Genomic DNA, 107,305 nt, shown 5'->3' on the forward strand with positions numbered 1-107,305 from the left:
TTTTTTATAATTTTTTCTATTTTGATTCTTACAATTAATTTGCCTACGGGCGCCCATGCCTCCCTTCACATTTTTTTTTCAATTATTTAACTATAGTTCAATTTCTTTAACTCATTTTTTAAATGTTGATAACATGTTATAAACTCATAAGACTTCATTGTTTCATTATCTAAATATTGACAATAAAGCTATGAGTTTAAGAATACTGATATTATAGACTGCAGTCTTTAATAAATGTTTTTAATGTACATTTTTTCTTACTTTCTTTTAATTTGATTCTTAAAATTCATTTGCCTGCAGGCGCCCATGCACCCATTCCCATTTTTATATTTTTAAATTTAAATTCTATCAAGTTTTTTTACAATTTTTTTTATTTTGATTCTTACAATTAATTTGCCTGCGGGCGCCCATGCCTCCCTTCAAATTTTTTTTTCAATTATTTAACTATAGTTCAATTTCTTTAACTCATTTTTTAAATATTGATAACAAGTTATAAACTCATAAGAATTCATTGTTTCATTATCTAAATATTGACAATAAAGCTATGAGTTTAAGTATACTGATATTATAGACTGCAGTCTTTAATAAATGTTTTTAATATACATTTTTTCTTACTTTCTTTTAATTTGATTCTTAAAATTCATTTTCCTTCGGGCGCCCATGCCTCCCTTCAAATTTTTTTTTCTATTATATAACTGTAGTTCAATTTTTTAAACCCATTTTTTAATTTTTGATAACAAGTTAGTACCTTATAAAAATTCATTGTTTGTGATCTAAGTATATTTGCTAATTATTTTGGGCTCCAGCAGATAGTGCCACGGAAACTCATGTCAATATGTTACAATGTCTACAATCCTTACATCAAAATTTCGGGCCTACCCAGAAAAAAGTGTCTAGCTACGCCACTGATTGAAACAAAATAAGTGTACTTTAATTTAATTTACTTAGCATTTATTTATGATATCACATCTTCAGTGATTAAATAGTTTGTTTTACTTAGCCATTTTTTACAAGTAGTTAGACGATGTGTTTTTGTTCTAATATCATCAATTTTTTACACTAAAATTTTTGTTCTGATTTTTACTCTCAAGGATTATTAGAGAAACGTCTTTACCACAATCCTTCCACTTATTTTGAACCACTTCAACTAATAGTTTTATTATAATTAGAAATTAATTAACCTATAGCACAGATTATAACTACCTATATAAAATAATATAATAGGTACAAATAGTGATGTAGCTGGGACAACTGATAAGAGTTTCATCCCATTAAGATTGTTTTTGTAAATTAGTGGTTTGGCAAATTAAACCCATCAAATTGAGTCTCAGTTATTTAAACTAGATTTTAATAGATACTTAATTATAATTAAATTACAGTTTATTATTGAACAATTATTGTATATATTTATATCTATTATTCAGGTACTTTTGTATCAATTTTACAAACAACAATTTGTTATAGTCAAATCTGTTGGGACAAGAAAAATTGTTCTGCAGTCCCTGAAAGAGCAAGGTATTACTTAATAATTAATAACTAAATTAAGTCAAAAAAATAAAACTTATGTTTTATTGATTATATATATATATAAGATTTATTAGATAAAATATTTTGTTATAAATCACAGACGTTTAACATTTTAATAAATATATTATAAAATTATTGCTATAATAGGTAATAATATGTAAATATAAACAATTTAAGAGATGTATGTCATAAGCCAGTATACTGATGGTGAGAACTAGAACTATTTAAATCAACGATGGAATTTTGAGCCATCAGACAACTCACATTTAACCATGACAGTTTTCCACTATAACTTTGGTTATATTGTTCACTAAAAAAAGATTTATTTACATTAAAATAAATATTATTTTTCTAAGTAAAAGCAAGACAAAAATACCTGAAAAATGGAACAAGATTAACCAAGTTATACTTGTTGGGAGAATTGGCCAATATCCGGTTTATCGTTATCAAAAAATTCATTATCTGTCTTAAGTAAATTTGTAACTTTTTACGTCGCTCTTCAACAAAGTTGGCACCCTACAAAATGTAATATACATTGATTTTTATATTACTTAAGTACTTCCCAATGTTTTAACATAGATAAAAACAAAACAATTTTAGTAAATTGTCAGATATTATGTCTTTTATAACATTTAAATACTTATACAACCAATTTGTGCATATATTTGTCACAAAGATTATTATAATCAGCACACATACAGAAAAAAATTTGGGGGGACAGTGATGGGACAGGAAATGTCATTAATAATGACTCATTATTAAAAAAAATTTCAAATTACTCAAATGCCATGTTGATAAAAAAATAATTTGAAAACATTTTGGTTGGGAAGGTTGAACCCCAAAACCTGTAAATGTGCCTGTCTTTAACAAATTGTATGCAAGTTAGAGTTACAGTTAATTTGTTTGACATATTAAAATAAACTGTGATTCAGCTTCATGGATTTATATTATTATACCTTATTTCCAATAGTCTTTTTAGGTGGCAATGAAATCGTCGAAACTACATTATACTGTTTTTTTAGTTGTTTGTGAAATTCTGTAAACTGTGAATATCTCCGGTAAACATTCCATTCTTCATTTAGAATTCGTACATGGATCTATTAAAATAAACTAATTAGTACTTAAGTTTATAAGTAAACAACTTAAAACTTATTTCATGCGCTCACACACCTGGTATACATGATGTGGGTCATTAATTCGTCCGACTAAAAATGCAGATGGCACCCATAAGTGTATGTTTGTGTGTGGTATTTCATCTGAAGGTAATGGGCCTCTCAATGATACCAATTCTGTTCTTAGTTTAGTAATGCAATGATCTTTTGCTATAATTTGATTGTTTAAACGGCCATTTAATTCAATCAGTTCACTGTGCATTTCAGCAACCTAATTATTCAATAAGTTCCAAGGTTAAAATAATATTTACTTAACTAGTAAGATATAAATTACAAACTTGAATTAGTTTTTGTTGATATAATTTAGCTTCCTCACTTTCATTTTCATCTTGTTTCATTAACTGTACAGCACTAACATATTTCCTCAATTGATGTTTCAATAAGTCATTTTCACTGTGAAAAAATCCAAAATAAAAATTGATGTATTAGTGGACAACTTTTAATATATCATCAAATAAATTTCTATTTTCTACTTACCGAGTTAAATCAGTGATTTTAGTAGTAAGTTCATTAATATTTCCCTGGTATTGTTTCTCTAAAATTAACAATTGATCTCTTGATTCGTCAAATCTATGTAAACTATTACTATCTTCATTGGACCCCATTGACTTACTTTCATCATCTGAATAAAAAAAAATATTGTATTATTCCTATAATTTAATATTTATATGTATGTAATGGAAAATGTTCACCACAATAGTGCAATACAAACAAATTAAAATATTCACTATCATTTTGACATTTATGCTCATTGATGGATAAATATATAAAAACAAAAATTAAATACCTGTGTCACAAGGAGGACTTAAAGAAGATACAGGCACAAAAACTTCATATGAGTCAGTATTTTCATTGATAGTACTTAATTTTCTCAACCTTCAATTTAATAAATATTACACATTTTATTATATAGGATAACATATATCCAGTAAACACACATCTGGTATCAGTGAAGCAAGGTTCACAGCTACATGGTCTTTTGTGTCATCTCTTAGAGTTAAGCTTGGCCCAACTCTGGAATTTTCCAAGTAAATAGAATAGTGGTCAATGAATGTCAGGATTAAATCACAATATGATAAAAGGCACACGGCAGACAATATAACTGTGAATCCTGCTTAAGAGGACGCCACACCCGTATGTGTTGTCTCCGTCTTACAAAGGAACAACACAGCAAAAACTGTTTTGCGCGGGACAACTTTTATCTTTCTGTGTTTGTAGTAGTGGCTCCAAAATTTCTGAACATATCGAGTAGAAAATTATCCATGCAACAACGTGCCTATATTCTAGATAACATAAATACAACAAAAGTTATTTGCTTCTAAACATTTTGTTTTTTTGTTTTTTTCATTTGCTTATAAAAAATGATTGGAAAGTGTAATTAAAAAAAGAGCACGTTGTTGCACAGATAAAGTTCTTCTTTAAGTGTTGTGAAAATTTGGTAATTCTACAACAAATATGGTGCGAGAAAAGTTGTCCCGCGCTAAACAGTTTTTGCTATGTTGTACATTTGTAAGACGGAGACAGCACATGCGGGTGTGGCGTCCTCTTAATAGTTAATAATAGTATAAAATAATTATTCTTACTAAAATATTACCTATTTTCCAGTTCCTTTTCAGTTGAAGGCAAATCTTCAAACTCTCCAATAAAATAACCAGTCTAAAAATAAAGCCACAGAATGCTTCAACACAGTTTTAAATAAAAGTATTATAAATCTTACAATTGTATCATATGAAGTTATTGATACAGCAGCAGCTTCATCGCCAACAGCTAATAATACATCATTGTCAGATTTGACTTCTTCAGCTGTTTGAATATCATCTTCACTTTGATCAAAATTGATTACATTTGCTTTTATTTTTTTTAATTTTCCACTATTTTCCTTTTTCAATATTAAATTGCTATCTATAATGTAAAATGTTAAATAAATAAAACAAAACAAATTAATAAAATATCATTTTTAGCTTTGTGAATGATACAATTTTATATACCAACCATAAATAATAAACTATCTCTATAAGGAGTAAGGAAACCACATTTTGTTTTAAAAGAATTTTTTTCTCAAGATTTTCAAGGAAGAAATTTGAACGTATTGATACATATTAGTCAAAATCAAGTATTCAAGAAGTTACATGTGTGATATACCAGCCATACTAGCCTACCTATATCAGACTTGGAACTTGATATGTCGGGACATAAATACTACGTATCAAATTTTCAGATTATAAAATGAAAAAGATAATGAGTACAAGTTAAAAATTAAAATTAATTGTCTCTTAAAAATAGAAATATTACCTCCATAAATTATTGGTTCATAAAAGGTGAAATCTAAGGCATCCTTATTAAATTCAAGTTTATCTATTGCCAAGGCAAATACTATTGATGATAAACCTGAAAATTAAAAAATTATATTGTGTCAAGCGGTTAGTTCTATAAAATTTGGTGAAAATGTACATGAAATTATACCAACCAGCAGCAGTAATGGGCAATATTGAATTTTTTTCAGTATTACTCATAAAAGCCCACTTTTCGTAAAATCGATTGATGAGATTTTCATTGTTAATACACAAATGCATGTACTTTTCCAAGCACCGTTCATTAATGGATGCTCTTAACCAAGCTTTACCTCGACCATAATCGTTCCGGATATTTGATAACAAATCAAAACGTTGTATTTCTGGTTCGTTTAATATTTCTTTAACAAAACACCAAAATGGAATAAGGCGATTTTGACTTTTGTCTCCATCTGAAAGACCAGTAACGATTTTTGTCACTCGCCGTTTCAACAATGAACTTCTAAAACCATGATACAATAAAGGTGTATACAACCTTAGTTGAAAGTAATATTTTCATAATTCTTACTTTTCCTCTGCATAAATTGATTTCAACCCATGACTCAATATGGCTTCGATGCACTGACATAAATTAGAGACTTCCTGATCAGATTCAGTTGCTATTTCAGAAGAACTGCCAAATCGCTTTTGACATTGTTTTACTGAGTTCAAAAGATTTTTTTGTAATCTTTCACACTTGCCAGCTTCACTTGTATTCACGTGAGCCATTTAAACACTGCAATAAAATATTAAATAGCATACAATTCCATTAAATGAACACAAATAATAGAAAAGTAAAAACAAATACCTATTAGCAAAAAGTAGGTAAATTGGGTACGTAAAGGTTTTACGTAGCACAACAAATTGTAGTTGATCATTCAAAAAGTGTGTTCCTTAAAGACTTTATTCGGTGTTCAGTGATCTGTCTTATCAAGATGTTTTCACCAACATTCAAATGACTGAACCAAATTCCATTGTACAATAAAATTGGTGAACTTAATTAAAATTTGAAATACAAAAATTCACAGTAGGTATCTAGGTAGGTTATTATTTAATATTTAATGCATTATGTTCTTGCAGATAATTTATTTACTAACTACTACACTATCTATAATTACAACTGATAAAAATTAAAAAATATTCATTATAAAATATTTATGTTTTTTTATGTCCAAGGACCTACCCAGTACCCATCAACATGACTATTGACTATCCACACTCCACAAAACAGTTGGGTACTTGTTAATTAAATCTTGGATAGTTGGATCTGCAATTTTATCACAAAAAAATTCACTATTGCGTCATTGGTTCCGGTCGTCGACTGTTATGAAGTCAAGGTTTGACGTTTATAGATAAAAGTAGTACCAAAGGGGGCCGGGACAGATTTCCCGTTTTTGCTAGCAGTAGTGATAAGAGTGGTTGTTCTTTGGTATAACATCGGTTACACAGTGACCAACTTGAGGTGGTGTTGCATAGAATAAACGTAATACCATAGGGTAATAATACAGGTTGTCTCGATAAGCTATCACATTACGAGCTACAATAACACTAAACAGTAAGCAAAGTAATATTTCTACTTTATTAATTGTATGGTATGCAAATCAATTATTAATACTTAGTATAATATAGTGCCATATTGGTAAGAACTACTAATAAGTTAGAATAGTATTTAACACGTTTATTTGATGAAAACTGTGTTCAAATAAAAGCCCTCATATAAATGATTATAATTCTTAACACTTAATATTGAATGGCGGACGTTTTGTGGCCGTCAAAAAAAAACGAGTCCATGGGCGTTTGGTCCATTACAATTATTAAGGTATTAGGTAGGAATATTTATTCCTCAGGTATTTTAAGTCATCAGTCTAATTTAAAATAATATTTTGTTATTTTATTTAAAATTTAAATTCTTTAAAAAATATATAATTTAAATTCATTACAATATAATTTACAATAATACAATACAAAATAATATTGTAAATAATTGGTACCTATATTTTATATAATTTAGATATGGTATTGACATTTTAAGTTTAAAACAAATAGTGAATGGATTGAAAAAGCAAAATATGAATAATTACCTATGTAAATGTATTTGTATTGTACCTAAATGTAATAATTATACTCATATTTTACATTTTTAATAAGAATTGAAATTTTTTAATTTAAAAAAAATAGAAATTTAAAATACCAGAGAACCAAACGTCCTATGGGTTAATAACATCCCATAACTCTCAGGGTGCCAAAATATCCAGTAAAAAGGTAACCAGTTGTTAATTCTTAGTGAATTTAAATTTCGAAAAATTGGTCAAACAAAAAATGGAACTAAGATAAGGTGTACAGTTAAATTGACCAACAGAATGTTGTTGTTATTTGTTAATGTAACTGACGATCCCGATTCACCCTTTGTAAATATTTGACACTGTGCATTATTTAGTACCTACCTATATAAGTATACTAGCTGAATTACCAGGCTTCGCCAGTGTGTAGTTTTTGCTTTCTCTAAATGACATTTTTAAATCAACACACATTGTGTGCTTTAACAAAAACAATTGGAAAAATATGACACAGTGTCGTCACAAAATTGGAACGTATCAAAGGCCTGTTCTTTTTATATATATGTAAGGATAGAAGAACAATTCCCTTCCTCCCCTCCCCCCTCAGAAAAAAAAAATGAAAAATCGGGAGACGCGGTGACACTCAGGAAGGTCTTTGTAGCAACTCTGTGAAAAAAATGTTAAATAGAGTCGTCACCAAATTGGAACATACGACAGGCCTGTTAGGTTAGGTACCTGGACGTTTCCCCCCCTCCCCCGGGAATCTTATATACTGGACGTTTCCCCCCAGATTGAGACGTCCCCCCCCCGTCTCAATATACCTTTTTTTTTACATATTATAATAATGGGTTTGAAAATAGGTTCTTTGGATTTACCTGAAATATACGATATATGGAACGTGTTTGAGTTGACAAAAGCTGGTATAGGTAGAACAAACAATATTTCGGAAGGATGGAATAATAAATTTACAACACTAGTGCGAATTTATCATCCAAGTATTTGGCTTTTTATTGAAGCTCTATACAGATGAGCAACTCAAGTGCATCAATCAAAATTTTAAATCATAGAGCAGGAGCTTTTCGTAATAATTAAGGTAAAGATGATAAGTTAAAAAAATTATGTGAAAGTTTTTCAAATGATGATATTTAAAATTTTTTAATTTCAGTGAGCTATCTTTCTTACCAGAATAAAAAAATAAAAATATACATTTATACAATTATATTTATTATATTATTATTTTATTATATTCATTATATTTATTATCATTTGTACATTTATTTATTTGCATTGTATATTATTGTTGTTTAATATTTATTTTTTTTTGTCCGGGGGAGAAATTGTCCCGTCCGGGAGGGAAACGTCCATTGTATCAGGGGGGAAAAGGCACGGGGGGGGGAAACGTCCTAGATTCGTTATTTTAAGTATTTAAGGATTATGAAAATAAATGGTGGTATTGATGAGACCACGAACATTGAAGAGTTTTAACGTTATTCAATTATGTTACACAATAATCATGACGTGCACCTTTAGTAGCCTACCTACGACGCCGCTTGATCACATGGTTTTATATCTTTGTGATTGAACTTTATTTTCAGCGTCTTTCCTTGATAACCTATCAAGAATCAAGATAATTGATATTTAGAGATTCGACTGTTTTGATATTCGTGTTTCCAGTTTCCACTAACTAGATAAGACAAGCTCTGACAACTGACAAGTCGATTGTCGACTCAAGTCTCAAAGCTAAATCTGTGTTCCTCTTACGAGGACAATGGCAACAATATCAGAAATTTTAAAAACTAAGACGGAGGATGAAGAAGAGGAACCTAAAAAGAAATCGCGTGAAGATTGGAGAAAAGCTAAAGAACTTGAAGAAGCCAGAAAAGTTAGTAAAAATAATATTTGTTGTTTCTAATTCGTATGACAGACATTAACTCATTTAATTTACTTAGGCAGGAACAGCTCCAGCAGCAGTTGACGAAGAGGGTAAAGATATCAATCCTCACATTCCACAATACATATCATCAGCACCATGGTATTATGGCACTTCTGGTCCAACGCTAAAACATCAACGTGTTCCCGGAAAAGCCCAAGAATATTCGAGTTTAGACGAATGGTATAAACGAGGTGTAAACACTGTAAGTATTCCTCAATATATATTATGATACCATTAGATTTGAATGGTTATCTTTCATATTAACACTATGTAGCAAACAATGTATATTGTATAATACTATAATATGCACACAGTGTACTTACAACAGTCTACTAAAAGCTACATGTTTTTATGTTTATTGAATGCCTTTTCCAACGTGTTAATTTAAACCATATTAATAACACATTATTCGTTAATAGTTTATTCAGTATACTGATTAATACAATGCAATATACATAATTATAGATTCATCTAAACAATACATATTATGTAGTATACATTCATCCTTCAAACTAATTTTCATTATGTATTAAACTTATCACATCATACCTAATAAAAACTTATATTCAAAATGTCAATATTTTGATGTCTCAGTATATTATCATATGTATACATAGTACTTTCTTTTATTGTTGTTTAACCAATTGTATTGATCCAATGTGTATTTGTATTATACAATTATATTTGTAATTTTTTTTTTTCAAGAAACATGATTGAGAAGAACAAAAATGTAGTATAGTATGTCTTTTGACAAAAATATATTTTTGTATTAAAGTTAGGTTTATATTTGAATACTGTAGTTCCTCACTCAATAAGATCTTGCTTAGCTCAAAATAAAAACATCACTGTTAATTATAAATTAATTTAATTAAATATTTACTTCAATATGTTCTTAAGGAATCTATAAGCACCAAATTCCGCAAAGGAGCATGCGAAAACTGTGGTGCAGTGACACATAAAAAAAAAGACTGTTTTGAAAGACCACGAAAAGTTGGAGCTATTCATAATTCTATTAATATTGCACCAGATGAACATATTCAACCAGAACTCAATCAAGATTTTGATGGGAAACGAGATCGATGGGCTGGATATGATCCTTCTCAGCACAAAGCAATTATCGAACAGTATCAACAAATTGAAGAGGCCAAGCGTGACCTCCGTGCTCAAAAACTAAATGCCGATGGAGACGAAAAAGGAGAAGTAAATTAAATTTTTTCATAGCCAAATAAGATTTATACTATAGCTATTTTTACTATAATATATTTAATCTATAGGGTAACAGTTCTGCTGATGAAAATGATGAAGATAAATATGTAGATGACTTTGACATGCCTGGAACAAAAGTAGACAGTAAACAACGTATTACTGTTAGAAATTTAAGAATCCGTGAAGATACAGCAAAATATCTTAGAAATTTAGATTTATCATCTGCCTATTATGATCCTAAAACAAGATCAATGAGAGACAACCCACACAAACCTGGAGAAGATCCAGAACAGTAAGTTATAAATTAGATTAATGTATTAGCAAGGTATTAATTTATAAATACATTTTAGAGTGGAATATGCTGGTGAGAATTTTGTGAGATTCAGTGGTGATACTAATAAACATGCACAGGCACAGTTATTTGCCTGGGAAGCATATGAACGTGGTGTTGATGTACATCTATTGGCTGAACCTACAAAGTTAGAGCAATTGAAAAAAGAGTATGAAACTCATAAAGATCGTTTTAAAAAGAAAACCCAGAATACAGTATTGGCGAAATATGGTGGAGAAGAACACTTGCAAACACCTCCTGTACAATTGTTACTAGCCCAAACTGAAGAGTACATTGAGTATTCTAGAAGAGGAGATATCATCAAAGTATGATTTTAATAAAGTTTAACCTTTCATCGATAGTAATGTATTTTTTTTTTAGGGTGAAGAAAAAGGAATTGTACGTTCACGTTATGAAGAAGATGTTCACCCTTCCAATCATACTTCTATTTGGGGTTCTTACTGGGAAGCAGGAGAATGGGGCTATAAGTGCTGCCGTTCGTTGGTACAAAACTCTTATTGCACAGGAAAATCAGGAGTTGCATTGTCTACAAATGTACCAGAATTAGGAAAAATTGTCCCAGTTGTTGAAAATACTGTACCTGAGTCTGTTAGTATATTTAAGGAGAAAGTTACTAAAGCTGAATCAATCACATCGCATTGTTCATCATCGTCATCATCATCAGATTCATCAGATTCTGAAACGTTGAAAGAAAAGTCAAAAAAAAAGAAGAAGAAGAAGAAAAAGAAGAAAAAGATGATGAAAAAAAAGGCTAAAAAAGAGGAAGTAAAAGATGCATTGAAAAAGGCATTAGATAAAGAAGAAGAACGATTGAAAGAAGTTGATCGAATGATGAATATGGATGAGAGAAAACGTCCATATAATAGTATGTATGAAGTTTCTAAACCTACTGATGAAGAAATTGAAGCCTATCACATGAAAAAACGCAGAGAAGAAGATCCTATGTCCAATTTTGTTTAATCTTCTAATTTACTTGAATTATCATCTCATAAAAATGTTCAATTTATTGTATTGTAAATTACAATACAGATTATGTGTAAAGATACTATGCTTATATTATTAATTAAAAACAAGATAAAATAGTAAAAATTAAAATACTTATTGTAGAGCACAGGGGGTCTGTACTAGTATATTTCTATATAGAAATTGGTGGTTGTAGAGTAAGTAACTAAAAGATATGAATAATAAATATGATGATAAAATAATTGTTTTAATAAAAATTAATACATTCATTAGCCAATAAAATACGGACAACTTATCCACCCAGCTGGTTCTTATTGTATAATCATACAAATCATAAAAATAGATATTTATGTTTAACAAAAGTTATCTAAGTTCATCAAATTAATATAATTTACAATTTTTTTTTAAATTGTTCCTATACCACATCAATGCAGTTAGGCAATTTACAGGCATTATATCCATTATAAACCGTTTTAAGACTATCAAACCGAATATTTAGATATTTAATAAATAATTAGGGTAAACTGACAAATAGATCACGGGTCATCGAGATCTCCGTAACCATTCTAATAAAGAATCACGGTAAAAAAATTCTAGGATAAAATGTCCTTAGTAGATAAGTACTAAGCATAAAAAGTCAGATATATATATAAATACATAAATTATAATTATATTTAACCATCGTAAAAAAAATAATATATTTAAAAAAAAAATGCAATCATTATTATGTTTATCTAAATCTCGGCTCAAGTATAATAACCAACTTTTTCTAAAAATTCTTTTATTGTAATTGAATGATTATCTATTAATTTCATCAGGTAAATCATTTAGTTGCAATTGATATCAATACCAATTGGAAGATTGATTGTGCATTGTATTTTTCCAATTATGTAACTATATGTACAAGACTCTTTCCCCACTCACTTTTTATGTTTCAGACCTTTTTACCGTTGACGTTTTATACTTCTGAGTTTTAAACCACGGAACTTTTTACTCGAACTTTTTGTCCTAGGACTTTTCGGTAGTATACCTCTAATAAGATGGGTCTATCTGACTTTCTCTTTTCTGTGGTTGTCTCAGTCTTACAAAATAGACTGTGAACAACATAACAAATTTGTGTTCAGCAGTTCTAATTTTGTGTTGTTAGCTCTAATAGCAGATAGAATTGACCAATAAATTATCAAACCCAGAGGTAAGATACTAAGATTGGTAGGCGGAAAAAAAACCCCAAAAAACTACGCACACCGCAGAAATAAAAGTCCATGCGAGTGCCATACAATTGTAGGTACTATTTTATATGTTTAAAATATTTCATCGATTACTATTTGAAAAAGCTAATACAATAATACTTAATAGTACCTACCTACATTATATAGATAGCAGATAATAATCTTAAATAAAAATAAAAACTAATGGCCTAGAAGCTGATGTTACTAAGGAGTGCAAAAAAAAAGATAAATAGTAAGTTCATTTGTGTGTATTCATTCCCCTAGCATTAAACTTGAGCAACGAACTAATACTATAGTACCTACCACCTGGTTTGTATTGACTTATTATATTATTACTTTTATAGTTCTGCAATTCTTGCATAAATGTAGTATGTACCAAAGACTTATGTTTTTTGACTGTAGGTTCTATATTATATCATTAATTACCTAATGACTCAATATAAAACAATTTATAACACAATAGATTATGTGTACATGTGTTCATATTTATGTTTTCATTTTGTTCGTGGTGTGTTTATGTTTTTGGAATTATTTCCGCGATTCACTAAAATCATTACCTAAGTTTTAATAATTTCAAATTTCATTCAATATTATTTATCCTAAGATTTGTTTAAATATATGGTGGGAAATATCCTAAAAATCTATTGGCTAACGTGTTATTAAGATAAAACACCGCTATCATAGAATAAGTATCAATAGTGATAAGATATAATTTTATTTACATCATTAAATTTTAAAACATTTTAGCATACTGATGGCGAATTTATTGTTTTTGAACGACGAACGTTGCGAACAATTTCTTTTATTTTAATTAATACGAATTTCTATTACAAAATTTTGTTTGACATTCTTTCAATGTTGTCAAATGTCCCGATCTATTTGTTGTATTATACTTTCATAGCGTTTACGTGTCACGCCGTGAGACCCGGGGAAGGATCATGGTCCTCCATTATGGACAATGTGAGGTGTTTACTATGCCAACTTATTCGGCAATTCCTAAAGTTTGACGATATATTTATTTTTATTTTTATTTTTGCAGGACCATTGTATACAATTTTGTGTCGGCAGTCTATTTAAAGGCACAGAAATATCAATTAAAAGTAAATTTATACATATTGTGTTGATGTTACTGTTGTATGATGTAAACAAATTTTATAATTTTAATTTGTGTTGTAGTCAGTTGTAGCGATGTGTACAACGTGTCTGTCGGTTGGATCCTGACAGAACCCCAATGTTGGAATGATTTCCTGAACCTTGGTCCCGGAGTAAGTTCTTTTTTTTAATTTAATATCATAAATAGCAACCATTTATGATATTAAATTTAAAAAAAGAACTTATAACTTACATTTGGAATTATTTTTTTTTAGCTCATAAGAAAACTCCAAATAGAAGATATTAATAGCGATCTTAATACCACTAATACATACATGAACCATGTGAATACTTTGGAAAAAATATACTCATGTGCCAGTGGAGTAGATTTGGTATTTAAACTTACTAAAAATGATATTTCAGTAAATAATTTACACCATTTTTTAAAAATTTTTATCGTAGGATGATTTCTCATTATATGAGACCAATAAAACTAATAATCAAGCACTACACCAAGTAAGTGATTTTCATCAGATTAAATTTAATGTTAAGTTCTATAAATATAGCATGAGCTTTAAAATAAAACATAAACTGTAAGTCATATAGAATATATTTATAGAGAATATTTTCAATTTTTACGTGAACTAAATTACTAAACTAATTAGCCTGATTATTTAAAAGATTTGTAAAGACAGACTTTGTTTTATTTCACAAATAGAGATCAAATCATCGAGTTTATACAGTTTTAACAGACGGAGTGTACTTACTTACAGCTACAGTTAAACAAGATACAAGATATGTTAAAAAAGATGACAAATTTACTGCCAATATAGAAATTTTGATGAAAGGACCACATGGCTATTTATCAGCTACAAATTGGCCATTGTTACATGTAATTAATTTTAACAAAGTACATTGTACAATGTACATGAATACATTTTTAATCAAATTTACCAATCTTTCAGTTTTATGGCCTTATGTGTTTTGTTTATATATTTTTTGGTATAACTTGGTTGGTTTTATTATTTATGCAATGGAGAGATTTGCTTCAAATACAATTTTGGATTGGAGCTGTCATTCTTCTAGGTAAATAATTGTAACAATTATAAATTCAAAGTATACAAATATTTACCAACTAATACATTTCAGGAATGGTTGAAAAAGCAGCTTTTTATGCTGAATATCACGAACTGAACCTTACTGGGAAATTAGATAATATTTATGGAGTAATGACCATGGCGGAAGTTATTTCTTGTTTAAAAAGAACACTTGCACGGACTTTAGTTATCATAGTAAGCTTAGGGTTTGGTATTGTCAAGTAAGTATTTGGTAAAATAATAATTTATCATAATCATTTTTAATGGCATATGAATATTTTTTATTATTTAGGCCAAGATTAGGTCCACTTTTACCAAAAGTTTTAGGAGTCAGTACTTTATATCTAGCAATGTCATTAATGGAATCCTATTTTCGATTATCAAGTAATATGAGTGCAGAGATTTTATTAGTTGAATTGCCATTAGCTGCTTTAGATTCTGGAATTGTCTGTTGGATATTTGCTGCCCTAACTCAGACAACTAGGGCATTAAGACTTCGGAGGTATTTAATAAATATTATGTGGTATATATTGTAAATATTATTGTCAAATACAATATTAGATCAATAACATCTGTCAAATTGTCAAAGTTTATATTAGTAGCTTATAATAAAAATTAAAAAAAGCATTGTTGCATGGTTTAAGATGTTATTGACTAAAACAAACTCTTTATATCAGAAAACATTGTTAAAAATTGAAGTTCTAATAGGGATTATTTTTTTAACAGACACATTGACTTCTGATTTTTATTACATATAGGCTTATTTATTTAAACATTTTATTTTAAGGAATGCGGTTAAACTCCAATTATATACACATTTTACCAATGTTCTTGGTTTCACCGTTGTGACCTCAACTTTGTTCATGTTGTATTCTATAAAAACACAACGATTGTCAGATTGTGGTGGTGTAAGTTAATTTATAAATGTATTCAATTATTTAAAATAAACATAAATATTTTTTCAATATTTATAGAATTGGAAAGAACAATGGCTAGATGATGCATTCTGGCATATTGAGTTTTCTATAATTTTACTCGTGATTATGATACTTTGGAGACCAACTAATAACAATCAAAGGTTAACTCTTAATTTTTTTTCAATATATAACAATAATTAATACCTTAACACTTGTTTTGTTACATAGATATGCATTTACTCCATTATTAGATGCTCCAGATGATGATAGAGATGAAACCGAATTATTTATTAAAGAAACTTATAATGGTGGTATAAAATATTTATTATTGTACACTCATAAAGATTTTTTTCAATGTTAATTACATTTATTCAGATGTTAAAATGAGAACCACTACAAATACATCCAACCACAATAATTCTAATGTGACACCTTACAAAGACTATCCCGCTTCAAATAGTAGCACAAAAAGTCAAACACAACTTGTATGTATTTAATTTTTTATAGTATTGTATTAAAAAAATTAATTTTGATTAATATTCTACAGGACGATGATTTAAAATGGGTTGAAGAAAACATACCAGGTTCATTGTATGAAACGTAAGTTGTTCACATTTTGTTTCAGCTAAAGATTTGTACTAATATTATATTTGTTGTCTTCTAGCACTGTACCAATTTTGGATTATAGCGAGGTTAATATTTAATTTATTTTATTTTACTAATGTATAGCATTCGGACCAAAACATAATTTTTATATTTTCAGGATGATCATAATACTGCTATTGAGCGGTCGAAACTACAATAAACAATAATTGAACACTTTAAATTTAAGTTTATAAACAATGCTGTAGTCCGCCACATAAATTAAACTAAGTAAAAATGTTTATTATTATGTATTACTATTTACTTAAAATTTGTTTTTATTTATTTTAATTTATACAATTTAATTAGTATTTTGTTATTTGCCAACAATATTGTGTAACTATTTTAATATCTTATCCGTATTCCTTTATTATTTATTTTGTTTTAATTTTAGTCATAAAAAACAATGAATAATTACGAAATTATGTAAATATAAAAACAAAATTGTGTAAATAAATATATATTACCATTCAAAATAAAAATAATAAAAAAAAATATTTTATGAATATCGTACAAAATGTTATAGATTAAAATATAATAATATGTTCATTTGATTTTAACAAACCAATAATTCGTTGATCAAAAAAATATTTCATTTAAGAAATATTCTTGACAACGATTTATTTAATGTTGCTTTTACATTTGGTGAAGCTGCTGATGATATTAATGCTACACCTCTCGGATCTTCGCTCAATCTGCTTAATATATGTTGAGCGGCTTGACTAAATACACAAGAAAAATATTTCAATATTCAATAATTAGTGTTATAGTTGAGATTCATTACTTACCGAGAAGTAGGCGTGTTGTCAAATACCATGCTAGTGGCAGCAGTTATCACTGCATCTCTAGCATCTGTTGGTAAATGAAGAGTTCCACTGACTCCGAGTTTATCGACCACTCTCGCTAAGAGACGGCACGCTTCAGCACGAACCATTCGATTTCCGTGTCTAGAATATTTAAAATATGTAAAAATTATTTTCTTTATTCTATATTATACCCAATTTTGTTTTAGCTGATGCGGCAAATCTCACTTTATCCCTTTAGCTGTGATAACATGCACGCATTTTACGGGATTTACGTTGTCGACCATTGCATTTAAGGCTTCAGAACTTTGCACCCGAAGGAATTTATTGGTGTCGGCTGTACGCGGAAACAGTGCCGATGCGATTTCTTCAACGTCCTACAGACAAAAATGTTTCGGTTTCAAATAATATTTGACTGTCTGTTTATTACCTCGACGGATCGTTAGTTGTTGTAGTCGACTTACCGGTTCCATTGATTTCGGTACGTAGGAAAACATTTTCTGCGCAGCCGTACACGCGGCTCGTGCCACTTGAGATCGGAGACATTTAATATGTTTAGCTACATTGCGAGCGAATGGCTGCAAGGAACCCGGACGCAGTTCTTTACTGTGAAACATGGACAGTCGTGAAATATTCTGTAGACCCGTGACGGCCGCTTCCCTGTCATAACGTATCAGATACTTTGTTAATCGAATAACAATGACACAATAAATGCAATGTTTAGGTATATACCTAAGCCAGATACAAGAACCATAAAGTGCTTAATCTTTTTGTGGAATGAATGGGGTTGGTCTAAAAGCTTTCTTATTTCTTATTTTTACTTCTGAGAAAGGAGGCTTATATAGGCATTCATTTGGAGGAGCTAAGCGCCTATGCTTCCCTTCACTACCAGCCAAAGTTGTGATTATATATATTTTAGTAAGTTCCATCACTAGGTACAAACCATTCCGGGCTATTGATCTGAGTAGAAACCAAATGTAGAGCTCTTTGAGGTTCATTGAACGGAGTGAAATTTGGTCCCGTTTCACTAGATCGTTTTTTAAGATTCGTTCCGACGGACCTCCTCCTTTCAACTGTTGGTGCTGCTGGTGGCGCAGGTGGTTGCACAACAGACTTCGTAGGTTTTACTTCAGCCACAGGTTTTTTACTGTGAGTAAACAAATTACGAATAAATTCATTAAAAACCTAGATAGACTTCGAGGTGTAATATGTGAAAATGTCAGTGGCCTCCCCTCTAAATGCTGCTGCGTGTTAATTTTCCAAAGGAGACAGAAGCCAGTGAATAATTTTGGTGGACTTATCTCAGTTATCTCATATTATGCCTGTGTGTAATTGACATTAATGGTATGTGTTCATATAATCATATTTAATTTTTCAATACTAAAAAAAATCATTAGCACTTGCGAAACAACTGAGTACTGACGTACAACAATTGGATTTTTTTACCGTCTAACTAAAAAATATAATGAAAATACTAAATAGTAATGAACCGACAGGTTTGTTTTTCTAAATTAATAAGGTAACATGGTACCAGCCGGTGTAACAATACTCGTCGATCCCTCCCTTAGACTTGTTGTCGTATTTTCAAGAAAATGTTTTCATGGGGCCCAAAATGTTAGTAAACAGTAAACCGTATGTAAACTATACACAATATACATTATAAATAAGAATAAATATATACGGGGTCGAGAGGGGGTCATCCAGCATCTCTATAGAAAAAATCCCAAGATGAGTGTATGTATATGATGGACTAGTCTTGTCATAGTCGTACACTCGTACCGCGACTATAACATCGTGTACAAAATAGGTATAAAATATGTATATTGGGTTTGTACATTGTATCAGTGCCGTGGCTATATGTATAGAGGGAAAGGGAACTGGAGACAAGTGTACAAGAACTAGGGAACAGATTAAGTGCCTCCCCTCACGATAAAAACAAATGTTGACTACAGCCTGCTCTGCATTGTATGGAGTAATTGGACTCACTCGTTTTGTGGTTGAACGTCTGCGCCTTCAGTTAATATGCTCGCTGTAGAACCCTGCATCTTAACATTTGCCGGTTTGAAGACACCTGCGTCGCAATCATTGTCAGACTGCGTCGGAGGTTTTTTGTGATCGTTAGTCACTGGCTGCTGTTTTGGCAGAAGCCGATCGTCGGGGTCGACCCGTCGGGTTCCCAATATTGCGCCGCCATCAGATTTTTCGACCTGAATATTCGAAGACATACGGTTGGTCGGAGCCTGTCGTCGGTCGTCATATTCGCCATCCGACGATTGAATTCCGCCGCCCGGCGATTCCGCGGCCGGACGAATGACCGTCCGACGGGAATTATCGTCTGTGTCGGATAATCTTCTATTGTTGTGTTCCTGTCTGTTGGTCTCCGGCACCACGGTCATGGAAAACGTTGTTTTCACAGAAGACTCAAAACTGATAAAAAAAAATTCAGGTTCGCTGTCATTTATGAATATTACCATATAATAGGGCAATATTATAGGCGCATAGGTACCTATATGCCTATTTGTTTTGTCCAAAACTTGAGCAACTACAAGCCCATCAGTTTTTCCAAATTTTAATTTTTTTTCACTATTTTTAGACTTTTAGTATTATTATACAATTCTAGCTAGTGTATACCTACGATCTACAGGTAGTACCGACTACAGTAGATTTAAGATTAGGTATATTGTACCTACGTATACGTATAAAATTAACTATTATATTAAATACTTGTATTTAAATGTAGATTTGCTGTTTAAAATATATAGATACTGTTATTCATTGGTGCAATAAGGAGGCGGGGAGATTTTTAGCATACATTGATATAGGTAGTATATACTATTAATTATTATACTATACAGGTATGTATACTTTACACTTCATTATATCTTAAGTCTTGCTTACAACTTACATTATTTTTTTGGTGGCACTAAAGCTCTCCTAGAATTTTTAACCTTATTGTGCCATTTATAGCCTAAATAGGTGGATATTTTTTCCAATTGTACCTATACCTACCAATTTTTTACACGTTTCACAGATGAACTAAGTATGACATTCGTTATACCTTAAAAATAGTCTCGCTCCTGTAATTGCAGTGGTACATCACATATGTTTAGGTTTTATCCCCGTCATATATAGCCAAATCTTATCCTTGGCACATAAATTATGTAGCATAATATACCTACACAATATAGGTATATATATAGTCGTGACTTGAAAGTTCAACTCATACTTGGAGTGGTGCCATTTTCATAAATATTACCAAATGCATGTATGGTACTATGGTCGTACGGGGAAAATACGATAGATCAAAATATTTAATGAAGCCTGTCATATTTGTGTAAAGATCTTACTCGACGATGGTCGGCGTACACGACGGTACGTGCCTGGGCACTACAAACACGGTGTGATTGAGAGATATCTGTTTACGGTGCAGTTTATTTCGTTTGTCCCGGTGCACGGAATTGTGAAATCTGTATCTGCGTTTAGCCGTTGCCATTGTGGTAAGGACCGGCGTGGCGACGCGTTCTTTCGGCGGCGGAGACGCTACACGACTACCTCGACGGCGACGACGAGGAGGAGCGAGACCGCAACAGAAACAAGACCGGAACATAATTGTAAATTATTGCGAAGTGATGGACGTGTCTCGTGATAAAAAAAAAAAAGAACGAAAAAGCCGTCAGCGGCACGGTAATGTGAAAAACGGACTGGCGATGTGCCGACCATCACACATCTACAAAATATACTCACGCGGTTAAGGTAGGTATATACATATAAATATATAATAATAGGAATCATAGATATATTATGTAAATATAATATACATATAGGTATAGCTTATTATACCTAATAATATATTAATAATATGATATTGTGTGCTGTAGCGGTGTAGGGTCCTGTTGGTTCTTGCAAGGGGGAGTGGACTTTTATATGCACGCATTGATGATATGTATATATAATACGTTATTGCAGGTGTATTAAGTTATGGACGCACGCGATCGATTGGATTTTGAAACAAGGTCAACGGTCAACCGGCCCCGACTGGGGGTGGATTGTCGTCTGCTATTTTTCTCTTTTATATTATATAGGTATATGAATACACGTGTTAAATATATACGCAGGGGGACTTGTTGATGTTTTCGTCATTCGATTTGACCCGACTATCATATACTTTGTAATTGGTAATAGCCAATATGTACTATATAGCTTTAAATATGATTTATATATTAAATGTATATTATGTTGGTGGCATCATTGGTATCACTTATCACTTATCAGCAGTGGAGAATTTAAGGGGAGAAAAAAGCCCAGGCCCCCTTGGTCCATTAGATCTGCTAATTGTTATAGGTACAGTCGTACAGACATATAGTAATGAATAATGATCAACAGACAATAGTATATATTTCCTAAAAAATCCAAATCACCCTTGGAATTACATACATTTTAATGCGATTTTTTTACAGAAATAATTAAAAAATCTGTACACCAGTTACAATATATAAACATTTTATGTAAAATATATAGTATAACACTATAAGCTATAAGTTAACGTTAAACTTTATAAGTTTATAATATTTGCATATTTTGTCACCCATATTTAAATAAATTCAGTCACACTTAAAACAATAAAACAAATTACATAAATGTTCAATTCAATTAGGTACATAAACAAATTTTAGGAAAATTTCTATTATTTATTTATTTTTTTTTTTTGTGTAACGAAATATTTGAACTCTGGAAACTAACAAATATGACTTTTTTTTGAAAAAATTATAAAATATACTATATTCTTAAATATGAAATATGTGCTGAATATTCGTTAATATTTAAATATGCAAAATATTTTTTTTTCTACGAATTTCGTAGAAATTGATCTGTATAAAGCCAAAAAATATGTAAAATCCTAGAAATCCGCTCTCTAATTATTATATATATTTATAACGTAATAAAAGGTACCAACTATTCTATAATTCCTGTTCTATGATAATATCACAGATTATATTAAACTAATAATTTAACTAATTATAAATTATTAATTATTAATTTTACTAATTTTACTTTAATATAATCTGTGATAATATCGACGAATATATGGTTTGTATTTAATATGTTTAAAATATGTTGGTACCTTGGTAACTTTATCACTGAATATATGTTATCATATTATTAAAACGTTTTATCAAGAATTTGTGTCCCCGTTCCGTCTCTCAGCCTATGTCATTTTGTAGTAAACCGTGTACTTTTTTTTCAAACATAAATTTTCTTTTGAGCTGTTATTCATAATTTTAGTCGCATATTAAACATTTAAAATATTGCAACTTTAAGTTCAAAATGTAATTTGATGTAACGATGTAAATTATAAAACCAATTTTAAAGTCATATTTATAACAATGTTATTATTTATTATGTGGTTGATGATCCCAACCATATTTTCGGCGTACTTTTCTGGTCGTCTTATGTATATAATTTTGCAACGTGTAACTAATACACGATCACTTAAAGAATCAAAACTACCTGTTCGGACATTAATTGTCATTGGTTCGGGCGGACATACAGCTGAAATGTTGCGTTTAATGAACAATATGAACAAGTTGAAATTTATGCCACGTTTGTATCTATTAGCTGATTCGGATACAACAAGCCGTAACCGTGTAGAAAATGATGAAATTGGTTTAGATTGGTCCATAGCAACTATACCACGATCAAGACATGTAAATCAATCATACTTAACATCTATTTTTTCAACTGTTTATGCAATTTTTATTACTGTGCCTGTGGTTGTATCATTCAAACCAGATTTGGTTTTATGCAATGGACCAGGTACTTGTGTTCCTGTATGTCTGGTTGCTTTCATGATGAAATTATTCCATTATGCAGATACATCAATTATATTTGTAGAAAGTATCTGCCGCGTTAAGTCTTTATCCCTAACTGGAAAATTTATGTATTTTTTTGCCGATTTAATAATTGTTCAATGGCCTGAATTAAAACAAAAATATGGACAGAGAGTCCACTATCTTGATGAAGGTTTGAATTCATGAATCTATTGTTTAATGTAAATTATTTAATTTATTTAATTATTTATGTAAATTATTAATATATATATATTATATTGTGTTGAAACTTGAAACTATGTTTATGAATTATATTCTCAATTCCTGATTTTACAAAATATTCAAAATTAATATTAAATAAGAGGTAATAATAGAGATCAGAAGGTCACTATCAAATAATAAATAGTAAATTATATAATAAATAAAATAAATCTTGAGCTTACAATGCTTAAATGTTATACCCATAAATTATTATATATTTGTAAAATAACCAAAGTTAATATGTTGAATAATGTATAATATGTTTAAATTTATTCTGTACTCACTTTTTAAATGTTTTGTCCATCTTCATATTTTTATAATTTCTCTAAAAAACAATAATTCAGTAGTGAAAAATGATTATAAAATGTAATTAATATAAAATTAAAAATCAATACTTTAATATTTAATAAACAAATGGTATAATCAACAATACCTATATTGTATTGTATTATACTATTATTGTAGTGTAAACAAATGTATACAGTATAGGTAATTTATGTTCAACAAAAAGTGAATACATCATGCAAAAAAAATGTGATAATTTCATTTTATTGTGCATGTGGTAGGTATAGACAAAATATAATTAAAAGTGTAAACAACTTTAAACATTACATTCCTAAATCTAAGTTGATAACCAATGATTTATTAGTAGTCAAGAAACTCCAAGAGTCTTGAATTAATCAGCTATGAATCTATGATGTATAGCGTGTATTATACTTTGTATAGGTATACGATATATTTAAACATTTATTATATACAAGGTACCTAACAGTTAACTATTATATTTTGAGAATTCAGATTAGACAAAATAATATGAAACTAAGGCGCCAAGTCCCAAAAATACTTGACTAATTTTCATGAATCTTCTCTAGATGAAAATGGTGTCTAAGTGATCAATAGACAAGACAACAATAGTGTAAGTTGGTTATTATTTAAGTGAGTAGTACTATATTAAAACTAAGTAGGAAGTAACTATTGTTAACAATCTATAGTTTTATAGGTACAATACTATGACAAAAAAATAAAAATGATATCTAGTAAATAGAAATAATATAATATTACACTCATCCAGGCGCGTATGAGGGATGTCTGATAATTGGAGGAGGTTAAGTTATTGAAAATTTTTTTTCTTGATATCCAATAAGTTAGCATTTGGATGTATGTAACTATTGAGAACAAATGGTGCTTAAATGCTGGAGATAAACAAAACAGCCATGTTGCTATTTCTGGATTAATGGTAACTAGCCGGTGCTCACTCGCTCATTGGCCCACTTGAGTATAATAAAAATTAGTATTAATTATATTAAAGGGGCTCATCGCAAAGTTCCACCCCCATTTTTTGATGGTCTCTTAATCCCACCTTGAACGTAGCGTACCTACTTGAAATATGATATTTCCCCATACTTGAGATTCCCATGAACCACAACGTTTAATTAAAAAGGTTAAGACAGTTAAATATATTCAATTTACCTAACCTATATAGAATATTAGGATTTAACTATGATTTTCAACTAAATTGGCTGCAATTCTCAACCTTTCATGGACAACAAATTAGCTATTCTTTGACATCGGGGGGGTGCATTAATCGTAAAATTATTTAAAAGTTTGTCGAATGAAATACATAAGATTTGCCTCCTCTTGGGCTAAAAAAAGGATTTTCCATCACCAATCTTAGACAATTTTAGTAATTTAAGAAACATAGTATTTTAACTACAAATTTATTTTAAAATAAATATTTCTATTTAAAACCGTTATAAGTTTGGCTGTCATTTGCTGCAATGGGAGATACTATTGACCACCGAATTTAGACGAGTACCCTTGCATATTCTTCATAGGGAAAAAAATATTAAAAACCTTCAGTCAATAGGTGCTCACTAGCCACTACCATAAACCCGCAAGTGATAATCCTGGATACGCGCCTGCAGATTTATTGGTATAGTTGGGTGTACAAGGACGTAAATACATGTGTATTCATAAAAGTTGTATACTAACATCAAATGAATCGTTGGTCCTTCCAGTACAAAGGATAGCGTGTGGAGAAAAAAATCCCTTATTAAATGATATTCTAAAAAAAAAAAATTTTTTTAATTTTGTCCTTTGATTTAAAAGTTTTGGTAAACTACTGGAAAATTCCTTAATATATTATGTACCTATCGTCCAATTTTCTTCTGAAAGTTGTACCTAATAACGGACCTACACGAGCACTTGAAAATTGTTTGAAATCTGAAAAGTTTTAGAAAAAAATATCTAATAATTCGAAAAATTGAAACACATGAAAAGTAATTCATAGTATAGGTAAATACTTGATTGTCGTAGGGGTGGTAAGGTGTTTGGCCTCACTTGATTGATTATTCGTTTTTGATACAAATAACTACCGGAGCTTCGAAATTGGGTCTAAGAATAAAATAAAGTTGTAATGCCAAGTTAAGAGAGCTAAAAAATAACCTAAGTTGTAATATCACGGTGTGTAATATATATAATATATATATATATATAGTCAATATAAATAATGGGTAAATAATACATATATAGCATACATGCACCTTTATAATATCGAAAATTGGGGTTATTCACCCTCGGTCAAAACTGTTTTATAGATTTCCTGTCACACACCGTGGGTATTCGCATGGTCACTAGTCATTTACCATTAACCTAAAATGCTGCATTTTCCTAACAATTATAATATATTGATCCAAGATGACCTTACGGCTTACATAATACAAGACAATAATGTATCATCGCTAAATATGTTATAGTAATATGTAGGTATAGGTACTAGAACTAGGTATACATAAACTGATGTCCGATTTATACCATTATAAATAAAAAGTCAACAACCGACACGCAGGTGGTGGGTATTTCATATAAATGAAAAACTTATTAGTTTGACCCAATTTCATGCGGCGTCACTTTTCCATAGTAGGTACCCATGTTAAAAGTGAATATCTACAGTAACACGCAAAAATGCTAATTTCCAACTCCTGTTTAGCTTTATGTAGGGCAATAGTGTTTCGTGATAAACACCTTAATGGCTCGATGTTGACCTATTTATAATGTCTACACTACCGTCTACCACCACGCGCCACGATAGCCGGAAAGACTTGGACGTTATCGGGCACTCAAATCTATACAAAAGCTGTGTATTATAGGTTTACTAACACAGGTCGATTTTCATTTCTGAGACATGTATGACGCAATTCATTTTTAAAAACATTTATATGAACAAAATAAAATAGTTTCAGTTGATTAAATAGAATCTCAGTAGTTTCATTTGTTGAAAAAATAATTAAAGGTCGGGTCTTTATTAACAAGACTCATAAAACGATATAGAGGATAGGTAGTTTAAAATAATAATACATACTTAGATGAGATAAATAGAATAAAAATATCTTGTAAGTACCTAGTTAACCACGCTAATGTGTTACGTTACAAATCCAAGTCGAAAATAACATTACCTAGGTGGCTAGGTATAATCATTTTGTACATACAATTATGCAATAGTTAAAACTTAGTAGATTTCCTGAAATAATTTTAAAAACTTAAAGTCTTAAACCAACTGCAAATACATTAATTCAGATTAGTAAATTGGTACCTATTTTTATCACAACGAAATCCATAGGTATTATAATTTATAGGTGTACGAAATCTAAAATAAAGTCAAGGAATCAAATTACTAACAAAGTGTATAACTAGGCACTAATAACTAATATAATAAAGTTGCGACTTGTGGGACAAACTTACAGTTTTTAAACTTGGGTTGAATTGAGAGTTTGTGATAGTCTACTTAGTTTCATTCTTGATTATTTTATTGTGTTATAGATATTAGATTCTCAATTTTTTTAGCGAGTACCTACTTTATAAATGTTAAGTATTTTTGTGTGAAAAAGTCATAGATGCCAAGTTGATGGAAAGTGGCAATTAACACGTTATGATCGTCATACACTCATACAGTCATATTGTATGTGCGTCAATTGAAATTTGAAAACCAGCAATTAAAAACAAAATTAACTATGATTAAAACATGATAAATTATAAATAATGGTTAATGGGTACTATTAAAAAGCACTATATAAGGTAGGCCAAACTAATTAATTAATTAAATTAAGTATATAGTTATTAAATGATAAGGCTAAAATTGTCTATAGGTAAGGTAATAAATATGTATACTGGCATTATAATATAGTATTATAGCATCTATAGAGGCATAGAGATATTAATAGTTGAATATTAATCATGCTAAATGTATAATAAAGTAAACTATTGAGGTAAATGTGATTTTTACTTGTCGTGAATGTGGTAATTTTATTGCCATGTTTTCCACTTCATCTTTGGGGTGTTTCGGTATGCTTAATGCAGGCTTGATTGGAATTGGAATACCAGTAGACTTGATTACCTCAGGGTCATCAGAAACGTCAGGACTTCGAATTTTAATAAGCTCTCCGCCAAACGTTACTCTTCTAGGTGTTTTTGGAGTTTCTACATCGTCTTCATCATCATATGATGATATTGAAGAATCCCGACCAGACGATGAAGATATTCTATACACTTCACACAACACTTCAAAATCCTATGAAGAAAATTTAACTTAATGTAATCTTAAAATTAGAAATAACACACTTAAATAAATACTTAAAAATATGTATGATATTATGATTATTGATTATACTTATATATGTATAAACTATAATGTAGGTAGGTATAGGTACATTGTAGTATTGTATATAATAATAATATATTATCTAAAAAATATTTTTCGGAACGATTTATTTTACACAATTAAACACAATAATTTATAAGTATTACTAGGTATATGGCGTATCTTAAGTCTTAACTATTAAGTATGAGTGTATGACTTACTATTTAAACATGTATGGCCTTTCTAGCTTTCTATAAATGTTTTTATTTTTATATGGACATAATATAATATGGTAGGTACTATGGTATAGGTTGTAAGTAGGTAAATAATATTGTACAGACTAGAGGACATACGGTAATACCTTCCATAAATATATACACTATTTAATTGGAATAAATTGCTTAAAATTTGAATAATTTACCTTTTTAATGATAGGATGAAATGTTTCAAGATAGTGATCAAATTTATTTCTTCCGACAATTTCTTTAACTCTGTCCAAACAGTAAACGGCAGCTTGTTGAAATGTCGCTTGTACCATCTTGTTGGATAAGGCAGTTACAAGGTGCACAAATGTAGGTATGGCAATCTAAAAATAAATATACTAAACTTTTAAGTTCAAATTGATTGAGTTTAAAGTTTATTGACTGAAACCACACTTACTAGACTCAATATTATTAAATTCAATCACGAATACTTAATATCATGTACTTTTAGTTGGGACATTTCTTAGCATAACAATTTAATACAAACTTTTTAGTGATATTTAAAATGATTATAGTATTTGTTCTAATATATCATTATTCGTACGATATTTTAAAGAAATCCTTGAATTTTTTCAACAATTTAAATCCCATCATTATTTTAGCACTATATAAATTATAAAATCTATCATTCTTAAATAACCTTTTATAAATACCTATGCTTTTAAAATGTAAAACCAGAAAAAAGTTATTACAAGGAATTAGCTAATGAGCTCCTCAATTACACTGCGCTATAAATAATATACAACTGGAAAAGAAATAGATTTTTTGCCTTCAAAAAAAAACTAAAATTATAAAAATATACAATATTTATATTTTCATTACTTAATTTCAAGTATAAAATTTTATACCTAATCAAGGAGCATTATTGTATCAGCTATATCTACGTGCTAAATTTTTTTTTGCAAATAATTATACGGTAATTTTATTATAGTGGCATTATTTAAAATTTTTTTTTTTTACACTCACAGGCCGTTCTCCATTTCTCTTAACTATTTGCTGAAGCACTACAGGAACGCATTCCATGACATTCACTGTGAGACTTGATTTGGCACCAGGTACATCCAATCCTTGTACGATCATGGACTTGAGAACAAATTCGGGATCAGCTGAGTGTTGTACGTACACCAATATCGCATCCATAGAGCTACTTCTAAGGGCCGGTGAAAAGTGTGCAAGATTCGTAATGACCGCCGGAAGTATTGTCGGGGACATCAACGCATCCAGTTGTGGGCCGACTGCTGGTACAACGTAAGCCAGCACTCGTGAACCGTGAAGTCTCACCTGCAACATATTGCGCATATAACATGTTATGTTACAGCCTTAAATAACGTACCTACGTCACTCCCCCCCCCAGGTTTCGAATTTTCAAAAGGCATGCCAGACCCCTATTTTAATTTTAAATTAACTCTTTAAGGGTAACCAACTTTTCATACAAATTCTAGGGCTTGTTCGTACGAATAGCCAGTAAAAGTACTAAAAAAAAGTAAAAAACTCGAAATTTCTTATACGGAGGCTGGCGTAGAGTGTAGAAAAGTTAAGTATAAACATAAAATAATTCACTATTAACTTCGTGTAAAATATATTTTTGTTATTGAAAAATTTAAGATGTCCAGTATTAACTACATAAACAACTTTTTATAAACAAAATAGAGGGTAGGTAATAATGTAATATGCAATAAATTTTACTAGTTTACAGTTATAACAATATTTGATCATTATCATTATCGTTTTATTTTAGATGGATAAATAGATTTGTACAATAATTTAGAAGTGATGGATAATTTTTGCAGTGAAAATTATGTGTTATAAACGAAAGCTGATTCAATCTACTGAAAAAAAAAATAATACCTATTATTATAATATATTATTATGTATCTTTGAGTAAAAATTAAAGAGAAAATTACTGGAAAACACGCCTAAAAAAAATAAAAAATATTACGATATTTAAACCATTCGATAAATAACTTACGTAATACGTAGAATAACATGGCTTACTTACTATTTAAAAACAAAAGATTTTAATATTTTATATAAATACGTACTTAACTATTATTTAGTTATTGGAATAATGAAGTTTTGGAAGGTAACGGGGAATTGGATAAAAAGTACGTATGCGGTATGCGTATAATGTGTGTTTTTAACTTATTTAAACGAGGCTACTGAACAAAAACTATTTGTACCCGTGATAGTTTACACGAGTGAATCTAGGAAAAGAAAGCCCCGGAAAAAAACCTCAATATCAAAATAGGTAAAAAAAAAAGCCCCGTATTAAGTACATGATACTTATATCATTATTTTTAATTTGTATACATACGTTTTTTAAGCGGATATCAGTTAATTGTTTTGTACCAAGTTTTGTACTTCCATAATCTCCTACATTACTTAACGCCAATTTTGCTTGGTCTGCAGCAACTTCCATTTTTCATTTTTTTGAACAAATTCCAAATTGTAGGATGCTTATGACCACAGAGGTTTGAAAAACGGTTATTCCAACCCTCTGTGGTATTGTTGGTACGATGTCCACTGTTTAATGTCAATTTATGAACATTCCACGTAGACGGTAGAAATATGGGAGGTGTATAATAAAATGATGTAGATACTAAGATAGAGTCTACAATAAAATATAATACCTTCATCATTTTTAAGATAAAATCAAAAGTCAATTACTTTTATTACTATATACTTCAATCTCTTCTATTTCAAATGTATGTTTATACCTAAATGGCTAAATAGTTTAGATATAATATGGCTATAGATAAAATATAATAATATATTGTTTAAAAATTAAAAATTACAAAATGTGTATACTTTAATAAAAAAGTGTAAAAAATGTATTTAGTTGATAGGGGGCTTTTTTTTACCGTATTTTGATATTGGGGCTTTTTTTCTGAATACCACACTCGTACCTATATTAAAAAACCCAGTCAAACCCAATAATCAATGACTCCAAAAAAATGGTTCCCAATTATCTCAGGTCCCTCTACAACATTTCACCGGTACTATTGTCATGGGAATCGTAGGTAGGACAACATGTCAACATGCATACAACATATTATAATATAATATCACAGGTACTGCACAATCGCAGCAGCCATGCAGCAGCTCTATACCGCGAACGATGCACCGACCTGCCATTCGGGATGCTGCAGTCGGACGGCCAGCTCATCGAACACTTCCTGTCGGTCGACGTTGGCCGGGAACCGGTTCTTCTTGATCACGTATTGCCAGACGGGCGTCAGCTCCAGGTGACAGTGGCCGGAGCGAAACTTTTCCGGAGTCGACACAGGATCGACGGCGAGCCGGACGTCCGGACGCAGCGTGGCGGTTTGCATTATTATCACGAGTTTACGACGATGTACCGAGGCGTACTTGCACCAGTACGGAGTTGGCCACGCGCGCAGCTACACGCCAGTAATAACAATATAATAAAAATAATTAGGACTTAGATCTATACAATATTATATGCATTATTACAAAAATAATATATATTATTATTACGGTGCAACAATACGAGTGCTGGCATCGCACACTACCACCTTCTATGACCGCCCGTCTCCGTCAGTTAGCCCGCGCGCCAAACGCCTTATTATATTGCAGTGTTGTAGGTAGGTGTCTTATATACCTAAATATAGCGTTCACATAGCAACACAAATCGTGTATGTATGTACGTACACAATCGTTGAATCGTGTACCTCTACATATATACATAGGTGTAATAATGAGGGGTGTATACAGGGTGAACCGTTGTTTAAGTGACTATATAATACGTACTACATTACTTTCCTTAATATTTTATACCCAGTCTATTTGTGTAGCATTTTTTTTTCTTTAATTCTTGATGATGTGGGGGCGTATATTGAATATTGAACATCATATTATATAGTTATTAATTCGTGATCACAAGCGAATTCAAATGAGTCGAGTTAAGAGACTATTATATATGTCGGAGTTATTGGTTTAAGGAGTAGGTAGTATAGGTACCCTCAACTCTGCTGCGTAAATTGTAGTCCACTCATCTGTCTCAACTACTTTAATTTTCTATAATAGATAATATTATATACATTATACCATATCCGCTAATTTAAACTTTAAATGATTATAAATACAATAACATACAAACCATGTTTGCCCAATACTCCATCATATTACAATACCTTTTCTATGTATAAATAAATAATTGTCTTTATTTTAGAAGAGTACCTATATTATTCTCCTTTAGAATATGAAATTAAAAATATTGATTTGCCACCAAAACAATTAAAAAATAACTCAATTTAGGTATAGTGCTATAACACAATTTTTCTTTTCAAACTACGTATAAAAAAAAAATTGTATACAGAACAGTTCAGAAATTGACTAATAAAATTAGTGTGGCCACGGCCACTTGTATGGATCACTCTGTATATTATATAATTAAAATATAATATTATGAATTATGAGGTAGAATGTTTTATGTATAAAGTATAAACCTACGCTCCGGAATAAATCACACGAAACATAACACTTAGCGCTCGGTGGTTGACGTACATACTTCGTGTAAGGGTGGGCAAAGCCGCAAAGTGTACCTTCTTACAGTTCCCCCTACCATCCCATCGCATATTTAAGTTTGTGTACATACATCGGGACTTGTACACTAATGTAGAACATATACTATATACGCGTCAAATGGATTTGGGATTTGGGAGGCAACCGTGACGCCAGTACGCCACCACGTATAAGGATAATGACGTACACTACTAGAAAATATGAATATAAAAAATCTGTAGGTTGTAGATACATCGATACATGATACATATGTGATTTACCAAGCATGGTCATACCAATTTTTTCTATTTAATAATGAATTTATTCAAATTCTGGTTTTTGAAAAGTTAACTGTATTTAAGAATTATATTAAAAAATACTTAAGATTTTTACACTATTTCTTTTTTCAAACTAGAAATTGTCAAATTGAGAACCAACCTTTTTTACTCTGAATAATGAAAAAGTTTTTTTTCGAGATTGTTTATGTATCTATTACAATGAAAATTCGAACGAGTAATTTCTGAGTTATTAATAAATAATAGGTAAAGTATGTTTATGATATGAGGTACTCCTTTAATATTTCAGCTGGATGTCTAAATGACCTTATAGATTGAAATGGGGTTTTCGAGAAGTAATAGGGGCCTAAAAACACATTTTCAGACTAATTTAAAATTTGTAACCCTCTCTGTACTCGCATGCGCAATACAACTGAAATTGTTGTTAGTGGCAATTCCAATTTATTTCCATAAATTCGGGTAGAGTGCCTAATTTTTATTATATCTGTAGTCAAGGGCCCTCGGGAAAAGAAAACGAAGAAAGTTTATTCGGTAACCAAAAAATCACTGAGCATTTTAGGAAAATATAAGGTATGCAAATTTAATATTTTTTGAAAAAATGAATTCAGCCTATGGCCTATCTAATATTATTATATACGAGAGCAATTCTAATATAATTAATATAAAATATTCTATAGGCTGACATACAGTCTTCACTCAGATTCATTTTTCGTATAGGTTCAATGACAAATAGTCACTACTGTACTATAATTATAGGCGTGATGAATTTATTTGGGGGTTGGGCTTAGCAGAATTTTGATTTTAGGGAGGATATAGCTTCCTTAGCATCCCCCCATTCTACGCCTATGTACTGTACAATGTTACTGGCTGTATAGCTAATCGGTAATCCGCTATGATGTACCTATATGAATTTACGCGTTCTTGATAAATAGTTGACTAGGTATACGCTCATTTTTAAAACAACTTATTATTTTAATTTCACATTCAGAAGTACTTTTCATAGTTAATGTTGATGAATAATTAATACTGAATACTGAACAAATAGTTATATACTCAAATAAGTATATTGTATATAAGATAAGCGAAGAGGCAAGGAATACTTAGGTAAAAATGAATAAATTATTCTATTAAAACATAACATGGAATTGCAATGAATAAGGAAAATGGTATATAAATGTTTACTTTAGATGTATCCAGCCAAGATCAGCCATGTGCCATATTGGAAAAAAATGAGGAAATATATGACACTAAATAAAATAATTATTTTTAATGTAATAGGAAATACATACAAATTGAGTGTAGTATTTATAATTTCACAAATATATCCATAATATATATTATTGTTTATTACAATTTAATACAACAAAAATAAATCACATTTGTCTGACTATACTGGTAACTAATAAAAATGATATAGGTAGCTAACTAATAAATTATATATTGACTATAGCTATGAACAAGTTAATAAATTATCACATTAAATTTTATATTGATTAATATTTAAGAGTCCCCCCAAAAAAAACCATAGGGTTAACAGATATAAGAATCACATATAAGTTAATTTTCATTACAGCAGAATACAGAATACATGGGTATAATGACTTAGTTTATTTTAGAGGATAACAATCCTTACTTATACAAATAAAAAATAGGAATTACCTATAAGGATATATAATACAAATGTTTTGGTTTTTAAATAAATTATAATAATATCACTAGTTAATAGTTAAATATTACCTAGGTATTTAGGTATGGAGAGATAATAATAATAGAAACATTGATATAAAATATATAATTAACTTATAAGTTATAGGTATACATTATTCTGGAGAAAGAAAATTAAGTAGGTGGATAAATATAATATTTTATTCCAATAATTATTTTTTTAATTTAGTTTTAAATATTTACCAAATTTTTATTACTAATAGTAGCTGGTAGTGTACTTTTTGTAAGAGGATGTTTGGCATAAATAACTACGGAACACGAAACAATACATACAGCTGACATAGTCTGCAAAGTGATTGGGTATCCTAGAAGTACCCATGATAATACGGCAATGAGGACTAGTTCAATCGCTGTGGCAAAAACCTTCATGATTGAATTTAAACTATGTAGTAGTAAACTAGTTACAACACCATAAATGGCACTGTTTATCACAATAAACATGACCTGGATAAACAGTAGTTGTTTTAATAATTAACAGCAAGAGAAAAATATAATAATATAATAAATATCATACCATAGAGTTTTTAAAAATGTCTGTTTCAGAGACATTGCTTTCTGTTTCATTATGTTTAAATGTTATCCACAATAATACATTACAAAGTATTGAATCAGTGTACATATATATGTTTTGCACATAAACATTTACATTAACACCCTGGCCTTTTTTAAGTAAATATTCATTGTAGACACCAGCTAAACACGAGCAAAGTATTTGAATCAACATCAACAATATACTAATAAAAAAACCATAAGACTGTTGTCGAATACTGCCCTCCATTTTCAACTCTTTTATCATACATCCAATAGTCAAAAGGATTAAAGATAACCATTGAATTTTGCTGAGATCCTTTTTAAACAAACATTGATATACAATACCAGTAAGTATGACCCGAAGTTGAAGAAGAATAAAATATGTAGTTGGGTCGAATATTGATAGGTTCACAAATGCCAAATTATTATACAGGCAGTAGAGAAGTGCCGGTACCATGTAGAGAAAGAGTACTGGTAATAAAATATACAAATGTACAAGCTTAAGTATTAAAGTATGCATATAAGTTTAAAAAAATGTTTTAAAATAAATCTATAAATACTGACCAGTATAGTTCTCCCTAGTCTGATCAATAATGTTTCTTAAGGGATTGCTGTAAAGTAAAATACATACTTGTTAAGATTTGGGATAGACTGACCCTAGAATTGATACTTTATATTAGTCAAAATAGGTGATGTTGGTTTTTTTTTTAAAACCAAAATTTGAACCGAAAGCATAAAAATAAAAATAAAATTCCATCAGCATAACATAATGCATTTCTTACTATTTATTTTATAAGTACCTATTTACTATTCATTTTGAACATTTGTGTATGTTTATTTTTACTTAATATTTTATTAATAATTAGTATGATTATTAATAAATACTATTATTTTTGATATTTAGCAAAATAATATTCATTTATCTAAAATTGGTTTGTGTTATTAGTTTTATTATAATACCAGTTCGTGGTCTTTGCCAAAAATGTTTTTAAGTAGGTACATCAGAGTATCAGGTATCAGAAAACAATAATATTGATTATCGGCCCTCCTTAATTAAAATAGGTATATAATTTTTTTTAAGTGAAAAAGAAAATTTCATTAAATTTACTCATTTATTACTTAAACTAAATTTAAATATTTAATATAACTAGAATTTGTTTGGGATGTTATTATATTAACATTGAATACAAATGACTACCCTACAGAGCATAATGTAATAAACTAGTTTATTATATCATGCTACAGAGTAGGGTAGGTACATTGATGAATATTAACTACTTTATTTTTACAAAGGATATTAATATATAATAGAGAAATCATTTATAGAATATACCTGTTACTATAAATTAGGAACAATGAAATAAAAATATAATTATACCTACTTATTTATACTTTGTGGAAATGTTAGTCAAACTAATTGTAGAACTATTTATTCTATAACTATTGTATATCTATTATTACACTATTTAGGTAGGTAAATAAAAACTATACTAGGTGTTTTAAAATTTCACTTACTCTTTACAAAACAAAAACAGGGATATTACTAGTTTTATAACTTCGGTTAAAATAATTACTGACACAACGTTATAGTTATATGTGCCTTTATCTTGTGATAATTTGACTAATAATCCTGCAAAAGAAAAAAAATGTGTAGAACATACTAAGTATTTGAATCTAATAGGTATTTATAATTAGAGGCAGATAGGGGCCTATGAGGACACATAGTAATTTCCTCTACATGACTGCAATGGCCCGATGACTCAAGAAGGCATATATTTTATTAAATGAGTTCTATTAAAAAATGTATACTCAGTTGTGTAGTGATATTTTATACTTGTATAGTTGAATATAATAAATAGTAAGTTACTTTTTTATATTGTATAAATGTAAGTAAGCATGTAATGAATATACAATGTTTAGAAAGAATGTCTTTTATGAATGTAAGTTCACACGTTCAAGTTTATATTTAGTATAAATACGCAAACTTCACTCGTTTTTTTAAATTTAACGTGAATGTTTATATTTTAATGAATTTGAATGATTTTTGGTACGCCCAATTTATTTGCCAATTAATAAATATATTGATTCATTATTAGGTATATAGTAATATTTTTTTATTAAAATTTCTACCACAAAAAATACAATTTTTTTGGTGAACGTTTCGAATACTGTGAATATGTTTCTGGAGATGAAATATATATATTTTATGGAAATATAAAACAAAAATATATTTGTTCAATAAATGTGTTAAATTTTTTTTGTGGCTTACTCTGTGTGGAGGGTTATTTGTTCAATATCCATAATGTGGCCTTAAAAAAAAAATTAAATAATGTACTGTGAGCAGGGATAATGTGGACTGTTAGGTGCCTATCTGTCATTGCCGAAATCAGTATATTATTTTATTTTTTTAAAACATAATAACATATCATAAATAATATACAATCAGATAATTTAAATTCATGAATTTGTCCATCATTAAAAGAGTATATCAGAATAGGCATTAGATAGAGAAAAAAAATGTGATTTAATGAAAAGAATCTGCATTTTTACCGTGATTCATTGACAGTGCTATGTACAGGACAAATACCACAAAAGATGTCTTAGTGGGGAACAAACTAGCCCAATTGCTGGATTTCCACATAGCTCTTGACGGGCTAGAATGTTTAAGAAACTATATCACGTTACACGCGAAGTCATAAAATGAACTGAGAAGTGCAGGAGTGAAAAAAAATATATATACAAAACAATAAGTACAATAGTACATTAAAATACTGAAACATTAACAACTACATTTTTCAAAAGTTAATAAATAAGCAATCGTTGATGGATACTTGATACAGAGTAAGTGCGACTGATAACGCCACACCGGAAATATCGTTACGATAACGTTTTTTATTCCACTGACTGAGTAGGTGCATTGTAATATTTTGTAATCCTCGACACTCGACACTTATTATATTTATGTGTTATACACTTCTCCTACATTATAGTGTATAGACATAAAAACTATAATTTATTGATTTGTGGAGTATGGTTGTAANGTTGAATCCAGACAAGGGGGGGGGGGCACCCTTTTTTCATTGGTGAATGGTGATTTTAGTATTATGAATTATACATTTATACCTATTAATAGGTAGTTATTCTTATTACAATTTATAATTTAGACATTTCAAATTTAGAAACAACTACAAAACAAATTAGAAACAAATTATTAATTTTTAATTATTAAATGGTGTTATTCTTATTACAATTTACAATTTAGACATTTTAAATTTAGAAACAACTACAAAACAAATTAGAAACAAATTATTTATTTTTAATTATTAAATGGTGTTTTAATAAAAACTCCTCATGTTGTCCATGTGCTTGTCAATAGTACGGAATCATTTACAGCATGTTGTTCACATAATTTGCAAAAAGCACCATTGCGTTTATATCAAAATAAAGCCACGGAATATCATTTTCCCATTTTTTGTCATAAAATCTTTTTTCTTTACCTTTTTATTTTGTAGAGGTAATTTATCTGAATCCGTGTCAATCGTGTTATGATCAGAATCTTGGGGCTCTGAAGTTTTATTTTTTTTATTTTGTGGAAAAAAATCTGTTATTTTTCTTTTGGACATTTTTGTTCCGGAACAACATAGTCCAGTGGCGTAATTAAGAATGTTTCATGGGGAGGGATATCAAAATAAATATTCAATACAGACTTGAAGGGGGCTTTGCCCCCCCCCCCCATATCTACATTTAATATCTCATGAGTCATGACAAATCTATACGATTATTTTATATTGCATATACAAATTAACAAAAAAGGTTTATCAATTTTTTTTTTTATAATATTACGTCCAAATTCATTGACTTCTTGACAAATTCATCAATAACCTCTTGCTTGAAAATTATTAGTAGTCGAATTCCTTTTGTTTTAATACATTTTCGTTTTTGGACTAGAAAAATATGAAAGTCTAACGATAAATTACTATTTACCGCGAAATGCGAAGTGTGCATAAAAAAAAGATTGAAGTCGTAGGTCGTTACAGAGTGATAATGTGTATGTGTACCTACTGTGTAGTGTTAAGTGTGTAAACGCGTCTCGAAAACCAATGCAGATAGGTACTGTGTGGCAGCACGAGTTCGTAGTATTCACTATTCGTTCATACCAATATTATTATTAATCTTGAAGTTACAATTTTACTATTAGGTTATATTTTTGAAGCTGAGTTACCACCTGCCGGTTACCCATCGTTAGAGTATTTACTATCTCATATATCTGTGTATGTAGCACGTAGGTTCTGTAATTACTATTTAGTAGGCTAAAAGACTTGTAGCTCTAAAAAATCACTAAATATGCACTTAAATATACAAAATATGCATTTTAAAATGATTATTTTTTAACAAAAATCAAGAATGTTTTTGTAGGTACTAATTACTTTAATGAATAAATTGTATTTAAATTTTAAGTAGGTACCATAAGTATTCAATTATTTGGGTTCATTTTATGGGTTTTCAGATACTTCTTTTAACTATACTCTAATAACCCGTAAACCAATCTAATAAGCAACTCTCGAGACGTGGTTCTAGGAAAAACATGCGACTGGGAAAAGTCAACAACCATGTTAATATTATGATCAACATTTAAAATAATTTTAAATTCAACGTTAAATTGTGAAATCACCTACCCAATGGAAGTCAGGGAACTAGTAAAAGAAAAGAGAAAAGCGCGGAAAAAATGGCACCGAACGAGAGATCCATCGGATAAAACTATTTGGAACCGCACTAGTAGACTTTTACATAATAAAATAAAAGAAGTCAAAAACGAAACGTTCAAATCTTACTTGAGTAACCTTTCAGCAACAAAAGACTATGACTATTCGTTATGGAAGGCTACAAAACAAATGAAAAGACCTAGAGCCTATGTGCCACCAATTCGCAAGGAAGATGGATCATGGGCACGTTGTGACCAAGACAAAGCTGAAATGTATGCACGTCATCTGGAACATGCATTTCAGCCGAACAATATCGCTTCTGAACTCGATATAGAACAGAATCAACCATTGAGCGAAACACGCGAAAAGATTAAGTACTTTACTCCAATTGAAATTGCTAAAGAAATCGATACGAATATCAATATAAAAAAAGCACCGGGCTACGATCAAATAAACCCGAAAATACTGAAAGAACTACCCAAAAAGGCTATGATTCATCTAACACACATCTACAATGCCATCTTGCGTACAGAATACGTTCCTAAACAATGGAAACGAGCTCAAGTCATCATGCTACTTAAACCAGGAAAACCTCCTGAACAAGTAACTTCATACAGACCTATATCGCTTCTTCCAAGCTTATCTAAATTATTCGAAAAATTACTTTTAAAGCGTCTAAAACCAATAATAGAAGTAAAACAGATTATTCCTGAACACCAGTTCGGATTCCGGAGTAAACACTCAACAATTGAACAGGTCCATCGTGTCACAAATATAATAAACAAGGCACTGGAAGAAAAAAAATACTGCTGTGGAGTATTCCTCGATATTGCGCAAGCTTTCGATAAAGTTTGGCACAAAGGATTACTTATTAAGCTACGCGAACAATTGCCGCATACTTGGTGCGCACTTATCGAGTCCTATCTGTCTGAACGTCAGTTCAGAGTTATTCACGAAGAAGCAATAACTGACTGGAAAAACATATCAGCTGGAGTACCCCAAGGAAGTGTCCTCGGACCTATTTTGTACTTACTTTACACAGCTGACATTCCAGTTAACAACTATTCAATGACAGCCATGTTTGCCGATGACACAGCAATATTGGCAACTGATGAAGATCAGCAGACTGCGACTGATCAACTTCAACGAACACTTAACAACGTCTCCAACTGGACTAAGCGTTGGAAAATCAAAATTAACAGTGACAAATCGGTACACGTAAATTACACTTTGCGTAAAAGTGTTTATTGTCCAGTAATGTTGGATCAACAGATCATCCCACAGAACGATGCTGCAAAATATCTAGGAATGCACATTGACTCGCGATTAAACTGGAAACATCACGTTCGACAGAAAAAGTTGCAAATTAAAGATAAATTGAGGAAACTTTATTGGCTAATCGGAAGACACTCTGAACTAGACCTTACAAGCAAACGTCTTTTGTACGTAGCGATAATTAAACCAATATGGACCTATGGAATACAACTTTGGGGTTGTGCCAGTAAGTCCAATATTGAGATTATTCAACGCTGTCAAAACATTGCTCTCCGTACTATTGTCGCAGCGTACCGGTACGACAGAAATGACACTATCCACCGAGACTTGATGATGCCCTCAGTCCAGGACGAGATTACAAAGTTTGCCCGAAAACACGAGACAAGACTAGATCAACACATCAATTCAGCAGCAATTCAACTACTTGACAACTCTCAAGACATAAGGCGTCTCAAACGCCGAAGACCATATGACTTAGTATAAAATGTTAGACTAAGACCGGGCCTCTCCATTGGGAGTGATAACCCAAACATGTTTTTGTTTACATATATCTACAAAATATTATTCATTAGTATCTTTTATTTATGTATACCTCTGAAATGTATTGTTAAAGATCATTGATCGTTATAATAAAAAAGCCATCAGGCAGTTTTCAAAAAAAAAAAAAAATTCAACGTTATTTCGGACGTTGACGAAAAAAAAATTGATAAAATGATAAACTACTTAATATATGCATTTCAAGGCATAAAATGGAAGAAATATGCCTTAAAAACTAAAAAAAACTCAAAATATGCATTTATATGCAAAATAAAATGTCATGAGTTTTGTGAAAGTATGAAACATAGACTTATTGTTTCGTACTCTACTATTTTGTGACTACGCAAAAACAATATGTAAATACAAAGTCTTCTGCCCTATTAATTAGATACAATGTATGACAGGAGTACAGGATATCCCGTATTTATAAATCAATAAGATAAAGATGAAAATTAAATAACCATTTGTTTTGAAATTATGCCTAGTTATATACTAATACAAGATACAACGGCATAAATTCACTTTATAGCTACCCAGCACCTTTTTAATTTTTTTTTTTTTGAAATATATGTACTTCGACGAGTTAAGAACGATAGTGCAAAAAAAAATTTGAGGAAACCATTATTTTGGAAGTTATAGACATAAAAAATTTTCGATTTTACGTTTATATATACGTATGCCCCATGCACGCAAAACTGTTTTAATGCCGTGCGAAGTAATTTGAGTTTGGCGAGCTGGTAGTTACCCTGTGACCAACTTGAAGTGGTGTTGCACAGCAAGTCAGGGGATATATAAAGTCGATAAATATATACAGCTTATGGGGGGAACTATCCTCCATATCCCCCCCCCCATAATTACGTGCCTGCAACATACAGATACAAACAACTAGGCAGAACTGATTAAACTTATTATTTGAGTCTCCACGGACTGTGACAATAGTAGGTAGGTACAAGGTACTAGCATTGATTAAATATACATATATATTTAATCAATGGTACTAGGTCATAGGCGTAACTAGGGTTTAATAGTTACAGGGGCTTAAGTCCTAAACAACTAACGTTCAAAATAACTTTGGGGGCCCCACACCCCCACCACAGTAAGCGTAACTGTCCTCTAAAATCAAAATTAAAAATAAACAATAAAGTGAAAATATTAACTCATCATTAAAACCAAAATGCAAATATAAGTACAATATATATAGCGGGATAAATACACAGATGGAGGAGCTAAGCCCCCCCCCCTAGTTACGCCGATGTACTACGTACCATACCGTACGCAGGTTTCGATTACATCGTAATTCGTAATCCAGCCGTCATCATAAATTGTAAATTGTAATTATTATTTTTCGTTACCTAATAACTGCTATAATTTCGGGAAAGTCAGTAGATAGTTTCTATACTGGCTATACGGTATAAAAACATTGTTATAAATAAATTATATTTTATTGAACGCCATTAGGTGTGGTTATCGTGACGAGTAGGTATTGTGCATTAAATAAATAGGTACATTTTGTTGAAAGTTGTATTTGTCAGGGGGGTGCGAAAGAATTTTCAGGGGGGATACATTCGCCCGAGTTACTTACCTAGTTACCTATCAAACAATTTAGAAACCAATTAAATTTTGAATGAATGAAAGCAACTTCTATTTTCAAAACTACAGCTTAGTATAGGTAGGTACTAGGTATATTGGATAAATTTCTTCTTCGCCAGGCACACATGACACATTAGTAACTATCGTTATAATCCAATAGGTAATAAATACTACTCGTGAAACTGTATGTAATATTTTTGTTTGTTTTTTAACATTGATCGATATGTCTCACTATAATATGAACTGCTATAGTGCTAATGAGCAGCATGCATAAGTCAATTTTGCGGTAAATATAAGTTGTATGGTTTCTTTTATTTTTATAAAGAAATTGGTTAGTAAAAAACATGAGAGATATTCTTAGTGACACATTCATCAGAGAACGCCCAAATATGATTTAGTTGGTTCCTTTTGGGAGGTAGGTAAATATTGAAAATTCTCTTTAAAATTCAATGGATCAGGGCACAAATCATGTTTTTCACAATCTTCCATAATAACTCGAAAAAGCACTTTTAGTAGTCTTTTACAAAGTGCAAATTACTAATCGGTAAATACTTAATGGTGCGTCGTAGGTTAAGTATTGATCACGTTTATTTCACTCTATTTCTTTATTTATTTCAACCTAACCTTTTGAGGATGATGTCAGAAATTAGATATTTGAATGAGTCAAATTTTGATGTGTAGAGTCCTAGGGAGCATAGATTAGGAATGTACTAATTTGGGGTAGTGTAGGAGTTGTACTAATTGTAGACAAATGAAGGAGAATAGGTTAAGATATTATGAGGAGAGGTGACTCTGAGGCAGTGATAGTGGCTGTAGGTACAAATGTGGAAGCAAAGAGGAAGGGTAAACCAAAGAAGAAATGGATGAGATAGATTCAAGCAAATAGCTGGTGTGAATGAGGTAGAGCTTTATAAAGATATAGGACACGGGTGGCCTACCTCATATAAACATAAAATTGGGAACAAAGGATGAAGAAAAAGAGGATAAAATCGAAATATACATCACTATAAAAAAAATATGCATTGATATGAACATGTCAAATTATTTATTAGAAAATCAATATTTAAGGTGTTAAAAATTCAAAAAAAATATAATACTAATCACAGTCATTGTCATCAGTTTGTTGATAATTTCTTCTTTTTAAACATTTTGTTTTAGTGGCTGAATTATTTACTTCATTATTTAAACCATTATTCACTACGGAATCTAAAAAAAATTTGGTAATTTAAAAATAAAGTAATAAAATATTTAAAATATTTTATAACATTTACCCTGTGATTGATGAACATCTTTATAAGATTCTTCTGTAGATGTGTTTGACATTGTTATGCTTGAGCAATTATCCAAAAATGAATTGTCATTTATATTTGAACATGTGCTATCATTTTTTGGTTCGGGTAGCACAAATGGAGACATTGGTAATTTTTCTGAAGTCTTATCTATTAATTCATCTTCATTATTTGAACACACGGTAGAGTTTACAAATGATGAAAATGTAGAATCCATTTCTGGTTCATTTTCAGTTAAGTTAGAACGAGACCACTGCCCTAATAATAAAGCAAGAGGGTCGTCTATACTTAGTTTGTCACAAAAAGTAGTTGTCTGAGGATTTGTTTTAGATCTATAATTTTCAAGAGTAATAAAATTGTTTGGGATTCTCAAGTCATGAGAGAACATGTTAAGAACAGCAGTCTTTTCCTCTTCAGTTGGAGTAAAATCATATCTAAATATAAATTAATCATTTATTGTAAATACAATTGCAGAAATATTGATAGAAAGTTTCATGCAATTTAATAGTTTATATAAAAACCTTTCTGAAGCAGAAGGTCCTGGTAAATAATACATGTTACTGTTGATATTTAGTAAATGATTGGTAAGGCGCAAAATTGAAAGCCATTCCAGGTCATACATTAAATTAATTGATTTAGAATCATCATGAGGAACATCTAAAATCTGTAAGAACCTTTTTTTTGGTAAACACTTGTCAAGGGACAAGAATTTAGTACATCTTTTCTCCATTTCTTCCTGTTAATGCATCAATTAGATAATATTAAGTAACTGTAAACATTAATAAACAATCATGCATCTAATGAATTTACTGAATCAAATCCTATCTATTTTCAATCATTAAATATACACATTTATTGATTTCCACTAAAGTTTATCCCTATCATTAAAACATATCATTATTTCAAAGTAATGTGAGTTTATTACATACACATAGGCGTGCGCACTCAGCCTCGGCAAAATTGTTTAGGGGCATGGTGAAATGTGAGTTACATTTTATTATAATGCTATATTGTAATAATATGCATGTGCTTTGTAATCAAGGAAATTTTATTGAAAGTGCAATAAAATTAGAAAATATTTGCTGTACCATTAAACTAATTTTATTCATCTAACAAAAACATTGTATATTTTCAATCCCTCCAGGCTTGACCAGAAATTGAAGTCTGTATACGCCTAAGCACATGCAACACATTTTTAGAGGGATAGCATAAAATTATTATCACTAGAAATATAGTTACATTATCATCTGATGCATGGTTTACTATAGCGGCAAATTTACAATGAAGATGAGCAGCAAACCAATATTTTGGTTTTAATTGATCCAATAATTCTCGTGTAGGTTTACTACCCAATTTGCCTTCATTAATGTCTGTTCTAAAAACATGAATGTAAATGTAAATTTATGTTGGTTTTTTTTAATTGGGATAAAAATATTTTTTATTAAACTTTGTGATTACTCAAAAAAAGGTTTGTATTTAAGTAATTGTTTTAAATTTCCATGATTTTCTATTCCTTGAGGCCAATCATGTGATAACATTATGTCAATTGGTTGTTTCAGCTAAAAAGATACATAAAAGTATTTGTTTCAAATATTTTGAAGCATGTATAATTTTCAATTAAATAAAGAGTTGTTTATATTTACTTGTTTCATTCGAAATACTTCCAGTTGTCGAATATGATAAATACTTCTTTTTGTTTGTTCAGTGTATGGTTGTTTTTCAAATCTACCTCGCATATAATCATTCGATTTGTAAATACCAGATAATCCTCCAATTCTAATACCACCAACATTAATTACACCGGCCAAACCCATATAGTATATATTGGGTGCTGCCCAGCCACCATAGCTTAACTCTTGTAAATGGTTTGAAGCTTCATGGTTTCCACCAATAAATATAGTTAAGACTGGTGCCACTAATTCTCCAGTATAATATCTATAAGATATTTAAATCTTTTATTTTGAAAACAAAATAATTTAATCTCAATACTAACTTGTGAAAAGTGCACATCAGTCTATATTTAGGTGGAACTGCCATTGCTGAAAGATCATCAATATTTCGTGTTGCTTGAAAATCGCCACAGCATATTAGCAAATCTACTTTTATGTTGTCACGATTTTCAATCAAGGCAATTGTACTATAGATTTGCTGAAGCTCGCCATGAGCACATCCTTCAATGGCAATTTTCATTATACTTATATAATATTTTCTATAGTTAGACAAATTATTTAGATACATTTAAATTACATAATACTTATAATATAAATAGACTAACTCACTTCTAACACTTAAAACTTGATAGGTGCATGCAGTAAAAACAAATTTACCATGTACTCGGAGTAAGTTTCTAAAACTCTGACACCTAGAAATTTTTAAAGGTATTACCTATTTAAATACAACTATATTTTTAGATCATGTACTAGTATTATTATAGTACCTAGTATAGAGAATATTATTTTACTTTTACAGTTTTACTACAAAATATTTAAAATTATTATTTTTATTTAAAATTGCATTTCATAACAAACATTAAACAACATGGTAAATGATACAGTGATAATTCATATCAATGATAGCCGGACAGTGTGAAATATTTATTTTGATTTGTGGTCTATGGTAAAAAGTTACTACCTTTTGTTCCACAAATTTTTTTTTAAGTCAACTTATTCCAATGATATTAATTAATGATAAGGAATAAAAAAATACTGATGATAACTGATAAGAAAAAGTGTAAATTGTTGTCAGTGGACCAGCGTTGAGTCGCGTGAAAATTTCTTAGCTAATAATTGCTACTCTAAAGTTTACAAATTGTTAATAAGTAAGACTAACAAGGAATCAAGGTTGGTTAATCGTTATGATTCGGTAATTTATACATAAAACGGTTTTTTTAATATTTTAAAATTTTTATATTTCAGAATGAATTTTTTTAGCAATTTATTCAAAAGAGCTTCCATAATAAACATAGCTCCTCAAATTTTTTCAGTGTTACATACACCACCAGTTAATGGCTTAACTATAGTCCCTTCTAGAGGATTCAAAGTTTTTGGAAAAGTAAGAAAGCGTTGCAAAGATTGTTACTTTGTTACCCGGGATCAACGATTATACAATTTATGCAAAACTTTCCAAAAACATAAGCAAATGAGCATCAGACACACAGACAAGGCATACTATATTCTCACTGGTGTTCAGCAAAAAAAACAAAGGGAATGGTGACGGAATTGACCATAACATAATACACTTAGTTAAAAAAATTCAACTTTTTTACATATTTGGATAATAACATGTATTAACTAAATTGGTGTTCTTTAAAGTTAATAGTTATTTGTTATATAGACTGAAATGTAGGTGAATATATAAAAAATATAATATTTATTTTATTATATAAATTGTTTTATGTTCATATTATTGCCTGTATTGAGTGTTTAATATTTTTTTTTCTATATAATTACAAAAATATTTAAAATTATTCTCAATATTTTAACATTCTTTTTGGAAGAAATACCACTAAAACAGATTGATTTTATTACTAGTTCTAAATTTTGATGTATTATATTTGATTTGTAAAATACAAAATGCCTATCAATAAAAAAATAACATTTGGTCTCCCTCAACTGCTACACCAATAAAATATAAAAATAACAAAATGTCAACAAATTAATAATAGTTTAACCTATGTTTTAGAGTTTGAAGTAAATTCTAAGTACTTCTAAAAAATCCTAAACGACTTGTTTAATTATTGTCAAAAGCTATCCATTGTGTCAATTTAACTTACTGCCAACTAACAGAATAATAGTTAATGACAAATGATCAAAGTCATAATTTAAATTTCTGTTTGATTTAAAAGGTGTTGATTCAATAGATAAACAACATGTGCATTTTTTATTTGTATTTTATCATAATATTATATATTATATCAGATCTAAGAGGACTCTACACTGATGTTTGGTTGTTCGTTTACAAGTCCATAACATGTTAAATTTAATGCTCCGTAGATTACGTTTAGTTCCTTTAGTTTAAAAATTAGAGTGAATTGACCTCTCATAAAATTTAAATTAAATTTATTATCTAGGGTATTTAGTAGTTTTCTTATTATATTTTAATTTAAAACTCAGTTATGAGTATTAAGATGTACAAACAATTTACAATTTTTCATAACTTTAAAAGCTTTAAAATTAAAATATAAAAAGCCCACGAGTGTACTCAGTGTATGGTCCTTTTAAAACAGCAATTTGCAGTTACAATATTTTTGTAAGCATTTATTTTAGAGGAGGCCTCTATGAAAAAACTAGATAACCATTTATATTTTCTTAATATTATTCATAGATTTGACATAGTTAATCTGTAAATATAAGTTGAGATGTAAGTATTTAGTCTTAGCTTTTAATCCATTTAAGAACAGTAAAATATTCTAAATATACCAAAATTTATTTTTACATGATAGGTAATAAAAAACCAGTTGAAAATATAAAACTGTAGTCAAAAGTTAGAAATCTTAAAACTCTCCAACTCGGCAGGCCTATCCATTCTATCTGGCACTAGGGGTCTCCAAAATCCTAATGATCAATTTTCGTTTACGAATTTTATATGGCCGCAAATGCTATTTGACATGGGGTCAGTAAGTTGGTAGTTTCATATACCTATTATATTATATTCAAATTCAAATATATATTATATTTCATATATTCTGTGGTTTTACTCTACTCGATTCTTCCCTTCTTCCCCAACAATAAAGATTAGATTATCTATTCGATGGGTAATACATGGTCATACTGTATTTTATCAATGGTCGATTGTGTTTGACACACTGAATATGTTACGATAATTTGTTGTTTTTGAGGTTATTGTTCATAAGCTTTGATATTGTTCTTTAGAATTAGAAGTAGGAATTTTTTTATATAATTTATAGTTTATACTAGGTTTATGCTCTTATACTTACTACTTCATACTTGATAGTCTATTTGTGAATATTATAGCTATTTTACAAATTTTTTTCTTTGAATATATTTAGCTAAAATAAAATTGTTAATGTATTTATGTTCGATAAATTAATATTAATTTATACTTAGTTGTTTCCAAACAAACAAAATGCCTCCTAAGCCAAAAGCTCAGGGAACTAGTAAAAAAGCCGATGCTAAGAAAAAAGAAAGAGTTATTGAAGTAAGATGTTCAATTTTTTATTCACCTCTATCAACAATTTTAAAAATCCATTGTATATATTTAAAGTTTTATCAATTACTTACTTATATGGTTATAGGATAAAACTTTTGGCCTAAAAAATAAAAAAGGAGCCAAACAACAAAGATTCATTCAACAAGTTGAGAAACAAGTTAAATCTGGTGGATTAGTGCGTAAAGTAGATGACAAGAAAAAAGACGATAAAACTAAAGATGAATTAGGATTGATATTTAAACCAGTTCAAAAAGTTGAAAAAGGTAAAACTTCAGGTTTACTTTAAAGTTTTAAACATAACTGTAAGTCCTAAAAAATCTGTAACTTTTTACTTACTGAATATAGTTTTTTACAGTTTAACTTGTTATTATAAATATGTAGGTATTTTAAATATCTTACAAATTTTAATTCGTACATTATTATTCAGTACAATTTAGCATTAATAATTCAAATATCAATTAATAATTTATTTTTAAAATTTCAAAAACTAAATGGGTGTAATAGCATGTATGTGGACGTATCATATTTAATTCAATATAAAACAAGAATCAGTTCGTCCAAATCTGCTTTTTTATTAATGTGAGAAAATATGATGTATTATTTATAATCTTACTAACAATTTTATTATATATAACAATTGAATTAGGTGCCGATCCAAAATCCATCTTATGTGCATTTTTCAAACAAGGTCAGTGTGCTAAAGGGTCAAAGTGTAAATTTTCTCACGATTTGGCTACTGAAAAGAAAGCTGAAAAAAGAAGTATGTATGTGGATCTACGAGATGGTGAAGAAAATGATACTATGGAAAACTGGGATGAAGACAAGCTCAAAGAAGTAGTAGACAAAAAACATGGAGAAACTGATAAAAAGCATCCATCAACTGATATTGTTAGTAACACTTTAATATTTTATAAATCTACATTTTGATGCATTATTTCTATTTTAGATTTGCATGTATTTTTTGGAAGCTGTTGAAAAAAGTAAATATGGATGGTTCTGGTCATGTCCAAATGGTACTTCTTGTTTTTATAGACATGCATTACCTCCAGGATTTGTTCTTAAAAAGGTTGGTTTTTAGTTTAACTGTACAATTTAGAATAGTATTTTTAATTAAATGGTAAGGTATCTAAATATTATTTATAAATTAATATCACAAATATATTTAGGACAAGAAAAAGGATGACAAAAAGGATGAAATTCAATTAGAAGATTTAATAGAAAGAGAAAGAGCTGCATTAAATTCTGTTAAATTTACTAGAGTGACCTTAGAAAGCTTTTTAGCTTGGAAAAAACGTAAAGTTAGGGAAAAGAAAGATGCAATTATTAAAGATGAAGAAAAGAAACGAACAGACTATAAAGCTGGAAGACAAATTGGGGTTTGTAATTTTTATTTTTTTGTGATCAAATGTATAATTTATGATTCCTTAGCTTTCTGGTCGTGAAATGTTCTCATTTAATCCTGAGATGGCGATTGGTGACTCAATGGATGACGGAGAAGAAGCATTTGATGCTTATATACGTGATGAAGATGAAGAAGTAGATGGAAATGTTAAAGTAAGTTGTAAATTAAATATTGTACAAACCATTAAAAAAACATACTAAAATATTTTTAGTACTTTAATAACCTAATTCAGAGAAATAAGAGTAATATATCTATTATAATGTACAATCTATAAAATAGATAAATATACAATAATTCAGTTTGTCAATTCATAAATATAGTTTTGTACTTATTTTTACTGAATTGATTTAACTTGGTATTATTACATTTTAGATATAATTAATATAATTTCGTGAAACATACTTTTTTCTTATTGCCCGACTCTAGACAATTATATTTTATTTACCATAAAACAATTTTCAAAATATAGTCAATAATATCAATTTATTGTATACTATTAGTAGTATACAATAAATATTTCATTCTCACACATAAGTAAATAAACACAAAAATAAATATGACAATTCCCCAATGTACCTTTAACTGTAATTTATTGATAATTGCCACATTTTACTTGATTAATGATGTGTTTTTTATAGTAAAAATTAAATGCTAGTATATTCTGATAAAAAAATGTTATCGATATTTTAAAATAAGTTAGAAATGTTTTTTTTATAGATACTGGCATAGGTACACTTGAAACTTAACAAACATTATAACAACAAGCAGAAAATATAGCAGTATAATTCTAATATAGAAAAATTAAATTTCTAATATCATAGAAAGTACTTATCCTTTTCCCTAAATAGTGCAGACATTCTAGACTTGCCTGCCTGTAAGATATAAGAAAGTATAGAATTTTTTATATTAAAGACTGTTGATGTACTTTGTGGCGACGCATTATCAATTTTTTTATGGTATTTCACACATAAAAGATTTTAACCTTGAAAATTAATTAATTATAAAACCCACGAAATGAGTATGTTTGGAACATTTATAAGTACACTTAAATATATTATTAACTATTCTCTTTAATAATATGTAATTTATAATTTTTATAGGTTAGAGAAATTAAATTAGAAACATTAGAATTGGAAGCAAGTGAAGTAGATGATACTGGTACCCGGTTACCCGAAGGTCGATTTAATGATTCTGATGTTGCTACGATACCAATCAATGAAAACCTTTTTGTGGATGAAGATCTGGATGATCTGGATGATGACTTAGATGAATTGAATATAGATGATGATGATGATTCTACAAATTAGATTAAAAAAAAAAAAACATCGCTTCAACAAATAATTATTTTTAATAATAACCTTCAAATGCTTCCTTTTGTTATTAAATATAATAATACAAAAAAGTATACATGTTTATGACCTTAAATTTTCTACAGTTTCACAAATTTTAAATGCCGATTCTATACAACCATTGAATGTTGACTGGGTGAAACCATCTCCACCAGCTAAAATTGGAATGGATTCATTTAGTAAAACACACCCAGGACTGTTGTTATAAGGAGTTGTGACTTGTGAATATAACCATTTATGAACATTGCATGATGCAGGTAATGGCCAGTCTGGAAATAATTTGTTTACTTTATCATTTAACATTTGAAACATACTTTCTGTGGTTTCCTTTATATGTTTTTGTCCAAATTCCTTGGTTGTATGGAAAATAACACAGTCTGGTGAATTATATTGTTCTCGTTTTCTATTATCTATAGAAACATATCTGAATGTTTCATCATCCATAAATTTTACATCCCACTCTGTTTTTAGTACAGGTTTTTCATAAAACATATTATAAGTAAAACGAGTACTGTAGTTAACTTTTTCAAGTTCATTCCGAACCGTTTGAGACATTGGACAATTCATTTGAAGAATTTGTGGTACTGGTGCTGTTATAACTATTAAATCAAATGTCTCTTCGTTTCCACAAATACATGTCACTTTACCTGTAGGTGTGATTGCACAAACTCTTTTTTCAAATTTGGTGCAGTCTATATTAGCATAATCCAAAAAATATTTTACTAATGAGTTAGCACCGTTTGGTGCAATAAAGTGCTGCTTGTGGTCTGATTCTGCTATCCCTTCGATTTTGCAATTCATAGGTGTCAATGTTTTTGTGGAAATTAGTGGTTCGTATATATCAGAGTATTTTGATAATGTTGATGCATCAGTGGTAATGAATTGAGCACCAAGGTCGACAAATGTACCGTTGGGACCTCGACGGACTGAAGTGCGGCCACCTGGGCCTCTGGCTTTGTCCCATAGTGTCAAATGAATATTTGGTATACGGGTACGTAACAAGTAGGCTGTTATTGTAGAGGTTAGACCACAGCCAATTAAGAGTACTTTCATTATGTAAAATATATATATCTAATATGTATATAAAAAAAAGAAACTATAATGTACCTTATAAAGTAATAACTCTAGGTTCTAGTTGGAAACGTATCGAGTGACAATACTAACTAGAAAATAATAATATATAATGTAGTAATGTAGACGTGTAGTAATATATTATTATGCATTCACATTATTCATAATATTTTATGCATTATCAGTGTAAAGGTTCATTGTGTGATAACATTCAAAATTCATTTGTTTGTGAGGGGGGGCGAGGTCAGCTGATAGGTTCTAATGTTCTATGATAGTATGTCATTATTATTTTTCATTCATGTATGAGAGAATGTGTTGAATGCGATTGTCGAAGGGTACTAAGTAGTCACTAGATTGCACAATTAATGCATTATGAGTAAATGAGTTATAAATATAATTATAGACTATAGTACTATACTACTATATAAGTAAATTGACTGTAAATACTTATTGTACTTCTATACAAATAATTATATAAATATTAAATACAGGTACTGGCATCTGGTGTACTACTATAAACTGTTATTCTAGTATAACACTATCTGTCTTTCCCTATTGACAAATAAATTAGAATAACAGCTTTTATATATAGCTTTTTGCTTTTACTGAACTATTACTTATTAGCAGCATTGATTTGTATTTAATCAATGTTAGCAGTAATAAATATTAACTATTGGTCTATGCTATTAGGTAACATTCATTATATTATATATATAGATATTTTTGAATATAAATGTATTGATGCATGTACAATGATGTATGTTTTATTTTGTGTCTGTATAGTCTGTACAATATGTTTTCGATGTATTCGGGATAATTCTTCAATTTTTCAACTTCAGTATTTCTTTTTTTCTGATGGAAAACTGGAAAAGGGATATCTAGTTGGTGTATTTGAGAGGTCTAAATAGATAATTTACGGTATTTTTCAAAAAAGCTGGGAACACAAACAATGAAAGGAACAGGAAATTTTACGCAAAATCTGCATTTAAGTTTTAACTAAATTAATTTTTTTTTTTTTTGATGTAACAAAAAGAATATCACCGCAGTGGCGCAGTATATAGATACACAATTTTCATCAAAGCTTACATTTTGTATAAAATGTCTTAATTTTCTGTAGACAAAATCATGAATGATGACGGATTATCTCGTGTTTGTGAAGATCTATTTTTATTTTTAATTTTGGCCAACTTCGAAAATGCTCTTTCCACACTACAATTAGGTACAGCCGTACAGGAATGGCTTACCATTAATAAGATAAACCTATTCTTAGAGCAATAAGAATGTTAGGGAAAATATTAATAGTATTCAACTCAAGTATCCATTCAAACATCTTGAGTAGGTATATCGATTCCATCAAATTTTGATACCATGTGTCTAGACTTATCATTGCTGTAGCTGTGAACATGGTGGGCGGGTGACGGGTCTCTACGTCAGTCAATTCAAAACAAAAAAAAGGATATCTGGTAGGTACTATTAAAATTAGAGATTACCACTCAATGTAGCTTTAAGCCTAGAATACTATAGGCCCTTTACGTACATGAGCTCTTGTGGTCGTGCCCCCCCCCCTGAATCAATATATATATTTATATATTTTATAACTTAAACTAGTATAGGTAGAACAAATTATACTTTGAAAGTGTGGAATAATAAATGTACTACACTGTCTATGTCCATGAGCGCCCATAGGTAACATTTTAGGGGGGGTCAAAATAAAAAATGTCGGTAATAAGGTAACATTGTGGTAATATTTATTGAGCTACAAGTTTATAATATTTTTTCCAGGGGATGGGGGGAAGTGCCCTGTGCTACCCCCCCCCCCCAAATGGGCGCCCATGTCTATGTCTACACTAGTCCGTTGATCAACCATCCAAGTACTTGATTTTTTATTGAAGCTCTGTAGAGGAATAACTCTACATGTGCATCTATATTAAAAATTGTTAATTATAAAACAGGAGCTTTCCGCAAAATTTTGGGTTATTATGTTTAAAAAGTTATGCGAGTTTTTCAAACGAGATATTTTTGAATTTTTAAAGTTCTGTGTGCTATCTTCCACAAAAAAAAAATATTAGTTAGGTTTTTTGATTTTCATTATTTAATTTTGTATCTATGTTAGTGAATTTTGTATTAGTATTATTATGACGTTCGAATTTGAATTATATAAATATATGTAAATTAATTAAATCATATTGTGGGTGAAACGTCCAATGAATCGGTGGGGAAGGTCGTAGACTCACGCCATAAACACTCTTTTTGTTTTAAAAATCATGAGTATGTCGTATTTGCAGATATACAGTATACTAAACTATACTGAGTACAGGTACCTACTGTGTGTCTGCATATATTTTCGAGGCTCATTAGTTTTTGAACAAATATCTATTGTATTTGCAGTACCTAGGTGATTTGTGTCTTTATTGAAAACCAATAAAAAGTATACTATATTAGTTGATTTGATACTATAATTATTTATACTGACATTTTTTTTTTGAAACAAATAAAAATTATAAAAATTGTTTTGTTATCAAACTCCTCCCTCGAACCTTATTATACCAAGGTCGTAGTCTAGAACTTAATGTAGGTAAGGACATATAGATCTGTCTTGTTTTTAGCACCCTAGTACTATCTAATATCTATTACCCTACAATTTTTCATTGAAATTGTTAAAATAAGGGTTAAAATTGTGTTCTACCCAGTGGCGGCATAAACCTTTTTCCTATGAAGCAACTACCTCAAATAAGTAGGTACACACCCACACACAAATTTTTTCACACATTTTAAACTTAGATCATACGTAATATGTAACTATGCGAGTATAAATTAAAGGCTAGTCTAGCCATCTAGGTCTTGGAGACTTGAGTCATTGGGATACCCACTACCCACCCCCATTTTTGCATGAGGCAGTTGCTTCATAAAATAGCTATTCACGCTGCCACTGGGTATACCCTTAATACATTTGATGGGAATACCACTGAATATAAGGAAGGATAATCGAATATGATGTGTAAGTCTAAATTGAATGTGCCTAAGATTTGTGGAAAGTATTATATAAGTGTAAAGTGAGTGCTTTTGTTAAAATTCAGAACTTGGTAGATTAAAAATTTTGAATTTTATGTACCTATGTTAGATTACTTATAATGGTAGGTACCTTAAATTTGTATGCCCTATTGTAAGCACAAATTAGCTTTAATAAAAACATGTACAGGATTAGCTACCTTTTAGACTAATGAACTGGTATAAACTGAATTTTTATTCCATAAAAAGTACCTAGTCCCTAGATACTTAAGAGACTTTTTTCTGGAGTTATGTTAACTATTATACCTAATTATATTTTTGGATGTTTTGGTATAATGATATAGCCCTCCAAATTCTAATAGTTGGTACCTATTGAGTACATAGCAAAAAATCTGGGGAAATATGAACTGTATGAATCTTTAATTTTTTAACTACCTATGTGTATTCAATGTCCATGCCCCATGGGTTATGTTATATATTAATTTTCCTAAACTGAAGATTGGTTTAAAATCTAAATAATAAAAACAATTTTTATGCATATATATCTACGTAACTATGTTTTATTCATAGATATAACTACCTACTCACTTTATATCTTTATTTAATCCATAAAAAAATTTGTATATTAAATTATTTGATCATATAATATATTCATATAGTTGTACTATAGGCTATAATATCCTAGAAAGTACATTATGTATAATATGTTATGGAGGGGTTAAAGGTAAAAATACAAACTTAATTTTAGATTGTTAGTGGTCAGCCCACATCAAACCCACACATGCGTCATTGGCTATTGCAGCATTGCCTCTTATGACTTATTGTATATAAACATAATATATAATATAGACATTAGATGTGTAGGTGGTTATTTTTTTTTTTCAGTTAATCCTGCTGTGTACTTGGAAGTATCTGATTTTGTTAATAACAATTTTGTTAAAAAACCACAGTTTTCTGGTATCACAGTAATTTTATTTTATTTTTAACACACTTTTCATGGACCAAGAAGAAGAAACAACATCTCTAACAACAACATACGATGTTGCAGCTTCCAAGAGGTTAATACACTTACTACTGACATTATAAAAAATTAATAAATTATTTGAATTGTCTGATTTATGTTAGTCACTTGTTGAGCAATGCACATGTGTCAAATGATCATTCTTCTCAGAAGAACCAAAAATCTGTAATTCTCGACACACGTGTGATTAAACATTATGGCCGCAGGATGAAACTAAACTGCAGGCATGGGTATTGTATTTTAATACTTGAAAACGGAAAAGTATCCAGTTCCGATGATGACATAGACAGTCACTGTGTAATGGAATTCACATCAATGTCTCCTGGTCATGTTCGTATTAGAGGAGTTGAAGCCAATTTGTTTTTAGCTATGAATAAAGATGGACTTCTTTATGGAGAAGTAAGAATTTGAGTATTTAATAGTTTTATTTTTAATTTCAAATTTATTTTTAGGCTGATCCGAACAACAATTCAACAATTTTCATTGAACAACCAGAGGGTCCTTACAGTGCATACCTATCTTTAAAATATCAACGAAAAAAATGGTATGTAGCTATAAAAAAAAATGGTAAAATAAAATTAGGTCCAACAACTAAAAGAGGACAACATGCTACACATTTTTTAACAATTGTTGTATAGGTATTATTCATGCTACATTCTTACATTTTATATAATACAATAATAATATTGTCGAATACAATTTATATATAGGCATTTGATGAAATATTAATATATAAATACTATATTATCCAATATATTACTATATCCCTAGTCAAGTGCCAATAATGGGTGGGTTTTTATTTATATTTTTTTTTCTTTCATCACATACACTTATTGTACTAAAAAGTACAGATTGTGAATATCTTAATAAAAAAAAAATATATATATATATGATTTAATTTTTTTTTTGAAATTCATCATTTATTTTTTAGTGAAATCGTATTTTATTTAGCAGTTAGCACACATACTTGTATCACATTATTTTATACATTTATAATATGAAAATAATATTAAACAATAATAGTTATTTATTATGAAGTAGTTGAAGCTTTTCAAAGCCAATACAATACAGGCTAGGCTAGTATATGTTATTACTTATTACTTTAAGTCTTATTAAACTAGTCAGTATCTTTACTTTAAGATTTAAGATTCCTCATTATGTTATTAAAATAAATAAATACAATTTTTATAAAATAGAAAAAATGCATTGGATTATTTTTTCTGTATTTTTGTATTATTTTTTCAAAAGAGAATTAGCAGTTTCCATAGCAATACTTATCCAGTACTGTGCATCCCCCACCGCTTAATTGGTGTCAGCATTATTAAGTGGTTCTTAATGTGCAAATCGCCCATTCACGATACGTAAAATGTAAATACAGATTGTCATCTTTGGGAACAGAGTATTATAGTTATCAGTATATCATGGTAAAATTAGACAATATCAAATATAAGATGTTTAAATTTAAATCTAGACTTCTATAATTTCAGGTAATAACAATTATAATAAATTAACATTAAAAACTAAAGCAATAATCTAAAATGTTGAGTAAACACCTACATTTAAATAATATTAATTAAATACTGATAATGAGATACATACTTTATTTTTAATAGCTTATGCTGTTTGTACATAATGGGAAATCATAAAAAAATAAAATTATTTTCATATCAATATATTGAACATACAATATAAGTATGAATGGAATGTGTTATAACTTAAAATAATTCAAAATAAAACATAAATAAGATAGAAACACTTTATACATTTTTTTTTTTTTGTAAATTATTCTCCTTAAGTAGATATAATGAGAATAAGATAAAAAATTAACTTGTTCAATAAATTATTAGTTTCAACAAACAGAGTCTAGTATAACTGTATTAAAAATTAAAAAAATGTTAACTTAGATTTTATATAGTAAATAGTGACAATAAATTAATAACTTTTAAAATCAGTTTGTTGTATAGATTCAAGGTTAAAGTAGAAAGAGTTCAAATCTATGACGAGAAAGCTTTGTGCGTATTGTATGCATTAAGGTTAAATTAATTTGCATTTTTGTATGGCAGCAAATAAAAATAATAATCTATTTTTCATTTCTTTTTCACTCTTGGTGAAGTAGTCTGGAACACACTAGACGCAGACATCAGATTTTCAATATATTGGCCAAGAACTTGATTTTCAGATCGTAGTTTCAAATTTTCTTCTTTTACACTATCCACACGTTGAGATAAATCTAAAAATTTATTTTATGTTCAATAACCTTAATTATGTACTTATTTTAATTTTAAATAAGATGCAATGTAGTTATATATATATAAAATATGTTCACCATCTAATGTGTTTTGTAGTTCTAAGACTTGTGTAATAAGTCTGGCTTTTTCTTCTAATTCATCAGGACTCATATCACGATCTAAACCTATAAAAACAGCATGCATATAAATACTTAGGCTGATAGTGTAGTATAAATAGTTTTATTTTTTAGCATTAATTGAGTTTTAGACAATCTACTATAAGTTGAATATTTTTAAGCAAAGATTATATATTCAAAATTAAATTCCAGGACACTAATCTGACTGATATCAATTACTCATTTTTAGTATAATGAAGAGAATTATAGATATATAATGATATAGCCGAGTATCCTACTCTACCGTGTCTCAATGATGTATAAAAGTAAATTTACCAATATGTCAATGATTTAAATAATAACATACTTTGTTTGGCTGTAGCCGATATAGTTAAATTAAAATACTGGACTAATGTTTAGGAAACAGTATTTTTCTGGTGAAATACAAACAAATTATAATGTACATAGAACACTCACTGTTTCTGCTTGGACTATTACTACCGTTTGTAAATGATGACTGTAATGAATCCATACTTTGATTGCGTACAATGACATCGGAACATTGAGATATGTCTTGGTCATCATGGATAATGGCTGTGATCATAATTTAAAATTGAAGTAAACGTTAATGCTTGACCGAAGTAGTAACTATTAGCAAATCTACCGTTCGAAACATACCTTGAGGGTCATCGTCTGCCAAAGGGATATTGTCTTCCGGCGACTTGTCTTTGTCTTCTTCCATCGTAGGTACGTATATGCACGTACACGTCTGGTGTCCTTACACTAATGCATCTATTACTCCGGAGGGAAGGGATTAGACTAGAACTTGGAAGTGTAGAACAAATCAAATCAGTAAAATAAACTAAATCACCATAAAATGTACAGTCACAATAAACCTAAACATAATATAGCCAATAAAGGTGAGTAATAGACTATTGGCTATTATTTATTAATATTTACATTTTTGTCGATAATTGCAAATTTCTAGATATCGTGAGATAGCGATAAAATAAATGATATCACGCAGTTGTGGTAGTAGCACACTAGCACCAGTAAATTGTTCTATGGTAGCACGGTCGTTATTGCCAACACAACGAGAAAACAAAAACAAAATAATAAATATTATTATTTTTGCGCTCGAAATCACAATGACATAATTAATTTCTGCTGCTGTAGTGGCGTAGTGCTGTTGTTATTTGATGTACGACGAAGAACAATAATAGTAATAATTAATAAATAACATTAAATATCTAAATCCGACTGCAATAATAATTCTGCCGACTTACAATTTACATAAATTTCCTATTCGTGCTGTCTTATTTTTGGTTTCGTCTGTCGTTGGCTTTTGGTGCGGTAGACCGTTCTCGCCGAAAACACGGCGATCGACACGATCTACAAATAATAATTTATATCACGCTAGATCTCTGGGTAAGTGCTATCATAAATATTTTGTTTTGCAACTATTGTTTGTTAATACTCTGTAAGGATACAGCAAATATAGGTCATAAATAGTAAGATATCCAGGCCGTTTGTCCCATTTCAGAAAATTTGGTGGGTCTGATAATAAAATGTCCAATTCACCGACATTCAACGGGTACTCGGCTGGATGTCCTTGCAATCTGTGCTTATTCCCATTCCCCAAATCACGTTGAGTGATGAGTGATTACAGCTGCTCTTCTAAACATTACATTAAAAAAAAATCAATTATTGTTCATTCAGCGGATACCATCACAAATGTCATGGCTGTATTCGACGACATACAGCAGTACGATGAAGAGATTGCATGCACGTCTATGGACGAAGCGTACCTAATGCATGTTCAAGACCCGATACTAATCAGAGGAATTGGGAATCTCACTGTGTAAGTAATGACATTTTCTGGGTTCAATAGTGTTCACTTTTTGTCATGTTCATTCAAAAGTTTGTTGCGCAATCTCGTCGATTGCAGTTTTATTAATTTATTTTATCTTTAAAATAACTATCCTGAGTGATAAAAATTGTGTGTAGGTTGAAAATTTTAAATTTATATTCCTTAATGAAGACAATTTGATCATTATCAAAAGTTGGTACTAAACTGTTAAAATTCAAATCACCTATTTTTTAAGTTTTGAATAACCCTTTTAATAGCTACCCTAAATGTAAACAAAAAAAATTTTGGATTTTCATGAGTTGAAACAAAATTCATGCGTAACAAAAAAAGAAAAGATAAGCTTGAAAATAGTTTATGAAATATTTTAGTGGGTATAGTGTAATATTTATTAGTAGGTTAATTAATTAAATGATTAATTGCATTAACTACATGCTATAATATGATGTCTAACTTTTAAATGGCCATACACTGATGAATCACCGTGTATTTTCACATTTTATCCTTTAATTACCTATGTATGTATTAACATTTTAATTACAATAATAAAGATATCTTTAAAATATAAAATAGAGGTAAAAGCAAAGAGCCTGGTGTCTTTGAATAAATAATTTATGTGTATCAAATAAAAAACTAATTGTCTAATTATTGCAATATAGCCAACATGTAGCTATGTAGGTACCATAGCTAAGTAAAAGAGAACAATATTTGTGTGGGTATTTTTTCCAATTATTAATTATTAATGTTGCTCAAATTTGGATCTTAAAATTAAAATAATGTACATTGCATACGCATAAATTTGGTATAATTTTTTTTTGTATGGCCTTAAAGTAAACACAAATACAATATGAATAACAACTACTTTATACAATTAAAGTGATAATGTTGTGCTAATTCTTTGTCTTCGTCATCATATAAAAATGTACAATTTTTTCAGCCATTGGCTAGTTTTGTCTGATGCTGCATACATCTCTTAAAGAATACCACTGAATTTTCACTTTGTCCATCGACCTTGAGCTGTGATGTTCAATCAATTAAAGAATTTTAATTTGGTATTATAAAAAAGACTTTTAAAGACTCGAAAATTGTGGTTTTTTTTATACAGGTCTGGACAAACAAATTTCTTTCACAATATATTTAATATGATTTAAAGATTTTGATCATTAATTACTATTTTTTAATTTTAATAATACATTAGTTATTGGTAAATTTTTTTGCTGGAAGTTTGACATGAAGCTTTTTAAGCAGGGTTGGATTAGCTCCAAAATACATACCAGGAAATTCTATTTTTTGACCAGCCACTACTATATATGTTTTTCGATTTTTCTATCAATTTCAATTGATAGAAATTCCATAAAAAAACAATTGAAATAATTTTTCTTTTATCAAGATCATTGCTGTGGCGGTACAGCCTCTTGCTATGGCCCACTGGAAAAATTCCTGATGTCCCAGTGGCCTAGTCCTACCCTGTTTCCAAGATACAAATGTGTTTCAAGTACACACTATGCTAACAAACTTTTTGTGGCATTTTTAATGTATTTCCAGTAATATTACTAAAAAATGAATATACATAGGTATTGTACTAAAACATCATAAGGTAATCTGGTTCTTAAATAAAACAATTCACAAATTTATCTTGATTTCTGAAGAAATCTGCTATCATATCCTGGGAATATTTTTAAGGAAATCTCTGCTTATAAGTTTATAAATGCCTTTTAAGTGCATTTAAATCTAAGCCATTGCTATAACTAGTATAATATTTGTACTATAACGTTATAAACTGCTATTGTATAATAATTTTGGTATTATCTAGTATTTTTAATCTTTATTTTGATGTTAATATTTAGTGTGTTATGCTTAATTCATAATATACTAGCATATAGTCTAAGGTATTATGTTATCTTATCTGATTAGACCGGGATGCAATTGATAAATATAAAATTATATGCAAATGTGTAGCATAATGTTAAAGGTCATACATTAACTTAAAGTTAATATAAAAAAAAACATGTTAATATATTAAATAGTAAATAATAAAACTAATTAAATATGTATCTCATTAAAATGACTATGTCTGTTTTTACCATAGGATATGATTTAAAATAAACTATTGTACACTGTGACTGTACATTTATTAAATAAAAGTCGTGACAAATAGTTGAATAATAATTAAATCATAAGTATACACATAGTCTTTCATATTTTCCTTTAAAATGTAGATAAATAAATAAACTACTACCTTGTGTAATTTCATAAAATTTTAATTTTTGACTACGATGAGTACATTTTTAGCTGACATTGATATAAGTTTTATAAGCAGAAATTATCTCTTCTTTTAGATTCTGAGCGAAGTGATAAATGTATTGATTTTACCATGATTAACCTTTGGAGTTTAAAATTCCGAGTATTTTTAAAAAGCTTCAAGAAAAATAGACAACAAATTTTTATGGAAAAGCAGTTTCAAATAAATTTGATTTTGTTTTTTTAGTATAATTAAAAGAAATAATAATAGATACATTACATTTTCTCTGCATGTTTATATTGGTTTAGAAAATACATCAAACAATTATGACTATTATTATATTTTAAACACACCATGATATTTTCAAATGCAATTTTTTTCGTCAAAAAATGAATTTAACCTACTGTAGTACTAATGCCGAATAGTAAAATAATTAAATTTAATCACAAAAGTATCATGAAATATAATTTGTAATATATTAGCCTCAGAATCGTTTTTTTGTATACTATGATTTTATATCATTGAATTCAAATTTAATACATCCATTACAGTGACGCTCTATAGAGTAAACACATCTAATGTACAGCAGAGTGTTACCCGTTATCTGTATTTTATTGTTTATAATTTCTGTATTCTTTTTTTATTTTTCCTGCAGAATACAAGTAGTTATTTTAGAAAATTTATTTTAATGGTGAAATGAAAATAACATAGATAGGTAGTATTGTTTAAACGTGTATACGGAATGATCAATTTAATATAAGACACACACATTAATATAATATTCAAGTGTCTTAGTTAAATTGATCACCTTGTATGGCTGTATATTGATATATCAGTGATTGATTTATAAGTAAAAATAATATCTTTATATATATTATAGTTTTGGACTGAGTAGCAGATTCCAATCAGAATTTCCAAGTGCACTTGTATCACGTGTGGCCCCTGAAGAATTTGAAGAGACAATGGCACGAATCAATTCTGTTTTAAAGAAAAGTTTACCAATGAATGCTAAATGGTTGTTTTGTGGATGTATGTGTTGCTGCTGTACTCTTGGTTGTTCACTTTGGCCTGTTATTTGCCTCAGCAAACGGGTAATTAATCTTAATTAATATAATATTTTAAATTCTATGTTTTTAACTATAAAATGTATGTTATCATATCAATTTATAAACTTTAATTTTAGACTCAGCATAGTTTGAACAAATTACTTGATTGGGAAAATAATCATCTTTATAATAAAATTGGTTTGCATTGGAGATTAAACAAACAAAGAGTAGATACTTCTTCTATTACGGAATATGTAAGTTTTTAAAGCCTTATATAATTTTATTTAAATATTTAAGCTTTATGATTGATGTTATAAAATTTTGTATTATCCTCTGGTTCATGTACCATGTCCATATCAAAATGTGGCCCTCCTCATTCAACATAATCTAACATACTAATAATATCGGTGTCGGTCACTGTCATCAGAATGTGAAACATTAATGTTCTCTTGTAGGCTGGACTAAAATTTTTAAGCAAATTATTTTATACATGCAGTGGTTATTTTATATAAAAAAAAGCACCTCACAAACAAAATTATTGACTAAGTTTCTTTAGAACACATAAGTTATTGAATTCTTTAGACTTCCTGTATATTTGAATCATTTTTTTGTAAAGTTCAGTACTCCAAAAATAAGTGTGAAAGGTGTAAATTATTTATTAAAAAAATGAATATGCATATATTTTACTATTTTGTATTTTGCTATACTGATAATACTTACCTCAATATATTTTTTATATAGGAATTAGAATTACACTATTTACAAAAGTATTAATTACTAGCTTTTAGCTGTTTTGTGGTTCCTCATAAATTGTTATTAATAATTTTTAAATAAATTATATTTATACAATCTTTTTTTTATAATCATTAGTTCAAATTTTGTTAAAATCACGAAATTGTGCAAATAACTTTGTAATTTAAAATATATAAAATGCTTAGTTTTTATAGGTAAGACTGCTAAGATTCAGATTTAGGTTTGAAAATTTAATTCTAGGTTCCTTGTTAATATTTTATTCTAAAACAAAAAAATGTATTACAACATATTAGCACTTTCTACAGACATCGTTCAAATTTGGACAAAGTTAGATATTTGAACAAAGATTTCCAATAATTAATTCAACCTACCATATTTTAAGAGTAAAATTAATTATTTAATTGTAATGATTTATCATTGAATTCAAATTTAACACAAAGGTTACATTATAGTGACTTACTCAATGAAGAGGCGCACTCAAAACCTACTGTACAGCAGAGTGATCACCTATTTTACCTATTTTTAATATAAGTTGACTTGAGTTTATTTGAAATATTTATAATGAGGATCACTGACTGAACAATTTTCAAATGTTTATATAATTTAATTATTATAAAAAAAAATTATAAATTTGAAGTAAAATGGTTTGAAATATCTAAAATGTATCCCTTCTTAAACTTAATTTATTATGCAATGTCATTTATTGTATTTGTATTTTCTTACAGGTACTTTTGGTGGAGTTTATTCCGAAAATCCCAATTTATAAACCAGATTAGGTAAAATGTAATGCAAATGTTTACATTTTGTTTATTTTTATCTGTTTAAAGATAGAATATTGGTTAGTTATTAATTTGCATGGCACAAACCAATTAAACCAATTATCTTTTTACCAGGTAGTTTATAGAATTTTGAATGTATTCTTATCAATTTTAATTTTTGGAGTTATTTATCAGTCATCCAAACTTGCTCAATATCGTAAAATAAAATGGATTTATGACTATGTGAAACTAAATTAGTTGTATGTATATTACATTAATTTTTAAATGTATGATTACATAATACTTTCAACAATCGTTGATTAAAATAAAGATATGTCTATGTCTTATACCCTCAATACTTAATTTAAAAATTATGATTTAATGTGATATCAATTTGTGTGATACCTGGACGGGTACTTAATATTAAAAGTTATATGTTTATCTCGTCCTTAGAAGAATCTGACCTGTTTATTTTTTTTAAAAGTTATTTGATAACTTTTAGACTTTTAATATATAATTTTAAGTCAATTACTTGAACAAAAAAATAATATCATGTTGTACACTTAAACTTAGTACTTAAAATAAATTATATATGTTTAAGTAAATTTCATGACAGCATCACATAAATTTGTATTTTTATTTGGTATAAACGTTAGTTTATAATTGAAAATAAACTTTTTATTGTTTGGTTTTAATTGTATAAGATATATTAAGATTTACCTATATATTTTTTTTTATATTATCAGTTGTATTAATTAAGTATCCAATGTACATGCTTCCAAAGGATCAAGTATGTTAGTTCCAAGTGATTAATTTGTGCATAAATAAATATTTTAATGTTAATATATGTATAATCAAATTGTTTTTAATTGTGGTGTAAATATTCTTTTCAATAAATGTTGTTTGTAAACGAGCTTATACACATGCCAGTTATTGTTTATTGTATAGTATATTTTATAGGTTCAGTTGGAAGATATAAACAAAGTGTAACAGAAAGGACTGGCTGGGGTTAGGTTTATTACAGTTGGGTAATTTTTAAACGATATACCAGTCAGGGTCAGTATAGTGGTTGGACTTAAGAGTGTAGAAATGTGTGTACCAGATTATAAGTATTTTGTTATTAAATTAATTTAATGACACTATAATATTGAGAATACTGGAGTAGGTTAACGAAGAAAAAATACAATTCCTAACGTCATTGAGGTTCAAGGCAGGGTTGCTGTGATAAATTTTTGTCTTTCGAGTATAGGTACTAAGTATAATACATCTGTTCTTCATGTTATATTACGTTTTTAACGGTGTATAACCTATCAACTCACCTTTGCTATAATGTTAAGTATGTAAAATATGAAAGTAATGAGTTGCCTTATTACTTCCATGGCATTTTCATATAACATGTTTAGAAATTTAGAAATATTATACTGATGAGAGGCTTAACAATAATAAAACACAACTAATGTTAATGACAGTGGTATGTATAAATAAACTTCTAGATATTAGAATTTGAGTAAAATTATTGATGAAGAATAATAATTCATAATATTTGTTTATTTAAATTTAAAATGAATAATTTAATAAAAACTGTAAAACATAACTATCAGAGAATATAATATAATAAATTTATATAAAAAAATGTGTATAATACAACTAATAATGGCATTTAGGCATATTATGGACAAAATATATGAACCTAAATATCAACATAATTACAATTTACATTTTTATTGAAATATGAATACCATAACAATATAAAAAAATATCGGTATAACAAATTAAGCAAAGTTAATGAATAAGTAAAATAATAATACCCTGTTTGTTTAATAAATTGAGCATTAAAGATTGTTCAGTTACATTTTGATTTCATATATGCTCATTAATATTTAGTATCATATTTTATATCATTTTAACATCACAAGTTATTACTTTACTAAATATATAAGATAAAAAAAATAGGTATTAAAATTAATAAATTTGGTAAATATGTATAATATGTATTTTATTTTAATATCACAATACGCTTGCTATAAATCATCAGGTAGTTCAGTGACAAAATTTGATGGGAACTGACCCTTAGATCCATTACATTCTCCATACAACCAATTTTCATTGATTCTTCTTAATACTTGAATTTGATCGCCTTCCTAAATAATAGTTAGAAATTAGTTTTAAATATTAATAATTATTAGAAAATGCTCAGTATAAATTTATAATATTCATTACCTGTATACTTAGATCTTCCCAGCATTCTGGTTTGAATGCAAACACAGCTATTACTTTGCGGATTTCTTGATTGGTTGGAGATTCTTTGGGTAATGGTTCAGTTACTTCAACATAACTAATGGGAAACATTCCAATGCGCTCATTCAATGTACCTTCTAACCATTCGTCATTGACACATCGTGTTATAAATATTTCATCTCCTTTCTAAGATTAAAATAAATATTAAAATTTAAAATACATAAGAGTATTATTATATAGATAGTTAAAAAATTACCTTAAAGTTAAGATCATCTACATGACCAGACATGTAATCAAATTGAGCAATACACTTAGGCTGCGATTTTGATAGTTGAGTTTGCTAGAATATTAATAAATTATAACAAATTACAAATATCATCAAAATGCACTATATATTTATGATCACAATGGGCACATTAAATTTTAGTTTTAAAATTAAGATGGTTAATAATATAATATAAATTAATATATACACCTAATAATGTAGTGATTGGTATTTAATAAAACTTTTTTTAGAATTAAGCAATGTGGCTAATTATAATTAGTATGCTTTTAATAATATACATATTTGACTTGACATATGATATGTTAAATGAAATAATATCTTTTTTAGTAGAATCATAATAAGTCTGACAATTTTATCATGAGTAGAATGATTTACAAAAATATTTTAAAACGATAAAATAAGTATACAATCCTGTCTATTAAGATAAAAATGTAAATTATCGAGTGATAATTGGTCAGACCAATAATACTTTAGTATTTACATATTCATTCAAGGTTGAAAGCTTCACACTCATATATATTTCATTTTAAGAATATTTTAAAATAAAATAGGCACAATCATTGATGAATGAATTTACAACAATAATCAAATATTATCTATTGGTTTAAACATTGGACTTACCATCTCATTTGGTCTTGGAGGTAATTTAGGACCATTTAATAATACATTTAGGGCATCTGGTGGTAACATTGGTGGAGGTAATGAAGGTGGCGGTAATGAACTTTCAATTGAAAAACGGTTTTTGAAATAATCCATATCTGCATTTGAACATAATAAATCAAAATCATCTTCAAAACCACTGCTTTCAGCCTGAGAACCTTTCCATGGCCCAAAATCACTGTTAAAGCTATCAACACTATTTCCATCACTACTAGATCTATGAAAATAATTGTCTTATTAATTATTCAATCATGGTTAATTGTATAAAATAAAACACAAACTTATGAGTAGATGTGGGAGAAGTTTCAGGTGAACCAAAGTCTATAAGACAACCCACCATCTGAGAAGTACTTGAAGACTTAGGGATTTCATTGGGTTTTGCAACCCAAGAGGGCGTTGGAACAGTATGCTTTGTTTTAAATCCAATTAAAGATGACAAACCAGCTTTTCCCTGAAAATGAAGTAATTGTTAAAAAAGGGTGTATAAGTTATACTTAATTTTTTTAAATAGAGTTCATCTAGTTAATTTAGGATAATGTAAACAATTTAAATTATTTTATAAAATAATAGTTGGTGGTGAAAATAGTTGAGGAAAAAATAATCTACAATTTTTTTTATAACTAAATTAATTAATTTCATACTTGAAAAAGGAAATGAAAGCTTAAGTTGGGTAGGCAACTTAATTCAAGAGGGGCGGGATATCTACTATTTACTATCTACAATTTAGTATAACTTTATACCTTTTTTTTGACGATGATTTATATTTTAATGAAAGACCTAACAACAAATTACAATATTATGCTTAAAAGTAAAAGAATTAAATATTATTTATGTATTACTTGACTTTTGGGTGTTTGTGCAAACTTAGGAGGAGGTGGTCTAGGTGGAGGTTTCTTCTTTACTGGTTGTTGGAAACCATTGAGTGATTTTGACTGTTTCAATGATAGTGCTTTTGCTAATCTCGATTGAGTTCTAAACAAATAATAATAATAATAGTAAATATTATAATGTTGCCATTTTTTGATTATTTGAAAACACAGGAAGCACTTTCCAACTTACAAAGGCTTGTTCACTTTGGGAGGCGGGGGAGCGGGACGATTTGGCACCTTGGGTGCTGAAACATAAAAAAATTCTTTCATAAGAATGACATAAAAAACGGAATAAACGAAAATAAAAACCACATACAGCTGTCGGAAGTGAAAGCAGTCCAATTGGCCATCTTGAAACGTTATAATTACCGCTTTATTTTTGGGTAACCGAACAATCATAATATTTTACTCCGACAAGTCGCAGTCATAGTCATACACGTTTAACGTCACGACCTTCGAGACTGATATTTTTTTCAATCACTATCTGCCAACACATAACGAAAAACGAATGTTTTGGTTAATGATTCATTATTATTATTACTATCATATATACAGTTGAAACGTAAAAACTTGTATTGTCGTCTAAAATTATTAATAAAGTTCTTATCTCTTTACAGACTCACGGCCAATGAATAATAATAATAACAATAATACATTTTTATTAAACTGCACAGTGTAGCTATATATAAAAACGTGAATTGTCGTATAGCCCCGACTGCTGCGGCCGGCTGCACATGGTCAGGTTGGATTTATTATTCCACGACCGTGCCGTGTCAACTGGAATAGAACATTAAAAAATTATTCGATCTGCTTTGGGGTTATGTTTGGTGCTCTCTCATTTCTCTTAAAATTTTTTCTCTAGTTACATTTTCCTCATTTGATTTTTAGGAAGAGATCAAATTCAAAATGAAAGCCAAAGGAGATGTAAGTATTTTCACGTTTTTAGTTACCTATTTAAAATATTTAGTATTTTGCCATAGATGTTAAACCTCAGGTACCTATGAAATTGTTGTACCCAATTGATTAAATAATGAAGTATTCAAAATCACATGACATGTGGCATTGGAGTGAAATTATACATAAATGCGGATTGTATTTAATTTTAATCTGTTTCGTTTCCTTGTAGTTGAAAGAATATGAGGTCATCGGACGCAAGTTGCCGACCGAAAAGGAGAAGACTACACCTTTATATAAGATGAGGATTTTCGCTCCAGATCGCATTGTTGCCAAATCTAGATTTTGGTATTTCTTAAGACAACTTAAGAAGTTCAAAAAAAGCACAGGAGAAATTGTGTCATTGAAACAAGTAAATATTTTTTTGAATATGGCGTCTGCTGGATGTATTAAATTGTAATTATAAATTTACTTAATTCTTATTGGTTTTTTTAGGTTACCGATAAATCTCCAACCAAAATTAAGAACTTTGGAGTGTGGTTACGTTACGATTCAAGATCAGGCACACACAACATGTACCGTGAATACAGAGACACCACTGTAGCTAGTGCTGTCACTAAATGCTACAGAGATATGGGTGCTAGACATAGAGCCAGGGCTCATGCTATCCAGGTATTTGTTTTTTATGATTATTAAATTAAATTTTATAGTTTAATTCTAGATTTTAAATAGTTTTGCTTAGTTTCTTTATTAAAAATCATGTACGTATAGATAATGAGTACTAATCAGAATTTATAAATTATTATACCGATTAGTTACTTATTTTTATTCTAAATCAAAATGATCACTCTCCAGTTAAACTGTCCAGCTAGAGAATGCGCCGCGCACTGACCAAATCTGGTTCCCCCAAGTGTCACCCTACCATAGGTGAACCAGTTTTTTTTATACGTGGTCACGCGGAGGAATGCTTAAAACCGGCGTGTTCTCTTGCTGGACAGAGTAATTATTCCTCAACTTATTTATTTTAATATTTGGTATTAAACTTCATATTTTTCTGTTGGTTAATTGAATATTTAATACTTCTGAAAATTCTTATTCGTTTTTAAAGAGTTAAATTATTATACCTATTCAATTTACTATTTTTTTTGTTTTCATTGATACTTTTGTAAACTGCCAGGAATTTTCAACTTTGACCCTTAAAACACCTACTAGATTCACTTTTCTGCCGGAAAATATGTTTATGTCAAAATTTGCACATTTTTACTAACACAAGTTTTGATGGACTAAAAAAACACATTTTTAATACAATGCATTCTTTCCCTACACACTTCGAGTCTAAAATAGTATACTGCAAATTTTTTTAGAATCTTAGTTTTGTTGTGCTATTTCTCTATTTAGATGCTATTTTTTGTATACATGCACTTCTTTTGTTTTATTTTGTGTTTTTCATAATGTAAATTGAAATGGTTTAAAAAATGTTTTTTTGACTAGAATTGAAAAATCTTAACATTTTCATTTCATGAGTATTTTATATAGCCCGACTTTTGGGCCTGTCAGACAGTATTATACATTTATTACTCCTTATTGGTTATATCAGACACCAGTCAAGTTTTTTTTTTTAATTCATTATTAAATCCTGAATGATTATTATGCATTTTTTTAATTGTTAAAAGAAAAAATTTTGTTTTTGTGTTGCTATTTTCTTATCATTTTATATTATAATCATAGTTATTTTCAGGTTATTTAGGTCATGTATAGTGAATATTTTAGTAGTTTCAAGTGCTATAAAATCTGAGTAAAAAATTGAAACACTTAAAATATATTCTAGGTTGGCTATCCGGGGTATAAATTGTATAATATAAGACACAAGTTGCTATTTATTTATTTTACTTTTATTCAAGTTTTCATGAGATGCATAATTGTTTCCAGATCATTAAAGTGGAAGTTGTGAAGGCTAAGAACACCAGAAGACCACATGTGAAACAATTCCACGACAGTGATATTCGTTTCCCTCTACCTCACCGTGTTGAAGGAAAACGTCGTCGTTATAACACATTCTCTATCCGACGCCCAACAACCAGTTTCTTGTAAAATGGATATTATATTTGATTTTTCTGAATAAAAAAGGATTCAATTTAATATTTTTAATTTTGCGTTGTATTCTACGATATCCTAGATGATTTTTAAATGAGATTTTATAATTTAATCCATTTATATGATGTAATTTAATCCTGTTATGGATTTCTAATATAAATTAGTATTTGAGCAACTTAGTAATCTTACAATTTTAAATTTTATTCATCGATATGATTACAATTAATATTGAAGTATGGTACTCTACAATACTAACAGTTTGTATTTGTTTTTTATTAAGGAAATACAGACTACACACAACAAACTGATTACATTGACCATGTTGTGTATAAAGTATTTAGGAATGTTAACAATTAAATATTAATTTTAACTATTTTAATAACAGCTATAATTTTAATCCCAAAACGACAAGGTTTATTCAAATACATTTCCTACTTCTTAAAATTGTAATGATGGCAGACCAAAAAAAAAAAGTTTAATTCAGCTCTCACTTAAATAAATATTTGTGTTCCAATTTCAAGCATAATTTATTAAAAATAATCATGGTCTAATACAGGAGTTGGCAATTAATTTCTATGGCGGTCCAGAAAATTTGAAAAAAAATTCGAGCATAAACTTAATAATTATAATTAATGTATTTATGTATTATGTTTGTTTTAAAATCACATTTTAAGACAAATTATTCAATGTTTAATTACTTATAAGGTCATTAGGTATTCATACTAATAATAACAATTTTATTCTTAAAAGTTTAATGAGAAAAATTATATTACTTGTATAGAGCCAGTTTTTTTAAAAATTGTTACTCTTCCCTCTTGCCCTTGGGGATCAACTAATGCGCAGTGTTTTCAAGGTGGATATTCAATCTTGAACGATATTAATTTTTTAAAAATTTCATTTTGGAGAATGAAGTTTCACGTATGTTTGTGGAGCCAAACGTGGTAGCTAATTTTACGGCCGGTGTTTTACAGTTCATGTACTTTTCCAAAACATGATTTGCCCAAAAATCTTCAATACCGTCAATCGAGGTGACTTGAAACGATTTTGACCTACTTCTTAGTATACCGAGCTTAAGAAAAATGGCATTGGGTTACAAAAAATACACACATCTTATGAATAAGATAAGACCTTTCATTTAGTTTTTTGACTAAAATTGGACTTAAAAAAAAAATAATAAGTACGTGTTACAAGTCACCTCAATTTTTGGATGACTTGTAACAGCTATGAAAATTTAATATGAAATTCAATTTGAACACGTTAGAGTGTACACATGAAATTAACCACCGCACACGTAATTAATTAAGCTCTACAGCGTACCTGAACTTACAATATCGTGATTTATCAATAATTTATGAATTAGAAAGGAACTCAGTAAGCTTTCTGTTCATATCCGATTTATTAATTGAAATTTTAGAATCATAAATCGTTTTCGCCTTGTGACGATTTTGGCAATTGCCATAGAAACTGCATATAATAATACGAATTCGCAGGTGTATTATTATAATTTAAACTTCATCTTGATTTTTTCATATCAAAGTACAGAGAGGTTCCATGTTTACAAATTGCTTATTGAAATTCGATATGACAATAGGTAACCAAAATGAATCCACGAACAAAAGTCCGGAAAAAAAAGACCCGCGAAAAAAGTCCGACAAACAAAAGTCCGGTTTATTTATCATCGGTTTAGTTTATCGTTTGTTGGAAATTTTTTTAAGTTGGGGCACCTAATACTTTCATCTTTCAGTGTTAGCCATTATAGGAATCTAATCTTTATTACCTATATGTTATAGATAATATATAACAAATTTATTACAAATTATCTTTACTTAACCTGGTTATTTTACCAAATGCTCAGTCGATGTTTTGTATCGTAAACGCTGTAACTGTACATTTTGTGAAATTCAACGTTTTTATTATTGTCTTTAAATCCAAATCTTGTGAAAATGAGTGAAATATTTAAATTTAAAACGAAACGTGATACTATAAATAAAATAGTGTACGTTGGATTCTCGTATACGATTCAACATAAATTGACCAACAGTATACGATGGAAATAATAGCTTGAAGAAGAAATACAAGTGTCCTGCAGTATTATGTACATCGAAAGACATTTCTAAAGCAAAATTAGTTATAGAACATAATCATGCTGGCAATCATACTACATTAGAAGTAGAAAAATTTAAACACAAAATAAAAAATCGTGCTAAAATATCTAGCGATAAACCAAGTCAGATTTTTGCCGAGGCGGTTAGTGGTTTTCCGGATAAAATTTTAATGAATATACCTAATGAAAATTCTGTTAAGCGTGTTATTCAAAAGCAATGTAGCAATTTAAATCCTCCTAAACCTACTTGCTTGGAAGATTTGAAAATTGAAGGTAAATATTTCACTAATTTTAAACTATTTATAGTCATTAGAAATATTCGTTTTTTATTATACCGGGTGATTCTTTTATCATTGAACACTCATTATTTCAAAAATTAATAATGTTTTTGAAAATATTTTTTTACATAGTTACATCGTTTTTTCAAGTTGTTAAAAGGCCAATGTTTTTATTAAAAAATTATATTTTTAAATATTTTTTATCATTTTTTTTTCTTTTATTAAAGCGATATTACGTTAACATTTAAAATTTATCAAGTAATAAATATTTTTTTATGTAGTTGTTTTATTAGTCATTTGAAATATTAATGATATTATTTAATTTGTATTTTAGGCGATTGGTCATTATATGAAGAAAAACCACTTTCATTATTCGACAACATGGATTTAAACCACGAAAGAGTTATCATTTTCGCTGTGGATGAAGGACTTCGTATTTTATAGCAGAGGCAAGTAATTGGTATTGTGACGGAAATTTTAATCTCAGTCCTGAGTATTTTATGCAATTATACTTTATAAGAGTCCCAAAAAATGATTTTTTTATTACTGCTGTATAATATTGTTTGTTAGAGCGTAAGACAACTTCAATTTATGAAACAATGTTTAAAATAATTATTGAAAAATGCGAAGAGAAAAATTTGTTTCCTGACCCCAGGTTTCTGCATGTCGATTTCGAAAAAGCAGTAATTACAGCGGCTAGTAATATTTTTGGTTCGGAATTAGAAATAAGAGGGTGATTTTATCATATATGCCAAAGTACATTTCGCAAAATCCAGGATTTAGGTTTACAAAACATGTATATGAATGATGACAAGTTTAGTCATTTTTGTTCGATGATTGATAGTTTGGCATTCCTACCCCTTGAACGGGTGCACGAAGGAATGGATTAAATTGCCATATTAAATAGTGAACACAGAACTAATAATATATGTGAAGCATGGAACAACCGCTTCACACACTTGGTAGGTCAGTCATCCAACAATATGGGTGCTAATTAAAAAAATCAAGTTAGAGATTGGAGCCGATAGGGCAAAAATAGCATTAAGCAGTACAGGACAAACCATGAAAAAATCAAAAATGAATCAAAAAAACATCAGGCTTGAAACATTATGCAAGCGAATTCATAACTCCGAGCTAAGTGTTGAAGAGTTTTTAACTCAAGTGGGACATAGTATTAGGACAAAACCAAGGTAAAAGGCTAAGGATATAGATTTTTCATTCTGAATTCAAATGTAATAATTGTATTATAAATTATTGCTATTATTTTAAATAACATTAATGTTTTGTTGTACGACATACAATTTTATTTTTGTGTATTTTATTTTTAATAATATTTAGTAATATTTTTATTTTTATTGTGCCTACCTATAATATTGATTTAAGTTTAAAAATGTATACTTGTATAAATATATATCTATAAATAAATATGTATATATAAATAAACCGGACTTTTACTAGATCGGACTTTTTTTCGCGGGTCTTTTTTTACTGGACTTTTGTTCGCCGGACTTTTAGGTAGAATACCTAGCGCGGCAGAGCGTATGCCTACAAACTGTGGTATTCGGACGACCCCTCCCCCCCTGAGGTTTTAACAGTACCGACGTTTCCCCCTGAATTTAATATATACATTTATATATTACACACATAATAATAGATTGGAAAATACTCAAAATAGGTTCTTTGGTTTTACTCAAAATATATGATTATCGATGATAGCAATACAGAATCATCCACGTCATGGATTTATTACCCAATTGAATGGGTTATGAATTTATGATTGATAAACCAAAGTTATGTAAAAGTATTATTGAATTATATTTATACATTTGACAATTTGTATGATTATTTTATGAAAAATCTCGATAACAGTAGGTAGGTACCTACATTTATTTATTTTTATTTGTAATTTGTATACTGTTTAATATTTTTAATATTTATATTAGTGACTTTCGTATTGACTAGTGTTATTATAACATATTATTGAATAATGGTTTAAACTTTAAAATCAATAATCATAATTCAGAGACATAACACTATACCATCATGTTATACACTTGTACCTAAATACCTAATATATAAATCAATGTTCAAATTATTGTGCTTATTTCACAGCAACATGACAACATGCATTAAGCCATGCCAAGACGTGCCAACATGGTAGTTGTCAGTTTGTCACTAGCAGTGGCGTATATACGAATTATTTTCACTATGGGCCGATTTATCAATTATCACTAGTCAAGCAGCATAGCCATAATAATACATTTTTAAGGGAGCAGCTGTTATATAATTAAGAATTATGACATATTATACAGTTCAAATAAAAATTGCGCAATTCAATTTTATAATTATTATGTAAAATTAATATTTTGTTTCTTTTTTTAAAAGTATTGACAGTGTCGTTTGTATATTTTAATGTTATCTTACTATGAATTTAACATCAAAGTCAATAAGTCATTAAAGCAAGTCTCGTCAATATATCTAACATTTCCTTGTAGATTACTCAAAAATGATTTTAATCAACCGGCTAACTTAATCATGGTGAAAAACTGTTAACAGTGTAAATATACAAGAAATACTTTAATTAAACCTACAATTTCACTATGGGCTCTGGCCTAGGGGGCCTCCCCCCTATATACGCCACTGGTCACTAGTCACTTGTTAAAAAAAGTGATTCGTTGTGATGCCTTGAAGGATTGTAAAGTAAAAATATTATACTGTGATAAAATTAATTTGTATTGATAAGTAACTGCTGTAAATAAATAAATTGTGTTTTATAGATAATAGAAATCTTTATTATCTCCATAGGCCCTCGGTGATAACTGTTACTGTTTTTAAAGTTTTAAACTTATTATATTTAATCGTAGTTGTGGGTTATTGTAAGTTGTAGCTTATAGGTTACTCAGTTACTGTATTGGTAATCGTAAGGATGAATGGGGTAAAGGAGTACGAGAAAAAACACCAGAAAACTTTCTGTTACACAATTTCTACTCTTAATATTCCTGATAATTATAAGATTGAAGTACCAGTTCATATACCATTTGAAGGTAGTATAAACGAATTGAGTCATAGAATTATAAATGGGTTTAACTTACCGTTATACATCATAGAAGGTAATAATATTATTGTGTTCATCGTTTATTACAAAAATATTAATTGCATCTTATCTTTATAGAACTATCAAGTGAGTTACAAAAGTTTGTTGACAAATGCACAGTTGAATTTTATGATTGCCAAACAGTTGATGCTATAGAAAGCATTAGAAATGAAAGCATTGAAGTAGAAGATATTGTTAAATATTGGGAAAAGGCATTTCAAGAGGTAATGTGTCAAGATCGTTAACATGTTTGTTTTGTTATTTTTTACAGATATAATTTGTATTATTTATGCTTATAGGAAACTTTCTCATTCACTGATAATAAAGGACCTAGTAATGATCAATTGTTTGGTACTGCATTTCACAAATTAGCTCATTCGGGACCTTCTTTGGATGCTATTCTTCACATTGAATATGGTTATGCCCAAGCAGTCCAAGATATCATGAGTAGAAAATGTAGACAAGTCACTTCTTTGACAAAAACGTGTGTTTACATAATTAAAATAAATGATTTTGGTTGAATAAAATAGTTAATTTTTTTAAAATTTTGTTTAGTCAAACTGAAGAAATGAATTATGCCATGGATGGGTTAAATAAATACAGTACTGAAGATGATATTAATGCTTTAGCTCTAAAGCACTTTGATGACCAAACATTACTTCAAGTAATTGAAATACTTTATTCTAATATAAGAGAGTATTTTTATTGTTTTGTAATTAGTATAAACATGCATTTCTGTTGCAATCTGAATCCTGTAATCCTGAACTTATCACAGTAATTAAAATGGTCCTAGGATACGCCTTGGGAAATATAGCATAGATTAAGGCATAACTAGTATAAACTATTGCCTACAGAAACGCAACTGACTATAGATTTAGGAGAATCGTCCACAGTGTTTTTTATTCAATAATTTTTTTTTATGCAAAATATAAATTAGTAATTGCCTTTTAATTATTTTGAACATAAATTTATGGTATCAAATACTGATAGATAATGTCCATACCTTAAATCTTGTAATTTTATTAAAATTGTGTACATCAGTTAAATCACAGTATGGTAGGGCAAATAATTTTAAATTTATTAAAATTGATTAATGATAGGTTTTTTATACTGATTGAAAAATGTAAAAAGTTTATACAATGAATTAAAAAACACAAATTAAATATAAAATAAAACATTTTATATTAGTAAAATATAGGCACGAACATTTTCATAGAATACAGTATCGTAGGTCTTTATCTGGACCTGCTAGTTAGGTAAGATAATGTTTGGTTTTTATTTATATATTTAACTATCCGGTTAAATACAGACATTATATCTTATCTGTATGATAGCATTAGCATTAACAGGTAGTGAACCATGAACTTTTTGTAATTATATGTCAGGGACGATACACAGATTTTATGTTTGTGTTATTATTTTACTGAAATCAACAAAATATTTCATATTTTTAAATGTTTTTAGGGTAAATGGAATAGTAGACTTGATACTTTGAAGCAGGAACAGCGCACTGGGTATAGAGAATGGGTTATGAAAACAGTAGAAGAAATGCAAGGCGTTGATGGATTGTATTCTCCTATTGGGTAAAAACTAAAAACAATAAACTTAATTTTCTGAACAAAAAATTAAATGCTAATAATTTTTAGGAATTCTCCTATTAGTATTGTAACAAATGGATTTACTATTTCAAATATGTCGTTATATGATATGGAAGAAAGCTTCACTATACATCTTGGGTCACAAATGAAATCTACCCATAATATTCGCATTATGTCAGCAGATACTTTAAATCTCTTAAGTTTAACTTTGGAAGAAAACGGGTATTTAATTTATGTGATGCAAATTATACTATTAATATTAATCATTACAATTTTTTTTTTAGAGCAGTTGTACATCATCCTCAAAGGTTGCAAACAGTACTAGAATTATATTCTCAAGATCTTAAAGGTCTTGTTTTATTTATTGATACAAATAATTTAGATTTCTACTCTGGTCTAGCAAAGGGTAATTTTTAATATAATTTTATATTGACTCAATAATTGAATAATAAATTGTTATTTTTGTTATAGAGTTTTTTGATATTTGCGAAGGCAGTACAGAATTTCACTTTGATTCTTTACAGGATCAACTAGAAATTATCAAATCTGATCTTAAAGTAGCTGTCGAAAATCGGAAGTGTAAGGGACCTGTTAGTAATTTTTTATCCCCAGAATTACAGGTAAGGTATTTATTAATTAATTAAATTCCTCTATAAATACGAAGTTCATGAAATTGTAGGCTCGACGAAATAAATCAAAACTTTTACAATGTGGTGACGTTTACATTACAAAACATTCAAATCTTGCTTCGGTTCATCTCGTATTTCATATGGTTATTGATGATTCATTAAAATCAGGTTAGCTGTTTAGTGTGTATATGCAAAAAAAAAAGGTGCTTGTAATTATTTAATGTTTTTTAGGTGATATCAACTCAAGACATCCAGTAATCTTGGGATTAAGGAATATATTGAAAACAGCTTGTTCATATGATATTACTATGATAACAATTCCGTTATTTTTGACCCATGAAATGACTGAGGTAATTACAAATTCTTCAATGCATGCTAAGGGTGACCACATTAAAATTTAAAAAAGAATACTTTTTGAGATTCAGACTTTTTAACCCTTTGACGAGCACTAATGTGTATGTATACGTTTTCAAAAGTTGTGCCTAAAAGACGTATGTATACTATTTTACCTCCGATGATTTTTTTTATTTTTATATTTTTTTTAGGATTTTAACTTTATAAGCAAAGTTAATTATTATATTCTTTCCTAATCTGCTCTCTTGAGTTACTAACCTCAATGTGTATCTTCACCTCAGTTTTAAAGTTACAAGACTCTTCGTTAAAATTTAATTTTAAATTAAAGTCAACTATCTAAGCACTCATTATCGTTTTGGTGTTTTAAATTATTGATTATTTCTTTAGGATATGACCGTTCCTTGGTGTCAGAAACGAGCAGAACTAGTTTTAAAGTGTGTTAAAGGATTTATGATAGAATCTGTATCATTAGGTGGATCAGAGCTGAAAACTATCCAGTTCCTAGTTCCAAAAGTAAGTATTAATATATTACTGTTCAATTGTTTAGGGTATTTATAAACTGAATAAAAAATATAAAATAATAATAATGTACTTAGGGAATATCTGAAGAAGTGTTTGGAATACTAGCAACAATGGTTCCAACCATATTCAGAGTGTCTACTCCACTTGTGTTTGAATCATCAGGGCCAGAAATTGAGTCACAAACTAAGAACAAAAAGAGTTCAAAAAGTAAACGTAACTCTAAATCCAAGTAATTTATACTCTTACATTGATCAAATTATAAATTACTAGTTAAATTTTTACTGTTATATATGATATAATTTATTATATATTATGTTTTATTCAATTTAGAAATATATCAAATTTTGTATTAACTTTTGTAAGTTGTTCTATTATTTACTATTGTTATCGTTTTACTTTATATTTTCGTAAGACGAGTTTTTTTTTGGATTTGAAATAAAAGTGAAATAATATTAATTATTACTTTAATATAAAAATTATTGTTATTTTTATAAAAACGTGAAATAGTACAGCACTATTTTAACTGATTAGTAAAAAGGTTTTCAATATAATATGGGAGTTATCTTTTTCGCGAGTTGTGATGACTGGCCGGTGTTTCAAATATTTGCTATTAAGTATAAGATTCGAATAAGATTTTTTTTCTATTTTAATAATTTATGAAATTGATACAAAGAATGATCATAATAAATTATGGTTGACAAAACAAATAATTTTTTATTCCATTTAAAAAAAAAAAATTAAACAACATTATACCTGCATGCTGTGTTTCTGTGTTATAAACACGAAGCATAGAAAATTGTACATTCTGATTTTCTGAATAATACATTTACCACCGTTACGTTTAATTTTTAAGTGAAATGACCTTTTATAAAATTTAAATTGAGTATATTATCTAATGAATCTCATAGATATTATAATTGAAATTTAAAGTGAGTTATAAGCATTTTAAAATTGTAAATTGTTTGCACAATTAAAATGTTCTTATCTTGCGACGTTCACACGATAAATTAAAATGAAAAATAAATCCATGAGATTCACTAGTTAATATTCTTATTTTTAATTTTATAATAGATCAATTCTCTCTAATATTAAACGTACCAGAGTTAAATGGATTATTCAAAATATTTCACTAGCTATGTTAGGTGTGGTTTTGTACGGTGGAGACAAAGAACACACATATAGCTTCTTTTTATTACAAATATTAAATTGGTATATCCTTCAATAAATTTATTTGTTGTCCTTCTAAATTGAAATTTCTGTAAGTGGTTCCTTTGGTGGACCATGTATAGAAATTACACTTGCTTGCTATATCAATTAATCAATAATAGTCATCACTCATCACTATTAAATAGGAATTTATTAAAACAATCAATGTACAGTTTAGCCGAAGACAAACAAATAAAATCTTTAAGGAAACTACAGTATACATCAGTAGACAGTAACTAGACAAATTAATAATTTTTTAGATATACCTATTTCATTCTAGGTAAAGAATGTACAAAACACTAGACCATATAGACATAATTGAGAACTCAACATCATTGTTATAAAATTATTTAAACCAATTTTTAAATAATTTAGATGGGAGAAATTGTTAGGTTACGACTGATAAGATTTCATATTAATGATTTTGGTACTTTATGTTAAAACTTCTATATTGTGATTTTCAAAATTAGTATTTAATAAGTGAATATAGTGTTCAATATCTGAATTTAGATTGTAATGAAATATGTTGTGGTATAGATTAGATTATTTTAAACTTTTGGGATTGTTAAAATTAAACTTGATCACCAATAATTGCCCTAATAAGTGAGATAACTACTCATCCCACTTTTACCCCTGAATAATGTTTAAATTTGTAATTCATGTAAAATTTAAATCACAAAAAATACCTATTACATTTTTATAGGGACACTTTTAAAACCACCGTTAGAGAAGAGGGACTGTGTCCCTCCACTTTAATTCTTGTGTACAAGAAGTGGCATTGTGAATAACAAGCAGCTGCCTCATACAAAAGTGGGAGTGGGTACCCCAATGACTCCAGTCTCCAAGACCTAAACTGCTAGACTAGTTTTTAATTTATACTCACATAGTTACATATGATCTACAGACTACAATTAAAATGTGAAAAAATTGGTGTGTAGGTAGGTACTTATTTAAGGTAGTTGCTTCATAGGAAAAGAAATTTCACACCGCCACTGTGTACAGGCCACATTAGGGGTGAATCCGGACATTTCAGTATGAAACCTTTAACAGCAGTGATAACCTATAATGCCTTAAAGGGTTAACTACCCACAAAATATCAATAGGAACAAAAATTAAATTAATAATGTATCATTTATTCAATACAACAATACAATGTATTTTTCAAGTCTCCTCACCCGAAATTTTCCCCTGATTTACACACTTTGAATATTGAAACACTAATTTTGATAATTATTATGTTACTCAATTCAAATCAGGTCTACTTTTTCACTCCTTCTCTGGAATTTGCAACTTGAAGGTCCATTGTTGGCTATAGTTTGTGCATAAAAGTGCAGCTACAAAGTAGGGTACTAGGGTTATCCTAATTATGAGAACGTTATCCCCCCCCCATGTTGGTTAGTTTGTATTTTATAATTACCTTCATTTATAAACAAACTTATCTACGACAACAGTCTGATTGTTTAATGTTTATTGTAGGTATTATTCCAAAATTATTTAGCCTATTTAATTCGTTCGGCACTAAACTTATTCGAATAATTGATAGGCCCTGTTAGGCCCCACTGGCCACTATGCCACTTTCAACGAATCGATCTATCGAACGTAAGGTCGTACAGATTCGTGAAATCATCAAATCAACGAGATTCGGGTAAAACCGTGAACGTTGCCATCCCCCTCCACGTATTTTGAATTTTCACGTCTCGTAAACCTATGTGAACCGATCGAACCAACAGGTGTCCCGATCGTGGGGGGGGGGGGCTGGTACTGGATGCTGGATGTGGGCATGCATAGCGCCGTTGTACGGGTGCAGTGATGTCGTTGTTTCCATGGGAACCGTGTGCTCGCCGCGCTTTCCCGCCCTTAATCACTCGTCGTGTACCGCGTTACCGCGTTGTCGATACGTCGTCCCGGCCCGAACAGGCTTTAACGATCTGCCGACCCGCGACGATGACATTCTCTCGCGCTCGCCTCTCCGGCGGCACGGCACTCGGCAGTCGTCGTCCGGCGCTCAGTCTTCAGTGCGGTGTCGTTGTCCGCGATGTGTGCTGATCGGTCGTCGCCCGTTGCAGATCGCACGGGTTGTGCATCGCTTGTTTTCGTTTACCGTGCGCGGCATAGATCGTCAACACTAAAATTGTACACCGACATATTTGGCGAGCATCTGTGGTCATTATAACCTAACCGTGCGTAACCATTGCGGTACTCGTGGCGTTTAATTTCCCTTCGCGCCGTCTTCGTACCTAACCGGTAGGTCTGGCTGGTAGACTAGGTACTTACTGGGTATGTACCTGCACGGTTACACAATATAATAACTATACTACAGAGCGGGACCCAACGACTCGAGACCATGGCAACGTTTTTAAAAATATTACATTGTATTAAAACGTACTACCTGTGATTTTGAGAGATTTTTGTCTTATAGGATACCCCGAAACAAATTTGCGTTTCAGTTATAATTACACATGTAATTTTACATGTTTTACAATATGTTTGTTGTACGATTTTATTTAACAGTAAAAATGATTGTCTATTTGTCTCCAAATAGGTATGTCTAAGCTTGTGAGAAATCAACATTTCTTATCAAAGTATTTTTTATACATTCCATTCCACATCCAGTTATAACTTTAATCGATACCTATGTATAAGATAACTATTATAAATAGTTAACATATTTATAAAATTTAAAAAATGTATAGATTGATACAAACTACACAAGTTGTGTCATATAATCATACAACGGTTTGTTAATTGTACAGATATCTGTCTTAACGTGGTTAATTATAGGGTCAACATACTTTTTATACAAATCATAGGTTTTAAATTTGTTTATCATGATTTTTTCATCAATATCAATATTCATATTATATAGTGATTAGTTAACAATGAACTAATGAACATAAATTGACTTCGATATTAACAGGGTCTTTTATTCAAAACTGTATGGATATAATTTTTTGCGCATTTAAAGCATTTTTTCCGTTTTTTGACGAATAGGTAGCCCGTTACTCTGATCATGATTAAAACTGAAAAGTTACAAAAATATAAACGTATTATTACTTTTTAATGTATATAGCGGTATTGCCGGTATTCGAGGGATCATATTATTATTTCTCATCATGTCACTACATATACATTGTATGCACCAATACGCGCCAAACCACCGACTGCTCGAATTCTATCAGTTATACCAGCCGGTACAGCAAACACTGCAGCTGGTATACTCGTTTTTGATAGAGTACTGCGTTATACAATCATTACAGATTTAAATAGGATTATTATTTACCATACCTATTGGTTACTAATTTACTATTTGTCTAGTGGTCTGCAACTGCCTAGTTCATTTTTATGTGCCATATCTAATGAGTTTGGGTTAATTAGTTTTTTGTGCTCATATAAATTGCTAAGTGAAATGGGTAAAATGTTAAATTTCACCCAACCGCAAAATATACCAATTATTTAAGATATTCACCACCACACATTTTGCCCATTTTTCCAAACACCTGACAAATTTCATAAACTCGCCCATAGCTTAATCTCCATATTCGTATGAGTGATGTGCTTATTATTGACTTAATGGGTACCAATGGGCAATGATACTTCTACGGTTCTACAGTCTTACTATATTATCAATCATAATACAGTTTTACACCCATCTGACCATCTATGAATCCTACTCTAGTCTCTAATACTCTACAATCCTACTTGCACATCTTTATTCAATGGTTTCTAATTTTCTAGTTATTGTAATTTCGTGATTCTCGTCTCTCGATAGTAAATCGTTATGACTAATGGTTTTGTATCGAACACGGGACGAACAATGTTCCGCCATCGTCAACCCATCGACCAGACCATAATACTATGCATTATAGCAAATACCGAGGCAAATACTATATAGATAAGAATATTTTCTAGTGTTTGTTAATTTCTTGGTACCTTCTTAATGTTATTAATATTATTGTTATTGCCGAGATATTATAAAACTAATGTTAAAATCTCATTTAAAAAAAATCATTGTTCTCGATATTACGGAATTTCCGTAATATCGAAATGTATACATTTAAATACTACTGGACAAATTATAGCGGAAAGACCGCTGCGCAATATTCGCAAGTGTGACACCAGGTAAAATTCGAATATTCAAAACCGCACACGGGTACACGTAGACATGCAGCAATATGTCCAATGTCCATGACCCATGTGGTTGTTTTTCAAAGGAATTCGGAAGTATCAATTGATGGTGTGCGTCGGCGCCCCCATCTTATATCTATCGTTACTGTGATTCATTGTTAAGATTTCAATAATAAAACAATGCTATAGTAAAATATCTCCTATCTATAAAATAGTCTATGGGTACCTATAGGTACAATCGTACAAATAATTATTGTCGATTTATTAGCAGTGGTGATCCCTATTTAATCGATTTAATTAATTGTTTTTGATTATAATTGCATAGGTACCTAGTTAAATAAAATAAAATTGCACATTTTAGGCATATCAGAATAAATACCACTTATGCACTTTGAAAACAAAAGTCGATTTGTTTCATACAGAAGTGTAAAATTAATTTCTATTTTGGTTATTTACGAGGTCTAAGTTAAACAAAGTGTGCTATTTTGTAGGCAGGAGATAAATCAGTGGTTGCCAGTTTTGTTATAAAATATATTTTTATTTCCAAACTAAAGAAGTGTAATGTGTTTAGCTTTAAAACTAGAATTAAGTTAAGGGGAGGCATATTTTAGATTTTTCATTAATGTATTTATATTTTCAGGACCAAAGAATTGATGGTTGGAACTTTGGAAGAAATTAATTTGTACCCTACTCAACCTAAACCTACACATTATTTGATATTGTAAATTAAGTCTTCAATTTGTTCACTGATTTTATTAAAATGATTGACTGGTAAATATAACATTATATTTATTTTCTTTCATTTATTAAGTTGTTTTTAGACAATTACATTACGAATAGGTATTAAATAAAAATAATTTTAACTTTTATTAAATTTTCGATTTTTGACGAATTAATAAATTATTTTGAGACTTAAATAATTGAGATATCTGTTGGATAAATTTATCTTTTTCTTAATATTTTATTTGATACTAAATTTTTAATTTTCTAGTTTAAATTGTTTCATAATAAATGAAAAAAACTTTACAATTTTTACATTTTCATCATACCATTTTTCAAGTATTTTTATGAATAGGTAAACATGGGCACAAGTAGTGGGATAAGGGGTCAAACTCTAACTGAAGTAATAGCCCCCTCAGTCCCCACACCAACCAAAAAAAAAGTTGAAGATTTAATTTATTTTCAACATTTGTTTAGGGATTTTGTAATAGGTACTAGAAAAGCCTCACAAAAGCTGACCTGAGCTTTAGCTCCCCACTGCAAATCTCAAACACTATTTGTGCCTATGGCCTATGGATAATATAGATTTTTGATGTATACTCTGTAAATTTTGAAATGTTGTGTACCTACATATTTTATTTATTTATTTTTTGTATAAGTCTACAATATTTTTTGCATTTAAATCTGGGACCCAATAATAATTATTAATATTGTAACGTTAGATAGATACATATAAAATATTATACATTTCAAAGTGATTTCTCTATATATATACTTGCATGCTTTAGAGTTTATCTTTTATGACATTATTGCAGATGTTGATACAATTTGTATAATTATAAATAATTATACATAATTGCTTATAAATTATAAATTATAATATTTTAATAGTATAGTATAGTTCCAGTTAAAAAATGAATTTTTATGATTGTATTGTCTTGATGATATAATGTCTGTGCATTTTAACTTAAAATGAATTATTATTTGAATTTAGTATTTTTCATCAAAATTTGTATTTATTTTTTCATTTATTTTTATTTACATTATTTTAAAATTTATTTTAGGTACGTGAAATTATTAGTAAACCATCCACGTAAAGTAATAGCAACTGTGGTGTTATTATGTAGTAGCACTATTCTTATACCTTATTTTATTGGACGCTTACCAGAGTTCTCACATCCTGAACTTGTAAGTATTTAAAAATTTTATATTGATTTAATTAATTAAATTAATTTATGATTTATATCTAAAATATTTTTTATGTGAAATTGATAAAAAAGTAAACATTTATAAGTGGGAAAGAGTAGAGGGGTTATGAAATGTGGTAGGGGTAAGGTTTGTACGGTAGGTTATTTTTACGATTGTTATGGTTGGTGGTCGGTATGTGTGGCAATGTTTTTAACCACTATGAACCCGGGTGGTCATCCATCCGAGAGCTCGTAGGTGTGGCCGTTACTTACTCCCAGTCGCATTCCGTAACTGGTAGCAGCCAACGCGCCATGCCAAGCCACAGAGTAGATTTTATTTCTGAATGTTTGTGTTATGTTTGATTTTGTCCATGATGTTTGTGTTGGGCATTCAAATTGCTTTGTTCGGATTGGTCAAGATAGTGTTATAGTTATAAAAAAATTTACAAAGACATAAAGAAAGAGAGAATCCACCCTTCGCTGAATTAGTAGAAAACTACTAACAGAATATTGTTTCCCGGTTAGAATAACTTTAAATGGACTAAAAACCTGTTAAAAATATTTGATCAATATAAAAGTTGAAATAATTTGGAATTTTTCAGTAAAAGAAAATTGCTTTAATTTGTAGTAATATTGAGTATTTATTATAAGTAAAATATACCTATTACAGTAAATTACAGTATACAATTTAAAATTAAGTTATTTAAACAATGTCTTATGTTGTAAACAGGGTTTTGAGACACGTGGTACTGAAATCGGTAATCGTCAAGTTACTTGGGACAATTTAATCAAAGCATTAGAAAAAGGCACAGAGATGATAGATGATATTACAAGAATACCAACTGATATATTACCACAACAGTATAACAATATGGACTTAAAAAAAAATGATGTTTTAGTTAATTATGTAAGTTATTTTTTGTATTTTTAAAATATTTTTAAGAATTTAAAGTTCTTTATATTTCAATTTAAAAAATATTATTCAGATACTTGTAAATAAAATTTTATTTATACACAATGTTCTATAATTTTGTTATTCATAGAAGAATTTGAATTCTGATATGGAGTCTACAAGTACAGATTTAAAGAAATTTCTACCTCAAACATCTCCATTAGACGATGAAGTATTTGAAGAAACTGAAATGATGACTCAACGAAATGATAAAAAAAGACGAAAGAATAGATTAGATTTTTTTTGTTCCAAACCAAGTTAGTAATATTAATATTTATTTATTCATGCTTTTTAACATTAAATTGAATATTTAATAGTTCTATTTTTTTTCTAGTTTATATAATATTATTAGAGCTTAGATAATATAGCATTTGCTATTTTTTTTAAGATGTGGATAAAATACCTATATCCATTGATTATAGATAAAAGCTAAGTTTTTGTGCATCAATTACATTTTATTTATTTTGAGTATATCATAAACAGCTGAAAAAAGTAATTTTAAAATCAGATAAGAAAAATACCCTAAAATATTTATTATTTTCTTTACTTTGTCCCAAAAAAGAACAATCACTTTTTGCTCATCACACATTATGCTATTGGCAAGTCGAAAACCACTTGATCACTCTAACACTGGAAAGTTCGTGGGAGATACGAAGCACTGATGTAAAGCGGTCAGCCAACTGATTATTCTCTTTTGCAACAGAGTATGGATAATTTTGAATTCAAAATAATAAATACAATGTTTTTAATGATTTTAATGCATATTTTAGTTCTAAATATTGTTGTCTTGTATATTATAATCAGAGGAGAATAAGAAAGTTCTTAAAATAATATATTTCTAATTATGGTAAAAATGTTTTGATCAAGTGTGTTCCAAAAGTTTTATTTAATCCCAATATTGACTGGAAAGTGGTTTCTGTGAAAATATTGTATGTGCTGATAGAGGTTGGAAGTCTCAATCATCAAAATATAGTTTTAAAACATTATAGGATAATGATAAATGATACATGCCATTTTATTTTGAAACAAAGTTAGTGTATTTTTGATACTCCAAGTACAAATTGTTTGCTTATTGTAACTCTCAAATGCATTTAAAATATAAAATATATTTGTATCTAAAATCAGCAGAATATTGAACAGTAGTAATTGAAGAGTCCGGTGCGAGAGCAGGGTATTTCCAATTTTTATCGCAGTACAGTGCAATTACCAGGCATATTCTTCTGTTAGATAAGCTAATATCATACAAAATAAATGGAGATGTCTGGTATTACCAGCAGAGTTCGGTGCAATAACCGGGTATTGTTTTATATCTCCTATACAATTCCAAAATATGGGGATACTTGGATCTTGCACCAGGCTCTTTAATTGCCAATTACCAAACTCCAACTGGAAATATAATAATTTATTAGTAAATTATTAAAAAGAGTTATCTAGTATAAATGATTATGTATCTGATTCGATTTTAAAATTTATTATCACTATTTCTTTAAAAATATTATTAGAGCCAAGGATGTTGTATTAAATTTGAGCTCAGTTCAATTTTGAAACAGATTAAATTTTTGTTAAATTTATGTTTTTGGATTTGAAAATTGAACCAAATTGGTACATAACATCAACATCTCAAATTTCTAATTATTTAGTACATTCATAGTTTTATGTGTTGTAAATAAAATTCTTTATTCTTATGATTTTGTAGCATATGATCACGCAAGGGTGATATTTACATCCAATGATGGTGAACATCTTTTTACCTACCAAGCAGTCAAGGATATGTGTCTTATACAGGAGCATTTAGAAAACCTGGTAGCATATAAAGATGTTTGTGATGTACAAGATCATGCATGTTGCCCACCGTGGTCTTTGGTTAACTATATTACATTGTTAAGAAAACATAAGTCTTGTTCAGAAATTACAGTAATTTGAATAAAAGTTAGCTGGTTTTAAATTAAAAATACTAATTATATTACATATTATTATTTAGCCTAGAGATATTAATGCAACAATGACAATACTTGAAGGATGTGCTCATTTTTATCATGACAATAAGTTGTTTGAATGGCAAACAGATCATACAACAATACCTCGCCAATGTGTTCAATTTAGTGGTGTTTATAATTTAATGCATTATCACTTAGACGTAAATTTTATGCCACCACATGTAAATCTAATTTTTTTGTTACCTAAACTACATATAATTTTTATAATTTTTTTTAAAACTTTTAGGCTTCAACGAATGTTTTAACAAGTTCAATGATGTTTTTACCATTTGGAAAAGGATCAATTGTTCATGTATATGAAGCAATGAAAGATGCTAATTTGTCGACACCATTAGTTAGAATTTCAGCAATTGATTTCGGTAATAAATATGTTCAGTATTGTATAATTAACTTTTAATGATAATTTATATTTAAAATTTATAATATTATATATATATTGTATTAATCATTTTTAGGTATTAAAGAAAAGTTGTTTGATCTTGAGCTTGTCAGGGATATATATCTAATTTTCCTGAGTATCTTTTTCATTATGTTATGTGTATTATTTTACACATGGTCAATAATAATTACAATTGTGACCCTATTGAATATTCTATTTTCTTTATCCGTTTCCTATTTTGTTTATACATTTGTGTTTCAAATACATTTTTTTCCATTCATGAATGTCCTTGCCATAATTGTACTTATTGGAGTCAGTGCAGATTCATCATTCATCATGTGTGATGTGTGGAAAGTTATCAAGATCAATGACCAGGCTGGCTCTTTAATTGATGTCATTTCTAAGACATTAAAACATTCATTACTGTCTATATCATTATCAACGACAACGACATTTTGTGCTTTTGCATCATCATTTCTCAGTGCTATTAATGGAATTAGCTGTTTTAGGTGTGTTCGTTAAAATCATACTTACTAAAAATATTTGGTTATTCTAATTATTATTACTATTATTTTTTTAGTATTTTTTCAGCTATGGCAGTTTTTGTGAATTTGTTAATAACTGTAAGTCTACTGCCATCCTGCATTGTACTTTTAAGCTCGAAGAACAGGCATAATATTGTGTTATTTGAAGTTGGGTCAGTTAATAAATTACTTTCAATGGAGAAAATGTTACGTAGAATTCAAACTTCTTTTAATGCATGGTTATTAAAAATTGTGTTTCGCTTTCGATGGGTGTGGATAATATTATTTTTCATCCTGGGAACTTTGAGTGTAACTATAATATGGATATGGCCAGGCATGAAACTACCAGAATCTGTTGAATTTCAGTTGTTTCGAGAGTCTCATCCATTTGAACAATATGATTTGGTATATAAAAACCAATTTTGGTTTGAAAGAATTTTAAGGGTAAGTCAACCTGTAACACAACAATAGTTATTATTTAAAATATGAATACATCTATATTATATTTATATTTTTTATTTTTTAGATTGATAATAATCCAGAAAATCGTGTTCCACTACGCTTTGTCTGGGGTGTGTTTCCCAATGATACGGGTAATCATTTGGATCCAGAAGATCATGGAAGTTTAGTGTATGATCCCAATTTTGATATAGCGCATCCAAAGTCTCAAAGTTGGCTATTGCAGTTTTGTGCAAATTTACGTTTACAACCCTTCTATCGAGCTGTTGGTGGACCTCAAATGACAAATTGTTTTATGGAAACTTTTGTTAAGTGGATGAGCCATGATTGTGTGAATAATCTTGAAAATGATAGATGGCCATGCTGTAATACTTTTGGGTTTCCATATCCAAGAAATATATTTCATTTCTGTATTATGAAAGCTATGTACATTGTATATAATACACCAGTTTCCATATTTGTCCCTTCTGCAGCTGGACCAAAGTTTTCAAATCCATTATTTCATTCAGAAAACCAAACACTCATGCCAATCATAAAAGCTGTTGTTGTAGAGTTTGAAAGTAATTTTATTTTTACTACATCTTATACCGATATGGAACTCTTTTATAAACAAGTAATTTAAATTTGACTTTATTTAACTATTTGCCATTAATGATTTTGTGTTTACTGTGTTAAAACGGATTTTTATAATTTAGGTTGAGTCATGGTCATCTAAAATGATGGAAACTGCTCCTCCTGGCCTCAGAAACGGTTGGTTTTACAGTCATCTTGGCTTTTATGATCTTCAAAAGACATTAATTGAGGACACTATAATGTCAGCTTTTATTGCACTTTTTCTTGCTTTTACCATAATGTTCTTTGTAACTACAAGTATCTCATTAACTGTAATTACAGTGCTCACCATATTTTTTATCATATGCACTACAATTGCTATGTTAGTTTTGATGGGTTGGCATCTCAACGTCTTGGAATCAATCGCTACTTCTGTAGCTATTGGTTTATCTGTTGATTTTAGTCTACATTATACTATTGAGTATCAGCTGGCTTGTGAAGATTCACCAAGAGCAACAGCCATTTCAAAAGCATTGTCCTTAATGGCTTGTCCATCATTGATGGGCGCAATCACAACTGGTGCTAGTGGAGCATTCATGTTGCCATCAGATGTTTTACCGTACGCTCAGCTTGGTATTTTTTTGATTATTATAATGTTCATTAGTTGGTTTTACTCAACTTTTTTCTTAGTATCGCTTTTATCAGTATTTGGTTCAGATTATGATCATGGTCCATATCCATATCGTTGTTGTAAGAAATTACAAAACATTAATATGAATGAAAGACATAAAAATCGCGCAAAACACGCTTCTCCATTTTCTAATATTGCATCAGAATCAACAGTATCATGTATAAGTACTGCTATTGTCAATCAATCTACCGCTCAAGAGTTAGAAAATTTAACTGTTCTCCCACTCAAATTCCAACCTTCTAACACAAGATCTGTTACTTCATGTTTGTATTTGAATGTTGATGATAATGATGTGGTAAAAAAAAATGAAACTAATGCCATACACATTTAACATTTATCTATAATTAAGTTTTTTTGTTTGGTCCTTGTGTGTTACTATATTCCCCCCAAAAAAACATGGCAAATGTAATCTCATTATTTATTAGGTATTTTATACCTATTTAATGAATAAACTTTTATTATCTCATTATACTTATGAAATGGTTTAGTAGGTACTTCCTGTATTACGTTGTTGCAAGAGCAAACTTGCATAGGGAGCAACTAATTTAACTGGCAACGTTTACACCCATTAAATGAACATTTACCCATCTACCTGGAGGGTGGTATACATTGATCCAATTCTCCTCTGACTTTGAAGGGCTTCTTAGGTTGACTATTTCCACTCTTCCAAGTTTCGCTGCACCCTAGGACCTCGAGTTAAGTGACAGGAGCCAAAAGGTTCATTGAGTAACTATTGATCTACCTGTTAGAATTATATATTAGTGCATACTGCACATAATACATGTTTTTTTCCTGAGATATGATGCACATACAAGCACTTATTGTTTTAATATGAAAGACAAATTAATAATTATAACATTTATAACTATAGTAGGTATAGCATTAAAACTGCTTGTGCTCAAATAAATGATTTATGGTTATAAAATATTTAGTTTATTATAATTAGTTTTGATCTCTTTGTTGGTACAATTATTGAGTTTTTATTATTTTTTGAATTTTTTGGAGTTTAATGATTGATGGCTTTAATAATATTCTATAATTTATTATTAAATTATATGAATACAATAAGATATATGTATATGTAACGTATATTATATAAGAACATGATTAACTATAGTTTAACAATGTAATAATATTATTATATTCAAATACAAATTACTCGTGTTGTATTCAATTATATTTACTATTTTTAACCATAAAAGACAGAAGTAGGTTGTATGCATTATACTTATACAGTTGTATTATGGATATTAGTTTATTGTAAAAAAAGATATTACAATTTACAAAATATATATTGTAAACAATTTCATTTGACTGAAAGAAAAACGGAAATTTATTGTATTTTTTCAAAAACATTTTTTTGCTTCTAAAATTATAAATTACTTTTTTAAGAATAAGAATCTTACCTTTGCAATTTGTATAACTAGGTATATAAACTAAAATTGTGTCGAATTAAGAAGTAATTTATAAGTGAGATTGAAAAATATAACTAAAATACACAATATAATTATTAATTTATTTTTTTAATGGATGTTTATAATTGTTCTAATTGTTATTAAAAGGAAATCAGAACACTATCTGTTTTTTTTTCTCCGACCCTCATGGAAGTCGCGCACAGAATAAATTGGTTTTCAGCAGACCAATATTGTGTTGTTAGTGTAGGTAAGTACTAGAGCAAGTTATCAAATTCAAAGTTCAGAGTATTATAATATATTTTGTTTTTACGTTGGTTTTTTTTATGATATTTCAATTTGAAACAAAGATACGAGTATTATTAAATTGTAACATTTTAGTATTTTACAATCATAAATCTCGTAAAAATTTAAATATTGAAAAAAAGAACCTAATGTTCTTAGCTTTAGGGATGGTCATTTTTCTCAAATATAAAGCTAACAACACAAGGTTCGTACTACTGAACGCAAATGTGCTGTGTTGTACGTGGGTCTTAGAGAAAAAACAAATAGTCCACTGACATCCTCTTGATTAAAATTATTAACAGTGATTATGGTACCGTGTTATATCATAAATGTATTTAGTCATGGCTATAGCTATAATAGGTAACTATAGTGATAGTGTTTGGTGCCTGTTTTCAAGCATTCATAAGCACAACAACTAATTTTACAATTTATGGTTGGCGCCATAACTTAATTTAATAACATATGTAATTAATATTGCTCATTAGCATTATGGTTGTGTAAAATAGATTGTTTATAGTTTATATTGTTTAAATAGTTAGTTGTAGGTATATCTATAAATGTGGTTGATTTTCTTTACTGTCTAAAGTATCTAATATTGCATTATTGCGTTAATTAACTACATATATACCTATATCTATGTGTAGTATAATAGTTATACTATACCTAATAATATACATATATCTATAATAATTATTAATTATGTATGGGATTGATTTGTATTGGATATTCTGTTGTGATGGAATATTGTTTAGAACTTAGTACCTACAAAATAAAGTGAATACTTACAACGAAGAAAATGTGGTTGCAATATTTATTTGTTTATAATGTACCTATTATGTATTATTGCCGTAATACAATACTGCCGTACTCATATCTACCTATACCTACCTATCATCTATTCATCTATTTATCTATTCCTACTCACTTGTATAGTTGTATAAACGGCCGAGTTTTAGCGTACCTACTACCTACCTACTGTACACACTTCATTATATTATTATAATATTACTTAGGTATGTGTACGTCATGCATTAGTAGAAATTTACTTATTATTAATAGAAGTGCGTAGTTATTTTTGTTTGGATCGATTTACAAACATAATCCTGAACTCAACAAGTTGCATGAAATATTTAACGATTATATTATGTGGCCTTTGGGTACCTAGACCTATAACATAAAAAGGAGCGTTGGTAATTATACGAAATGTAATTGATTGGAACGTTTGCATTTCATAAATGTTCTATTTTTTTGCAGTTCCCCATAATTGGACGTCGTAAGCCCAAATGGGTTTCAGAAGGGTTTTGTAAAGCAATAGTTTATTATTAAGGTTTAATTTGGATTGTTTACCTAGCAGTGGGTTAAAGACATTTTCGTCAAAAGTTACGTAAGAGGTATTTGTTTAATATATTCGGCTCGAATTAAGCGTTTGCCTACGAGTAGACCTAGGTATTTAAATTAGGTAGCTGATGGTATAATTTTGTTTACCAGAAAATTATTAAAAATTTTATCTATAACCATAATATTTTATGTCTATGTTTAAACGCCATCGGGCTGGATGTTCTAACACAATACGTGAAATTTTAACTAGTTAGTCCCTCAAATTAACAGCCCAAGATGATGGACTCCGAAGACCATTTATAGATTTCCATCTGGCAAGTGGCAACCATGCATAATAAAATAATTATGATTTTATTTTTACGATTACGTAAAAATATATTATTTTATGTGATTACAATTTATATTACCTAACACAGAGTATATTTATATAAGATGTTTGATAGGTGTTGCAGGGGCCAATGGAAGGAGGGTCCGGACCATATGGCTATCTAACAGCCCCATAATTGCGCCACTATAACAGCCAAATATTATAAAAGTGCGAAAAGCGGAAACTTTGTACGGTTGGGTAAAAATTAAGATTGCAGAACGTGGGCGCTTTGTATAGTCTTGCAGAACTTTAAATTGTATGCGTTCACAAGTCATCGTTATGCTCACAGACTGTGCATACAGCACGTTTATTTTATCATTATACCTACTTACTGTTTTCTAGATTCGTGTACTCAATTATTTTTGGACAATCATGGTTTGTTTACTAAATAATCCTATAAATACCAAAGCTAGAATGTATTTTATATTATTCTTATTTTTGCGCTGTACATATTAATTTATTGTACCCACCAAAATGGTCAAAAATATTAATATGTTCACTCTATTTTTTATTTTAAATGCTATTGGTTGTATAATATACGTTCATGGTGAGTAATATTTATTTTAAATTTGTATTTTTGGATTGATATTAATAGAGAATCATAGGTATAAATTACCATCTTGTAATTGTTTTGTTCATAAAATGTTATACTAAAGAAATAATCAAATAAGTAATAATAATATTTAACACAATTATGCTTTTGACTCTATTATTATGATAAATATTAATTTGGATAGAATTATGTACATATATCGTCTAACTGTAGGATTAGTTTATACCATCATAAAGTTGTTAATTACAGTGGACTTTTTTAAAAATTAAATTATACAGCTATGGTTATTTTTAATAATAATATTCAGACTTATGTTAATTATTTTAATGTGTTCTTAATAATATCATAACCCAATTAAAATCATAATTACCAATTCAAACAATAGCATAAAAAACTATAAAAATTTCAAAATTGTAAAGACGATTGACGTTCATGAAAATTTTATATTTTTAGTCGTTTATATGCAATATTATTGTAAGGTACCGCATTGATTATGAAATATAAAATATTTTTTATTAACGATTAATTATTTTGGATCAAGGTAGTAAATATCAAGATTGTATTGGTGAGTTTTATGACATTTTTATCGATTATAATCTTTATCAATTGTATACAAATTGAATACATAATATATTTATAATTCCTATACTTGTTGATAGTTTTAAAAATATTATACGAATTCGATGTTATTTGTATCATTTTATCATTACAGATCAAATGGTAAGTGCCGGTTTCTTGATAGGAGTAAAAGTCGAAGGCAAGTATTTAATTTATATTTTTGAATATCAGAACTATTTTTAATAGCATGTTATTAACTGTTAATGCATGTAATACGAGTACTCTTATAATGAACTACATATTTTGTGTTTCTAAAATTTAAAAATGATACATTGGTTATTTCAGTGGCATACATAGATATTTTTCATGAGAGGGGTTATATAAAAAATAATATATATACAATACGCAGGGTGGTATATTTCATTTAACAGCCATTATATCAAAAAGTATTGAACTTTTTCAAGATTATATAGATTAATTATTAAAAATGAAAAGTGTATACCGTAATCCAAAACTTTGAAAATAAAAGTTAAGACTTTTCGATAAAATGGTTGTTTTATGTTAAACAAATTATATCGAAATATTGATTGAATTGTATCAATTTGTATATTATACTTATGCACAAGGTAACACCCCATCCTTGAGTATACACCATTGTGTTAGTGGAAAAACAATCGATTTCAGCATAATGCGGGGAACACATCATGAATTTATAGGATAGTAACTTTTATTTGCCCGATTTAATATTAATGTATAGTTGGCCCTCAAAAAATGGATGAGTGATTAAAGTGATTTATATTTATGTCAACTTTCAGTGTCTTATTCCTTTGTTTTTTTAACAACAATATTGTTTGTCTTTTAAGGTTAATAATAATAAATTCATTGACGTATAATATTAGGTGTCATACTTGCAATCCCCTCAAATTTCATGATCGTATGCATTCCTTGTATGGGCTGAAATCGGGAATTTTTACAATAACTTTAATATTATAATTTAGGGTATAAAGCTGCATCAGATTTGGAGAAGCGAGTTGGCGATTGGAGTAAGTATATGTTCATTATTTATTGTTAAAAGGTTCATCTCACGGTTGATATTATTACTATTGTAATTATCTATTTAATGTGTTTAAGGGTTTTCAGTTTTTTACTAGTGGGTAGTCCGGCGACTACAGTGAATATTGATTTTATAGTTTGATGATTAAATAGTGTACTTTTAATTCGCTTACTCTATATTAGTGGTTCCTAACCGGGAGGAATATAATGGTGATGGAATTACGAAGATAATTATGTTATTTTACAATGTGTAAAATTGAATCATTATATTAGTTATCAGATTATTGGGCATCGTTAACATTTATATTATATTAGGTATAATGATATAGAGTCGATAAATCGAGTTATTATTTATACTTTACGTTAAAACAATCTACTAAATTATTAAACGTATCATGGTGATTCTTTGACACGTGCAAATTGATGAGGGACAGTTAGACATTAGTCTTAAGTATTTTAATTATATTTTATTGTATTTCTTAGCTGGCGATTCTGGTGAGTAGTTAATTGTTGTCAATGTTATATAATATTTATTGTTTAAAATATTATTTTTTGATACAATATATGTTTAAATTGTAAAACGCTTATAATCCATGTATACCTATTACTTTGCAACTATATACAAAACGTTACGCTAACAAAGTCACAATAAATAGGTATCTACTGAAGCTAATGTACTTATATTATTTCAGAATACGTGAACAGATATATAAAATACTGCAATGAATGTAATTATAATTAATCTGATTACATTAAATAAATTTGACATTTTGTGTAAGATTTAATGATTCATTAATAAACCTGCGCATTAAGTATTAATAATTATTTCTTTAATTAGGAGAGACTTGCCTAGATTGGACCACTTTGAATATTCAAGAGTATTCCAGATATTATATTTAACTGCACTTAAATAATATCTAAGCATGTGAAGAGCAGTCTGGCATAGTTAGATTTAGATTTTAAGCTGAGCGCTGAAAGAGCTCACTTTCACTCACACAGTCCTCTAACAAAGTTGATTTAAATTCTAAAGGATCATTTAAAATTAACTCTTATATTGTGATCATGGACTCCTTTATTACTGAGTTGAGAAAAAGAAAAATGTCATATAATCTGGTAAATGAAAATGTTTCATTCTTCTTTAATATAACCGAGTTAAGCACTAGTGTAGTTACAGAAAAAGCTGAAATAAGATCCATGAAAAATTGAGTATAGAGACCAAAATCTGCAAGATTAAACTGCCACAAGCTGAGTTGCAGTCACTAGAATTTCCATTTGAGCACGTATAGGACATGGATTAACCATGTTTTTTAAAAATATATGCAATATTTTGAACCATGACTCTCAATAAATTGTATAGCTTGTATGACTTCGCATTCATAGATGTGCGTATTTCATAAAAATTCAACATTCTTAAGGAACAAATTGAGTGTAACGATACACATCGGTATAAAAAGATCGTACGGTGACCTCAGACGTATACGTAATAACTATGTGCAGTGTTAATGAATTGTATAATTTGACTATTTACACAATAATAGAAAAAAATGTTTATGAAATAAACACAAAAACACAAGTAGGTAATAAATGCATTGTCTTAAAAGCTATATACTATTTAAAGAGGTTCATGGTTCAACATAATGCATTTATCTTCCAATAAACGTAAAAAACATTAATAATCTCCATACTACACTGGTTAAAGTATTGAATCTAGTGACTTCAGCCCAGTATGTAGCCATTTAATCGAAATAATCAGTGCGGGACAATTTTTCATCTGGGAAAATTAAGTTACAATATTTTAGTCTCCATACTGGTAATAATATATGATAAATCCAAATAATCCAATGACAACGGGATTAAATAAATATACGAGTAAAAATGTTTTAATTTTAATTTATGTTTAACAAGTGGGTAAGGGTAATTGAGGTGGTCCAATTTAGGCGCTTGACGTCGCTTGTCCAATATTGGGGATTCTCCTCTATATTCGTGTTAAAAAAAATTAATATTATTCAAAACTGTTTTTACTTTTATATTTTAGATTACAGGATAATTTATCCAAAGAGTTATTGCGGATATTTTGATATCTTAATAATATGATTTATATAGTTTATATTTATCTATGATAATAATTCTATTCAGATATTGTACGAATAACATCGATTTATTTCATAATGCATAATTTTTTTATATACCTATATTATGTATTATGACTGTATGCTTTTTTTGTTGTTGTTATTAATATTTACCCACCTAACTTTGTATTAATTTAAACTTCACAATAAATTGATAAATTAATAAAACTAAATTTTGTGTTAGTTAGCTTATTATAAATAAACCTATAAGTTTGTGGTACTTACGTCAAAAAAAATGTTAGCAAATTTAAAAAAATGAGTTGACAAAACGCTGAATTCATTGTGACTTTAATGGAAGAAGACTTCATCCACCTACAATCAATCCAACACCCATCGTACAGTACACTTGCAGTTACTTGTGTAACTCTTTATACCTCTTTAACATTTTTTTATAAAATGCATGGATATTGATTAATTTTTATATTATAAATATCATAATATGACTTACTACCGGTTTAATGTATTTTGATTTTTGAATATTGTATTATACTTATTATCAGATTTTTGAATTTCGATATGCCTCTTAATAATCATAAATTTTTTTATAGGTGGTACACTACTGACTTAGAAACGTATCGGAAGACCGATAATATGAGTACCAACACATTTTAAATTTTAGGTTTACCTACTTTTACCATTTTCCCCTCCCTAAAAGTTTCTTTTAAAAATGTATTTTGAATAGAATATGTAAGTAAATAACACCAATTAGGGTGACCGCACACTGGTAATGCAAAATTGACCGAAGAAATGTAAGTCATATTTAGTAATTTTGCTTTAGTTATAATAACGCGTTGTTGTCGCTCACTAGATAAAACATAGTTAGTCAAATCAAAGTATATCAAGTAGTCGTCAAAATGTCGTCAGACGAGGAGGACGTTGCTATTCCTATTTTATGGTTTCTTTTAAGAGAAATTGAACAGGAAGAAAATAAAAAAAAACTTTGGGTTCATCCTTTGAACTCGAAACGAACTAAAAATAATACAATTAAATGTTTTATTCATGAACTTCGAAATTACGAATGTAAATTTAGAAATTTGACACGAATGAGTACCGACACGTTTGGTTATATTCTAGAAATATTTAACGATGAAATTCGAAAACCTGATACTAGTAAAAAGTATCACTCCAGAAGAGAAATTAATGGTGACATTGAGGTAAGTTAATAACAAATTGATAACATATTAATGCCGAGCCCAGAGAGAATATTATAATCACGATTAAAGTATCCTTTTTTTATTGCTTCTGTAAATTTCAAAGCCTAATTTTGAATTTTTTTCATGTCTCGACACTTCTAGAGTTGTATATTAAGTTATAGTTTAACTGTTAAGACTAAAAACAATATTGTGAGATGCCGGACAAAAAAATGGACTCGCGACAGTAGTGTATCTAAATGGCCTATACGCAGAGGTCCGTGTTCTGAATTGTTTAGATTTAAACACTCCGAATAATATTGTTTCGGAATCTGAAATAAAAAATGTATGGTGTCATCCAAAGAATTCAAAAAACTCGAAAACTGATAACAACATATTATATTATATCTATCATCTATGGCAAAAGACGATAGTCGTCAATCATCAGAGACGATTCACAATTCTAATAATTTCATTGAACAAAAGAGAAATGTGTAAGGCAACAATAAACATTTGCTCACATATTTCATTCTACTCAAGTAATTTTTATGAAAAATCTTGATTTTTTCAGTTCGGGTTTAGATGAAGAAAGAAGTTCCTCGATATGGCGTCTGCACTCCAGATATATCATTGCAGCTATATATTTCCCGAACAGTCGATATACGAAGAGTATACGTAAGTTTGATTACCAATTCTTTTGGGGCTTATATATTTTACTTTTTAGTCTCAAAATTAAAATTTATTGTCACAGAAAATTTGCTACCCGGGTAAAGTAGGGGCAAATTTTTTATTCTCGATCGCGCAACACAAAAAAATACGATTATAGCACAAACGACGACGGCATATCCAGGTCGCAGAATAATAACATATTTATACAATTAAATAGATATAAATAGTGTTGTATATACTAGTCATACTACAGTAGTACAGTACCCGGGAGTTCTTATGTCCCGCAAAATTCAAAAAATTTTATTTTTAGTTTATATAAATGTTGAGAAATATATGAATATTACTATGCCGTCTGCTTGTGGTCGAACCGCGAATTAAAGTGACGCCGTCGTACATCAAACATCAAATTATTTTATAAAGCTGGGAAAGTCGCTCTGCTGATTATTGAATATCCATCGGAAATTAAATAAGGAAATTTTAAATTTTAAATATTCTCGAATAGCTTAAAATATACCTAACCAATGCACTCAAAATTAATACATAAAATATTAATTATTAATTTCGTACTTTAAAACAGTATTCAGAAAAAAGATTTAACTTGGAATTTTACAAACTATAGTTGGTATAGTCGGTGTACGGTAAATGTGATGCATTAGGCACTGAATACCTTTATGTTAAATCTAAAAAGTAGTAATCACATTTATTTACAATAAGATTTGTATTTAATAACTCATAAAAAAATATGCTTGTGCTTCGAATATTTAAACACCACCTTTATTAATTATTAAATTAAAAATTAAAATAATAGGTACTTTATATATTGTTGTAATTTAAATTTTAAAATTATAAACTATTTTGGTTATTGTTATACCTCATTTCATTATCTTAATGATCAAATCTCAAGCACGGACCTCCTTGATATACAATTTTGTAATATACTATATATCTATGGTTTTATCATATTGACGTAGTATAAATTATAATGCAATCCGTGGCGATTGTCAAAGTAGTTGCAAAGACGCAATCGATCTAAAATTTCAGTTAGCAAAGCTGCAGACATGAACAAGGAACATGAAGCGATCCGTACGGTTTTTTTTTCATAATAAATCTCAATATTTTCAGACTTAAGTTCAGTCGTATATCTGATTTATTCCGCAGTGCACACACAATATCAGGAATTCCGCCGAAGCCCGAAAGCGTCGATGTTTAAAGTAATTAATTTTGGTTTCATACTTTTTTGGTGCTTACATTTATTTTTTATACTTCGAACAGAAATTTAATTTCATGAAAAATATGCTACCAATATGTAGACACATATTTTATTTCTGAGAGCAAATGCATAAAATACGAGAGATCAAATAATATACAAACGCCGCTCGTCGTCGTCGTTTTTCTGCTCCCTGATCGTAGGGTAATTTTATAATTATAACCTATTTTTAAGTATTTGAAATAGACATTCATTATACGGTTTAATTTAGAAATACCCGTTATAAGTGATTACTCATAAGACACAATTTTAATTTATAACCTATAATTTTTTTTAAATTCAAAGTTAGCTGTTACAGGACACTATTAATTGAGTGTTATATTTATTTCATTGTTCTATTATAATATATTAATATTACATTATATTTTAGTTGTATCCAAAAAACAAAAATGTTCACACTTTCACAGAGTGGTAAACCCACTATTCTAAAAAGTAATCACCCCGTACGAGTGATTATGAAAAATATACTTTTATACTAGTATAGGTATCTTTATATAATATAATAAATAGTAATGAAATAAATATAGACACAGGCGTTCAAATATTCTAAAATTTTGTAATTATTCAAACCTGGGTGTATACGAGTTAAAAAATTAAAGTTATGTAAATTTTAACTTTTTAACTTCTTTTAGATTCCGAGCGGAGCGATGAATATATTGATTTTACAATTTATTTTTTTATTTTTTTTGTTTCTGTCATCACGTTAATTTGGGAGAGTAGGAGTGCTTAGATTTTCTTCAACAAGCATCTTTTCTGGTAGAAATGTGAATAGTGAACCTTCGAGGGGTCAAAAGTAAAAAATTCTCAATAGTTTTCAAAAGCGGCAGGAAAAATAAACAAAAAAATTAAGGAAAAAAGTGAATTTTTACGGAAACCCGGTTTTTGACAAAATCGATTTTGGTTTTTGATGTAACATGAAATTTTTACTGAATATTTATGACGGCGTTTTCTATAAACCATACAATTTTGACAACAAATTTTTATAAGAGTTTGGACTTTGAATTTTGACAAAATAAGTAAATGTCACGAAAATGTGCACAATATTTTGAGTTAGAAATTCATAGAAATGTTTCGTTTTATATCTAAGTTTTTAAAACTTAATACAAGATTCCTTATAAGTTTGTCTGCCTTTACAAAAAAAAAAATTCTACCGGAAAGTCGAATTAAAATTTTATAAGCATTTGATGTTTAAATTTTGACACCATTGGATATTCACTCCATTTCTTATGTAGTGATTTTTACTTATTTTTTTATAATGAAAAACCAATAATTGCAGATATTTGAAATTCATATCATTTGTTTATATTTTCAATTCATATACTT

The 107,305-nt window shown here is 29.1% G+C and overlaps 16 protein-coding genes across 31 annotated transcripts; 9 read left to right on the forward strand and 7 right to left on the reverse strand.

Annotated features, from left to right (window-relative positions):
• Window positions 1–1,609: 1,609 nt before the first annotated feature.
• LOC111040261 (sorting nexin-29) lies at window positions 1,610–6,358 on the reverse strand. Of its 2 annotated transcripts, XM_022324094.1 has the most exons (13): window positions 5,838–6,358; window positions 5,559–5,765; window positions 5,167–5,492; window positions 4,992–5,087; window positions 4,417–4,601; window positions 4,294–4,355; window positions 3,487–3,575; window positions 3,177–3,321; window positions 2,978–3,092; window positions 2,698–2,910; window positions 2,484–2,624; window positions 1,904–2,043; window positions 1,610–1,837 (listed from the first exon to the last, which is right to left on the reverse strand). In XM_022324094.1, exons 2-13 carry the CDS (start codon window positions 5,756–5,758, stop codon window positions 1,714–1,716), a joined length of 1,836 nt encoding a protein of 611 aa, XP_022179786.1. In that variant the 5' UTR covers window positions 5,759–5,765; window positions 5,838–6,358; the 3' UTR covers window positions 1,610–1,713. The 2 variants fall into 2 exon arrangements, with proteins under 2 accessions (XP_022179786.1, XP_022179787.1); XM_022324095.1 differs by lacking the exon at window positions 5,838–6,358 and having other exon boundaries at window positions 5,167–5,442; window positions 5,559–5,688.
• Window positions 6,359–8,697: 2,339 nt separating this feature from the next.
• On the forward strand, window positions 8,698–11,837 carry LOC111040263 (pre-mRNA-splicing factor Slu7). The gene is made up of 6 exons (XM_022324096.1): window positions 8,698–8,968; window positions 9,036–9,221; window positions 9,917–10,219; window positions 10,294–10,517; window positions 10,576–10,882; window positions 10,938–11,837. Exons 1-6 carry the CDS (start codon window positions 8,855–8,857, stop codon window positions 11,535–11,537), a joined length of 1,734 nt encoding a protein of 577 aa, XP_022179788.1. The 5' UTR covers window positions 8,698–8,854; the 3' UTR covers window positions 11,538–11,837.
• Window positions 11,838–13,486: 1,649 nt separating this feature from the next.
• Window positions 13,487–16,825, forward strand: LOC111040264 (transmembrane protein 87B). 3 transcript variants are annotated; one of them, XM_022324100.1, is made up of 16 exons: window positions 13,487–13,734; window positions 13,809–13,869; window positions 13,946–14,034; window positions 14,137–14,253; window positions 14,324–14,377; window positions 14,580–14,753; window positions 14,827–14,947; window positions 15,011–15,179; window positions 15,251–15,460; window positions 15,746–15,866; window positions 15,933–16,036; window positions 16,104–16,186; window positions 16,251–16,360; window positions 16,423–16,475; window positions 16,540–16,567; window positions 16,639–16,825. In XM_022324100.1, the coding sequence occupies exons 1-16, from the start codon at window positions 13,708–13,710 to the stop codon at window positions 16,678–16,680; spliced, it is 1,563 nt and encodes a 520-aa protein (XP_022179792.1). In that variant the 5' UTR covers window positions 13,487–13,707; the 3' UTR covers window positions 16,681–16,825. The 3 variants fall into 3 exon arrangements, with proteins under 3 accessions (XP_022179792.1, XP_022179790.1, XP_022179789.1); XM_022324098.1 differs by having other exon boundaries at window positions 13,487–13,729; window positions 16,104–16,183; XM_022324097.1 differs by having other exon boundaries at window positions 13,625–13,729.
• A 167-nt stretch (window positions 16,826–16,992) lies between these two features.
• Window positions 16,993–32,551, reverse strand: LOC111040270. 4 transcript variants are annotated; one of them, XM_022324109.1, is made up of 13 exons: window positions 32,429–32,551; window positions 31,807–32,346; window positions 31,437–31,709; window positions 29,275–29,589; window positions 28,467–28,631; window positions 27,692–27,976; window positions 23,694–23,734; window positions 19,307–19,747; window positions 18,264–18,467; window positions 17,785–17,980; window positions 17,549–17,697; window positions 17,306–17,464; window positions 17,110–17,239 (listed from the first exon to the last, which is right to left on the reverse strand). In XM_022324109.1, the coding sequence occupies exons 3-13, from the start codon at window positions 31,638–31,640 to the stop codon at window positions 17,110–17,112; spliced, it is 2,289 nt and encodes a 762-aa protein (XP_022179801.1). In that variant the 5' UTR covers window positions 31,641–31,709; window positions 31,807–32,346; window positions 32,429–32,551. The 4 variants fall into 4 exon arrangements, with proteins under 4 accessions (XP_022179805.1, XP_022179801.1, XP_022179802.1 ...); XM_022324110.1 differs by having other exon boundaries at window positions 32,425–32,551; XM_022324113.1 differs by having other exon boundaries at window positions 16,993–17,239; window positions 31,807–32,551.
• Window positions 22,461–23,450, forward strand: LOC111040271 (UDP-N-acetylglucosamine transferase subunit ALG14 homolog). The gene has a single exon (XM_022324114.1). It carries the CDS (start codon window positions 22,705–22,707, stop codon window positions 23,353–23,355), a length of 651 nt encoding a protein of 216 aa, XP_022179806.1. The 5' UTR covers window positions 22,461–22,704; the 3' UTR covers window positions 23,356–23,450.
• Window positions 32,552–34,855: 2,304 nt separating the features above from the next.
• LOC111040274 (CMP-sialic acid transporter 1) lies at window positions 34,856–38,384 on the reverse strand. The gene is made up of 5 exons (XM_022324119.1): window positions 37,935–38,384; window positions 36,900–37,014; window positions 35,949–35,995; window positions 35,368–35,855; window positions 34,856–35,297 (listed from the first exon to the last, which is right to left on the reverse strand). Exons 1-5 carry the CDS (start codon window positions 38,023–38,025, stop codon window positions 35,025–35,027), a joined length of 1,014 nt encoding a protein of 337 aa, XP_022179811.1. The 5' UTR covers window positions 38,026–38,384; the 3' UTR covers window positions 34,856–35,024.
• Window positions 38,385–44,517: 6,133 nt separating this feature from the next.
• Window positions 44,518–47,273, reverse strand: LOC111040272 (lariat debranching enzyme). Of its 4 annotated transcripts, none has more exons than XM_022324116.1 (9): window positions 47,216–47,273; window positions 47,058–47,140; window positions 46,772–46,987; window positions 46,422–46,713; window positions 46,237–46,337; window positions 46,018–46,153; window positions 45,300–45,514; window positions 44,761–45,212; window positions 44,518–44,695 (listed from the first exon to the last, which is right to left on the reverse strand). In XM_022324116.1, the coding sequence occupies exons 3-9, from the start codon at window positions 46,966–46,968 to the stop codon at window positions 44,586–44,588; spliced, it is 1,503 nt and encodes a 500-aa protein (XP_022179808.1). In that variant the 5' UTR covers window positions 46,969–46,987; window positions 47,058–47,140; window positions 47,216–47,273; the 3' UTR covers window positions 44,518–44,585. The 4 variants fall into 4 exon arrangements, with proteins under 4 accessions (XP_022179808.1, XP_022179810.1, XP_022179807.1 ...); XM_022324118.1 differs by having other exon boundaries at window positions 47,054–47,140; XM_022324115.1 differs by having other exon boundaries at window positions 47,058–47,250.
• Window positions 47,274–49,635: 2,362 nt separating this feature from the next.
• Window positions 49,636–52,700, forward strand: LOC111040275 (zinc finger CCCH domain-containing protein 15 homolog). Its single transcript, XM_022324120.1, has 7 exons — window positions 49,636–49,935; window positions 50,033–50,210; window positions 50,594–50,835; window positions 50,894–51,013; window positions 51,114–51,323; window positions 51,376–51,501; window positions 52,450–52,700. Exons 1-7 carry the CDS (start codon window positions 49,864–49,866, stop codon window positions 52,654–52,656), a joined length of 1,155 nt encoding a protein of 384 aa, XP_022179812.1. The 5' UTR covers window positions 49,636–49,863; the 3' UTR covers window positions 52,657–52,700.
• A 61-nt stretch (window positions 52,701–52,761) lies between these two features.
• Window positions 52,762–53,751, reverse strand: LOC111040260 (renalase-like). Its single transcript, XM_022324093.1, has one exon. The coding sequence runs from the start codon at window positions 53,749–53,751 to the stop codon at window positions 52,762–52,764; it is 990 nt and encodes a 329-aa protein (XP_022179785.1).
• Window positions 52,848–59,147, forward strand: LOC111040276 (fibroblast growth factor 1-like). 3 transcript variants are annotated; one of them, XM_022324121.1, is made up of 4 exons: window positions 52,848–52,955; window positions 57,664–57,836; window positions 57,904–58,198; window positions 58,252–59,147. In XM_022324121.1, the coding sequence occupies exons 2-4, from the start codon at window positions 57,775–57,777 to the stop codon at window positions 58,435–58,437; spliced, it is 543 nt and encodes a 180-aa protein (XP_022179813.1). In that variant the 5' UTR covers window positions 52,848–52,955; window positions 57,664–57,774; the 3' UTR covers window positions 58,438–59,147. The 3 variants fall into 3 exon arrangements, with proteins under 3 accessions (XP_022179813.1, XP_022179815.1, XP_022179814.1); XM_022324123.1 differs by lacking the exon at window positions 52,848–52,955 and adding an exon at window positions 56,233–56,822; XM_022324122.1 differs by lacking the exon at window positions 52,848–52,955 and adding an exon at window positions 56,233–56,767.
• LOC111040279 (short coiled-coil protein A) lies at window positions 59,073–61,159 on the reverse strand. The gene is made up of 4 exons (XM_022324125.1): window positions 60,822–61,159; window positions 60,621–60,737; window positions 60,126–60,212; window positions 59,073–60,029 (listed from the first exon to the last, which is right to left on the reverse strand). The coding sequence occupies exons 1-4, from the start codon at window positions 60,883–60,885 to the stop codon at window positions 59,887–59,889; spliced, it is 411 nt and encodes a 136-aa protein (XP_022179817.1). The 5' UTR covers window positions 60,886–61,159; the 3' UTR covers window positions 59,073–59,886.
• A 130-nt stretch (window positions 61,160–61,289) lies between these two features.
• LOC111040278 (cysteine-rich hydrophobic domain-containing protein 2) lies at window positions 61,290–67,678 on the forward strand. The gene is made up of 5 exons (XM_022324124.1): window positions 61,290–61,571; window positions 61,863–62,004; window positions 65,133–65,343; window positions 65,436–65,552; window positions 66,777–67,678. Exons 2-5 carry the CDS (start codon window positions 61,883–61,885, stop codon window positions 66,825–66,827), a joined length of 501 nt encoding a protein of 166 aa, XP_022179816.1. The 5' UTR covers window positions 61,290–61,571; window positions 61,863–61,882; the 3' UTR covers window positions 66,828–67,678.
• Window positions 67,679–68,788: 1,110 nt separating this feature from the next.
• LOC111040266 (SH3 domain-containing protein 19) lies at window positions 68,789–71,471 on the reverse strand. The gene is made up of 8 exons (XM_022324102.1): window positions 71,179–71,471; window positions 71,053–71,107; window positions 70,833–70,965; window positions 70,275–70,444; window positions 69,955–70,210; window positions 69,304–69,387; window positions 69,030–69,233; window positions 68,789–68,950 (listed from the first exon to the last, which is right to left on the reverse strand). The coding sequence occupies exons 1-8, from the start codon at window positions 71,210–71,212 to the stop codon at window positions 68,831–68,833; spliced, it is 1,056 nt and encodes a 351-aa protein (XP_022179794.1). The 5' UTR covers window positions 71,213–71,471; the 3' UTR covers window positions 68,789–68,830.
• Window positions 71,472–71,650: 179 nt separating this feature from the next.
• Window positions 71,651–73,904, forward strand: LOC111040267 (60S ribosomal protein L18a). Its single transcript, XM_022324103.1, has 4 exons — window positions 71,651–71,786; window positions 71,989–72,168; window positions 72,252–72,428; window positions 73,686–73,904. The coding sequence occupies exons 1-4, from the start codon at window positions 71,769–71,771 to the stop codon at window positions 73,845–73,847; spliced, it is 537 nt and encodes a 178-aa protein (XP_022179795.1). The 5' UTR covers window positions 71,651–71,768; the 3' UTR covers window positions 73,848–73,904.
• A 5,254-nt stretch (window positions 73,905–79,158) lies between these two features.
• LOC111040265 (protein C12orf4 homolog) lies at window positions 79,159–82,848 on the forward strand. Its single transcript, XM_022324101.1, has 12 exons — window positions 79,159–79,342; window positions 79,405–79,550; window positions 79,626–79,810; window positions 79,882–79,990; window positions 80,791–80,909; window positions 80,973–81,146; window positions 81,209–81,330; window positions 81,396–81,544; window positions 81,604–81,721; window positions 81,785–81,903; window positions 82,295–82,420; window positions 82,504–82,848. Exons 1-12 carry the CDS (start codon window positions 79,159–79,161, stop codon window positions 82,660–82,662), a joined length of 1,710 nt encoding a protein of 569 aa, XP_022179793.1. The 3' UTR covers window positions 82,663–82,848.
• Window positions 82,849–85,458: 2,610 nt separating this feature from the next.
• LOC111040268 (protein dispatched) lies at window positions 85,459–95,868 on the forward strand. Of its 5 annotated transcripts, none has more exons than XM_022324106.1 (12): window positions 85,459–85,879; window positions 88,401–88,531; window positions 89,545–89,668; window positions 90,398–90,574; window positions 90,714–90,876; window positions 92,316–92,533; window positions 92,601–92,777; window positions 92,843–92,975; window positions 93,072–93,504; window positions 93,576–93,963; window positions 94,046–94,591; window positions 94,674–95,868. In XM_022324106.1, exons 2-12 carry the CDS (start codon window positions 88,521–88,523, stop codon window positions 95,550–95,552), a joined length of 3,249 nt encoding a protein of 1,082 aa, XP_022179798.1. In that variant the 5' UTR covers window positions 85,459–85,879; window positions 88,401–88,520; the 3' UTR covers window positions 95,553–95,868. The 5 variants fall into 5 exon arrangements, with proteins under 5 accessions (XP_022179798.1, XP_022179796.1, XP_022179797.1 ...); XM_022324104.1 differs by having other exon boundaries at window positions 85,459–85,912; window positions 90,711–90,876; window positions 94,674–95,552; XM_022324105.1 differs by having other exon boundaries at window positions 85,460–85,879; window positions 90,711–90,876.
• The last annotated feature ends 11,437 nt before the right edge of the window (window positions 95,869–107,305 follow it).

The sequence above is a fragment of the Myzus persicae genome, unplaced genomic scaffold, assembly GCF_001856785.1.
Source record: "Myzus persicae strain clone G006 unplaced genomic scaffold, MPER_G0061.0, whole genome shotgun sequence".
NCBI classification, from domain to species: Eukaryota; Metazoa; Arthropoda; class Insecta; order Hemiptera; family Aphididae; genus Myzus; species Myzus persicae.

Bases quoted from the DNA above. Each gene is read 5' to 3' on its own strand.
- LOC111040264 (XM_022324097.1), top strand. From the start codon at position 13,625: ATGTTGTCAAATGTCCCGATCTATTTGTTGTATTATACTTTCATAGCG. The intron at 14,035-14,136 runs GTAAGTTCTTTT...ATTTTTTTTTAG, and splicing joins TCCTGAACCTTGGTCCCGGA to CTCATAAGAAAACTCCAAAT. The intron at 15,867-15,932 runs GTAAGTTAATTT...CAATATTTATAG, and splicing joins GATTGTCAGATTGTGGTGGT to AATTGGAAAGAACAATGGCT.
- LOC111040275 (XM_022324120.1), top strand. From the start codon at position 49,864: ATGCCTCCTAAGCCAAAAGCTCAGGGAACTAGTAAAAAAGCCGATGCT. The intron at 50,836-50,893 runs GTTAGTAACACT...TTTCTATTTTAG, and splicing joins AGCATCCATCAACTGATATT to ATTTGCATGTATTTTTTGGA. The intron at 51,014-51,113 runs GTTGGTTTTTAG...AAATATATTTAG, and splicing joins CAGGATTTGTTCTTAAAAAG to GACAAGAAAAAGGATGACAA.
- LOC111040279 (XM_022324125.1), bottom strand. From the start codon at position 60,885: ATGGAAGAAGACAAAGACAAGTCGCCGGAAGACAATATCCCTTTGGCA. The intron at 60,213-60,620 runs GTGAGTGTTCTA...CTGTTTTTATAG, and splicing joins TAATAGTCCAAGCAGAAACA to GTTTAGATCGTGATATGAGT. The intron at 60,030-60,125 runs GTGAACATATTT...ATAAATTTTTAG, and splicing joins ACTACAAAACACATTAGATG to ATTTATCTCAACGTGTGGAT.
- LOC111040276 (XM_022324121.1), top strand. From the start codon at position 57,775: ATGGACCAAGAAGAAGAAACAACATCTCTAACAACAACATACGATGTT. The intron at 57,837-57,903 runs GTTAATACACTT...GATTTATGTTAG, and splicing joins GATGTTGCAGCTTCCAAGAG to TCACTTGTTGAGCAATGCAC. The intron at 58,199-58,251 runs GTAAGAATTTGA...ATTTATTTTTAG, and splicing joins ATGGACTTCTTTATGGAGAA to GCTGATCCGAACAACAATTC.
- LOC111040260 (XM_022324093.1), bottom strand. From the start codon at position 53,751: ATGAAAGTACTCTTAATTGGCTGTGGTCTAACCTCTACAATAACAGCC.
- LOC111040261 (XM_022324094.1), bottom strand. From the start codon at position 5,758: ATGGCTCACGTGAATACAAGTGAAGCTGGCAAGTGTGAAAGATTACAA. The intron at 5,088-5,166 runs GTTGGTATAATT...TTTAATTTTCAG, and splicing joins ATTGCCCATTACTGCTGCTG to GTTTATCATCAATAGTATTT. The intron at 2,625-2,697 runs GTGTGTGAGCGC...TTATTTTAATAG, and splicing joins ACCCACATCATGTATACCAG to ATCCATGTACGAATTCTAAA.
- LOC111040263 (XM_022324096.1), top strand. From the start codon at position 8,855: ATGGCAACAATATCAGAAATTTTAAAAACTAAGACGGAGGATGAAGAA. The intron at 9,222-9,916 runs GTAAGTATTCCT...TATGTTCTTAAG, and splicing joins ATAAACGAGGTGTAAACACT to GAATCTATAAGCACCAAATT. The intron at 10,518-10,575 runs GTAAGTTATAAA...AATACATTTTAG, and splicing joins CCTGGAGAAGATCCAGAACA to AGTGGAATATGCTGGTGAGA.
- LOC111040267 (XM_022324103.1), top strand. The intron at 72,169-72,251 runs GTAAATATTTTT...TGGTTTTTTTAG, and splicing joins AAATTGTGTCATTGAAACAA to GTTACCGATAAATCTCCAAC. The intron at 72,429-73,685 runs GTATTTGTTTTT...AATTGTTTCCAG, and splicing joins CCAGGGCTCATGCTATCCAG to ATCATTAAAGTGGAAGTTGT.
- LOC111040270 (XM_022324113.1), bottom strand. From the start codon at position 31,640: ATGCAAACCGCCACGCTGCGTCCGGACGTCCGGCTCGCCGTCGATCCT. The intron at 28,632-29,274 runs GTGAGTGTAAAA...ATTTATTTTTAG, and splicing joins AGAGAAATGGAGAACGGCCT to ATTGCCATACCTACATTTGT. The intron at 17,981-18,263 runs GTTTGTACCTAG...ACGTTATGACAG, and splicing joins CAGATCAATAGCCCGGAATG to GGAAGCGGCCGTCACGGGTC.
- LOC111040265 (XM_022324101.1), top strand. From the start codon at position 79,159: ATGAATGGGGTAAAGGAGTACGAGAAAAAACACCAGAAAACTTTCTGT. The intron at 79,811-79,881 runs GTGTGTTTACAT...AATTTTGTTTAG, and splicing joins GTCACTTCTTTGACAAAAAC to TCAAACTGAAGAAATGAATT. The intron at 81,331-81,395 runs GTAATTTTTAAT...TTTTTGTTATAG, and splicing joins CTACTCTGGTCTAGCAAAGG to AGTTTTTTGATATTTGCGAA.
- LOC111040268 (XM_022324104.1), top strand. The intron at 89,669-90,397 runs GTAAGTATTTAA...TGTTGTAAACAG, and splicing joins AGTTCTCACATCCTGAACTT to GGTTTTGAGACACGTGGTAC. The intron at 93,964-94,045 runs GTAAGTCAACCT...TTTATTTTTTAG, and splicing joins GGTTTGAAAGAATTTTAAGG to ATTGATAATAATCCAGAAAA.
- LOC111040272 (XM_022324116.1), bottom strand. From the start codon at position 46,968: ATGAAAATTGCCATTGAAGGATGTGCTCATGGCGAGCTTCAGCAAATC. The intron at 46,714-46,771 runs GTTAGTATTGAG...AATATCTTATAG, and splicing joins CTGATGTGCACTTTTCACAA to ATATTATACTGGAGAATTAG. The intron at 45,213-45,299 runs GTTTTTATATAA...ATTTATATTTAG, and splicing joins GGACCTTCTGCTTCAGAAAG to ATATGATTTTACTCCAACTG.
- LOC111040266 (XM_022324102.1), bottom strand. From the start codon at position 71,212: ATGGCCAATTGGACTGCTTTCACTTCCGACAGCT. The intron at 70,211-70,274 runs GTTTGTGTTTTA...TTATTTTCATAG, and splicing joins TCTCCCACATCTACTCATAA to ATCTAGTAGTGATGGAAATA. The intron at 68,951-69,029 runs GTAATGAATATT...ACTATTATTTAG, and splicing joins GGGAAGATCTAAGTATACAG to GAAGGCGATCAAATTCAAGT.
- LOC111040274 (XM_022324119.1), bottom strand. From the start codon at position 38,025: ATGTGGAAATCCAGCAATTGGGCTAGTTTGTTCCCCACTAAGACATCT. The intron at 35,996-36,899 runs GTAAGTGAAATT...TTTACTTTACAG, and splicing joins CTGTTTTTGTTTTGTAAAGA to CAATCCCTTAAGAAACATTA. The intron at 35,856-35,948 runs GTCAGTATTTAT...TTTTATTACCAG, and splicing joins GACTAGGGAGAACTATACTG to TACTCTTTCTCTACATGGTA.
- LOC111040271 (XM_022324114.1), top strand. From the start codon at position 22,705: ATGTTATTATTTATTATGTGGTTGATGATCCCAACCATATTTTCGGCG.
- LOC111040278 (XM_022324124.1), top strand. From the start codon at position 61,883: ATGGCTGTATTCGACGACATACAGCAGTACGATGAAGAGATTGCATGC. The intron at 62,005-65,132 runs GTAAGTAATGAC...TATATATTATAG, and splicing joins GGAATTGGGAATCTCACTGT to TTTTGGACTGAGTAGCAGAT. The intron at 65,553-66,776 runs GTAAGTTTTTAA...ATTTTCTTACAG, and splicing joins CTTCTTCTATTACGGAATAT to GTACTTTTGGTGGAGTTTAT.